At 43.4% G+C, this 142,468-nt stretch overlaps 12 protein-coding genes, 2 long non-coding RNA genes and 1 pseudogene across 18 annotated transcripts in view; 8 read left to right on the top strand and 7 right to left on the bottom strand.

Moving 5' to 3' along the window:
• Positions 1-5,355, top strand: part of LOC309516553 (vomeronasal type-2 receptor 26-like) — a gene marked incomplete at both ends in the record, with an annotated part of 10,508 nt that extends 5,153 nt beyond the window's left edge. The window contains 3 exons of the mRNA XM_082195316.1: positions 2,242-2,469; positions 3,558-3,684; positions 4,454-5,355. Coding sequence (XP_082051442.1) covers positions 2,242-2,469; positions 3,558-3,684; positions 4,454-5,355 — 1,257 coding nt within the window. The remainder of the gene's footprint in view (positions 1-2,241; positions 2,470-3,557; positions 3,685-4,453) is intronic.
• A 2,714-nt stretch (positions 5,356-8,069) lies between these two features.
• LOC309517263 (olfactory receptor 5AP2-like) lies at positions 8,070-9,011 on the top strand (the record flags this gene model as incomplete). The annotated part of the gene is made up of 1 exon (XM_082196405.1): positions 8,070-9,011. One exon carries the CDS (start codon positions 8,070-8,072, stop codon positions 9,009-9,011), a length of 942 nt encoding a protein of 313 aa, XP_082052531.1.
• A 2,889-nt stretch (positions 9,012-11,900) lies between these two features.
• LOC309517259 (olfactory receptor 5F1-like) lies at positions 11,901-16,146 on the top strand. Its single transcript, XM_082196401.1, has 2 exons — positions 11,901-12,267; positions 15,036-16,146. The coding sequence occupies exon 2, from the start codon at positions 15,110-15,112 to the stop codon at positions 16,055-16,057; it is 948 nt and encodes a 315-aa protein (XP_082052527.1). The 5' UTR covers positions 11,901-12,267; positions 15,036-15,109; the 3' UTR covers positions 16,058-16,146.
• A 920-nt stretch (positions 16,147-17,066) lies between these two features.
• Positions 17,067-18,002, top strand: LOC309516552 (olfactory receptor 5AP2-like; the record flags this gene model as incomplete). The annotated part of the gene is made up of 1 exon (XM_082195315.1): positions 17,067-18,002. One exon carries the CDS (start codon positions 17,067-17,069, stop codon positions 18,000-18,002), a length of 936 nt encoding a protein of 311 aa, XP_082051441.1.
• A 4,047-nt stretch (positions 18,003-22,049) lies between these two features.
• LOC309517288 (olfactory receptor 5F1-like) lies at positions 22,050-22,976 on the top strand (the record flags this gene model as incomplete). The annotated part of the gene is made up of 1 exon (XM_082196429.1): positions 22,050-22,976. The coding sequence occupies one exon, from the start codon at positions 22,050-22,052 to the stop codon at positions 22,974-22,976; it is 927 nt and encodes a 308-aa protein (XP_082052555.1).
• Positions 22,977-28,687: 5,711 nt separating this feature from the next.
• Positions 28,688-29,644, top strand: LOC309516551 (olfactory receptor 6M1-like; the record flags this gene model as incomplete). The annotated part of the gene is made up of 1 exon (XM_082195314.1): positions 28,688-29,644. One exon carries the CDS (start codon positions 28,688-28,690, stop codon positions 29,642-29,644), a length of 957 nt encoding a protein of 318 aa, XP_082051440.1.
• Positions 29,645-32,114: 2,470 nt separating this feature from the next.
• On the bottom strand, positions 32,115-33,357 carry LOC309516550 (olfactory receptor 14A16-like; the record flags this gene model as incomplete). The annotated part of the gene is made up of 2 exons (XM_082195313.1): positions 32,115-32,358; positions 32,720-33,357. 2 exons carry the CDS (start codon positions 33,355-33,357, stop codon positions 32,115-32,117), a joined length of 882 nt encoding a protein of 293 aa, XP_082051439.1.
• A 2,383-nt stretch (positions 33,358-35,740) lies between these two features.
• Positions 35,741-37,204, bottom strand: LOC309516549 (olfactory receptor 14C36-like; the record flags this gene model as incomplete). The annotated part of the gene is made up of 2 exons (XM_082195312.1): positions 36,319-37,204; positions 35,741-35,829 (listed from the first exon to the last, which is right to left on the bottom strand). Exons 1-2 carry the CDS (start codon positions 37,142-37,144, stop codon positions 35,741-35,743), a joined length of 915 nt encoding a protein of 304 aa, XP_082051438.1. The 5' UTR covers positions 37,145-37,204.
• A 3,956-nt stretch (positions 37,205-41,160) lies between these two features.
• On the bottom strand, positions 41,161-42,120 carry LOC309516548 (olfactory receptor 14A16-like; annotated as a pseudogene). The gene has a single exon. The product of its transcript is annotated as an olfactory receptor 14A16-like (transcript).
• A 4,963-nt stretch (positions 42,121-47,083) lies between these two features.
• LOC309516547 (uncharacterized protein) lies at positions 47,084-55,935 on the bottom strand (the record flags this gene model as incomplete). Its single annotated transcript, XM_082195311.1, has 2 exons — positions 54,936-55,935; positions 47,084-48,032 (listed from the first exon to the last, which is right to left on the bottom strand). The coding sequence occupies exons 1-2, from the start codon at positions 55,868-55,870 to the stop codon at positions 47,084-47,086; spliced, it is 1,884 nt and encodes a 627-aa protein (XP_082051437.1). The 5' UTR covers positions 55,871-55,935.
• Positions 55,936-69,279: 13,344 nt separating this feature from the next.
• On the bottom strand, positions 69,280-86,957 carry LOC309517217 (vomeronasal type-2 receptor 26-like). Of its 2 annotated transcripts, none has more exons than XM_082196351.1 (5): positions 86,885-86,957; positions 83,496-83,787; positions 81,128-81,355; positions 70,972-71,098; positions 69,280-70,507 (listed from the first exon to the last, which is right to left on the bottom strand). In XM_082196351.1, exons 2-5 carry the CDS (start codon positions 83,655-83,657, stop codon positions 69,606-69,608), a joined length of 1,419 nt encoding a protein of 472 aa, XP_082052477.1. In that variant the 5' UTR covers positions 83,658-83,787; positions 86,885-86,957; the 3' UTR covers positions 69,280-69,605. The 2 variants fall into 2 exon arrangements, with proteins under 2 accessions (XP_082052477.1, XP_082052478.1); XM_082196352.1 differs by lacking the exons at positions 81,128-81,355; positions 86,885-86,957 and adding exons at positions 81,966-82,841; positions 86,632-86,753.
• Positions 86,958-90,006: 3,049 nt separating this feature from the next.
• Positions 90,007-122,358, bottom strand: LOC309517200 (uncharacterized protein). Of its 3 annotated transcripts, XM_082196313.1 has the most exons (15): positions 122,235-122,358; positions 108,207-108,275; positions 106,632-106,989; positions 105,171-105,401; positions 103,520-103,588; positions 102,984-103,211; positions 102,459-102,548; positions 101,697-101,786; positions 100,292-100,636; positions 99,410-99,520; positions 97,760-97,993; positions 97,109-97,153; positions 96,550-96,642; positions 94,144-94,857; positions 90,007-93,170 (listed from the first exon to the last, which is right to left on the bottom strand). In XM_082196313.1, the coding sequence occupies exons 3-15, from the start codon at positions 106,975-106,977 to the stop codon at positions 91,183-91,185; spliced, it is 4,584 nt and encodes a 1,527-aa protein (XP_082052439.1). In that variant the 5' UTR covers positions 106,978-106,989; positions 108,207-108,275; positions 122,235-122,358; the 3' UTR covers positions 90,007-91,182. The 3 variants fall into 3 exon arrangements, with proteins under 3 accessions (XP_082052439.1, XP_082052438.1, XP_082052440.1); XM_082196312.1 differs by lacking the exon at positions 122,235-122,358 and having other exon boundaries at positions 108,207-108,318; XM_082196314.1 differs by lacking the exons at positions 108,207-108,275; positions 122,235-122,358 and having other exon boundaries at positions 105,171-105,307; positions 106,632-106,766.
• Positions 108,427-114,760, top strand: LOC309517325. Its single transcript, XR_014213190.1, has 2 exons — positions 108,427-108,517; positions 114,330-114,760. It is a non-coding gene; the product is annotated as an uncharacterized lncRNA (long non-coding RNA).
• Positions 122,359-124,404: 2,046 nt separating the features above from the next.
• On the top strand, positions 124,405-136,205 carry LOC309517322. Its single transcript, XR_014213187.1, has 3 exons — positions 124,405-125,559; positions 134,297-134,393; positions 135,233-136,205. It is a non-coding gene; the product is annotated as an uncharacterized lncRNA (long non-coding RNA).
• On the bottom strand, positions 126,009-139,544 carry SBK2 (SH3 domain binding kinase family member 2). Its single transcript, XM_082196363.1, is given in 5 exon segments — positions 126,009-128,178; positions 128,882-129,084; positions 131,163-131,335; positions 139,104-139,153; positions 139,156-139,544. Coding segments are annotated over 5 exon segments (1,053 nt in total). The 5' UTR covers positions 139,225-139,544; the 3' UTR covers positions 126,009-127,620.
• Positions 139,545-142,468: the final 2,924 nt, after the last annotated feature.

Here is a 142,468-nt window from a genome sequence, read left to right as displayed (position 1 = left end):
TTTATCACATTGCAACTTCCTGCTCCTCTCACTTGGATCTGGTGCAGATATAATGTTTGAGCCCCCAAAAGCATCATTTGCAAGTTAGGAACCAGCATTTGGAACCTTTGGTCTCCATTTCCCCTCTCTGCATCCTTCTGCATCCCACGTAAACATTCACTTCCCTTCTATATCTCAGTCATAATTAACTGCTGTGTCTACATGTTTCACACTAACCAGGAGCTCCTTCCTGCTCAACTATTCAAGCGATTACACCAGAGCCAGTACTAACAACAAAACTGATCACCAACCATAACAAGACACAAACAAGATAGAGGGAGCACAATATTTTAAATCCCCACCATTCATTATGGAATGTAGAGGAGAGGAGAATCACATTTACTAGCAGCCACTGTAAGCAGATGCAGCTTGCATGGCTGCCTCATCTTGCTTTCTCAAAGAGAATGAAGAGAGGAATGAAGAAAAGTAACCCATATTCATTGTCATCTGCAGAACCTGAAGCATCTAACATTTTAAAAGGAAAAACGCCCTGCACCTCCAGTGCCTGCCCTACCATTAAACAAGGAATGGGGGACTATGGCTTTCTAGATTATGCTACATAAGCATGGCTTTTCTGTCCCACCCCCTCACTGCTAGCTTCATTAGGAAGAGAACACTACCCCATGACCCATCAACTTCCAGTCTAGTCTAGTGGAATGGGGAGTATGTCATTGTGTCCTTTGCTTCATGCAGGAAAATGTATTGTACTGGAGCTGTGCATTGACCAGAGCTTATAATACTCAAAAGATTTATGTTGATGTATTGAGTCTCCTGTTTCAGGAACAGTTGGTTTCTGGGTCTAATCAAAGAGCTGGTTTTGACTTGAAAAGTTTTCTATGGTCTGGCAGGGCCAGTCAGCACAAGAGGCAAGGTGAGGCAACCACCTCAGGAGGGAACAGATCTTTGTTTCTCTCCACTCCTTTTACTAATGTAGACCTTCCCTGATCCCCTCCTTCCCAAGTGGGGAAAAGACCCATTTTGGGGTCTGCCACAGGTACCAAAATGTTTTGGGTGGCCCTGCAGTCTAGAACCATGATGCCTCAAAGACTCCCTTCTCCAATACAAACTTATTTGTTCATGCATGTCAACAATGGCGTCCTTCCTCTCTGTGTCCCCAAACTGTGCCATGTCCCTGCACCAAGCACCATCAGCTGCTATACGGTCACGATCAACATATTAAGTCCACTGAGTGACTTCACAGAACGGGCCCTTGGCTGTGGAACTCTCATCTGCTTCCCTTACTTCTGTGGTTCCGTTGACAATTTAAAATGATGCTACTTCTGATGGCAATTAGGATGACTTATTGCCTTTGAGACTCCTGCTGTTTTCTGGCTATTTTTGTTTAAAATTGACTTTCATGTTACAGTGGTGCCCCGCAAGACGAATGCCTCGCAAGACGGAAAACCCGCTAGACGAAAGGGTTTTCCGTTTTGGAGGTGCTTCGCAAAACGAATTTCCTATGGGCTTGCTTCGCAAGACGAAAATGTCTTGCGAGTTCCTGCGGGGCTTTTTCCTCCCCCCCCTTTTCCCAAGCCGCTAAGCCGCTTATCAGCTGATCCTAAGCCGCTAAACCGCTTAACAGCTGATCCGCTAAGCCGCTAAACTGCTTATCAGCTGATCCGCTAAGCCCGCTAAGCCGCTAATAGTGCTAATCTGCTAAGCCGCTAATGGGCTTGCTTCGCAAGACAAAAAAACCGCAAGACAAAGAGACTCGCGGAACGGATTCTTTTCGTCTTGCGAGGCACCACTATAATTATGTTTTATCCAAGGCAGGATTGAAGTATTGTTTAAAAAAGGGTAAACCAATCAAACTCAGGTGCCCTTTTAGGGGTGAGTTTCTGTCATGTAATTATGGAGAATCAGGATGCCCTATTTAGTCCTGCCCCCTCTGTCACATGACCATGACCATCACTGTCACACTTAATGCATGAAGTGGGTAGCTTCTGAAACATGAACCTTGATGTATTCACATAGATTGCTATGCAATTTAGAACCCTAAACAAATAGGACTGTAATTCAGGCAGTGGGTGAAAGAACTCAGGTTCTAGATCACAGAGGTGGTAGAACCAGCAAGCACTTCCTTGCTCTCTCACACACATTTCTAATCTATTACTAAAAAAAGACTAGAGTGAAATTTGTAAAATGATATACTGCTCTACCTCCTATAATTTTGTAAAGGTGTTTTTGCCTCTTCAACTGTAGATTCATCCTTTCCTGAAGAAAATCTCATTTAACAACAGTGCTGGGGACCAGTTGTCTTTAGATGGGAAAGGTGAATTAGAAAGCGGATTTGATATTATAAATTGGGTTACTTTCCCTAACAAATCCTTTTCAAGGGTGAAAGTGGGAAGGATGGATCCATGGGCTTTTTCAGGCAGAGAGTTCATGATTAGTGAGGAGATCATCACATGGCACAGCAAGTTTATGCAGGTATGCTCTGGTTAATGGTTATCAGTGGTTGAATGTTGTGATATCAGTTGTAGATGGACCATTTTTACCAAAATAAAGGGACATGGGTGGCACTGTGGTCTAAACCATTGAGCCTCTTGGGTTTGCCAATCAGAAGGTTGGTGGTTTGAATCCATGCAGTGGTGGTGAGCTCCCATTGCTCTATTACAGCTTCTGCCAACCTAGCAGTTCAAAAGCATAACAGTGCACGTATATAAATAGGTACCGCTGCAATGAGAACATAAACGGCATTTCCATGCACTCTGGCACCAATCACGTGTCCCTTTGGGCCAGAAGCAGTTTAGCCATGCTCGCCAAATGACCTGGAAAGCTGTCTGCAGACAAATGCCGTCTCCCTCAGCCTGAAAAGTGAGATGGGTGCCACACCGCATAGTTGCCTTTGACTGGACTTAACTGCCCAGGGGTCCTTTTCCTTGCCATAATAAGGTAAATCTCCTTAGAAAGTACAAAGCTGCCAATATTGTGACCCTGTCACAAGAGCTTTTGTTAATATATTCTAAAGGAGCATTTTGGACAATGATCTACCCCTTAGAAACATGGAAATACTGAGTCAGGCCCCTAGGTCATCTAACTCATGGTTGTCTACATGATTGACTCAGAAATGATTCAGAAAGAAGCCTTTTCTCAGCGTTGCCTGGAGATGCCAAGGACTGAAGTTTGGGCCTTTTGCATGCAAATCATGTGCTACAACTTTTCTACTCCAGCAAAATTATACAGTAGAGTAAACGGAATAAGCCAGTGGTATAGTGATCTTTCCTCCCCTTAACCACTCATGTACATCAATGAAGTTAATAATGAAAATAATAATAATAATAATAATAATAATAATAATAATAATAATAATAATATCATCTGCATATTGTATTTTGATTGCCTTTAAAAAGACATGGGTGGAATTAATACCAGGGCTGTGAAGGCCTGTGAAATCATTTCCTAGAAAAAAAAATAGCAGTGTTCTCTCCCAGGTCTGTGATGCCATTCAGTTAAATTTGAATCATTCATTGAGAGCAGCACGCATTAAGCTTTTCTTCCCTTGTCTTTATGAATAGATGTCACCCTCTTCAGTGTGCAATGATAAATGCAGCCCAGGATCTATTAGGAAAAAGAAAGATGGTGAACCATTCTGTTGCTACGACTGTGATGCATGTCCAGAAGAAATGATTTCTGTTGCCATGGGTAGGTGACCTCGCACATGATCATCTTAAAACATTAACACATGAGTAGGCATGGTTCAGACTACATCATCCCTTCCAAAGAAATCTAACTTATTTCAGAGACTCTTTGCAAGAAAACCAAGAGGAATTAACATTTATTTCTTGTGCTTTAAGGATAGCAAAGCAGCATCTACAGTTCCATCTTAGGGCCTTATACTAGGATGGATTATTTGTCCCTTTACTAGCTGGTATTATTCATTCTGGTAAATGGTGGCTCCCACACAGAAGTAATTCAAGGGGACTTATTTCTGAGCAGGCATGCTAAGAATTGCAATCATAAGGAGAGATTTCTGATATCACCTTCTACCTGATATTTTCAGCAGGTGATACCAAGGAATGAAGTTACGTCCTTCTGCATGAAGAATAAAGCTTGACCAATGAACACATCCATTTTGAAGCTCATCACCAAACCTTAGCCTAGATATAACAATCCCTTTCAGCATTAAGCATCTCCAATTATGTATCGATCCTAAAACAAGAAATTGCTTATTAGCTGTTGAAACAACAGGAGTTTATATTGAACCATTGTGCCTGATAGCTCCCTGCAGGCTTCTGTTCTCCCAATGTTTACATGCTACACACAGCAATCCTAAAACCACCTACTGATAAATATACTCTATTTAATTTAATGGGACTTACTTCTGAGTAGAAATATATATGATGGCACTATATGTTTTTGTCCCTCACTTGTTTGGAATATGGAGTTATCATCATTTTCTTTCCTTTTCCAGACAGCGACAAGTGCATCAGATGCCCAGTAGATCAGTATCCAAATAAACACCAAGATGGATGCCTTCCCAAGATTTTAAACTTTCTGTCTTATGAGGAAGCTTTGAGCATCATTTTAGTTTTCTTGGCACTTTCATTTTCTGTGATCACAGCTTTGGTACTCGGTATATTCATTAAATACAAAAACACCCCCATCGTCAAAGCCAACAATCGAAGTCTCACCTACACTCTGCTGGTCGCTCTCCTGCTCTGCTTCCTCTGTTCATTGCTGTTCATTGGGAGACCTCAGATAGCAACCTGCCTGCTACGACAAACAACCTTTGGCATCATCTTCTCTGTGGCTGTTTCTTCTGTGTTGGCAAAAACGACCACTGTGGTTTTGGCATTCATGGCTACAAGGCCAGGATCCAGGATGAGGAACTGGGTGGGGAAAAAACTGGCAACTTCAATTGTTCTCTCCTGTTCTCTCATGCAAGGAGCTCTTTGTACTGTATGGCTCTGTACTGCTCCTCCTTTCCCAGATTTGGACATGGACTCCTTGTCTAAAGAAATTGTAGCTGAATGTAAGGAAGGGTCTGCCTCTATGTTTTACTGTGTTCTGGGATACATGGGATTCCTGGCTCTTGTCAGCTTCATTGTGGCTTTCTTTGCCAGGACATTGCCCAGCACTTTTAATGAGGCCAAGTTCATCACTTTCAGCATGTTGGTGTTTTGCAGTGTGTGGGTCTCTTTTGTTCCAACTTACCTGAGCACAAAGGGAAAATACATGGTGGTGGTTGAGATTTTCTCCATCTTGGCCTCAAGTGTTGGATTGTTGGGTTGTATCTTCTTCCCCAAATGTTATATCATTGCTCTAAGGCCTGAGTTGAACAGCAAGGAGCACTTAAGAAGGAGAAGTAACTAAGTCATTTGAGGGTCACACGTTCCTTTATAGGCTAAAATTTTGTGGAGTCATGGGGTTCCTTTTACAAACACTAGAAACAAGTCAGCAATACAAAGGGCTTCAGGGATTGGATTAAACTGCTGTTGTTATACACTTACTCTTATGGAGTAAGGCAGATTAGGAGCCATCATAGGCTTGATAGATATAATATATAAACTATATATGAAAGATGCAAAGAAATCAGGAAATGCCTCCAAAGTCCAATCAGTGCAGTCCCTTCGATTCCCACCCCCATCCTAAAGCAGTGGATTACAGTACCACAAAAGTTATATGGAGATCACTATGTGATTTCTGATTCTAGCAACTCTTATGGCCTATTCCCAAATGACCCATGTCACCCTGTTTCCTGCAATAAATCAGAGCATATAGTTGCAGATGTGTTTTACTTCAGAAGTTGCCCATCTACTACTGTCTTTTAAGATAGTATTTCCAGTTCAAATTATCAGAAGTAATGTGTGCTCTTGACTATTGAAATTAAGCTATCTTTGTTGCACACAATTCCCCTTGGGCATGCTTCGCTGGAATATTTACCTAGCTTGGTATACAAATGATTGGGGACTGTGACTTGAAGGAGGCAGAAGCAGAGTAGCCACGCAGGTCCGACTTTGTGAGCAATTTAACAATATTCCTCTGTATCAAGATCATTTTCCAGGATGGGGATTCAGAACGGATTACAGTCTGCAGTGAAATATAGCAAGCAACACTGAACAGTAAGATTATAATGAATGCATGGTGTATAAAGAGCTTGATTCATTTTTTCTAGCACATAATGTTATTTCATACATTTCTCAGTTGTCAAAAAGACACAATAGAGTCACATTCCAGTTTTAAAGATGAGGCATCTGAGGTTGACAGATAGTGAGTTTCCCCATAGCCACTGTGTGAGTCTTTAAGCTCAAGACTGAATTTGGCTTCTCCTCAGTCCAAGCGAAATGTTTACTTCAGACATGCATTTTTCTCTAAATGATTCCACTATCAAGCACTGACTTGCCATATTCTGATTTTTAAAAAACAAACAAACTTGTTTTAAAGCTTTGGTTTTTACTGACAGTTTCAATGTATTTTTTAAAATTATTCTTTGCAAGTGTTTAGAGGTTTTGTTTACAATTAAGCAGTGTGTGTGTGTGTGTGTGTGTGTGTGTCACGTACATGTGTGTGCATTGTTAAAGAAATAAGTCACAGTTCAAACACTAGAAACAGAACAATTGAACCTCCAGATGTATGGGCAGTATACTGCTTAATAACAAATGCTGGTAGCATAGAGCACCAGCTGTATCAAATCCTGTTTATGAATATCTGGCTGGCTGGGAACTGTGGGAGACTTAATGTTGAACGAAAGCACAATTAACTCAACTTTTCGTCTTGCTGCTTTCAAAATCCAAGGAGACTTTGGAATGCTTGCCTGTGCTCCATTTTTGTAAAAAAGGATTCATTACTGCTATATATTGGTCTTTCACACAAAAGGTAATACCATTTACAATGTCACCCCCAGATTGTTTTCTATCGGCAGAAGGGGAGCTGTGACACTGCAGATGTTGCTGAACTACAATTACTTTCATCATTCCTGAACTTTCATCATTCCTGAACTTTGACCATCATAACTGGGGCTGATGTAAGTTGGAGTCCAATAACATTTGCAGGGTCACAGGTTCCCACCCCTGTTTTCAATTCAAGTATTTGAATTTAACTGAGTTGTGGATCATGCTAGTCATGATCTATTGCACGAAATTAGGCAGCAGCATACAGATAGACACCAAAATGATAGGTCTTCTTTCTTTCTTTTTCTTTCTTTTTTCTTTTTTGTTTGTTTGTTTGTTAACTTGGGTATTCAGAGAAAGCTGCAGTTAATTTGCTTTTGACAAACATGCAGTAGCCTTAGCAGCAAACTTCGCAATGCTTCATTTTTAAATCAGAGAGAGGAGACAGACTGCATAATGAAGTCATCCTTGAAAAGTCAAGCTGCTCGGGAAAGTGGGATAAGAGGTCATGTTGCAACAGAATATTATACTAGTGCTGTTGGCTAAAAGGGTAGTGTATGCCACAAAAAGTGGTGTAGAATATTTAGAGAAATTCTGCAATGGAACCTTCTAGGGGATGCAACAGGTCAGGTGTGGTGGGATGGGAGCCATTGCAGAAAGTGGGAGAACATTCAACGAACATTTTCCAAAATATTTTTTGGGAAGAGAAAATGAAAAAGATTATTGTTCTCAGAAATTTTCTCATTAAGAAATAGCTCTTCGGGGAGATGTGAAGCAAACTCTTCCATCTGTGCCTGTGCCTGTCCCCTTCTGAACTTCTACTCCTTAAATGTCCTTTAATTCCCCAGGAACAAATATAGCCCTTTCCTTCCACAAACCCTCAGACTGGATCAGATATTCCTACGCTACTGAGATCTATTTGAGGCTTCTGGAAGGAAGTGTTCCATTTATTCATGGAACACTAAAGAAATAAAAGAGCTAAGATTTAGGATGGGGAGATGCGGCAGAGTTGGGAAAAGTGAAAGAGAATTGAAATCAGACTCAAGGCTCCCGTGTATTAACTAATCAGAGCTGTAGTGCACTGAAAGTGCCTGTACTTCTACATGTAATTGTGTGGCTAAGTCTTACATTTCAGATCTCAAATTTGGAAGGAAAAACAAAATAGCTGAAAAATGCTACATCCATGTTTCTTTACAGATGACACTGCCACTACAGATGATCCTGAATGAAACAGCCATCACAGAATTTATCCTCCTAGGACTCTCTGACAATCCTGAGATCCAGGCCCTTCTCTTTGGTTTCTTTCTTGTAATTTATCTGGTGGCTCTTATTGGAAACATTTTAATTTTTCTCATAATCAGTTTGGACAACAGACTTCACAACCCCATGTATTTCTTTCTGGCCAATCTTTCTGTAGTGGACATTGGCTACACAACCTCCACAGTCCCTAAGATGCTGATAAATTACCTCTCTCAAGACAAGAGTATTTCCCTAGCTGGCTGCTTCTCTCAGATGTACTTCTTCATCTCCTTTGGTGGCATCGAGTGCCTTCTGCTGGGTGTCATGGCATATGACCGCTACGCAGCCATTTGCCACCCACTGCACTATAGTGTGCTCATGAGCCGAAAAGTGTGCGCCTGGCTCGCAGCAGCTGCTTGGATCCTTGGCTTGTCTAATTCAGGTGTGCACTCAGGCCTGATGTCCCATTTGTCCTTCTGTCGGGACAATGTCATCCAGCACTTTTTCTGTGACATCCCACCCCTATTCCAGCTCTCCTGTTCTGACACTCAGGTCAATCAGATTGCTACTTTTGTGGTGGGTGGAGGTGTGATCATGGGTTCCTTCCTGGTTACTCTGGTGTCTTATGTCTACATAGTCTTGACCATCCTAAGGATCCGCACCAAAGAAGGGCGGCTCAAGGCATTTTCCACCTGTGCTTCACACTTGACTGTAGTCAACATTTATTTTGGTACCATCATCTTCACATACATTCGTCCCAACTCCACTTACTCCCAGGAGCAGGACCGGGCATTGCCTGTGCTCTATGGGATCCTCACCCCAATGCTTAATCCAATCATCTACAGCTTAAGAAACAAGGATGTGCAAGGGGCTTTCCGAAAAGTCATGCAAAGGACTTGATAGAAGAAGGCGCTGAATTTTCAGAACCCACATGAATGTCAGTTTCCCATGCTTTTTTCTTGAGACAGGCCTTGGTTACACCTCACGACAAAAAAACTGAGAAGCTCTGTTTTGCTTGGAATGCCAGTGAGTGGGCACATTAAAATATTAAGCAATATTTACAGTGTTCATATCTATTGTTGTCATTGACTAAAGCAGAGTAGCCACCTAAAAGTGGGAAAGTCTATTTTGCTCTTGGATCATTCCATATGAAATGCACACTAGCCTCCCTTTGTGAATAATGGCTAGTGTGTAGACAGGTATGTGCACCCATGCAATTTACATCAAGTATAAACAAAAGAGAAAGAGAATGTGGAAAGATGAATCATGCCATAAGGATTATTTTAAAAGATAGTTATCCATTTTAAGCAGATGTGAATGGGTATGTCCCAGCCAAAGTTAGCTACTTTAACATCTCACGGCTGTGAATAGGAAACTCAGATCTCTGCTTAACTTTTCCCCTTTGAAATAAATATTATTTGCATGCTCCTCCAAAATTCTAAATGTCTTTGTAAAGGGCCCCTGAAGAGCTCCCTAGAGCATTCCTGAAATATTTTGCCAGCTTTCTTTTTTATATGTTCTCAGAATATAATGGGAAATCAAATGGATTTTCCACGACAAAAACATGCTTAGATTCAAGCTTTAATTTAAACAACTCTCTCATCCAGGCATAGTGAGAATGCTTGCTTTCAAATCCAAATGCCTTTTGCAAGTTTTCATCCCAGCAGCTGTATCACCTCTCTTAGTGTTAACCACTTGAGTACAGTGGTACCTCGGGTTAAGAACTTAATTTGTTCTGGAGGTCCATTCTTAACCTGAAACTGATCTTAACCTGAGGTACCACTTTAGCTAATGGGGCCTCCTGCTATCGTCGTGCAACCACCGCATGATTTCTGTTCTCATCCTGAAGCAAAGTTCTTAACCCGGGGTACTATTTCTGGGTTAGTGGAGTCTGTAACCTGAAGCATCTGTAACCTGAAGCGTCTGTAACCCGAGGTACCACTGTACCTGAAATACTATCCAGAATAATAGACACTGCTAAATTATGCTTCAGTTGCCATTTCCTGGTGTGGAACCAGAGGGTTGGGGTCTGTTTTCTAAGCCCATGCAGCTCAGTTACATGACCTGACAAGCTGGCATAGGACACTATTTGAAAAGGTTGTTTTCCCCTCTGCCAACTTTCGGCAGAGCAGCAGCGACAACATCCCTGATGCTGAAAGGGGTTTAGCTCTGGTGTAACTTTATGCCAGCTCCATTACACTGACTTGCTTTATGCTAGTAAAACTGTTGGCTACTAATGCAGTGTTAAAATAATTTATTTTGATACAGTCATACCTTGGGATGAATACGCTTCGGGTTAGGCAAATTTGGGTTTGCACGCCACGGTGACCCGGAAGTAATGGAGCGCGTTACTTCCGGGTTTCGCTGTGCACGCATGTGCAGACCGTCAAAATGACATCATGCACATGCGCAGAAGCACCAAAATGCGACCGCGCATGCGCAGACGCGCTGCCATGTCTTGCATTCCATTTGGGATGTGAACAGGGCTCTGGAATGGATCCTGTTCGCATCCCAAGGTACCACTGTTTTTAATATCGGAATGTAAACTTTTAAGTTTATTTTAATGGTTTATTATTATATGGCTGTAAACTTATCCTGGGAACTTATGGTGAAGGGTGGATAATAAATCCATTAAATTCATAAGTGTAAACTGTGTTTTGATTTCTGGTAAAATAAAATAATAATAGCCTTACAAGAATTTATAATGAAGGGGCAAGAATCTGTGATCTCCAAATGTCATTGGACTCCAACTCCCATCAGCCCTAATGATCAGGAAAGCAACACCTGGTGGACCGCAGGTCCTTGTCAGGGCCTTCACTGTATGGCTACTACTGGTAGTGTATCATAAAATCCATGTGACACCAACAAGTTTGGAGTTTCGCCAAAACTGTATGCCCCTCTCCTGTGCACAAGCTGTCACCAATACACGGAGATGGGATTGGGAGCCATTGAGCAAAATGACATCATAAGGCAGTGCTGATTTAAGTACCGTATTTTTCGCCCTAGAGAACGCACTTTTCCCCCTCTAAAAATGAAGGGGAAATGTGTGTGCGTCTTATGGGGTGAATGCAGGCTTTCGCTGAAGCCTGGAGAGCGAGAGGGGTCGCTGTGCACCGACCCCTCTCGCTCTCCAGGCTTCACGGACCTCTCCGCAAGCAGCGGGAGCACTCCCGCTGCTTGAGGAGAGTTGCCGGCATGCCGAAGCCTGCGCGCGCTGGGATCAGCGCGTCCAGGCTTCGCGGACCTCTCTGCAAGCAGCGGGAGCACTCCCGCTGCTTGCGGAGAGTTGCCAGCATGCCGAAGCCTGCGCGCGCTGGGATCAGCGCGTCCAGGCTTCGCGGACCTCTCCGCAAGCAGCGGGAGCGCTCCCGCTGCTTGAGGAGAGTTGCCGGCATGCTGAAGCCTGCGTGCGCTGGGATCAGTGCGTCCAGGCTTCGCGGACCTCTCCGCAAGCAGCGGGAGCGCTCCCGCTGCTTGCGGAGAGTTGCCAGCATGCCGAAGCCTGCGCGCGCTGGGATCAGCGCGTCCAGGCTTCGCGGACCTCTCCGCAAGCAGCGGGAGCCAGTGCTGGGCTCCCACGGCTTGCAGAGAGCTGCCTGTTTGGGGGCTGGGGTGGGGGAAGCTCGGGCCTCCCCCACCCCAGCCCCACGCCTGGGGGGGGAAATAATTTTTTTCCTTTATTTCCCCCCAAAAAAACTAGGTGCACCTTATGGGACAGTGCGTCCTATAGGGTGAAAAATACGGTACATACTACTGTGACACCATGGGAGAAATCAGTGAGCAGCAGCCACACTTTTAAAGGAAGATGTAGTCCTCTTTGATTCACAGTATCCCCCGGGAGCAATTATTGAGAAACTCGGCAGCCCCAAGTCTACTTTACTTCCAAGGCCACAAGCATTATTTATTATTATTTCTGGATCAACTTATTTCTCCCTCTCCCAAGAGGCAGTGCTAATGATCATCCATGTGCTCTCTTTTTCTTCATGCCCATTATACCTTGCAGCCCCAGAGGAAATAGCCTTGGTTTTAAAAAAGAAAACAGCAAAAGGATGGCTGTAGTAGATATTTAATGAAGAGATGAAGGTTCTCAGATAATAGATAAAAGCCACCCCAGAACAACTGGGGCCTAGGGCAGGAAGAATTTTGACTTCTCAAGGTGATGAGAATTTTATTGTTATTCATGTTTTTAGACTGTATTTGATCCTGCTTTTACAATTAAGTGTTTTAAATTTGTTGTTAGCCACCCTAAGCCCGGTTTTCTGAACCGGGAAGGGTGGGGTATAAATAAAAATTATTATTATTATTATTATTATTATTATTATTATTATTATTATTATGATGATGAGATAATTCCAGTGCCGAGAAAGAAGCACCCATTGGCAATGGCTGGTAACAGTAGTATCTCTTTTACATTCTGAAGCAGCATACATAGTAACAGGTAAGAAATGAGGCTCTTACCTGTTCAACTATGGCTCTTCTCATGTTTTCTGGACTGTGAAAACAGCTCAGTGGGCAGCTTCAGGGATTGTTCTGAGATACAAAATGTGATCCTGTTTAAGGTGTCTCTTTCTATTTTCACTCTTCTGCAAATGCCACCTTTTGTTTTATTAATAAACATACTTCTTCTTTAACTAATGGCCAATATAACAGATGTTTTAATAGTTGGAGACAGACTTCTTGTAGTGCTTACAGTCCTTTGTGGGCAAAGGAAATAAAGGTCTACTCCAGAGATGGGAAACCTGTGGCCCTCTGGAGACTGCTGGACCACAACTCCCATCATCCTGACTAGGGCAGCAGATATAGGCTATAGCCGGAGTCCAGTGCCAGATTAAACCCTGTGGAGGTCCCTGGGCAGTCAAAATCTCAGGGGCCCCTCACAAATTATCTCCTATTATGTTTTTGATTTTACCAACCAACAATTTTAATAAACCAATTTCAAGATCAAATCAATATTATTTTGATCTGTTGTTGCTGAGCCCCTAACAGGCATGACGCCCATAGGCCGGCACCTACTCTGCCTATTTGGTAATCCAGCACTGCCTGCACCATGAAAAGGAAAGGGAGAGGCAAGCTAACTAACCCTTCCTTCTTCTTAACTTCAGTGTTGTCACCAAGTAGACATACCCACCTGTCAGGGACTGGGCAGAGGAGGAATGGTGGAGACTGCCTCCCCTTCCTGACCCTTCCAGGGAGGAGGAAGAGAAAGACAGTATAGATTTACAACAGTGGTTTGCGGGAGGTCACAGCTCAGAGGCAGATGAGGGGGAAAGTTGGGAAATAATGGGAGAGGAGGAGGAGGAGGAGGCAGAAGGGGAACAGTGGCTGGCTGACACTGTGTCATTAGAAAGCATCCCGGATCATCCATCTCCCAGAACCCGGTGAGCCTTGAAAGTAAGAGAGCAAAGAGCTCAAAGACAGAAGGCACATAGCAACACCCGTAGAAGTGCCGAATGGTGAAGTGAGAGAGACGGGGGGTGGAGATTCACTCAGGACAATGCCATTATCCAAGAGGCTGGGTTCTATAGCCTCTCTCTGTGAATACTGAAATAAGAAAGGATGGTAAGAAACCTTTCCTTGTCTTGGGCAACCAGCCGGGAGCCGCTGACAACATCCGGACACCACACCATCCATTAACATTGGAGGGAGGGAGGTAGCATTGTGCTCTAAATAAAAGTTTTGGAGTTCATACCAGAATAGCTTATAGGTCTCATATGCACTTATCCAGGGAACTGCTCCTCTCCAGTCCTGTCCCCCTCCCCAAACCCTGTTCATGACAGCATATTCATGTAATTGTGGAAGTGTCTTTGGGTTCCTGGAGAGAGACATAGGGCATCTGTGTCAGAAATATGGAATGCCTTTTTGTTCTTGGTAATAACCAGTTGTGCATTTGTAGAAGTGGGTAGGAACCATGCAGAACTTGTTCTGAACATTTTAGCTGCATACCAACCCATGACTAGGAATGAAACCTGCCTCTACAAGTGCCCTTTTAGCATCCTATGTAGCAGAGAAAGGGGAGTTGTTCAAATATGGCTTTCTGGCACTTAAGATTTTCTTAATAGCCTTGGAATCATGAATTGTTTATTGATTATTTTTTACATTTTAAATGTTTCCTTGTATTTCTTGTTTAAAGATTTGTAAATGTTTTAGGTTTGCTTTATAATGTGCATAGATTTCTAAAGTAATTTTACAGAATTATCCTGTAATCATGTTTCCTGATTTATTTAGCATTAATACTTTTTATCCTATGGGGAAACTGCATTTTAATGCTCCCATCAGTACATTGCCATAGGCATACCCATCAGTACATAGGCATATCCAGAATAGATCCATTAAGATCAAGGGACTGAAGTTACTTAATGTCATTGATTTCAAGTACTCTACTCTACATTGATACAGCAGTTTATTTTATTTTCCCATTGCTTCACTAACTATTAACTACCACATTGTATTGGACATTTCATACAACATAACAGCCGCTTCTGGAAATATGGTGGAATATATTGCAGATTTAACACATATTTTCATGTTATTTGCAAACAGATTTTTTTCTGGAAGCAAATAACACCAGAATAGTATACAGAAATAGTGAAATAGTTCTAAGCACATGATCTGAGTTTTTAGAGAGCAAGTTCAATGACATCCTATCTTGATGAATTCACATGTTGAAAGCAAGTGAAGAAGGAAGTTTCACTTCACCAGAGGTGAGGGGGTGTGACCTAACTGAGTCTAAGAATACAATTCTATGGTCTTAGCCCTTCATGCATTAACTAGCCCTAAGCTAGCTAGTTATATTTGACTGCAGTTACCCACAGGATGCCTTCTGCCCTGGCCTAGACATTCTGTGAAATTACAATGACAACTGTAGGTGAACAATAAAAGCTTATTTGCAAACAACCTAACTGACTCACTGCTTCTCATTTACAGAACTACCAGCATTAACAGATCAAACTGCTGTGACCTCCCCTCCCACTTAGGAAGGCTCACTATCCTGACCAAAGATGGACTCCCTCAAATCTATGGGAAGACAGAATACAACAAGTGTCACAGAGTTTATCCTCATGGGATTCTCTATTGATGCGAAGAATCAGATGCTTCTCTTTGCCTTAGGACTTTCAGCCTATCTATTGACTTTGTCGGGGAATCTGGCCATCATTGTATTAATTCGGGTGGACCAGAGCCTCCACACACCCATGTACTTCCTCCTGGGAAACCTCTCTTTTATTGAGATCTGCTACACTTCCACCACAGTCCCCAAGATGCTGTGGGATCTCTTGCTGGGAGACAAGAAAATCTCCTTTGTAGGATGTGCACTGCAGATGTATTTCTTTGTCACGTTGGGGGGCACAGAGTGTGTGCTCCTCTCAGCCATGGCATATGACCGCTATGCAGCTATCTGCCACCCATTGCACTACACTCTGCTCATGAGCCCACCAGTACGTAGAAGTCTGCTGGCAGTTTCATGGGCTGTTGGCAACTTCAATTCCATGGTCAACACAGCAATGGTCTTTTCCTTAAATTTCTGCCACTCCCGTGAGATTGACCACTTCTTCTGTGACATACCTCCCCTTCTGCACATCTCTTGTTCTGACACATTTGTCAGCCAGCTCATAACCTTCACCATCTCTGGGTGTGTTATCATTGTGCCATTCTGCCTGACCCTTCTCTCCTATGCCTTGATTGTCTCCTCGGTGCTCAAAATCCGCACAGCTCATGGTAGAATCAAGGCATTCTCCACCTGTGCTTCCCACCTCACTGTGGTGAGCATCTTCTTTGGTACTATCATTTACACCTACATACGGCCCTCCTCCACTCATTCTATGGAACAGGACCGCCTAGTTTCTGTGCTGTATGCCATCATCACACCCATGCTCAACCCCCTGATCTATAGCTTCAGGAACAAGGAAGTGCAGGGAGCACTTCAGAGAGCACTAGGGAAGAACAGATAATAGATATGGGACCAGTAAATTGAAAAGTTAAGATCCACCACAAAATTCATCAGATTAGTTTAAAAGACATTCGGTGATATCCTAAGTCAGGAGTGGCCAATATGGTGCTCTCCAGATATTGTTGGAGTACAAGTCTCATCTCTGGCTGTTGACCATGATGACTGTGGATTTTGGGAGTTGGATTCCAACAACACCATGATGACAACACTTTGACTACTCCAGTACCAAGTCCTACTGAAATCAAGGAACAAGATATTTTTATTAGATATGCCAAGTGTGACATGTAGAATAGTTAATAACATCCACAAATCAGAAGGTAGATCTAAAAATTCAACGCAGTGTACAGAATTCCTTTTGCCATGAGCCTTATTGGACAAATTAGCCTAATGCTGCTGAAGTTATATGTACAGGATATCCAGCTATATATCTTCCAGTTGTTTCTACAACAACAAAGTTATCATGACAATACAGGCTGATGGAAAATCCCAATGTCAATTTTGTGTTTCAGTGGTTAGCAAAAGGTCTGATAAGATCCTCAGTGCTGATTGTACAGTATATTAAGCTGTCCTTAGAGGAAACCTTCCATGAGTAACTACTAATTCTGTCTGTAGAGATCAAGTAGTAGACATTCACACAATCCCCTAGGAACACCTCGCTGCATTATTTACTACACTTGGTGTAATGTAGTTTGCAGCTGCATCGTGGAGGAGGCAGAAGTAGACCAGCAAGCTACTGAAACTGGTATGTGAGATTTAAGAAAATACATCTTTTTCTGGAATGAGATTATGGTGTCACGGGTCTCTCTGTGCTAAGTGCTTTAAGTACCTAACAATGCGCCTGCCGGCTACAATCAGTTCCATAATTCTCCAGAAATTTATTTGGTGAAACCTAGAAAATTCTAAATTAACTTCTCGATGTTGTTTCTCACTAATAGTGTACATTTATGACATCTGTTGTTGTGCTTCAGGTACAAGGAGTCTTATAGCCCTATCATAAAAGATGGTCAAAGATGAGCAGAATGAAGGTGAACCACACGGTTGTCACAGAGTTCATCCTCCTGGGCTTATCCAGTGATCCAGCCCAACAGAAACTTCTTTTTTCCTTAGTACTTTTAATCTATCTGCTAACTTTAGTAGGAAATCTAGCCATCATGACTTTGATTTGTGTGGACCGGTGCCTCCAGACACCAATGTACTTCCTCCTTGGCAACCTTTCATTCATTGAGATCTGCTACACCTCTTCCACTGTCCCAAAGATGCTCTGGAACCTCATGTCAGGAGACAGGACCATCTCCTTCACTGGCTGTGCTCTCCAGATGTATTTCTTTGTCACTTTAGGAGGCACAGAGTGTGTACTCCTCTCAGCCATGGCGTATGACCGTTATGCAGCCATCTGCCACCCGTTGCGCTACACCGTGCTGATGAGCCAGCCAACCTGTAAAGGATTGCTAACAGTTTCATGGACTGTTGGCAACTTCAACTCTATCATCAACACAGCCTTGGTTTTCTCACTTGACTTCTGTAATTCAAACCAAATAGAGCACTTTTTCTGTGACATTCCTCCCCTTTTGCACCTCTCCTGCTCTGACACAAGACTGAGCAAGCTGGTGACCTTTACAGTCTCTGGATGTGGCATTACCATGTCCTTCTTCCTAACTCTACTCTCCTACATCTTCATTGTCTTCACTGTGCTCAAAATACGTACATCTCGGGGTCGGATCAAAGCTTTCTCCACCTGTGCATCCCACCTCACTGTGGTGAGCATCTTCTATGGAACCATCATCTTCACTTACCTAACTCCATCCTCCAGCCATTCCACTGAACAGGAGCAACTGGTCTCTGTGCTCTATGCCATCATCACCCCTCTGCTGAACCCTCTAATCTACAGCTTCAGGAACAAGGATGTGCAAAGTGCTCTTCGTAGACTGTTTGGAATAAACACATAGAGAAAATGGGCCTGGAATCTTGAACAATTCAGCAAAAGAAAATCAGTAACACAAGTTGAAAAATATTTGAAATGTTTTATCCATGTGAACGTTTACACATTTTGTTATATTTATTTGTCACCATTAATGCTCTTTTTTATTCCAATCAGTAACAAAAATAGATAACCCAACCCAGCAGAAGTGGGCAACCTGTGGCCCTACAGTTGTTTCTGGACTACAAATCCTATAGCCCTTTGATCATTCTATCTGGGATTGATGGAAGTTGGAGTCCAGTAACATCTGGAGGGCCGTAGGCTCCCCACCCCTGCAATACAGCCTTAAGGTCCAGGATCATTGTCCATGGAAACATGAGGCAGTTTTCCTTTTCTGTGTTTCATGGGTTCTCCCACTCCTCCAACAACACTCCCAACATGTCCAACAACCTTCTCATTTTTGAGGAGGGAAACCAGATAATAGAGTGCTTTGCATGTATAATCAGTGGCTTTGTGAAGTGGGAGTCAGCCCACCATCCTCTATGGTTGAAAAAGCTGGAGAGCTATTAGAATGTGGACAGGTTTGAACATTGGCTTTGGTATGTAGACCCAACAGAATCCACCCTGAACCACTAGATACAGGCATTGAAGAGTTGCTGGTTATCACCCTGAAATTGGAGTGGATGTTTCAGAAGAATTAAATGAGCTTCCCCTGCCATCTCAAAAGGAAGGATTTTGCTGAAACTTTTCAATTTAGACCTACAAATGAAGAGGTGCATCCAATGTTCCTCATATGTGGAACTGAGCCTTTGGGCTTAATTGATTTCAATGGGTCTGTGCTGACTCAGACCTGGCTGGATATCCTCAAAGATTGTGAACAAGCTTTCAAAACACCAAGAAAATAATATATTCCGCTCTTGAGATGCTTATTTTTATGGGGCATTTGAATTGTGAATTCCTTTGTAGCAGCTAAAATTGTATTAGCTCGTGGATAGAAATCTTCTTTTTCACCTACACTGATGAAATTAGATATTGGAGATTAGAAATTGATAAAATTTCTATTTTCTTTCAGAAATCTCTCTTGTTTATTACACACCTTAATGTACAATGCACTAAAGAAATTTGTTTTGTTACATATTTCTCTATATATAATAAAAATGTAAGGCTGTCATCATTCATCCCTATTGGAGGATTTGTAGTACCTCTTCACAGTCCTGAATTTTCATGAAGGCAGAGTAGGATAGGGGAGCAAAAATGAAGGCAGATTGTACAACAGCAGTGGCTGTGGTACAGGAGCGAGAATGGAAAATCACTGAGAGGGGGAAGTTGTGGTTTAAAACAGCAGAAGAATTTAAAGCAGGAATGTAGAGAACTTAGAGCAAAGTGTCAGTTTTAAGCAATGGCAGAGGTTTGAGTAAAGTACTATGGAATATTTGAGGGCTCCACATCCTTTATCTATCTCACATGAAGCATCTGATAAATGGAAGAAGGAGAAGTTTGAGTACAGCAAGAAGGAAGGGACTTTGAAAGGAAAAAAGTAGCCATTTTAAATAATGGCAGAGGTTTGTGTGGAGTTTGCAGGGGATAACACTGAGAGGGGAAGTGATTGTTTAAAACAACATTTCAGTACAGTAAGAAGGGTGTTTGGAAAGGCTCAGTTGTTTTCAGTTTTTGGTGTTATCATCTGTGTTATACTTCTCATTGTTAAAAACTGTTATGTTTGGGTTTTTTCTTTTTTAAAAAAATACAACCTCTCAATGTCCTTTCATCCCTCCTTTATTCATATCTTTTGCAGTTGTTTAAAACCACAATTTTCTTCTCAGTGTCCTCCACCCAAACTTCTGCCATGGCAATAAATGGCAGGAGGGAGAAAGCATTGTTGCTACTCCACTTACATTACAGCATTCCAATTCCGCTTTATAAAAACAATTCCGCTTTTTAAAAACAAAAACAATTTAGGGACAAAAAGTATAAAAATACATGGCATGACATATTTGCTCTTCAAACATATCATTAAGGATTTCTGAACTGGTCATAAACCACATTTTTGTATGTTTCTATTAGAATTTTGGAATGCTTTAAATTAAGATTAGGAAATGTAAAAACACAAAATTGTCTCATGGCCTTTCCGATAGATATCCACTGTACTTATTCCCTCAGCTCTTTGAGCTGCTCCCACTTGAGAATATTTTAATGACTCAAGTAGATTCTTTACATTCCTCAATGGGACTAATTTCAACAGCCCCACGGTGAAATAATCTGAAGTTAGCATAACACAAGCATCTTACTATGCAGTTGTCAACAAGAAGAGATGCTGGACAGCAAATAAAAAGGCACCCAAAATGAAATGTTGATTCATTTACTGTATGCCTTCAGAATTGACATCTTAGCAATGGAATGAGGTTTGTTTCTCTTTCTCTTTTAACTCTCACAATTGGACTTCCTTCCCCTGCTTCATATGATTTTAGACAGACCCTCCCCCCACTGAAAGGGATGGATCTGGTGCCTTCATGTCTAGTTTGAGCCTGAAGAGTTTATGGCTAGAGTCCAACAGGGTTATTTAGGCATGTTCAAGAACTTGGGCACACTAAAGGAAATGCTGGCTTCTCCTCCCCCTCCCCCTCCCCCTTTGAACAGTAGATTCACTGCTTTAACCCAATATGTGCTTGGTGTGTAGTAAGGGCTCCTGGGATGCTCATGAAACTGGAATGAGTGTGGATTAACTTGATCTGAGATGCTGTAGCTGCAAAATGTGTACCTTTCAAATATGTGTAGGAGTTGCCACTGCCATAATTTGAAGTACATCAGTGTAACTGGTAAATCAAGAATATTACAACACATGGAATAGTAGGCTCATTAATAACTCAATATAGTGTTGAGTGAATCCCTGATAACTGTAAAATAACATGGATTTTAACAATAATGGCTGGCTTGTGTAGCTGCAAAGTCCTTTGCTTTCATTCAGTAGCAGTTGTTAGACCAAAGACAAACTAACAAAGGGGTCATTGGAGGAATTTATATGATATATGGGAAAATAGAATACAGAAGGGATAACCAATATATCAATACACATTTGTTCTATTTAATCCAAACATAGAGAGGTAGTGCTGAGGCAAATGGTCTGCTTCTTTTTAAATCTTGGTCTCAACTGGTCAGTCAGGATAGACCAGGAGTTGGAGGCCATGACATGGTAGAAGAGAGGGAAGGAACAAGAGGAGACTAGGAGAAGCAGAGCTGGTAGCCATTGCAATGGAGGGAAAGTAAGAAGACCGAGAAAAAGCTGGAGAAGGTCTGATGCCAATTACCTCAGTGGTGACTTACAGGGAGAAGGGATAAATGCATAGTGCTAGGCTGGATGTAACAGTACAGCAAATAAACAAAACAGGATGAGATCTAATGATAGCAAAAGTCTGAAGCTCAAAGAGTAAGGGCTCACCAGGAGGTCTCTGACACTAAATTTTTGAATCCATAGGTCTTCTCAGTTGGAAGGAGGGACGTGTCCTTTTGTGTTATACGCACACTAACCCTGATTTAGCTCCAGTAGCACAGTAGTTTCTCTCCACATAATTGACAGGTATAGAGGAAATGAACTTAATCAGGGAGATTTGGCTTCCTATTTCCTTCTTTCAGAACCTCATAGATCAACACATAATGATAGAACACAAAGATAGAGAGACACAGGTGCAAGACAACACAGTGCCTGGAGAACAAATTGTTCACATGACACAAACAATTAAGCCACGCCACTTGTTACAGGACAAGGATGTTTGAGAAGTTGTTATCCATTCTGCTTTGGAGGGAAATATATCTAGCCCCCCACAATCAATCACTCAGCATGATTGAAAACTATCCATGGAGTCTTCCCAATAGCCATTTTTATGAAGTGCAATCAGTGCTACCTAACATTTTATCAGTAGCTGTGTCAGACTTTAAAGTCCCATTAAACAGTTGTCAATACTTAACCCCTCTTATTATGTCCCCCCCCCCCACTCTCCTGAATGTGCAGCTCTTTGTACAGTGAAGGAAGCCCTCTGAGGAGTCCTGATGCCTTCTGGAGATAGAAATCCATGGCAAAATGGAAAGGAAAAACCAAACCACTCTGAAAGAATTCATCTTTTTGGGACTGTCAGATGACCCTAAACTCCAGAGCCTCCTCTTTGCTATTGGACTGATGATCTACGTAATCACCTTAACAGGGAATCTAACCATCATTATTTTAATACAGGCTGACCAGCACCTCCACACTCCTATGTACTTCTTGCTGAGCAACCTGTCATTTACAGAGATCTGCTACATCACCACCACCGTGCCAAAGATGTTGTGGGACCTTCTGTCCAAGGACAAAACCATCTCCTTTGCAGGCTGTGTGATCCAGATGTATTTTTTTCTAACCACGGCTGCCACGGAAGGCGCCCTCCTTTCTGTCATGGCATATGATCGCTATGCCGCCATCTGCCACCCACTGCGCTACACTTTGCTCATGAGCCAGCCGATCCTCAGGTGGCTTTTGGCTGCTTCGTGGACCATTGGAAATATCAATGCCATTGTCAACACATCTTTTATATTCTCCCTGGACTTCTGTGGCTCCAATAAGATTGTGCATTTCTTTTGTGACATCCCACCTCTCCTGCACCTCTCCTGCTCGGATACCTCCCTTGCTGAGTTGGTGACTTTCATAATCTCCGGAAGCATAATGATAACAACAGTCTCCTTGATTGTACTCTCCTACATCCTCATTGTCTCAGCTGTACTCAAAATTCATTCAGCACAGGGTAGGATCAAGACATTCTCAACCTGTGCTTCCCATCTTACTGTGGTGAGCATCTTCTACAGCACAGCCATCTTCACCTACATGTCTCCTTCCTCCAGCCGCTCCATGGAACAGGAGCGTGTGATCTCTGTGTTATACACCATCATCACTCCTTTTCTGAATCCCCTCATCTACAGCTTCAGAAACAGGGAAATGCAAGTTGCATTTCTGAATGTTCTTGGAAAGAAATAACACATTGCATTCTGGAAGCTCAGATTTTTCTCTCCACAGACAAGTTGGGGATTGTGCTAAATTGTGAAACATCAAATAATCAGTTAATAAAGAAGATTTTCCATCTATTATTTAGCTTACTTTCCAAAGAAAAAATGCTAAATTCTCCTGAACCACTATACAGTAGTGACTATAATATTAGTAACACCCCAAAACTGAGATCTGCAGATATTGTTAAATATTCAAAGAATGAGTGAAGACAGAGGGAGAGGAGCAATATTATATTCCTGTACTTCCATAACTCTTACCAAAGTGTCAACCATTCCTTGCTGTGGCTAGCAAGGGAAAGATGAAAAAATAAAAACTCAGCCAATAAATAACAAACTCCATCTTAGAGTTATCTTACTAAGGTCTGGGGGGTAGGGGAGTAGACAGCTAAGATCACTATCAGGGCCTATGTGTAACTTAAACATGTGATTTCACATCACATGCATCTATCTATATCTATATCAACCATATCTATATCTTTATCTATCTATATCCAGAAAGGGTGGAGTAAATTTTCTTTTCCTTTTTTTAATTCTTTTTTCAGATTTTAAAATTTACAAACAATTATCAAACAACAAACACAGAAAAAGAATTCCAAAGAATCTCCTGGGTTTCCCTCCTCCCTTTTGTGGGTCCTTAGATTAACCTTTCCACCCTCATCTTGCCTATTAATCCAAATCTATTAAATCTCCATTATAACCAAAATTCAACATTAAACTATAAGTGGTACTCCAATCCTACTAATAATTTGAACTGTTTACAATGGTTTTTAAGGTAAATTACATATTTTCCCCCATTCCTTATTAAAAATTTGGTCTTCCTGAATTTTGATTCTTCCAGTCATTTTTGCCATTTTGGCATAGTCCATCAACTTAATCTGCCATTCTTCTCTGGTAGGGTCTTCTTTCCATCTCTGGGCTAGTAACGTCCAAGCAGCAATGGTCGCATACATAAATAGTCTTTTCTGATCCGTTGGAATTTCAGCACCTAGAATTCCTAAAAGAAAAGTTTCGGGGGGTTTTTAGAAATAGTTATTTTAAACTTTTTTTTCAGTTCATTATATATCATCTCCTAGAATTCTTTTACTACTTTACATGTTACTTTACAAGGGTGAAGTAAATTTCCCCCTTTTGGTCTTAGCAGAACTTTGAAAGAGCAGCATTCAGAGGAGCAACAAGCAAGTTCATATTAGGCATAGGAACTTGTGACCATGGGTGACTGCAATATTTTTCAAGTAGGGAGCAAGTTCTTCCAATTTTCAAATGATGCTCCCATCCCAAGTACCATTCCATGCCTTCAACTCCCTTCACCTTAATATTTTGCATCTGAGTGACCCACTCTAAACATAAATCCCAAACATGGTGCATTACAAGTGATTTAATCCCCCCCCCCTATTTTGCTATCATAGTGACTCTTATTTTAATTTAAATTTTTGCCCGCCTGAGCCTTCCTGATAGGATATAGATAATTAATTTAAAAATCAATAACCACAACCCAAGACAAATGTGACAAAGGCTGTTGATCTCAGTGGGCTTAAACATGCTTAACTCTGCTTTGGACTGTGGCCACTGAAAAAATAATGGGTTGCGTCCAGACTTAGGGTCCCTCCAGACTGGTCTTTTATTGCAGGTGTATTCTGCAACATATTCTTAACACAATAATTGTGCATTAGTGGTAGAGCTATTCTGCTTTAGTTGGTTCTGCAATGCTCCCCCGGTACTACCATATTAAGATTAGTTAGGCTGTCTCTTTATGATGATATTTCAGTTGCATAGAATAAATGGATATGAAGTGCAATAAATACTAGGTGGGATTATATGGTAGACATGAGGACCTACAACTTAGGTTAAAAGGAGGTCCATGCTGCAGAAATATGTATAAATGAATAGAAACTATCTAACAGGCTTGGTCGTTCATTTCTTTAATTCAAATTGTTTTTTACTCTATACCACTAGATAAGAATATTCAGACTTAGGGACAATCACATCCAACCACATGCATTTTATTAATTTGATTTTCTTATAGGTAATAAGATACATTTACATTTATGTAACTAGTTTTTCTCCAGTCATTAGTTTTGGGTTTAGTCAATCAGCTAGCTACAAATCCACCTAACAGTTATGAGAATGTGGCACTTCAAGTCACCACCTTTGTAGAATGTGGTCAAAGCAAGGAGCTGTGTAAAACTGAGCTTTAGAAGGGAAAAGTTGAAACAATATTTTATGCATTATTTTGGATGCCTAAAGGGCTTTACAAATGTTATTCTTTTCCTTCACAATAAGCCCCATTTTACAGCTGCTACAAATTGGAATTGCTCAAGGTCACAGTATGGGCCCTTGACAGTGATGGGTTTGAACCCAAGTCAAAGTCCAACATCCTAACCCTATCCACTTCACTGTATCAGATCCAAAATAGCAGCTTGGGGTGTGTGTCTGCTATTGTTGTTCTTTCCCCCCCAGAAAGTTGGGAGATACCTATGTTTAATGAGTCTCAAATGGGTTTCTCCCATAGGGCCATGATGCCAGTGTACAAGTTTCCTAATCTCCCAACTTTAATTGGAATTGCTTCTGTAAACTAAATGAGGGTACTAACATACCAGGATGACTGCTGAATAAAATACATAGCACATTAGGTGCATATAGTCCTACATTTCACAGGATATATATTTGCTCAGGTTGCTTTCAATTTAATGTCCATTTAGCTTCACCAATTACAAGCCTGAGTGAGCATGTCATGGGAAGATGGCTGAAGAGAGATTGCAACCAGTGATTTCCAATTATTATTGAAGTTAAACAGAGGGAGACTGGTTCTTCCGTAAAAGTTATGTGATCCATCTACATCATTTAGCACAGCAGCTGACCTGACTGATTGACTGAAATTTCCCCAGCATTGACAAAAAGATGGGATCCATTTCCGGGATAAAAAAATCAGCTTTCCCATGTTTGGCAAAGCATGTAACTACAGAAACACAGCATCTGCCTTTGACCTGGGACTCACCATAATGAAGGAAAAGTGTAAGTAGAATAGGAAATGCTACCATGGACACTCAATATGGCACTGGGGAGAATCCTTTGGAAGGCAAAAGGGGCACTGCAGAATTAAGACTTTAATGAGTGAGGATTATGATATGGTGAGGGGAAAACATGACTGTAATGGGTATGAGTGTTGTGAAAATATGTTAAAAGAAGGAATAAAAATAAGGATGAACTATTAAAGCTAAAGAATAACCACAAATTTATTATGATCACAAAGTATAACGTTATCAGTGGCTACTAGTTGTGATTGCTATGATCTAGCTCCAGCGTTAGAGGCTTTTTTTAAAGCTGGAACACACCGGACCTCAGTTCTAGTACTTCTCAGGAGGGTGCCATTGCCACTATAAGAGAACAAAGGAGGCATTCGTGGTGAGTTCTGGCACCTCTTTTTCTAGAAAAAATAGCACTGAGTTTGCCTCTGGATACCAGTTGCTAGGGTTCACAAGTGGGGAGAGCAATGTTGCACTCAGGTTCTGTTTGAGAGAACATAGTAGAAAAGGATGGTGGACTAGGTGAGCCTTTGGCCTTGGCCTGATTCACCAGGGCTAATCTATTGTTCTTATATTATTCAGAGTGCACTATTAATATATTGTACAAATCTGAAAAATAATAATAACCAATGATTGAATTAAAGTGTGTTTTGAAATAGAAAGCATATCATTGCCCTTTGATTACCTGTGCCTGCAACTATCTATTTAAAAATAATAAAACCATGAGACATTACTCCACGAAGACTAACTCAATTAAGATCATCTGCATGAGTAATGCATACTTCCAAAAATTAAGATTACTTTGAAAATTCTTAATTACTTATTGTTGGGAGTGTACACATTTAAAATGGTACATTTTTCACCCATCAATTTTTCCATCAAAATCAAATACTGAACAGTAAGAGCTGTTCGACAGTGGAATTTGCTGCCAAGGAGTGTGGTGGAGTCTCCTACTTTGGAGGTCTTTAAGCAGAGGCTTGACAACCATATGTCAGGAGTGCTCTGATGGTGTTTCCTGCTTGGCAGGGGGTTGGACTCGATGGCCCTTGTGGTCTCTTCCAACTCTATGATTCTATGATTCTATGACCTTGTTGATTGCACTGCAGTCTGTGACAAGGAGAATAGGGCCATCTACCTTTGGGAGCTGAGCTCAGAAATTCTATTGTAAGTAACGGCTGGTGTGCTGATATGTATAAGCAATGATCTGGTGAGAGTTGGAAGGAAGAGGGCTCTGTTAAAAAGGGGACATTTTGATTTCATCAAATCAGATACAAGATCACAATAATGTTTCTGGAGAATGTCCCAACATTCTTCATGTCCCAACTTGGAAGCCATAATTGGAGTAGATGTAGTAAAATAAACCATAAACCATAAACCATTTGAAAACAACTGAAAAGCTTCCCATTTCCATCTAGCTCCTGAATGAATATTTCAAGATTTGGAAATGTTTCAGCTGTTCTAGCAGCACATGTGTTTAGCAGTCTGACACCACAGACAGTCATTGCTACTGTTCTAAAAGCCAATGTGGTGTCATAGTTAGACAGACATAGTTAGTGTTGGACTGATCCTTGGATAGCAGGATTAAAATCTCCACTCACACGGGAAGCTGACTGAGTGACCTTAAGCCACCCACAGTCTCTTAGCCTCACCTGTCTCATGTGGTTGTTGTGTGGATAAAATGGGAACAATGTATGCCACCTGTAGTTCCTTAGAGGAAAGGTGAGATATAATTGCAGTAATAATATAAAATATAATGAGTAAAAGGAAAATTAACTAAACTAGTATATTTTGCTGTGGACTTATCATCATTAAACTCTCCCCCCAAACTGCAACTCTTTCTTCATGCTATAAAGGAAAACTGAAATTAGGGAGTTTATAGCATTAGTTATATGCTTAGGAGTATAGGAAGGATGTGAGAAGTTGCCTTATTTTGAGTCAAAGTATCAGGAAGAGTGGAATAAATTTAATGATTATCTAGTTAAATTTGTTAAGTTAAATTAACTGAAAATAGCTTGCAGATACTTAATTGGCTTAGGATTTTATTTATGTTAAGTGATGAATTAATGTTTAATTCCATAAGGTGAAGATTTAAGGATGTTAATGTTTAAGTTAAATTTCATAAGAATTGGGATTTGGAAAACTGTTAAAAGGACATGCAATGAAATTGAACCAAGGGGAAGCGAGGAAGTCACTTAACAAAGTTAATAAGTGTAATTTTCAGTAAGGCTATGATTTATGTTTGTTTGTCTTGTTTGTTTGTCTTGTTTTTTTGTTTGTTTGTTTATAATATTGTGAAAACTAATAAAATATATTTGAAGAGGGAAAAAATATTTTGAGTCAAACCACTAGTTCATCTAGCTCAGTGTTATATACATTTACTGTCAGTGGTTGTCCAGGATTTTTTTGGTGGGAAGACCTCCTCAGCCCTACTTGGTGATGCCAGGGACTGAATCTGGGAGCTTTTGCATGGAAAACAGACTACTGAGCTTTGACTTTTCCTAGAAACCTAGGTCTTTACCTACATGAGCTCTTTCCAAAATGAACAAATTAGTCACTAAGGAAATAATATCACTGATTTTTCTAGAATGATTTTTCTTAATTTATTTTAATTATATACTAAATATTCCACTTTCTTTCAGAAGGAACATATGTTGGTAAGATGACCTTCAGAAACATCTCTAAAACCATTGTCACTGAAGTTGTCCTACTTGGCTTCTCTAATCTCCACCAGTTTCAAAAACCACTCTTCTTCCTCTTCCTTGTCATGTACATACTGACTTTGATTGGGAACACTTTAGTCATCGTCATGATCCATGTGGACCACCGTTTGCATACACCAATGTACTATTTACTCAAAAACCTCTCCTGGTTGGAGATCATCATCACCACAACTGTCACTCCAAAGATGCTCACCCTACTTATCTCAAAGGAAAACACCATGTCTTTTGTTGCCTGTGCCTTGCAAGGATATATCTACTTTGTTGCTGGTTCCACTGAAGTCCTCCTTTTGGCTGCTATGTCAGTGGATCGCTATGTGGCTATCTGCAACCCTCTGCGGTATACTGCTATCATGAACTCCCGTGTCTGCGTGCTAATGGTCCTGTCTTGTTGGTTGTGCAGTTTCTTTTCCATCTCTGCCTCCATGGTACTGAAGGCAGGACTGCCTTTCTGTGGCTCCAATGTTATTGACCACTTTTTCTGTGACAGTGGCCCTCTTTTGGAAATGATCTGTGCTGATGTTCGCTTTCTCCAAGCCTTAGATTTGGCAGTTTCCTGCTTCATGCTTCTCAGCTCTGTATCTGTAACAACAATATCTTATATCTGCATCATTGTCACTGTGATTAGGATACCCTCTGCTAAAGGCAGAAAGAAAGCCTTTAGCACATGCACTTCACATATCACTGTGGCATCACTTTATTATGGCAGCTCCATCTTTATCTATATCAAGCCAGCTGGCAGCTCTTCAATGGAATTCAACAAAATAGCCACAGTATTCAACACAGTAGTGACCCCATTGCTAAACCCTATTATTTACAGCTTCAGGAACAAGACCGTGAAGGAAACACTGAGAGATGCATTGAGAAGACTGCAGGCCATTTTGCAAAGTGAGGCCTGAGATTGTTGAAGCATACTTGGAGAGATGGAGTCTTGATTCATTTTTCCAAATTGCCCCTATATAGAAGAAGAAGAGGAAGAGGAAGAGGAAGAGGAAGAGGAAGAGGAAGAGGAAGAGGAAGAAGAAGAAGAAGAAGAAGAAGAAGAAGAAGAAGAAGAAGAAGGGTAGTTTGGATTTGATATCCTGCTTTATCACTACCCTAAGGAGTCTCAAAGTGGCTAACAATCTCCTTTCCCTTCCTCCCCCACAACAAACACTCTGTGAGGTGAGTGAGGCTGAGAAACTTCAGAGAAGTGTGACTGGCCCAAGGTCACCCAGCAGCTGCATGAGAAGGAGCAGGGAATCAAATCTGGTTCACCAGATTACTAGTCCACCGCTCTTAACCACTACACCACACTGGCTCCTACATGGGGAGAAGGAGCCAGAGGTAGAGCTGTTCTGCTTGTCCCCCACTTCCAAACAAAGTATGCAGCAGACAGGAGAGGCCTATAATGGGTATGGGAATGAACAAAGGTTGAGTGGAAATAAAGAGGTCATTAATTAAACTAGTTTTTCTCATTATATTTCAGAAAGCAAAACCTGTTGTGGAGTGACATTGTGTGGGAATCCTGAATTCTTGCCTAATATCACATTGAGGTTCTATATCTAAGCTTTATGCAAGGGGCATATGTGAATCTATCCCTGACAGTCCCTTTACACATAAAAGGAATATGCCTAATTACAAATGTGTGAGGAAAAAGCAAATGTTCCTGTTTTTAGAGGTTTGTAGACCGTTATGTGTTCTGCAAAAGGTTGAGGAATGACCCGTCAGGTAAGACATTAAGCAAGTTGCAGTCAAAAACTTCTGCCACCACCACAGAGGAAGAAGAGACATTGGAGGATGATGTGCCTGGTGCCTATCATCGGGGCCATGCCCTCTGCAGCAGCCCTTGAGGACTCTGGGGCAGCTTGTGCCTAAGTTTCCTACCTGCTCACTGCCTGCTTAGTGCCTGTAGTCATGTGCAACTTATAGGGTGCATTCAATAAACTATCTTTATGATTTCTCTGTGTGTGCTGTGCATTCTTGTAGAGTGGGATTGCAATGCTGGATAAGGTGGGTATTTGGGGTCTGTGCAGTGGGTGCAATGTGGGTGCAACATGGGTGTTCTGGTGTGCTCCCGTGTGCTTGCTTACCTGGCCACACTGTCCCGTGCTGTTGGTGCACATACCTGTCTGATAAGAGCATGTGCTGATGTGTGGCACACACATCGTGCTGATTGCCTGCCCCAATGAGCACTGCTAGAGACTCTGTGTGCACTCTGTGCCCAGTTTGTTTGTATTCCTGTGCTGGCAATTATGAGCCATTTTTGGTGAGCTATCTCTACAGTTCATACACACCTGATCAGGGGACTTGGAAACTCTCCTTGTGTGTCACAAGTGCACCCCATTCCCTGGTAGGTAATGCCAGGTGAGCTGGCTCTCTGTGTTGTGGTGCTTTCTTTTAGCTCGACTAGGCTAGTGCTGGACATTTACAGGGTGTGAATTTATACAGGCTTAAGTTCCACCAACCTGCTGCATTCAAGAATGCTCAGTACGTCTCATGTGCCACATATGTGACAAATAATAATGTATGGAATGAATAACAAACAACATTCACTGAGATATATCCACTATCACAATGCACAAAATAAAACAAATTGAAGCAAGCGCTCATCCATACATCTGCTTGTCTCCTGCCTCATAAGTGCAGGTCAGAGTGGATTTCCCCTTTCCCATGTTTTCGAGGTAAAGGTGCAAGCAATTTTGCCATGGCGTGTTGTTTTCCCCAGAAAACCCTTTCTTTAACAATAGACAAGAACAAAAACAAGAGCAAACAGCCATCTGCAGAATGCACAGTTTCTGTTTGTTCCAATTCAGCTCTAAAGATTGGATTTTCCTGGGAGAATGTGGCAGGGCAAACAGAGGTGTGGCTGAGACCTGAAAGTATGTACCTGTGTTGATGGAAGGAAGGTGAAATATTCTGAATATTCTGAATAAACAAAATCTTTATTTCTTCTTATGTCTGTATTCTAACTTTCCACCAAATATAAATTAAGTAGATGTCATCAATAATGCAAATACAGTAAAATATAATAAAAGATGGCAGAACAGTAATAAAATACAAAGCAAAATAAAGCCACAAAGCAAGTTAGTTAAAATATTGGTAAGCATCTAATTAAAATGTTTTAAGATGCCAAGGTCATCAGAGATTAAAATAGCTAGGCCTCCCTGGACAAGGAATGCCTAAACTATTGTAAACTAAACTATTGTAAAAAGGTAGCAAAGTTTATTGTTACAGAAAACTATTATTACAGGAAAAAGCTATGTAAGGTGAGCTCAGTGCTTTTTTTAAAAAAGCTGTATTGCAAGAAGAGATGAAACAAAAACAGGCTTATAGGTGAACAGGAGGCCTCTTTTTATTATTCCTACCAAAAATAAAACCCAGCAATTTCTACAAGGCAATTTTGACATCTTTGTTTCTCATGCTATAGATTATCGGGTTCATCAGTGGAGGCACCACAGTATATAACACAGCAAGCACTTCATCCAGATGGTATGGAGAATTAGAGGATGGCATTAAGTAGGTGAAGACAGAAGTGATGAATAATATGGAGACAACTGTGATGTGGGGAATGCAAGTGGAGAAGGCTTTCTGCCTGTTTGCCATGGAGGGCATTCTCAACACTGCAGTAAGAGGAGGTTAAGGGGTGATATGATAGCCATGTTCAAATATATAAAAGGATGTCACATAGAGGAGGGAGAAAGGTTGTTTTCTGCTGCTCCAGAGAAGCGGACACGGAGCAATGGATCCAAACTACAAGAAAGAAGATTCCACCTAAACATTAGGAAGAACTTCCTGACAGTAAGAGCTGTTCGACAGTGGAATTTGCTGCCAAGGAGTGTGGTGGAGTCTCCTACTTTGGAGGTCTTTAAGCAGAGGCTTGACAACCATATGTCAGGAGTGCTCTGATGGTGTTTCCTGCTTGGCAGGGGGTTGGACTCGATGGCCCTTGTGGTCTCTTCCAACTCTATGATTCTATGATTCTATGATTCTATATCTGAACATAGGACATGACAATGAACACAAAGCAACCAAGACTTAACACAGCAGTAAATAGAAGAGCCCAAATTTCATTGAGGTATGAATCAGAGCAGGAGATTTTCACCAGGCGTGGGATTTCACAGAAGAACTGGTGGATGACATTGGAGCAGAAAGGAAGTGAAAAGACAGTACCAGTGTGCAAAGCAGCATTGAACAAACCAAACATCCATGCTCCACCTGCCATTTGAATGCAGCTACTCCATTTCATCATAGATGCATAGTGCAAAGGGTGACAGATGGCTACATAGCGGTCATAGGCCATGGCAGTGAGGAGGAAGAAGTCTGATGATGCAAAAAGGATGAAGAGAAACATTTGAGTAACGCACTGTGAATATGAAATCAGCCTTATGTTCATGAGAGAATTTGCCATGGATTTGGGAATGATGACGGAGATTGAGCCAACATCAAGGATTGATAAATTGACAAGAAAGAAATACATGGGGGTGTGCAGGTGACTGTTGACAGCAACCAGGGTAATGATCAGAAGATTTCCCACCAGGGCAGTCAGGTACATTGCAAAGAAGATCACAAAGTGTAAAATCTGCAGATCTCGACCCCCAGAAAATCCTAGAAGTACGAAATTTTCAATCATTGTTATGTTGAGAAAGGCTTGAATCATATTTTGACTGTTGGAAGAAGAGAAACAGTATTGATTAATTCATTTGCACATAGAAGAAGGTGTCTTTACTATAAATTCTGAAATATCTCCCTGTAATTTGCTACTTACCCCACCCCACCCCCATTTCCTGGTTGTAGTTCGTTTATTTTTGTTCGTTTGTTTGTATTTTGCACCAGCAAAAAGGCACTTCCAACAAACAGCACCCTCGGATTCTAGTGATTCCTCCAAACAGCTGTAGCACACTTGTTCCCCAACCCACCTAATGTCATTACTTAACTGTCCTTCATCCTGAGATGTCAGGGGTTTGCCATGGGGAGAAGAAGCCCCACTATGCAACCAGTGTTTCATTCCCAATTCTCTGGATCAAAACTCTTTAAGGCAAAACTCACAGTCCAGATTTGTGTAATTCTAACTCTGTGTTCTTCTGCTTAGAAAATAGCCTAAATGTGTGTGATACAGCTCCATGCCTGAGGCTAATCAGGTTTGGTCTTGAATGTTATCAGGATGGAAGAGTGTCAAGGAACCATAACCACTCTGAGATCTTTGGGGACAAATCTGGAGCATACAGGTCAGAAATAAAATTGTAATGCCTTGGATCCTATGATAACTTCATTTTGCCAGAGGAATTTTCCCATCCCTACCTCTCCCTAGCAGCCATCGATTTGTTAGCAGCCTCCTCCCCAAACTTCCAGAGAGGCATTTCAGGGGTTGCAAATGTATATATTGGGGACGATAGAAGGATAGATGCTGCTTCTCTGAACTTCAATTTATTTATCCATCTCAGAAGAAATAGATTGAAAATAAGAGAAGGTGCATGATTAAGCCACTATTCTAGTGGGATAGAGCAGGATTGGGGATACTGAACATACAAATGAGGGGATAATCACCTAGAAAAAGAAAACAACAGCAGCAACAACATAATAACAATGTAATAGCAATGATCTTTTAAAAAATAAAGATGGAAAAAAGCCCAAAAAAAGTGGAATAGAATTAAGTGGAAGAAATTAAAGGAATATCAGCAAAGGAGATCTGAGGACACAAGATTGAAGGACACAGATAAAAAGGGGACTGTATTTTTCTATATATTTCTTTGGCAATTCTGCTTCAAATGATTTATCAGCAAAATGGTTTCTATTTACCTTCGTTGGTCTAGGTGTCTCTCCCTTTTTCTGACACCTTTTAATCTTTCACTCAGTAAAGTGTGAACAAATCAGGTGTATATTTTCCATTTTTTCCTCAGATTTGCCATAATTCTTTCACATCCAATGCAATTGCGAGTGATTCCTCTCTTTCTTCTCTCAGATCACAGCAACTCATCTTGGGTTGACAGGTGTGTCTTGGAGAAAGAACTTGTTTCAAACAGCAGTAAAAGAGGCAGGCTTATGTGATAGGAGACATATCTACCTGAATCATTTTGTTCTCTAAAGATTTACTCCCTGTTTCCCTGAATAGCTCAGCATTAATGGCACAGAGTGGCTACAATGCTGACTTTTCTGACTACAACAGCCTACTTTCAAAGTTTGCAATCTAAGGCTATGTTGCATTGCATTTTCCAGTTGTCAATATCCAGTGATACCCAGAGAGCTCTTCTTTTGAATTTCCAAACATCCCCACATGGAATAGGGAGGCAATGTTTAAGTCATCCACCCAAGGGAACAAATGTAATAGCTGAATTGTAGCAGAGGCTGAGACAATGCCAGCTCTTTAGCATCATTCTAAGGAATGGAAGATTTTCCTTCATCATTAGGTAAATTGTTGTACAGCCACAAATAATCAAAGATACTAGGGAACACCAAGAAAAATTCTGATAACCATTTAGCTTAAGGTTAGCAGATGTCCCCGTTTCCCGGGGCAGTCCCCGGATTTACAAATCAGTCCCCTGACAAAATCCTATCATTCCTACTGAAGTTGAAAAGTGTCCCCAGATTCATTGGAAAAAATCTGGTAACCTTAATTTAGTTGCAATACAGACACACATGCATTAAAGTAACTTGGGGTAATAGCATCAGAAATATCCTTCCCCTCAAGAGAATATAAGAGCAAAAGAAGATTTTATGTGGATGCAACCAAAAGTCTATTTAGGCCAGCATCCTATTTTCCAAAGCAGACAACCAGATGTTTTTGGAAACCCATAAGCAGAACCCATTCATGCAACTGGTACTTGAAGGTATCTGAACTTGCAAGTTGTGATGGACATCATTACTAGTAGCTATTGAGAGATCGTTTCTTCTCTGAATTGCCTAATCATTTATAAAACTGTGTTAAATTCACCACATCTCATGGCAACAAAATTATGTTTAGATATAGTAGCAAGGAGGGTTACATCATGAAACACAGCCCTCTATGAATGAAAGGTTTATATTCCAGAGAAGTGCAGCAGCAGATATGCTTGGTAGATGCACTGGATAGAGCAAGCTTGCTTCAGAAGGCTGAAAAGTGGGGTGCCTAGCAAGCAAAAAAAAACACATGAGAAGATAAGGAATAAGAAGGGACAGCTTCTTCATCCAGAAAGACTAAAAGGGGGTGTGAGTAAGCCCTGTTATAATCAGTTTGCCTGCTCTGAGGTAAATGAGGTTATGATTGCAGGCATAGTCATGTATAGAGTAGATACCATATTTTTCCGTGTATTGCACGATGCTTTTTTGACACAAAAACATGTCAAAAAACTGGGGTTGTCTACATATAGAGGTAGATAAAACATGTATAAGTCATAATGCTTTCCAGGACACAAAATACAGAAAGAATGATCTCTCTCAGGTTTCTGTTTGCAAAATGGCAATATAATTTATTACTGCAGAAAACTGTTACAGAGATAAGATTCTATATTAATAATATTGTATTATTATTATTATTATTATTAATCTGCATTACAAGATAAGATCAAAGAGGAACAGGATTAAAGGCAAATGGGAGGCATCTTTTTAGTTTTCTTACCAAAATTAAAACTCAGCAACTTCCACAAGGCAGTTTTGACATCTTTGTTCCTCATGCTGTAGATTATTGGGTTCATCAGTGGAGGCACCACAGTATATAACACAGCAAGCACTTCATCCAGATGGTATGGAGAATTAGAGGTAGGCATTAAGTAGGTGAAGACAGAAGTGAATAATAATATGCAGACAACTGTGATGTGGGGAATGCAAGTGGAGAAGGCTTTCTGCCTGTTTGCCATGGAGGGCATTCTAAACACTGCAGTAAAGATCTGCACATAGGACATGACAATGAACACAAAGCAACCAAGACAAATTGCTGTACTAAAAAGAAGGGCCCATATTTCATTGAGGTATGAATCAGAGCAGGAGATCTTAAGTAGGCGTGGTATCTCACAGAAGAACTGGTGGATGACATTGGAGCAGAAGGGCATTGAAAAAACAGTAGCAGTGTGCAAAGCAGCATTGAGCAAACCACACATTAATGTTCCACCAGCCATCTGGATGCAACTACTCCATTTCATCATGGATGCATAGTGCAAAGGGTGGCAGATGGCCACATATCGGTCATAGGCCATGACAGTGAGGAGGAGGAGGTCTGATGACACAAAAAACACGAAGAAAAACACTTGTGCGACACATTGTGAATATGAAATCAGCCTTATGTTCATGATGGAATTAGCCAGAGATTTGGGAATGATGGTAGAGGTTGATCCAAGGTCCAGAATTGATAAGTTGAGAAGAAAGAAATACATTGGTGTGTGCAGGTGCCTGTTGACAGCTATCAGGATAATGATCAGAATATTTCCCATCAGGATAGCCAGGTACATTGCTAAGAAGATCAAAGATTGCAAAATTTGCCATTCTCGGTCCCCCAAAAATCCCAGAAGTAGAAAATTTTCAATGACAGTTATGTTGGGCACAGCCTCCATCATATTTTGACTGTTGGAGAGCAGAAAAAATTATCAATTCATTGCACATAAAAGAATCTATATTCTTGATTTTTTTCCACCAATTTCAGAATTCTATAAACTTTCATGTAGGATTTCTTTCTATTACTTTTTTGTTAAATATATGATACCGCCATTTTAGCTTTCCCATTGAATTGTTTTTGTTATGTACTAAAGTTTCACCCTGGGCCAGCAGGGGGATAGTGTAGATAGTTTTCACTCAGGTCCACGTCAGTTATTTTAGGCGGGAAACCCTGGGTTGTTGTTGCTACAATGTTGATAGCCGGCTGCCTATAAAAGCAGGCCGGCTGAGCTGTTTGCTGTTCAGTTCTGTCCAGCTTACAATAAAGAGCTCCTCTGGAGAAATCACTGTGTCATCTGCTATGTTCGCCCACAACATAACAGTTTTCCTTCCTTGGCTTGGAACCATACACATGTTACAGCAGCAAAAACAAAACAAACAAAAACATTCCACTTAACCACACCCTCAAATTCTAGTGATTTCCACCACCTGCTGCACTCGCCTTATGCCAGGCTTCCGCAACCTCAGCCCTCCAGATGTTTTGAGACTACAATTGCCATCATCCCTGACCACTGGTCCTGCTAGCTAGGGATCATGGGAGTTGTAAGCCAAAAACATCTTCACGGCTGAGGTTGAGGTAGCCTGCCTTATGCCAATGAAGAAAGACGCACCTAGCATTCTCCTGTGTCTCAGTCTCTTTGTTATTTGAACCCAATTTGATTTCTTTTGACATTATATTTTGGATCCCCTTTTAAGACAGCCCTGATCCGTATAACAATTCTGTTCTGTGTTAATGTCGTAGTTGTTTATTTATACTATCTTCCATTTTATACTCTTCTCTCTGTGATGGAAAACTAATGCAAATGTATGGGGGGGAGAGAATAAAACTATAATGTTGTCAGGAAAGAAGTGGAAATAACAGAGCATACATCATTAAGCCACAGTTTTTGTGGGATAGAGAATACTGGGAAAGCAGATTGTATACCTGAAGGAATAATAAGTTAGAAAAAGAAAGTAATAACTAATAGATAATAACAATAGTAATATTTTAACAGGGGGGAGAATGAATGAATGGAATTAAGCTGAGTGATTTAAATGGTGTCAATGAAGGAGAAATGGGGGGTTGAAGAAAAAATCTCCAAAAAAATTAGAGGTCAAAGATATAAGACTTACTTTATTTTCTCATGGGTTTTATCAAGTTGATATTTGCAATTCTGCTCCAGATCCTTTATTAGCAAAATTGCTTCTATTTACCTTGATTCTAGATGTCTCTATTCTTTTGTTCCCCCTCAATGGAGTACAAGCAAGTCAATTATATATCTTCCCTTCCCTTTTTCTTTCCTCAGATTTATATTTATTTCACATTTCATGCAATTGTGGGAGATTCCTCTCACTCTTTCCTCTGTCAGGTTCAAAATCTCCTCAGGCTACACAGGAGGAAAGGCTTATTTTAAACAGCAGCAAAAGGGACAGACTTATGTGGTGGCGGAAATATAAATCTGACTCCTATTGGTCTCTAAAGCTTAACTCCCACTTTCCCTGAATAGCACAGCACTAATGGCCCAGTGCCAGTGTCAATTAAATGTTCTATTCCCAGTAATGATTCTTAAGAGTTCTCACTGCATCAGCCTCTGCAACCATTTCACTATTGCATTCATTCTCTTGGGTCGATGACTTAAACATTACCTTCCTTTTGCATATGAGAATGATTAGAAACAGAAGAGGAAGGTCTCTCTGGGTCTCATTGAATATACAACAGAAGAAAGTTAGACAATTGGGATACCTGTTTGCAGTTCGGAGGGCGGTCAACTGTAGACTGAAAAGCGAATTTCCCTTCAACATTAGGGAAGCAAATATACAGCCATGAAACATCAAACATCGTAGGCAGGATCCAGCAAGGTACTCATACCCTTATAGCTGCAATGTGCACACACTCTTGACAGTTATTCAGGAGTGCAATGAAGGCTCCAACACCATCTTCTACTGTGGCCATCATCAATTTCTCCCCCCCCCCCCACTTCCCCCCAGTGTTTTCTGCTTTATTAAATTTAGTTGATAACATAACATATATGTAGTATTTCAGAAGTTACAAATAGAAGTCAGTTCATTCCTATACAATACAAAACACCATACCTTCTTGCTTGACTACATAAGACTGCTCGTCACCTCCCAATGTATTTACAAATTCTACTTATTCAGTTATACATATAATTATTACTTTGTTCTATTTATGTAATCCTATAATTTCTTACACCTTTTACAACCATTTGCTTTTTTGTTGTTGTTGATAAACACAGAAACCATTCAAATGCTACTATAGATGCCACACCGCTGTTGTATTTCTTTAAACATTTCTTGCACATGTCCCATTTTTGAATAAAGCTTTGATTTGTATTGCCTCTCAGCCTGTTAGTCATATGTGACATTATGGCAAATTCTAGTAATTTATTCTGCCAATCAATTTTTGTAGCCATCATTAATTTCACCATAGCTTTCCTAGTTGACTTCATCATCTTCAGTACGCTGCTGTTTTTCAGTGTCTGGGTCTCTTTTATACCAGTGTACCTAGGTGCCAAGGAAACATATTACCTGTTGTGGATATGTTTGCCATCTTTGCTTCTTGTACTGGGCTATTGTCAAAGGCTTTAAAGTTCCTTCAGTCCATTCCTAAATGTATCTTAAAGAGTTCTGGGTAGTGCAGTGAAGCTGTAGGTGGTGTGTTGAAGGAGTAGTGCTCTCCTAACATTCCAGTGAAGGAGAATCTCATAATTTCAGGTATTTCTGACCTTGTCAACCTCATCATCTCCTCACCTTTCCTCCTCTCCTTCCTGGTAAACAGCAGGAACTCAGTTGCTAGGAGGTCAGCTGAGAGCTATGTCCCACCACAGTTTCCACAAATGGTGTAGTGGGTATACAGTTCACTGGTGACAACTAGATGTCAGACAGAGCTATCTAGCATAGGGATGTGGATATAATATTGGGTTTAGGAACATTGAATGCGGTACATTCTATTCTGGGATACAAATTTCAAATCAACGGCATAATTGTAGAACAAATGTTACTTTACAAAGGTCATCTCCCAAGACTGGTGGTTTATTAAGTGTGTATTCTGCAAATATATTGACACAATAATAGTGCAGAAGTGGTAATTTGTTCAGTTTTCGTTTGCTCTGCAATGCTTTTCCAATGCTGCCACATTATTGTTGTCCAGAGGGGTCACAGTAAAGCCAAAATAAACCAGAAAATGTGTGATATGAAAAATTATGGGGTTTCAGCAGAAGCACTAACAAGAAATGAAGCAGCATAATCACTCCAAAGCATTTTCAGCTACAAATAGTATCGAATGAGAAATCACACATGATCCTCTCAATAGCAATGTGAGCAGATATGATCAGGAATGTGCAATAGGTGGGGGAGCAAGCAAGGATACTACATTACATGACAAAATAGTCTAAGCTCATCAGGGAAACAAACAAATTTCAGCCTATAGATATGTTACTTATCACTTTTAAGGCTTTCTTGTAAACCGGGGGGGGGGGTGTCCCAGACCACTTGCACATTCCTTTAAGCACCTAGACAGCTAATGAAATGAAGAATGCATATGGATAAAGAAGCTCTCTGTTTTCATATAGAGTCCAGCATACACTTTCAACATCACGTTCAATTTTCTTCACTACAGAAGGAAAGTAAATACTATATAGTATTTATTTGTTATTTACTTATTATACAAGTTTCTCATTCCATTCACTTCTTTAGACTATGGAAGGGAAAGATATACATACATAGGCAGCACAATGTATTTTTGCATAACAAAACAAATGTTACAAGACAATAATCTTAAGCTGCATCACAAGACAAGTTGGAAGAAGAAAACTCATAGGAGAATCAGAGCCATATTTTTATTCTTTTTAGCAAGAATAAAACCCAACAAATTCCACAAGGCAGTTTTGACATCTTTGTTCCTCATACTGTAAATTATTGGGTTCAGCAGTGGAGGCACCGCAGTATACAACAAAGCAAGCACTTGATCTAAATTATATTCTGAGTCAGAGGTTGGAATAAGATGGGTAAAAATGGCAGTACTGACTAATATGGAGACAACTGTGATGTGGGGAATGCAAGTGGAGAAGGCTTTCTGCCTGTTTGCCATGGAGGGCATTCTCAATACTGCAGTAAATATCTGAACATAGGACATGATAATGAACACAAAGCAGCCAAGACCTATTGTGAAACTCAAAAGAAGAGCCCAAATCTCAGTGAGGTATGAATCAGAACAGGAGATTTTCAGTAGGTATGGAATTTCACAGAAGAACTGGTGGATGACATTGGAGCAGAAAGGAAGTGAAAAACAGTACCAGTGTTCAAAGCAGCATAAAGGAAGCCTGCCATCCAGGCTCCACTTGCCATCCAGATACAGCTACTCCATGTCATCATAGACGAATACGTAGTGTAAAGGGTGGCAAATGGCTACGTATCGGTCATATGCCATGACAGTGAGGAAGAAGAAGTCCGATGACAGGAAATGGATGAACAAAAACAGTTGTGTGACACACTGTGAATATGAAATCAGCTTTATGTTCATGAGGGAATTGGCCATTGATTTTGGAATAATGGCAGTGGTTGACCCAACATCAAGCACTGATAGGTTGACAAGAAAGAAATACATGGGGGTGTGCAGGTGACTGTTGATGGCTACAAGGATAATGATAAGAAGATTTCCCATCAGAATAGCCAGGTATATTGCTAAGAAGATCACAAAGTGCAAAAATTGCCATTCTTGGTCCCCTGAAAATCCCATGAGTAGAAAATTGTCAATGATTGTTATGTTGGACATGTCATCAATAAGATTTTGGCTGCTGAAGGAAGAGCAGAAAAATAATGATCCCATGCACATAAAACAATGTGTGTTCATTCTAAAGTCTTATCCCCCCCATTAATTTTAGAACTATATTTACTGCCATGTATGATACTTTTTATTACTTTATTGTTAAATGAATGACCTCATAATTTCAGTTTTCCCAATATAGTATTTTACTGGACCCAAACAAATTTTGTGCCAACAGAAAGGCATTTCCACTAATAAGTCCCCAACCACCTGCAGCCTACTTGAGTCTCTTCAAATTGCATTTCTAAGGGTCCTTCAGTACAGAGAGTGTGGTGTTAGCAGTGTGGAAAAAGGCATAGGAAAGCCCTATTGCACAGACACAGATCTCCTCGCACCTCAGAAAGCTGAACTAGTTTTGCTAGGAACACTACCTGGATGGAAGAGTGTCATTGAATCATATGTTGGCCACCCAGAGTTCTTTCACAAAGACAAAAGTGTCATAAATAAATAAAATTACAAAGGTGTGGGACCCATGTTGTTAGGAGCCCCTTCTACAAAATGGCACAGAGGCTTCTCAGGGGTCACAGACAGATACAAGGATAGGCATATATTTCTTATGAAAACATATTAATTTTATCTATCTTGAGGATCCAAGTCAATATGATTCTTGTGAGTTTACTTTGCCATATGGTCCTATGCTGCAGGTGATTCCTTAACCTCCTGACTCACAAGCCATTATCTCTGTCCCCAATCTTGCCTCATCTTCCTAACAGGGGATATACAGTGGTACCTCAGGTTACAGACATTTCAGGCTACAGACGCTTCAGGTTACAGACTCCGCTAATCCAGAAATAGTACCTCGGGTTAAGAACTCTGCTTCAGGATGAGAACAGAAATTGTGCAGCGGCAGCAGCAGGAGGCCCCATTAGCTAAAGTGGTACCTCAGGTTAAGAACAGTTTCAGGTTAAGAACGGACCACCAGAATGAATTAAGTACTTAACCCAAGGTACCACTGTATCACATTTGGAAAGAAATAGTAGAAATTCCATACTATGTACAGGGTTTAAAACAAAAGTAGTAGAAGTCGTGTGGTGTGTATGGGGTGTTTGGAGAGGGAGAGTGTGTCTGGTGGGGGACACGTCATGCTCCTTTCTGGGGTAGTTTATCCTCCTTTGGTCCCCACCATGCACTCAGCTCTCACCTATGGCTCCTTGATGCTGTCTCCTCACATTTCATTCCAGTATGAGAGATCCATCGCAGTCTCTTCTCTGTTGGATTCACAGGTGCATGTTAGAGGAAAAGCGTCTTTTAAAAGCACTAAGAGGGGAGACTTATGTGATGGTGGAAGTATGTTGCTGACTTCTGTTGGTCGCTAAAGATTACCTCCTTCTTCCCCCGAATTGCACAGCACTAACAGCCCAGAGCCACTGCCAAAATAGGTCACTTTTCTAAGAGCAATAGACCACCTTCAAAGTTTTCAGTCTTAGGCTATCTCTCATCATGAATTGCTGCTGTCTACCTTTCTCAGGCTATCTTTCTCATGCTGCACGCACAGTGAGACCCAGGCAAGGATTCCTCTTCTGTTTCTTATCATACCCATATGGAATTGGGGCGGGGGAACTGCAATGCTTAAGTAATTAATGCAACAGTAACATTGTTGCATAGGCTGATGCAATGGCAGCTCTTCAGCATCCCTGCTAGGCATTGGGGAAATCCCTTCATCATTAGGGAAGCAATCATAGGCCTGCAAAACACCACCATTGTAGGCAGGATCCCTCAAATTGCAGATAACCATAGAATTGCAACATGCATACACTACATGTCCAGCATATGGAAGAGTACCGCTTAAAAGCAGTTTCCACCCATCCTACAGTATGTATCTCCCCACAGAGATATATGCCACAATAAATTTCTGACTGTTAAAAGTACCAAGAGATTTTTGTAGGTGTGTGGGTGAATGAGATGTTCTTTGACAATGAAAATTATACACCATTATACGGGTGTGGGACTTGATATTAATTGGGGGGGGAATCACTCACAACGCTGAAAACCCAGGAAAGTTCACAAAATCAGAAAAGTTTTGTAAAACATGTTTCAGCTTTATTTCCAATTCAACTTCAAGAGAACATGGCTATAGTCCACCAGTCATGATAACATTTCGAAAGGTATTTGTATTTGAAAGAGAAATATTCATATATATTTTTAATTGGAGATTTCTTGGTTTGCAAAGGTATGTGCAATGTCTCTTTTTCAAGTTACATTTTCTACAGATCAGTTTCATTTGTTGAGACATTAGTGTTATTTAAAAAGCACTGGGACTGTTCTCAGTGGAAGGCTCTTTTTCCCTTTCTTGTGTTTATTATGTAAATGATAGATGAACCTCTTTAAAAAGACAATAAAAAACTCACACTAACTCTGTTTTGGTTCCGCTTTAGGCACTGCACATGTCTGTCAATGTTCTTTCCTTCAGCAGACCATTGTGATTTTTTTTAAGCTATGGGGGCACATCATGACCTCACACAGGTACACTGTAATCCTTGGTTCTAGATTCAGGTAGGTAGCCGTGTTGGTCTGACACAGTAGAAATATCTATTTTTTAAAAATTAAAAATTGTCGAGTAGCACCTTAGAGACCAATTAAGTTTGTTCTTGGTATGAGCTTTCATGTGCATGCACACTTATACAGAAGTGCAATCCTGTTACAGATGCAGCCAAAGGCAGCCCTGAACCCCCCCCCCCAGACAAATCCAGCCAACTAGCCATATGTCATGTCATGCTATGTCATTCCCCACCATTGTCTAAGACCCAGGATAAAATGGAGGTTCCTCACATCCCTGGCTGGTGAGCAGAGTTCAGTTTCATAGGCCACAAATTGTGTGCAGAGCAGGTCTGATATAAGAAAGTCATGCAGCTAGATTTCTAGCACACCAGAAGACAGAAGAGGATATAGCTGGTTTAAAAACTACATTTTGACTATATAAAGGTACTATATTGTAAATATATATAGCATAAACCACACTAATAAAGATAAAATGAGGCCCAAGTAAACAATGTTAGAAAATAGAAATATAAACCTGAAGGTTGAACACCAGTTGGAAAAAAAAATCTGTTTCAATGGCACAGTCTTTTTCAATTCTGTCAAACAGGAGACTACATGCCAATAAGAACCACTATATGTATGTATGAATGAATGAGGCACTGAGGTGGTACATTAGAAAAATATGCTTTGGACAGCATGCAGGTGAAATGTGGATGCAAGCAGGGGATGGTTGAGGCATCTAATCATAGCCTGCATTTTTATCAAGGCTTATAGTTTGATTAGGGTCTGTATTTTAAAATGAGCTTAAAGATTTTCAAATGTTTTATGCCAGGCAGAAGACCAGCTGCCTAAGTACTTTGGCAAGATGTTTATCCTCCTGGACAAGGGGGCCCCCTGATTTATAGCAGAAAACAATTCTCAAAGTCGTAAAAAGGGAATTACAGGCTGAAGAGCAAGGTTACACTGACCCTACATAATTAAGAGTTGGTAAACAGTAAAATAAAACCATGTGCCTCTATTAAACTTGAGCCATATCTTCCTAAGGTTAAAGGCCAAGAGCAAATGGAAAAGAAAGCAACTGGCTGGAGAAGGGGAGTGTAAACAGAAGAGGCTTTTTTTCCTATTTTATTTTGAGGCTGTAAACTAGTCCTTCCTTTTTACTTTGAGAAGGTTTATTCTTCTAAAAAGCTATCTATGATAATGTATGAAATATACTGGCTTAAATGTAATTATGCAAAGGATCTAGAAAGAAAGAAATGTTAAATTCTTATTTCATAGGGTCATATTGCTGTAGGAGACCAGGGGGGCAGATGAGCCCAGCCCCCTGCCAGACAGGAGACGCCATCAAGCACTCCTGATATATGGTTGTCAGGCCTTTGTTTAAAGACCTCCAAAAAGGAGATCTTTCATTGATGATGCATGAGAATGTGAACCCAAGATCTCTGACATCTGTTTAAGATAAAAAGTTAAAACTATTAACCATCTGTTTTGGAGGGCAATAGGGCAAGGAGGGCAAGAGGTGAGCTGGTAATTAAGGTTCCTTGTTGAGACAAATGTAAGATATATGACTACTTATTTGTCATTTATAGATAGAAGAATATATAGCTTTTTGTATCCCATAAAAGGCAATAGGAAATGGGTGTATCTTTTAGGATTGGTTATAGCAATCAGCCAATAGGAAATTCAACCAGGCTGATTGGACAGAGGCAGCCAAAGGAGGAGCAAGGGGGCTGGGCTGAGGGAATATAAGTGCTGGCCATAATGGCAGGAGCCCAGGCCAGAGCTTGGTAACCATATACCACTGTGCCTCTCATTTATTTGTCTGACAAATAAATTATTATTTTAATTTCTCTATTGCTGCGTTGAATATTTCATTCCAGCTAAGCGTTAACCACAAGCAGGGTGCTACATGGTCACTACCATTACACTTAACTGTTGTCACGTAGGGTTGCCACACTTACTATAATAGGTGGAATGTGCCGGAATCAGGGTGCCTTGTATGGATGATAAAGGCAGGAATTCATCATCTACATCTGTAGCAAGGGATTGGAAACTGGCTAACCTGTAGAATTCTTGCCTGGAGATTTTATACAATTGTGATTGCGGCAGGGAAGCAAAGTGCCTTAAACAGATATGTTCAGTCAGCAATTCATCATGGCTATACGAAGCATGTGACTGAGGAAGCTGCTGCACCTGTGGATTTTTTTTTCTGGATACATGTCTCCTCCCCCATCCCCAAAGCCAGGACAAAGCATGGATGCATGGTACCAAGTTTGTAAGCAAGCATAATAGGCAACCCTTGAGAAAGTGTTCCCTGTTTAAGGGGTGTGAACAATAAAGTGCCTTAACCACCCATTTCCTTGATATTTTAAGCAGGTGTAGAAATGACATACACCTCAAATCACATGTGGTGGTGGCAGCAGTAGTTTTTAAACTATGGAACTGATTTATTGTTTGGAAGTGTCTGGTAAAACAGCTTCCACAGGGCAGTTTTGACATCCTTATTCCTCATGCTGTAAATCAACGGATTCATCATTGGAGGAACCACTGAGTATATCACAGCAAGCACTTCATCCAGATTATATGAAGGGCTGGAGGTTGGCATGACATAGGAGAAGATGCCTGTACTAAGTAAGAGAGAGACAACAGTGAGGTGAGGAATGCAAGTAGAGAAGGCTTTCTGCCTGCTTGCCTTGGAGGACATTCTCAGCACTGCTGTAAAGATCTGCACGTAGGATGTGACAATGAGCACAAAGCAGCCAAGACCTAAGGCTGAACTAAAGAGAAGGGCCCACATTTCACTGAAGTATGGATCAGAGCAGGATATCTTCATCAGGTGTGGGATTTCACAGAAGAACTGAGTGATGATGTTGGAGCAGAAGGGCAGTGAAAAAATGGTCCCTGTGTGCAGAGCAGCATTAAGGAAGCCTGCTGCCCATGCCCCACCTGCCAGCTGAACACACCTTCCCCACTTCATCACAGAGGTATAGTGCAGTGGGTGACAGATGGCCACATACCGGTCATAGGCCATGACAGCGAGGAGGAAAATGTCTGATGACATGAAGAAGAGGAACAATAGCATTTGTGCAACACATTCAGAATAAGAAATATGTGTTGTGTTCATCAGGGCATTAGCTATTGATCTGGGAATGGTGACGGTTGTGGATCCAAGGTCAACAACTGATAAGTTGACAAGGAAGAAATACATTGGGGTCTGAAGGTGGGTAGTTCTAGCTACCAGAATGATGATGAGGAAGTTTCCAATGAGAATTGCCATGTACATTGCTGTGAAGACTGCAAGGTGTAAGATCTGGAGTTCCCTTTGCTCTGAAAATCCCAGAAGCAGGAAATCTCTTACGATGGTTACATTAGACATGTCTTCTCAGTCTATTGGGGGAATAAGAGAGACCATTATAAATGTTGCTTGTGCAAGAATATGGTTCCATCCAGTATCTAGCAATGGCCAACTCAATACCTATTGGAAATCAAAAGCACCATAACATTCTACCACTCATGTTCTTCCACAACTGGTATTCAGAGACACATATCTTCCAACATTTTCCATTGAAAATAGTGACTTCTATTATTAATTATTATTATTATTATTATTATTATTATTATTTTGTTATTTTGTTATGTATACTCCGTGCCTCTGACTGCGGTGCCCCAACCACTCTGGGCAGCTTCCCACATATATAAAAACATAATAAACCAGTAAACATAAAAATGACTTCCCTTTACAGGACTGCCTTCAGATCTCTTCTAAAAGTTGTATAGTTCATTATCTCCATGATTTGGTGGTCACATAATTCCATACCCCACAACATTTCTCCAATGAAAATAGGGACATCCTAAGGAAAAGCAGGAGGGACGTGGGTGGCGCTGTGGGTTAAACCACAAAGCCTAGGACTTCTCCAGAAGCAGCTTAGTCATGCTGGCCACATGACCTGGAAGCTTTACACCGGCTCCCTCAGCCAATAAAGCAAGATGAGCGCCGCAACCCCAGAGTCGGTCACGACTGGACCTAATGGTAAGGGGTCGGAAAAGCAGGACATTTCAGGATCAAATCAGAAACTGAGAAAGCTTCTCTAAATCCAGGACTGTCGCTGGAAAATATGGGCACATGGAGGGTCTAGAGACATATTCTAACTTAGTGATATTTTTAGGGACAACTGTAAGGTAGAGGTTGCAGCATGCTCACCATTTGTGTAAACAATAAATAAAAATCCCTAAACTGAACAGCACAGTTAAATAACAAACAGTATGACCCCCAATTTTCACATACAGCCTCTTCCTGAAATCTCCACTTTCTGTAGAGCAGTTTGAAAAACCTCACCACATCTACTCAGAATTAAGACAATAGGGCTTATTCCCTGCTAAGTGGGGTTATTTCCTGAAAGCTAGGAATGATTTGCTTTATATTCAGAAGCAGTAGAGATCTGACTGTCAGAGTGAAACAAGAGGGAATATCCATGCCCTTTCATAGTGTCTGTGTGCATTTCTCATCTGCATCAAGCTTGTTTGGGGTAGAGGAGAGACACTATGCTGAGCTGCAGCCATCACTGCTCTGACCCACCATCATTGTTCATATGCACCTGCAGTCTATCTCTCTCTCCTACTATCTGCCTCTGATTTAATGCATATATATAATTAAACACTGATTCAATCTAATATGTCATTAAATCGGGGAAATCTATGAAAGGCTGCATATCAGCATTTGTTTAAATTCACGTGGGAAATATTCAACTAAAGATTACTCAAAGCAGACTCACTGAAATTAATTCACCTAATTTAGTCACCCCACGCATTTCAACAGGTCTAATCTGAGGAGGACTAATTTAGGCTTGTCATATTTCCAGAGGTAAAAATCTGGACACCCCATAGCCCCTCCACCATGCCAGAACCAGGGCCCGGATTGCCTGCACCAGAGTCCCTGCCTGAACCAGAGCTGCCCAAGCACACACAACCCCCCCCCAAAAAAATGGGACATTTGCTTTAAAATGTAAAATTACCTGGGGGCATGTAGGACCCCCAAAAGAGAACATGTCCAGGAATTCCCAGACATATGGTCAGCCTAACAAACATTGAATAATACCCATTGTTTCTGCTTCACTCGGGGGCAGTTTGGGATGAAAGAGACTATAGCCAGGATCCAACTACAGTTATACAATAAGCAAAGGTAGCCATAGTTAACCATGAGAAAAATCCATACTAGGGTAATTATTATTATTATTTATTTATACATACATACATACATACATACATACATACCCCACCCATCTGACTGGGTCTCCCCAGCCACTCCGAGTGGCTTCAAGCAAAATATTAAAATACAATGGTCTGTTAAACATTAAAAGCTTCCCTAAACAGGGCTGCCTTCAGATGTCTTCTAAAAGTCAGATGTTTATTTCTTTGACATCTGATGGGAGGGTGTTCCACAGGGTGGGCACCACTACTGAGAAGGCCCTCTGCTTGGTTAATAATAATAATAATAATAATAATAATAATAATAATTTATTTATACCCCACCCTCCCCGGCCAAGACTGGGCTCAGGGCAGCTAACACTGAGTAAAATACAGTAAAAACATTTTTTTAAAAAAACAACAACAACAAAGTTGATTAAAATATAAGTTAGAATATAGTTTTAAATACAGCTTAAAATGCAGCCTCATTTTAGTGGTAGCCTATAGATCACTGTCATAAGAGGAGAAAAAAATCAACTATTCACCGGGGCCAAACTATCAATGCTGGTCCTACATGGGCCAGCAAAAAGAGCGAGGGAAAATTTATATAAAAATCCCATATAATGGGTTCCATCAAAAATAAATAAATGAGGAGGGGGGTTAGACTGAATTCAGCTCAAAGGCCAGGTGGAACAGCTCCGTCTTGCAGGCCCTGCGGAAAGATGTCAAATCCTGCAGGGCCCTGATCTCCTGCGGTAGGGCGTTCTACCAAGCTGGGGCCAGAGCTGAAAAGGCCCTAGCCCTGGTTGAGACCAATTTAACCCCCTTGGGGCTCAGGACTACCAAAATGTTGTTATTTATGGACCTTAAAGTCCTCTGCAGGGCATACCAGGAGAGGCGGTCCCATAGGTACAAGGGTCCTAGGTTTCCTGTAACTTTGCTTCTCGCAGTGAGGGAACCACCAGGGTAATACCTTTCTCAACCTGTGGTAATCAGCCTTTCTCAACCTGTGGGTCCCCAGATGTTGTTGAACTACAACTCCCATCACCCCTAGCTAGCAAGGCCAGAGCTCAGGGATGATGGGAGTTGTAGTCCAACAACATCTGGGGACCCACAGGTTGAGAACCACTGCCTTAGATGAACCAAAATTTCACAAAATAATTGCACTCAAGTTTCACTGTAATCAACAGTCCTGTTTAACTGTGTTTTAAACCTTGTGATTTCAATAGACGTAAATGACTGGTTCTTGCTGTATCAGAACTCTCGCCTATAGTCAATTGGCAAGTATCGTACCATAGAGAGCTGGACAGAAATAGCTCAGGATGCCTAAGAAAGGAAAACATGCTTAGCAGAAGTATGTATTGCTATCCATTACTATCCCCACAATATTTACACAATACATGAGGCCATGCTGAGGCATGAAAGGAAATTGCATGGTAGATGTCACATGGAGCATGATGTCTGCTTGGCTGCCATTTGTAAACCCCACAAATAACATGCCTTCTGAGAACAGGCACTCACAAAGGAGTGAAAATACAATGTCAGCTAAATGCACTTATGCCAGAAGAAGATCAAAGTGCATGACAGGGGATCACTAAGGGATTAGATTCACACAATACATTGATGTATAGAGTGGATCTGGATTGATTAGAAGTGAAGGAGGTTTGCGGGGGATCAGAAATAGACATGTACAGAAATGCAAAAGTAAAATTAAATACTGAGGCAAAGGAAACCATAGAGAAAGAAAGAGAGAGGTTTGATAACAGTTTTAAAACTTTCTTTCCCTACAAATATTTTCCAGCTGGATGCTGGAAATTCTCCCTGAATCTTAACTTGCCATATAACATGATATTTATCACTTTTTCCATCCATCCACTCCTTCAATCATCCTTTCATCTACCATTCATCATTCAGGGCAGCAAACAGAATGTCCATATTTACTTCATGTACTTACATTAAATTCCTATTTCTTTGACGTTTGAAGGAAGCAACCTGTCGTTGTGCAAGCATAAGCTGTGTGCCTTGCTAGGTACAAGCAGAACTAGTAGTGCTAAGGAGTGTGAGCAAAGGGATAAGAAGTGTAAGAATAGTTCCTAGGGATTAACTACCTGAAGGTTCTGTGCAACTCTGCAGCAAAGCCCTAGAGACAAAACAGTGTCACTCTTACATGCACTCTTTTGAAGCATTTTTCATCATACAAGGCCCTTATTCTTGCATTGTGCTGAAGGAGCAGAACCACTGTATAACGGTGCCCCCAGCTCCCAGCTCCCCTAGATGGTCCAGAAGGATGTTATGATTAATGGTATCAAAGGCTGCTGAGAGAGACATGCAGAATTAGGAAACAGCTTTCGCCTTTGTCCCTAGGCTGCCAGAGATTATCAACCAGTGCGACCAAGGAGGTTTCAGTCCAGTGATGAGGCCTGAATCCCGATTGGAAGGGATCCAAATGGTCGGCATCCTCCAGGTATGCCTGGAGTTGTTCAGCAACCACCTGCTCAAACACCTTGCCCAAGAACGGAAGATATGAGACTGGGCGATAGTTGGCCATATTGGCCAGGTCCAAAGATGTTTTTTAAAGAAGTGGTTTAATGACCGCCTCTTTCAGCGGGTCTGGGAAGTTTCCCTCACAGAGGAGAGGCAAGCATTCCCCACCCCATGGAGCCTATCACCCAGCCCTTCCTGGCTCTCTTTTAAGAGCCAGGATGGGCAAGGATCAAGGAGACAGGTGGTCGGCTTCACTCATTCAAGCAGCCTGTCCACATTCTTGGAGGCAACAGACTGGAACTGATCCCATGCAACTTGACTAGACAAAACTCTAGGACTCTTCTGCCCTGGCCCTGTTCCCATGGTGGGGTGTACCTCTTTCCAAATCTAAGTGACTTTATTTGCAAAAATCATTGCAAAATCATTGCAGGAGATCTTGGGGTCCTTACCAGGCCCCAGTGGCAAAGATGGTTGTGAACCTCCTGAAAGAGTCTCCTGCTACTGTTTTCTGCAGATACAATAGAGGCGGTGAAGAAGATCCTCTTCGCCGTTGCTATCGCCACTTGGTAGGCTTAACGTTGAGCTCTAACCTGTGTCCGGTCAGATTCAGAATGAGTTTTCTGCCACTGGCGCTCTAGCCGTCTCAGCAATTGTTTCATTGCCCTCAGCTCTGGGGGAAACCATGGAGCTGTCTGGGCTCCATGCAATCAGAGAAGGCGCTTCAGAGCCAGAGAGTCGATAGCCCTGGTTAACTCCACATTCCAGCAGGCCACCAGGGAATCAGCTGAAAGGCTATTAACATGGGATAAAACATCTCCTACCACTCTCTGGAAAGCATTTGGATCCATTAAGTGGCAGAGGCAGACCATCTGAATCGGGCCCACCTCCCTGCAGAGGGGAAGGGTCATGGAGAAGTCCAGGTGCACCAGGAAGTGATCCAACCATGACACTTCTTTTGTTTTGCTTTTATTTAGTGTCAGATCACCCACATCCATAGAGGTGAACACCAGGTCTAAGGCATGTCTGTGACTGAGTTGGGCCAAACATATCCAGGGACAGCCCCTTGAAGGCCATGCTTTCCACGTAGTTCCGAGGTACCCCTTGTAAGGTCATGTTGGCATGGATGTTGAAATCCCCTAGGACAACCAAACTAGGTGTCTCCAGGAGAACATCCACCACAAAACCTGAAGCAGCTCGGGCAAGGAATCCTTGGTGCAGTGGGGAGGTTAGTACACCAAAAGGAATCCTGTACTGCCCCTATTGCCCAACTTCCAGAACATGCACTCAGAAAACTGGGTCTTCCCAATAGGATGCCTGGTGCAAACTAATGACTTCCTAAAAATCACAGCAACCCCACCCCCACCCCGTCCATATGATCTGGGTTTCTGTGTGTAATAGAAACTTGGTTGACAAGCAGTGGCAAGAACAGGCCCATCTGCTTCATTCAGCCAAGTCTCTGTTACACATGCCAGGTCAAGTCCTCCATCCCCAATCAAGTCATTGATTCTGGTATCTTTCCGGTCAAGCCCAGACCTGGAGGCAGGGATAATCTTCAAACAATGACTGAACCCGCCTCCTTGGTAATGACATGGTCTGATCTTAGCATAGCTCCTCCTCCCAACCATGATCACTGAGATCGGGTGTCCCAGTGCATCCCCCCGTGGAACCTGCCCCAGCCATTCTGTTGGCTGGGGCCCACTCCCAGGCAGCCCTGACCCTCTCCCCTTAAAAGCAAAACACGAACTATACCGAAGAAGAAGAAGAAGAAGAAGAAGAAGAAGAAGAAGAAATAGAAACTAATAATAAGAAAAACAATTTACAATTACATTAAAACTAAACCTATTCCCAGTCCCACCCAAATGTCCATCCCACCCCCCAACAAAGAAAAACACACACACAAAAACCCCATAATTTAAAATGCCACAGATAAAAATAAATTTAAAGGAGCCCTCTCTGCTGAGCTACAGTCCTCTACAGCAGCTACAGTCCTTGTGAAGCCCATCCTTTTGTTGTTGTTGATGATGATGATGATGATGAAGTCACCATAAATTTGTTCTTCTGTGAACTTTCTGAAAACAATTTGAAAACTATATAACTAGGTAGAGCAACAAGGATACCTACCCCAGGGGCAGCATAGACTCAAAGGTTATGTATTATATTTCCATTTTTTAAAATAATATTGAAATTCCCTCACACACAAAAAAATCAGAAAACAATAACAAGTGGCTTTTGCATGAAAGTGTTGTCCCAGGAACAAATGCTTGTCCAATATGGAAATATTTCTTCCACTTTAAGTGATTAAGGGGGGGACTACACTGAAGCAGGGTTAGGGTTGTGTTCAGTTCAGTTTTATTTGGAGTAACGCATTAAAATCAACCACCCCAATTTCTGTTTATTACTTTTAAGGTGTCACTTCTAAGTAGGACTTACCGTGCATACAACACAAACATTTTACATTCCCAGTGATATTAATAATAACTCACAATTTGAATTTGATATATTATGCAATGCTAAAATTCAATACAGTGAAAATAAAGTGGGAAATGATGTAGGTTTTATGTTAAATTATTCCATAATTTAACACGAGTAAGCAGCAGGGTTATCAGTGAAAAGGAAGCATGGTGTTCTTGCTTAAAATCTTCCAGTAAAACAGCTTCCCCAGGGCAGCTTTGACATCCTTATTCCTCATGCTGTAGATTACTGGGTTCATCATTGGAGGAACCACAGAATATATCACAGCAAGCATCTGGTCCAGCTTGTATGACGAGATGGAGGCTGGCATGAGATAAGTAAAAAGAATGGTGCCAACTAAGACAGAGAGAACAATGAGGTGGGGAATGCAAGTGGAGAAGGCTTTTTGCCTGTTTGCCATGGACTGCATGCTCAACACTGTGCTGAAGATCTGCACATAGGTCAAGACGATGAACACAAAGCAGCCAATACCTAATGCGCAACTGAAGAGCAGTGTCCAAATTTCATTGAGGTATGAATCAGCGCATGAGATCTTCATTAGGTGTGGGATTTCACAAAAGAACTGATTGATAACGTTGGAACAGAAGGGCAGTGAAAAAATAGTGCCAGTATGCACAGCAGCATTAAGCAAACCTGCCATCCACGATCCGCCTGCCAGTTGGATGCATCTTCCCCACTTCATCACAGACGCATAATGCAGTGGGTGGCAGATGGCCACATATCGGTCATAGGCCATGACCGTGAGGAGGAACACATCCGATGACAGGAAAAAAACAAAGGAAAGCATTTGTGTCACGCATTCAGAATATGAAATCAGTGTTGAGTTCATGAGCGCATTGGCCATTGATTTGGGAATAATGACAGAGGTGGAGCCAAGTTCTCCTATCGATAAATTGACAAGGAAGAAATACATTGGGGTCTGAAGGTTGGTGTTGAGGGCTACTAGAATTATGAGAATCAGATTTCCTGTAAGTATAACCAGATACATTGCTGAGAAGATTGCAAACTGTAAAAGTTGAAACTCTCGTTGGTTAGAAAATCCCAGAAGCAGGAAATCATTGATTATTGTTATATTAGACATTACTTCTCCCTCATGCTCAAGAGGTACAGTAGCACAGATTACCAGTCATCAGAAGCCAGGAATTGAAACCTATAGAATGGGGGGGGGAATACTATTAATCTTCATAGATATTAACTTATATTGTCTGAACATTCAATACAGCATTTCTTTAAAGTGTGTTCTCACTACAAAATAGCAACATCAGAATAGTCAGGTATACTCCTAAGAAGATCACAAAGTGCAAAATTTGCCATTCTTGGTCCCTCAAAATTTCCAGTAGTAGAAAATTGTTAATGTTCATTCTAAAGTCTTATTTTTTCATTAATATTAGAATTATATTTACTGCCATGTATGATATTTTTTATTACTTTATTGTTAAATGAATGATATCACAATTTCAGTTTTCCCAATGTAGCTTTTTACTGGATCCAAACACATTTTGCGTCAACAGAAAGGCACATCCACTAATAAGTCCCCAACCACCTGCAGCCAACTTGAGTATCTTCACATTGCATTTCTAAGGGTCCTTCAGTACAGAGAGTTCAGTGGTTTGCAGTGAGGAAAGCAACCTAGGAAAGTCCTACTGTACAGGCACAGATCTCCTCACACTTCCCTGGTTTCAGACTTTAGTCTTTAAAACAATGTTCAGACATTAGGTTGATAGAATGCCTGTTGTGTTTTGGTGCTCAGAAAATACCCTGAAGCTAAACTGGTTTTGCTATGAACACTACCTGGAAGGCAGAGTGTCACTGAACCATATGTTGGCCACCCTGAGATCTTTTCAAAGGCAAAAGGTTCATAAACAAATAAAATAGCAAAGGCATGGGACACATGTTGTGAGGAGCCCCTTCCACAAAGTGGCTTCTCAAGGGTCACAGAAAAGGAGAATGGAAGGAGTTGAAACATTTCTTCTGGAAACCTATTCATTTTATTTCTCGAGGCTCTAAGTCAATACGATTCTTGTGAGTTTACTTTACCATATTGTCCTAAGCTGCAAGTGATTCCTCAAACTCCTGACTCACTAGCTATTACCATATTTTTCACACTATAGGACGCACTTTTTCCCCTCCAAAAATGAAGGGGAAATGTGTGTGCGTCCTATGGTGCGAATGCAGGCTTTCGCTGAAGCCTGGAGAGCGAGAGGGGTCGGTGCGCACCGACCCCTCTCGCTCTCCAGGCTTCAGGAGAGCCCCACCGCCAGCCCCACAAGCTCGGGGGACAGCGGGAGAGGCGCAGCGCGCCCTTCCCGCTGTCCCTCGACTTGGTTAGAAGGCTGGCGGGGGGGAGCCTGCTCCTCCCCCTCGCCAGCCCCGCAAACTCGGGGGACAGCGGGAGAGGCGCAGCGCGCCTTTCCCGCTGTCCCCCGAATTGGCTAGAAGGCTGGCGGGGGGAGAAGCCTGCTCCTCCCCGTCGCCAGCCCCGCAAACTCGGGGGACAGCGGGAGAGGCGCAGCGCGCCTTTCCCGCTGTCCCCCGAATTGGCTAGAAGGCTGGCGGGGGGGAGCCTGCTCCTCCCCGTCGCCAGCCCCGCAAACTCGGGAGACAGCGGGAGAGGTGCAGCGCGCCTTTCCCGCTATCCCCCGACTTGGCTAGAAGGCTGGCGGGGGGAGAAGCCTGCTCCTCCCCGTCGCCAGCCCCGCAAACTCGGGGGACAGCGGGAGAGGCGCAGCACGCCATCCTGCTGTCTCCCGACATGGTTTGGAGGCTGGCGGAGGGCTTCCTCCTCCCCCAGCCCCGCAAGCTCCCAGAGCGATGCCAAAGCTGCGTGCAGCTTCGGCATGGCTCTGGGTCCTGTTCTGGGGGAGGGGGAAGCTTGGGCTTCCCCCGCCCCAGCCCCGCGCCTGGCGGGGGGGGAATATTTTTTTTTGCCTTTATTTCCCCCCCCCAAATCTAGGTGCGTCCTATGGACCGGTGCGTCCAATAGTGCGAAAAATACGGTATCTCTGTTCCCATTCTTGCCTCATCAGTTTAACATGCAATGTATCAGCTTCGGAAAGAAATAGCATAAATCCCATATTGTGTACAGGGTTTAAAAGAACAGTAGAAGAAGTTGTTCGGAGAGGGGGAGTATATCTGGTGAGGGACACATCATGCTCCTTTCTGGGGTAGTTTCTCCACCTTTGGTCCCCCACCATGCACTCAGCTCTCACCTGTGGCTCCTAGAAGCTGTCTCCTCACATTTCATGCCAGTATGAGAGATCCATCACAGTCTCTTCTCTGTTGGATTCACAGCTCCTTTTGCTTCACAGGTGCATGTTAGAAGAAAAGGTTATTTAAAGAAGCACTGAGAGAGGCAGATGAATGTGATAGTGGAAGTATATTCGTTGCTAAAGATTAGCTCCCTCTTTCTCTTAATAGCATGGCACTAACAGCCCACAGCCACTGCCAAAAAAACAGAAGCAAAAGACCAAAGTTTACAATCTGAGGCTCTCTCTCATCATGAATTGCTGATACTGTCTACTTTTCTCATACTGTCTTTCTCATGCTGCATGCACAGTGAGACCCAGGCAAGGATTCCACTTCTGTTTCTTATCATACCCATATGGAATGGGGGCAGGGGAACTGCAGTGTTTAAGTAATTAAGGGAATTAATTCAACAGTGACATTGTTGCAGAGGCTGATGCAATGGCAGCTCCTAAGAATCCTTGCTAGGCATTGGGGAAATCCCTTCACCATTAGGGAAGCATTGATAGGCAAAACACCACCGTTAGTAGACAGGATCCCTCAAATTGTGAATAACCATATAATTGAAGCATGCATACACTACATGTCCAGCATATGGAAGAGTCCTACTTAAAAGCAGTTCCCACCCATCCTATATATCTCCCCAAGGAGGTTGACACTTCATGCAAGCTTATGCCACAATAAATTTCTGAATGTTAAAAGTGCCAAGAGGTTTTTGTGGGTGTGTGGGCAGACGAGATGCTCCTTGACCATGAAAACTATACACCATTATACCGGTGCGGGACTTGATATTAATGGAAAAGATTCACTCACAAGTTTGAAAACCAAAGAAATAGCACAAATCAGAAAAGTTTTTTAAAACATGTTTCTGCTTTATTTTCTATTCGACTTCAAAAGAACATGGCTATAGCCCACCAGTCATGAAAACATTTTGGAAGGTATTTGTATTTGAAAGAGAAATATTCATATCTGAAAAGCACTGGGACTGTGCTCAGTGGAAGGCTCTTTTTTCCCCTTTCTTGTGTTTATTATGTAAATGATAGATAAACCTCTTTAAAAAGACAATGAAAAACTCACACTAACTCTGTTTTGGTTCAACTTTAGGCACTGCACGTGTCTACCAATGTTCTTTCTTCAGCAGAGCACTGTGATCTTTTTTTAAGCTATGGGGGCACATCATGACCTCACACAGGTGCACTACAATCCTGTTACAGATGCAGCCAAAGGCAGCTCTGAACCCCCCCCCCCCGACAAATCCAGCCAACTAGCCATATGTCATGTCATGCTATGTCATTCCCCACCATTGTCTAAGACCCAGGATAAAATGGAGGTTCCTCACATCCCTGGCTGGTGGGCAGAGTTCAGTTTCATAGGCCACAAATTGTGTGCAGAGCAGGTATGATATATGTATGTCATGCAGCCAGATTTCTAGCACACCAGAAGATAGAAGAGTATACAGCTGGTTTAAAAACTATATTTTGATTATATAAAGTTATTACATTGTACTCTATATAGCATAAACTACACCAATAAAGATAAAAAGAGGTGCACTACAATCCTGTTGCAGATACAGCCAAAGGCAGCTCTGAAACCCCCAAGCAAGCAATGTTAGAAAATAGAAATATAAATCTGAAAGCAGAACACCAGTTGGGGAAAAAATCTGTTTCAACGGCACAGTCTTTTTCAATTCTGTAAAACAGGAGACTGTCCCCTCTGGGGCACCATAGCTTTGCATCTAGCTCAATACAGTGGTACCCCGCAAGACGAATGCCTCGCGAGACGAAAAACTCGCAAAACGAAAGGTTTTTTCGTTTTCGAGTTGCCTCGCAAGACGAATTTCCCTATGGGCTTGCTTCGCAAAACGAAGCTTGCCCCGGGGACAGCGGATCTTCTCTTTTGAAGCAAGGGGCGGCGGGGAGAAGTGATCTTCTCCCCGCAGCCCCAGGTCCGGGGACAGCGGGAAGCGCTTCCCGCTGCCCCCGGACCTCTTTTGAAGCAAGGGGCTGCGGGGAGATCGCTTCTCCCGGTGCTCCGAAGCCGGGCAGGGGGGAGGGAACACCTTCTGAAGGCGGGCGGGGGGCGAAAGTCTTTGCTCCCCCCTGCCTGCCTGTCCCGGAGGGCTTTTGAAGGCAGGCGGGGGGGAGCAAAGACTTTCGCCCCCCGCCCGCCTTCAGAAGAGGTCCCCCACCTCCCGCAAAAGCAGGCAAAAGCCGTGTGCTCTTTAAAGGGGCTCCGCGGCTTCTGCTGGCTTTTCTAGGAGGGGGGGAATCCCCCCACCTCCTAGAAAAGCCTGCAGGAGCCGCGCACCCTTTAAAAAGCGCGCCGCTCTTGGGGGCTTTTCCCCGAGGAGGGAGAAGGGACTGACTGCCCGAGTCTTTCCCTTCTCCCTCCTGCGGGCTTTTGGGGGAGATGGGGCAATTCCCCCACTGCCCGCAAAAGCTATGCGCTCTTTAAAGGGGCTCCCCGGCTTTTCTAGGAGGTGGGGGAATTCCCCCACCTCCTAGAAATGCCTGCAGGAGCCACGCACCCTTTAAAGAGCATGCCGTTCTTGGGGGCTTTTCCCGAGGAGGGAGAAGGGACTGACTGGCCCTTTCAGTCCCTTCTCCCTCCTGGTCGAAAAGCCCGCAGGACTCAAGTGGGGCTCCTGTGGGTGAAAGTCTTTGCTCCCCCCTGCCTGCCTGTCCTGGAGGGCTTTTGAAGGCAGGCGGGGGGGAGCAAAGACTTTCGCCCCCCGCCCGCCTTCAGAAGAGGTCCAGGACCTCTTCTGAAGGCTGGCGGGGGGCAAACATCTTTGTCCCCCCTGCCTGCCTTCCCAGGGGTTTTTAAATCGCCCCGGACAGCGGAGAAGTCCTCCGCTGTCCTGGGGCGATTTTAAAATGCCGCCCGCCAGCATTTTAAGATCGCCCGGACAGCGGAGAAGTCCTCCGCTGTCCCTGGGTTTTTTAAAATGCTGGGTGTGGGAAGAAAAGCCCTTGTCTCCCCCCCCCCCCAGCCTTTAGAAGAGGTCCGGGGACAGACTGTCCCCGGACCTGGTCTGAAGGCGGTTTCCCTAGGAACACATTGATTTTCAATGCATTCCTATGGGAAACCGTGCATCGCAAGACGAAAAACTCGCAAGACGAAGAGACTTGCGGAACGAATTAATTTCATCTTGCGAGGCACCACTGTAGTTCATTTTGCTACAAGACTCTGTCTGGCATACTGCCCTGAATGGCAACCAACTTGTGTCCAGCCTGATGTTTTCTTTATTCACAAGAGACTGTTTTGTGTGCCGCCCCTATACTAATATTAGCTATGTGAAAAATAGTCTCCTGATTAGTGTCAATTGCATTAGTCCGAAGGTTTAAAATCCCCAGTTCATCCATGCAGACTATCTTTCTTCACCTCCTTCCCAGATGGCTTCAACTGTTCCTGTTTGTTTGTTTTTGCTTGCTTCATTGCTTCCTTGCTTGCTTGCTTGCAGTATGGACATTTTCAGGATAAACCTATTGACTGTCTGCCCAGACACTTACTATAGTAGGTGGTATTTGATGGAAGAAATGTGCCTTGTACGGATGTCTCAGACAGAAATTCATCATCTACATCTGTAGCAAGGAATTGGGAAACTGGCTAACCTGTAGAATTCTTGCCTGGAGATTCTCTACAAAATTGTGATTGTGGCAGGGAAGCAGAGTGCCTTAAACAGATGTGTTCAGGCAAAAATTCATCATGGCTACATGAAGCATGTGACTGAGGAAGCTGCTGCACCTGTTGAATGTCTCCTCCCCCATCCCAAAAGCCAGGGCAAAGTATGGATGCATGGAACCAAGTTTGCAAGCAAGCATAATAGACAACCCTTGGCAAAGTATTCCCTGCTTAAATGGTGTGAACATTAAGGTACTTTAAATTTCCATTTCCTTGATATTTTAAGCAGGGGTAGAAATGGCAAACACCTCAAATCACATGTGGCAGTGGTGGTGGTTTTTAAACTATGAAACTGATTTATTGTTTGGAAGTTTCTGGTAAAACAGCTTCCGCAGGGCAGTTTTGACATCCTTATTCCTCATGCTATAAATTCACGGGTTCATCATTGGAGGAAACACTGAGTATATCACAACAAGCACTTCATCCAGATTAAATGAAGGGCTGGAGGTTGGCATGACATAGGCAAAGAGACTTGTACTAAGTAAGAGAGAGACAACAGTGAGGTGGGGAATGCAGGTAGAGAACGCTTTCTGTCTACTTGCTTTCGAGTACATTCTCAGCACTGCAGTAAAGATCTGAACACAGGATGTGACAATGAGCACAAAGCAGCCAAGACCTAAGGCTGAACTAAAGAGAAGGGGCCACATTTTGACTTCCGGATTAGCGCGAGACTTCCGGGTTAGCGCAAAAGGCTAATGGCGGATTTCCTCCGAGCTCCGGAGTGAATCGGCTCTGTAGAAGACGGGTCTTGCTGCGGCGGCGATGCAGGGACCCTCAGAAACCACAGGCGCTGAAGCCTGTGGACTTGGTGACTCGGCGGGCACCATTTGCGCCCCCCGACCCACGAAGAAGCCTTTTTAAAGGCTTCGGAGCGGGGGACGGAGAGTGGCGTGGTGCTGAGAGTAGACCGCTTCTTCTACGGAGTGAAGCCGCATGCCATGGCCGGAGAGTGCTGACTTCTTTCTTTGAACATTTGGACTTTAAAAGTAACAACCCGTGAGTAGTACGGAAATTGGAACTAAAAATCTTTTTTTCTGAATTTGGCAAGATCGGGGGAGGTGCTAAAAGGAAGTCCGTCTCCCCTTCCTGTAGATAAATTAAAGCAAGAATTGATAACTAAGGTTGAGAGAACATCCTTCTCTTTACAGGATAAGAGCTATTAATTCCACGACTTAGCAATATAAGTAACTTTGCTGGAGGATAAGAACTGATTTTAAGAGCTGAAGTGCAACCCCCCGGGACCCGGGAGTGATCCACGAGAGAGCCTGCTGAGGAGACATAAAGAGTTTGACAGCTGTCAAATTAGCTGTCAAAGTTGGAAAAAGAAAAATAATAATTTTGGTTTCTGCTATCTTTGCTGGTTATTTTTGTTACAATCTGACTTTAAACTGTTGAAAATAAAGAATAGAAACAAATTAACTTGAATGTTGGATTGGAGTTGGAAGGAATATTAAGTAACTAGAATCCCTCTAGAAGGGGTTCTGAGACATTACAATGGCTGCAGGTGGAAAAATACAGACTGAGCTGGACAGAATGTTTTTTCTCTTGGGAAAGTTACAAGGTCAGAGTGAAGCTTTGGCTACAAATGGTACAACTTTGAATTTAAAAGTAAACAAACTTGCTGAATGTGTCAAGGACTTGACTCAAGAAACCTATGCAGCTAAACAAGAAGAGATATGTGTTGTTTCAGAGGAGTGGGAAGGAGAAACTGAAATGCCGCAGACGACAAAGGAGAGCCAGAGGCCTGCTAAGATAGATGCTAAGAAAAACAAGACCTGGATGATGAGAGCTTGGTTTGAATTGGAGAATGAAGAATGGAGGGATCTCCCTACGGGGAGATCTGAAGACCTATGGATTACAAATCTGATCAAGGCGAAAGTTGGAGCTTTTGGGACATTTGGGATATTTGGACTTAAAAGCAACAAGAAACAAGATTTGGGCTCCACTTTTGAACATGGAGGTCTGGTTGGAAGAAACATAGACCCTATTGGGACAGAGCTTCTCCGAGACTTGATGTCTAATATAAAGGACTACCAAAAAAACCGGCAGAGAGGGACTGAGAGATTTGAGGGCCTTGGACGTGAGATCTCCAGGCTGATAGTTGATGGACTGATGGACATTTTTTGGGGATCGAAACCGGGAAAGGGGGGTGAGAGTTTTGGAATCCAAAGGGTGTATAATTATATGTTGTCTTTTTGTTATCTTGTTTTGTAATTAATATAAAAATTGGGAAATTCGTGGAAGGGAATTTGGGTCGACCTTAGAAAAGGGTGTAAAGAATGAGTATTGTTGTTTAAATTGAGGTCTATAAGTTAAAATTGGTTAATTAAGATGAATTAAGTATAATAATAATAAGGTAAAAGCTGGGGACAAGAACTTGCTGAACTAACTATTGGAATTGGAATACAAGAAGGGGAGGTGTGGGGAAGTCAGGTAAAGATGTTAAGAAAATAAGGATCTGAAACTATACCTGTTATTTGTGTTGTGTTTGTTTGTGTCTTTGTGTTTGTTTAAAATTTGTGAAACTTTAATAAAAATGTATATAAAAAAATAAAAATAAAGAGAAGGGGCCACATTTCATTCAAGTATGAATTAGCACATGAGATCTTCATCAGGTGTGGGATTTCACAGAAGAACTGAGTGATGATGTTGGAGCAGAAGGGCAGTGAAAAAATGGTACCTGTGTGCAAAGCAGCATTAAGGAAGCCTGCTGCCCATGCCCCACCAGCCAGCTGAATACACCTTCCCCACTTCATCACAGAGGTATAGTGCAGTGGGTGACAGATGGCCACATACGGGTCATAGGCCATGACAGCGAGGAGGAAAATATCTGATGACATGAAGAGGACGAACAAAAGCATTTGTGCAGCACATTCAGAATAAGAAATACGTGTTGTGTTCATCAGGGCATTAGCTATTGATCTGGGAATGGTGACGGTTGTGGATCCAAGGTCAACAATTGATAAGTTGACAAGAAAGAAATACATTGGGGTCTGAAGGTGGGTAGTTCTAGCTACCAGAATGATGATGAGGAAGTTTCCAATGAGAATTGCCATGTACATTGCTGTGAATACTGCAAGGTGTAAGATCTGGAGTTCCCTTTGCTCTGAAAATCCCAGAAGCAGGAAATCTTTTACGATGGTTACATTAGACATGTCTTTGCAATCTGTTGGGGGAATAAGAGAGACTATTATAAAAATTTTACTATTGCAAGAAAATGTTTCCATCCAATACTTAAAAGAACAGGCTTGTTGGAGCAGAACAAAGGCATATCTAGCAATGACCAACCCAATACCTATTGGAAGTCCACATGCAGGTCACAAGCACAATACCATTGTACCACTCATGTTCTTCAGCAACTGGTATTCAGAGACACATATGTTCCATCATTTCTCTGATGAAATAGTGACATCCTATTTAATAATAGTAATAATATTTATACTACGCCCATCTGACTGGGTTGCCCCAGCCACTCTGGACTGCTTCCCTCATATATAAAAACATATATAAAAATATAATAGAACAGTAAACATATTTTTTTTTAAACTTCCCTATACAGGGCTTCCTTCAGATGTCTTCTAAAGGTTGTATAGTTCCTTATCTCCTTGATTGGTGGTCGCATAACTCCAAGCCCTCCAACATTTCTCCAATAAAAATAGGGACGTCTTAAGGGAAATTGGGACATTCCAGGATCAAATCAGAAACTGGGGCAGCTTCTGTAAATCCAGGACTGTCCCTGGAAAATAGGGACACTTGGAAGGTCTGGAGACATATTCCAACTTAATGATATTTTTAGGGACAACTGTAACGTAGAAAGTGCAGCATGCTGACCGTTTGTGTAAAATAAAAATAAAAATCCCTACACTTAACATCACAGCTACATAACAAACAGTTTGACCCTCAATTTTCACATATCCCTTCCTTCTGAAATCTCCACTTTGTGTAGAGCAGCCTGAAAACCCTTACCACATCTACTCAGAAGTATGTCAATAGGGCTTATTCCCTGGTAAGTTGCTCCATTAATCCCTCAAATGAGTATTTTCCTTAAAACTAGGAATGATTTGCTTTATATTCAGAAGCAGTATAGATCTAACTGCCAGAATGAAACAAGAAGGAAGAGCCATGCCTTTCATAGTGTCTGTGTGCATTTCTCATCTGCATCAAACTTGTTTGGGGCAGAGGAGAGACACTATGCTGAGCTGCAGGCATCACTGCTCTGACCCACCATCACTGTTCATATGCATCCACTCTCTGTCTCTCTTTCCAACTACCTGCCTCTTATCTTAAGGATGATATATCTATATTTTCTATTAAACACTGGTTCTATCTAATATGTTGTTAAATCAATGAGATCAATGACAGGCTGCATATCAACATTAGTTGGACTCCACATGGGATATATTCTACTAAGGTTTACTCAAAGCAGACTCACTGAACTCAATTCAACAGGCCATCTTAGAGCAGAACTAATTTAGGCTTGCCATATTTCCAGAGGTAAAAATCCGAACACCTGATAGCCCATCCGCTGCCGCCAAAGCCAGTGTCACCCACACCAGAGCCAAAGCCCGGATTGCCTGCACCAGAGCCCCAGCTGGAACCATAGCTGCCTGAGCACAAAAAACCCCAAATCCCATACATTTTAAAGTGTAAGATTACCCCGGATGGGCATGTAAGACACCATAGCCAGGATCCAACTAAGGTTATACAGTAAGCAAAGGTAGCCTTAGTGACCCATGAGAAAAATCCACATTACGGCAATAACTAAGATGAAAAAAAAATTCACAAAATAGTTGCATTCAAGTCTCACTGTAACCACAGTCCCATTTAGCTGTGACTGTTTTAAATCTTGTGATTTCAATAGATTTAAATGACTGGTTTCTGCTGGATACAAAAATAAAATAAAATACTGGGGCAAAGGAAACCAGAGAATGAGGAGGGAGGGGGAGGGAGAGAGAGGGGGGGGAGAGAGAGAGAGATTTGATAAGTTTAAAATGTTTTTCCTTACAAATATTTTCCAGCTGGAAATTCTCCCCTGAATCTTAAATTGCCATATAACATGATATTTATCACTTTTTCCACCCACCCACTCCTTCAATTGTCCTTTCATCTACCATTCATCATTCAGGGAAGCAACCAAAATGTCCATATTTACTTCATGTACTTACATTTAGCTTCCTGTTTCTTTGAGGTTTGAAGGAAGCAACCTGTCATTCTTCAAGCATAAGCTGTGTGCCCTGCTGGGTACAAGCAGAACTAGAAGTGCTAAGGGGATGTGAGCAAGGGGATATAAAGTGTAAGAATGGTTCCTAGGAATTAATCAACTGAAAGTTCTGTGCATCTCTGCAGCAAAGCCCCAGAGACAAAACAGCGTCACTCTTACATGCCCCTTTCAGAGTATTTTTTATCATACATGGTTCTTTTTTTAAAAAAAAAAGAATCATTTATGATTTTCAGGTTTATACATTTCAATAATTTTACAATCATTTTAACATTTCATTTTTTATTTTTATATGAATATTTATTGAATGTTATAACAAATAATGATACAAATCTCATTCATCATGTTATATACAATTATTCTCCCTTCCCCCTCCTCTGGGCTTCCCTCAACTCCCCCTCTGCTGAGTTATTTAATTTTATTTATTGTATTCTGCTTTTCCTGCACAAAAATAAAATCCCTTATCATTTCTCTAAAATATGTTACTCAAATGAAATTGTGAACCTTTATTCAAATCCTGCCAGTGAATCTAGTCCATTCTGTTGTTTCTGCAAATAAACTGTGAGTGGTTCCCAGAGTTTTTGGAAGTCTTTTTGTCTTTCTCTCATAATTTGTCTGTTAGTTTAGCCAATTCTGCATAGTTCATCAGTTTTTCTTGCCATTGTTCCTTTGATGGTATTTCTTCCATCTTCCTATATTGTGCAATCAAGATTCTTGCCACTGTTGTAGCATACATAAATAATGTCCATTTTTCTTTTGGTAGCTCTTGATTTGAGATACCTAACAAAAAGGCGTCTGGATGTTTAACAAAATTCATTAACATTTCAAAACTTGACTTCCTTCCCCCTCTTTCTGCAGTTCCTTAATTTTTAAAAAATATCTTCTGCATATCCATATTAACTTACTTTGTTCATTTATTCATCTGCTACAAATATTTACTCTTATGAAACTCTAGGTTATTACAATAATCCTGCCAATGTTCTTATCTGTTTACAATTTTTCTGTAAATATTCAATAAACCATTTCCATTCTTTTATAAAATAATTTATTTCTTATTTTTCTGGTAAGTTTCACTATTTCTGCATATTCCATAAGTTTTTGTATCCATTCTTCCTTTGCTGGGACTTCTACCTCTTTCCATTTTTCGGCAAGTAAAATTATTGCTGCTGTAGTAGCATACATGAATCAGTTTCCATACAGTTTGGTTTGTTCTGTCCCTATACTTTTCATAAGGAAACTTCTGGTTTTTGTACAAACATTATTTTAAACATCCTTTTCAATTCATTATATATCATTTCCTAGTAAGCTTTAACCTTACTATAAGACCACCACATATGATAAAAAGAACCTTCTTTCTTTTTACATTTCCAACACTTATTTGATTTAGATTTATTTATTTTTGCCAATTTACTCAGTGTTAGATACAATCAATATATCATTTTCTTATAATTTTCTCTTAGACCGTAACATGCTGTAAATTTTATATCCATTTTCCACAATTGTTCCCATGCTTCCATGTCTGTATTATGACCAACATCTATTGCCCAATGTATCATTGAGGATTTTACTTGCTCATCCTTTGTCTCCCATTCCAATAATATTTTATACATTTTAGACAGCACTTTTACATTACAGTACATTCCAACAGGTCTCTCTCAGTTGTGATATTTGTTCCCCAAACCCTCGTATCCTTCTTAAATATTTCATTCAAATAATGATACTGTATCCATGTTGTTAATTTTTCTGATAATTCCGTAAATTCTTTTAAATTATTCTCTCCTCCCTCTTGTTTTAATAAATTTCTATAAGTTGGCCCCCTTCTATAATATTATTTTGCTTTACCACTATACAGTGAGGAAAAAAAGTATTTGATCCCCTGCTAACTTTGCCCTTTTGCACTCTGACGAAAAAATGACCGGTCCATAATTTTAATGGTAGGTTTATTGTAGCTGTGAGAGACAGAATAACAACAGGAAAACCCCCAGAAATCCAGAATTGTCCGACACTCATTGCACTCATTTAAGTTGCAACCAAAGAGACCCACATATCCAAAATACCAACATGCTTAAAGTGATTGATAATTTAAATGTGCAGGTAAATTTCCCAGCAAACAAAGCCACAACAAAGCTGACAACAGAAATTTTATTTTATTCCGAAAGACAGCAGATAAATTATTTAAATAAATAAATAGCAATGAATCCTATATTACAAATGCATTTTAGAGTTGAACCATCTAGCTCAACTCTTTTGCTGGCCAAAGATAGCAATGGTCTATTGAACAGTTTCCCTGCAAAAAAAGGTATGAAATTTTATTATCGACATTTTTGCATTATGGTGTTTTTTAAAAATGAGCATGCCATTGAAACAATTTTCTAAAAACCTTTCCTCAGTGACATTGTCATGATAGAAATACATCAAATTATAGGGTTGTCAAACCCATTTACCTGGATATAAGCATCATTGTGCTCCCTCGAATTTATATTTGAGTAGACAATCATAGGACTGCACACTAAATAATAAGTTTTCAACTCAGGCATTGTTTTCAGTTTTCTGCAGTTGCTACCTCTGTCACAATTAAAATGTCGTTTATAAATGCAGCATCATTCTGCTCCACTATTGGGGCTTAAAACAATAAACAGCAGGACTTCTGCTTAGACCATTATAGACATGCTTACTTATTTCTTACTAACATTTGATCCTTGCTATTCAGCTTGGGCCTCAGAATAATTATATAGCATTTTGGAAAGAAAATACAACCCAGTAATCCTGCACTGGAAACCAGGATAGAAAAGATCTCCACAGATACCATATATTTTCCCTTGGTGCTCAGGTAGGTTGGCACAAAGCTCACCCAAACACTGCAAAATAACAGCATACTAAAAGTGATGAATTTGGCTTCGTTAAATGTGTTGGGCAACTTCCTTGCAAAGAAAGCCACAACAAAGGTTACTAGTGCCATTAATCCCAAGTAGCCCAGAACACAGTAAAACATAGTCACAGACCCTTCACTGCATTCCACTACAATTTCTTCAAATAGAGAGTGCATGTCCAAATATGTAGACGGAGGAGCTGTGACTAACCACAGCATACAAATCCCCGCTTGAAAAATAGAACAAGAAAGAACAACTGAGTTCGCCAGTTTTTTCCCTAGCCATTTCCTCGTTCTGCTTCCTGGCTTACTAGCCATGAATGCGAGAACCACAGTGATGGTTTTGGCCAACACAGAAGAAACTGCCACAGAGAAAATGAGGCCAAAAGCTGTTTGCCGTAGGAGGCAGGTCAGTGTCTGAGGCTGGCCTATGAACAGTAAGGAGCAGAGAAAACAGAGCAGGAGAGAAATGAGCAGAGAGTAGGTGAGATTCCTATTGTTGGCTTTGACAATAGGGGTGTTCTGGAACCTAATGAAGATTCCAAGCACCACTGTCGTGATCAGAGACAAAAACAGTGCCAAGAAAGCTAAAATAATCCCCAAAGGTTCATCATAAGACAGAAAGTTTAGAATCTTAGGAAGGCATTGAGTCCTGTCCCTCTTTGGATACAGATGTTCTGGACATGCGACACAGTCATTCATATCTGCAAGAAGGGGGGAAATCATTTTTCACTCTTTTAAACATGCTGGATGGTAATCAGAGTTGCATGGGCAGAGTTCCTCTGCTGCATATTTTTTTTATGTATAATGCAATGTATAGACCTACACTTGGTGCTTACGTAAAAGGAACACGTTTCAGTAGTGCTAGTCCTCTCTGGCTGAAAATTTACTTTCACTGTCAAGTGCCCTCTTAGTCCAATTGCGTTCTGAAGTGATGTCAATGAAGCAGAATTTTTAAGTATTTCACAGTACAAATATACCAAAATTTGTAATGTCAAATCAAGGCAAAATAATCACAAAAAGGGATTCATAGAAGAAATATCTCCCTTGCATGAGAGAATAGTGGCAGCAGAGATTAAGAGGAACCTTTTCAAGTATGCTTTCTCTTGGTCTTTCCCAAGCCCCACTCCACTTTCTCATATGTATAATCAACCATTTTGTCTCCTACCACTCTGGTCTGAAATCTTCCCTTCTGGACATGGAGCACAATCATAGCAGCAAAACGGCTTGTCCTCCTTCCTTTTTCTGCTGTAGCCTGGATAGCACTTGTCATTACACACAGCAAGTGGCAGGGCCTAGCCATATAAAATGAAAGTAATATGACTCAGTTTTCTTCTAGCTGGCTCTATTCATCTTTGAGTAACAGGATGCTGACTTCAAATGGCTGCATAACCGAAGAAGAGAATTTTGTAGGCAGAAAGCAGCGACGTGGTTCATAAATATGAATAGGGGAAAATTAGATTCAATACGCATTTAAAGCCAAATTTATCAACTTTGCACTTTCTGAAAGAATATGTGAACAGATACACAGCTATTCTTCGAAATTTGCACTTGCGTGTTGAGTTCCACAGTGCCACCCCCCAAATAATTACACACTTCACACATCAATTTTGTTTAAGGTTTTTGGCATAATTTTGGCCACAACTTTATTCAAATACAAAAAATGTGAGTGGTTGCTTAGGCATTGGTGACTATCTGTCCTTGCCCCCACAGGACAGAGCTGGCACTTCCGGACTCCACCGGAAGCCAGAGTGGGAAACAAGTATTGGGTGAGAAATGAGGCTGGGAATCAATCCAACACTTCTCACCCTCATGTTCCGGTGGGGCTTGCACGGCCCAAGCCCGACTCCACGGACAGGACGAAAGAATGGCAAGCCCCTGGATTCCTTTAACGGAATTCCCTTTCCGCATCATTTGGAGGGGTAGGCACTTACCCCTCCAAGCACCAATTAACCAATGCCTAACCGCCAACCTTACAAGTTGTGACGATTTGCTACGCAGTAGGCAAAAACCAAATGGCACCAGCCAATCAGCCAGATGGCAAAATTCCTACCGTGCCCCCGCACCAAGGCGAACGACACCATGACAGGCATAGCAAGGTCAAGCGATCAGCTTAAATAAAAAACCCCCCTATTAAAGGGAGGGAGGGCGGGTGATCCGATGCAAAACGGCCAAGAGGACGTCCCTACGTCTGGCCCTTCTATTTATAACTTCTGACTCCTCCTCCAAATTGGTAACAATCATATTTCCCCAGCAACCCGATTAACCCTAAAGGCCAGGGTTGCAGATTAATTTGCCTAGTCATGGCTGGGCGGCCTGTTCCCCAACCGCAACACGTGCTCTCTGTTAGGGAGAACACGCTTTGCGTGTTGAGTTCCACAGTGCCACCCCCCAAATAATTACACACTTCACACATCAATTTTGTTTAAGGTTTTTGGCATAATTTTGGCCACAACTTTATTCAAATACAAAAAATGTGAGTGGTTGCTTAGGCATTGGTGACTATCTGTCCTTGCCCCCACAGGACAGAGCTGGCACTTCCGGACTCCACCGGAAGCCAGAGTGGGAAACAAGTATTGGGTGAGAAATGAGGCTGGGAATCAATCCAACACTTCTCACCCTCATGTTCCGGTGGGGCTTGCACGGCCCAAGCCCGACTCCACGGACAGGACGAAAGAATGGCAAGCCCCTGGATTCCTTTAACGGAATTCCCTTTCCGCATCATTTGGAGGGGTAGGCACTTACCCCTCCAAGCACCAATTAACCAATGCCTAACCGCCATGGAGCCTCCAGCTCACCGCCAAACCACTCACAGCCCCAACCAAGACCTCAGCTTGGCAGCCACCGCACCTAACCAAGCCTCATTCCCTGAAGCAGAAAGGTGCACGCCATCATCTCGGAAAAAGGATGGCATCTTAAAAAGAATCGCAGGGTGAGAAATCACATCTCCACCCAGCTCAACAATCCGGTGTGTCACAGCAGAATTGATGCGCTTTCTGGCCCTTTCTGTGGTGACTGGGCAATGACTGCCCCTCCAGACGCATCGTTGCAAAAGCTGAGACCAAAATATCATTGCTGTAGGCACCATTGCCCGCAATGTCCCCAAGTCCGTCCAAATTGCAGCACGCAGTGAAGAACGGCCCATAGCCACCAGGTCGTTCTCTCCCAGCTGTATTAAACCAAGACCTCAGCTTGGCCACCACCGCACCAATCCAAGCCTCATTCCCTGAAGCAGAAAGGTGCACGCCATCAGCTCGGAAAAAGGATGGCCTCTCAAAAAGAATCTCGGGGTGGGAAATCACATCTCCACCCAGCTCAAAAATCTTTTTTGAAACAGCAGAATTGATGAGTTTTCTGGCCCTTTCAGTGGCAGCTGGGCAACGACTGCCCCTCCAAATGCGTCGTTGCAAAAGCTTTGACCAGAAAATTTTTTGCTGTTGGCACCATTGCCCGCAGCGTCTCCAGGTCACCCAAAATCGCAGCACGTAGCGAAAAACAGTCCATGGCCACACAGGTCATTCTCACCCAGCTGCACCCCAACAGCAGTGGGCGGCCCTTCCAGCAGCACCTGCCTCCGAATCAGCAGCAGGAATTCTGGCCAGCGCATTCCCCGTCTAGACAGCCAAGGCAACTGCACATGGAGGAAGGCCGAGACCCGGTCCCAATCCGGACTGCCGTGCACTGATGCCAGCCCAATGCATGATGCTGTGCCCCACCATCCAGATGCGGACAGCTGCTAAACCTAAGATAAAACAAGCAAAAATTGTAAGACACCAATAATGTTAACGAACATAACCTTTGAATGCATTCGATTTCCAACGACCTGTATTTTATTTCCACCGCCTTATTAACATGCTTTCCGGCCTTCTTGGTGGTAGTTTGTCTAGGCATTGGTTCCCGACTAGCTGCACCTGACCTCAGCAGGGCAGCACTGACGACTGGGCCCCACCATATCGTCAGTACCAGCAAACATTGTGGGGGAGCAATGAATCCCAAGGCAATCGCATCCCGCCAGGTGTCGTTCCCCATAGGGGACAGATGCACCCCATCTGCCCTAAAGAGGGCAACAGCCTTGAAGAAAATTAGGAGGGTGCAATATTACAGAACCACCTAAAGCAAGGACCTATTTTATTTTATTTGTTATTTTATTAACTTTATTTATTTTCTTTATTTTATTCTATTATCCACCGCCTTATTAACATGCTTTCTGGCCTGCTCGGTGGTAGTTTGTCTAGGCATTGGGTCCCAACTAACTGCACCTGACCTCAGCAGGGCAGCACTGACGACTGGGCCCCACCATATTGTCAGTTCCAGTAAACAGCATGGGGGAGCAATGAACCAGGATCAGACTCAAGCTCACCCCAAATGCTCCCAGGGACTCTTGCATGGCCCTACCCCTCAAAAGGGGTCGACAAAAGCATGGCGAATCCTTGGATTCCCTTAATGGAACATCTTTGCGCATTGGAGGGGACAGGTGCTCCAACCCCCCCTCCAGACCACCTTGAACCAATGCCTTAAATTATTTTGAGTCCAGGGAGAGCTGCCATCAACTCAATCCAAGCCCTCTTGCATGCAGGAATGCAAACTTATGCTGGAGGAAGACCGCAAACATTCTCGCCCAGCTGTACCACCAGCACTGCGGGAGGACCTGCACAGGTCACACTCGACCGCACCAAAGGAAGGATCTCCTCCCAAAGCATTCCCCATCTAGACATCCAGTATATGTTCACATGGGCAGGAAGACTGAGATGGCGCCCCAGTCCAAACCCGTCAACATGCTTGCCAGCCCAGTGTACAATGCTGTGGCCCAAATGTGCACAGCTGCTCCTATGAAAAAAGGAAACAACAGACAAGCATCAGCACAGACATCACTGTGACACTTCCTGATATAACCCTTGTCAGCGTCAGACTTCCAATGACCCGTATTCACAATCCTGTCTACTGACAGGCCCCCAGTGTGCAGCCTTTGCAGCAGCACCTAATCGTAAGGAATGAGGAGTGTTCAGCAGTAAGCAAGCCGCAGGCTGTAATAACTGGTGCACGACATAAGCACATTGGTGCCTGGCTAACGGGAACCCATTTTAATGCACTAGGAGCGGGCAAGCCCCCAGGGAATAAAAAGCCAAATATTCTGTTATCCGGGCAAGGGCCCTCCTCACCTGTGGCGGGAAGCCTGATTGTGGCACTCCTGTCCACTAAGTCTGTTTTAGAGTTACCAACTCTAATGACAAGCTCCAAAGGATAAGGAAAAGTCCAGAAGCAATAAGCCTCCAGACTCTCAGCCCTGTGCTGGCTCCAACAACCATTTTCCCAACCCTCAGTGCGAAAATGCAGTGGACTACTGAAAGGAGTCTCACCTTGATCTTTAACCAGCAGACAAGTTTTAACTTGTTGCAGATACTGCATAGGTAAAAATTGACTGACTTCCCGCCCACTGTCCTATGAGGTTGGAGGTTCCAACCTTCCAAGGCCCTGTGCACTGCAAACTTTATACAAGGGTCTCTGAAAAATAAAGCTTCAATGTAACAGACATTGCAGCGGACTGAATTCGGATAGTTATAACCGCATGCCCAATCTGCAGCAGGTGGACCAAATACTGCAGGATCTGCTCAGAGGATGGGGGCCAATTCTTCTGAATGGCCGAGAACTGCCAGCTTAAGGCTAAGAAATCCATCCAGGCCTTCCCATAAGAGGTAAAAGCAGAAGGGGAAATGGAAGCTGCCGCTCTCTGAAATTACTAATTGTTGTCAAAATGCCACAGGTGGTCTGGAAAAGTCTGGCAATAGCTGAGTCTGGAGCCCAGGATCTGAAGCGCTTCATCTGAAAATCGGATAGTGTTTCAGTGTAATTTGGAGCGTAGAAAGCACAATATTAAACCTTAAGTGGCGCAGCTTGAAAGCATGAGCGGAGGGGCGGAGACTGTGCTAGAGTGTGAGGACTGTTTAGCCAAGACCTCACCACTACCTGGTTATCAGACCAAAAGCAGATCCGATGGTCACTGAACTCCTCGGGCCACATGTGAACTGCTACTACAATGGGGAAAACTCAAGAAAAGTTATGTCACATGATTGCCTCACCACACCTGGCTTGAGGCCATAGCTTTGCACACCAGCAGCCCTTGAAATAAAAACCAAAGGGCAAAGATCCAGCAGCACCAGCATGAACCTGAAAATCCCTGTGCGGGTTCAAGGTATCCTGCCATGGCGAACTACTATTGCATACATTCAGGAATTGCTACCATCGCCTGATATCTGCCTTCACCGCACTTGGTAGGCATACACAAAGGTAAGGGGACCTCTGTCAGCATCGCCCTTGAGCCAGTGCCACCAACTGGACTCATCCACTTCAGCCCCAACTGGGCTAGGCGAGCTGGGTAGCACTTCCAGAGACCACCTTCTGCACAGGAACAGGTCAAAGTGCTATGGACTCACAGCTTAGAGTTGTGAGCACCGGATTCACTCCAACAAGAAGACAGTCGTCGCACCGCAGAGTACAGCAGAGCATATAAACAACTCGGAGAGCAGCTCTGTAGAATATCTTCTTTATTCTATCTACAACTATACAAACTATATACAGAGCTTAATAGGTCTAAGCATAAATAAATGCTGCACTGCACTGAGTGTCTGCAGCTGCCCTTAGCAGCAACCTTATCTCTACACATGATCTCTAACACTCAGTCTCTCTCTCTCTCTCTCTCTGACACTGACTGACTGATTGACTGAATGATTTGGTGCTGGAGCAGAATAAGTAGAGACCAGAACACGCCTCCTCCTCTCTGGAGAATCAGCAGACTCCTCAGGAGATTCTTGGATATGGGAGGGGTGAAATCTAGGCAGCCTGGCCTAGTGGGAAGATTAGTTAAGTGACCCAGCAAGATCGGATCTGGTGAAGCATCACTTGCTACAGAGGAAGTATTACAAAATAACTTCCTTCAAGGCAGACAGCTTCTCCATAGCCAAGTGGTATGTTTTAGCAACGATATCCAACTGGATCCCTAAATAAAATGGGAATATGGGCAAAAGGTATTGAGCTATTGCTTGCCAACTTCCAGCCCCCGCTTGGGCAGGGGGCATCTTGTGCTGCCATCATGATATGTAAATTTACAGGGCCGACGCTGGCCAGAACCCCTAAAGAAGTCCCAACCAAGCTGCCGCCAAGCCAGCTTCCTTTTCAGACACACACTCTGTGCAATGCAAAAACACACTCCGTGCAGTGCACACACTCTCCATGCAATGCAACTACACACTCCGTGCAATGCAAAAAAACACGCTCTGTGCAGTGCAACTACACACTCCGTGCAATGCACACACAAACCCTCCGTGCAATGCAACTACACACTCCGTTCAATGCAACTACACACTCCGTGCAATGCAAAACACACTCCCTGCAATGCACACACCCTTCATGCAATGCAACTACACTCCATGCAATGTAACTACACACTCCGTGCACTGCACACACCCTCCGTTCAATGCAACTACATACTCCGTGCAATGCACACACACTCCGTGCAATGCAAAAAAACACACACACTCTGTGCAATGCAACAACACACTCCCTGCAATGCAACTACACACTCCGTGCAATGCACACACACCCTCCATGCAATGCACACGCTCGGTGCAATGCAACTGCAAATCTCCTAGCAATGCAATGCAATTGCAGCCCGTGCTCTGCAACGCAAACTGCAATGCGGGCACGCAAGGTGCTTTCTCCCAGTTGCATATTGCAAACGTGGCGCCCGTTACATCCCTTGCAGTGAGGTAACCACCAAAAGGACCTAAGTGTCCAGGTAGAGCAATGGGGGAGCATGCAGCTGTCCCATACAGGGACCAATCCTGCAACCTAGGCATTACCGGCACTATCCGCTGACCCAGTGAAACCAATGCTTCATGGACCACATGGGGACACTATTCAGGCCGGAAACACTTCCAGGCCATCGAATTCTAGGGCAAAGCCCTAGGATCACCTGCTAGGCCAGGCATACATGTTTCCAGTGAAATAGCAGAGTTGATGTAGCCCCCAGCTTGTCCAGGTACCCCTGCTTGCCCTTTTTGAGGGAAGCACCCCTTCAAGAAACCCAAAGTTCTTTTATCACAAATGGGCCGCTTAAGGAAAATAAACTTGTTCAGAAACAGCATAGTTCAAGAGCATATACAGAGTGCTCATAGTCCTTGGAGGCACAGAGAGCCATAAAGCCAACCTTCGGGGATACTATAAACGAAAGTGATACCAGCTAAGCTGGGAACAGCCCTGACTAGCCCCACAATTTCAACAAGAGAAATGGGGGAAACCTTTTTGCGAAAAAAAAGCCCCTAACGGGGGGCTCTCTCCCTATTGGGAAAGGCAAGCCACAGATACAGGGAGAATCTTCCCACAGGGCAGGGTAAGGGGTGGGGTGGGAAATCGAACAGGAAAGGGGGGAATTAAATTATTTAAGGGACTAGAGAGGATTAAAAAGAAAGGGGGAAATAAAGGGGGGAATTAAATTATTTAAGGGACTAGAGAGGATTAAAAGAAAGGGGAAATAAAAAATAAAGAAATGTAACCAGACAATGAGAAGATTGTCCAAGTGCTCCATGTGATCCGATGCAAAACGGCCAAGAGGACGTCCCTACGTCTGGCCCTTCTATTTATAACTTCTGACTCCTCCTCCAAATTGGTAACAATCATATTTCCCCAGCAACCCGATTAACCCTAAAGGCCAGGGTTGCAGATTAATTTGCCTAGTCATGGCTGGGCGGCCTGTTCCCCAACCGCAACACGTGCTCTCTGTTAGGGAGAACACGCTTTAGCACTGCCCTCCAGGAAGAACGTAGGTCATTATTTTTGCTGTGTGCATACTCCCCTTTACTTTGCATCCAGGGTACTCCCAAAGCTGGTTTGGAAAACAGTGTACACATGTTAGCTACAATCCATATTTATCATGTCATTTCTTGCAAAATACTGCATTTTGATATGTTTTCCTCCAAACCAGCTTCTAGCTAAATTAAGAAGATTGACCTAGCTGTGCCTTAAGGTGGCAACATGTGCACAGCCTATCATAATTGGGTGTAAGATAAAGAAAACAAAAGGAAAATTCACTGCAGGGTTGGTAACACATCCTAGAATCAGACGAGAGATTAGGGGCAGGGGACGCATGCTGTGGAGGCACAAATTCCCCAACCACAATACTCCCAACCATTTAGAAACATCTAAGAATAGTCATAAACCCCCACAGCTGACAATTTCAAGCTTGCTGAAAACCAGCAAATGCCTGGGTGAACTGAACTGTTGGTTGGTTGGTTGGTTGGTTGGTTGGTTGGTTGGTTGGTTGGTGAAGCCCAGCCAGATGGGTGGGGTATAAGTAATAAATTGTTGTTGTTGTTTCAATTCTTCCTGGATGCCACTACCGTATTTTTTGCTCCATAGGACGCACTTTTTCCCCGCCAAAAATGAAGGGGAAATGTGTGTGCGTCCTATGGAGCGAATGCAGGATCCTCGGCTTCGCTGCGAGGCGCCTGACCTGGAAGCCGGAGGAGGAACAGAAGGGTCTCCTTCTGTTCCTTCTCCCGTTTCGCAGCGACGCGCCTTTCCAGCGAAGCCGGAGGAGGAACAGAAGGGTCTCCTTCTGTTCCTTCTCCAGCTTCGCTGAAGGGCGCTGCGCCTTCTCCCTCTCTGCGCAGCGCCTCTCCTGCGAAGGAGAGGCGCTGAGCAGAGAGAGAGAGAGAGAGAGAAGGCGCAGCGCCCTTGAGCGGCACGCCTGTCATGCAAAGCCGGAGGGGACACAGAAGGGTCTGCTGTTCCTTCTCCCGCTTCGCAGCGACGCGCCTTTCCAGCAAATCCGGAGGAGGAACAGAAGGGTCTCCTTCTGTTCCTTCTCCAGCTTCGCTGAAGGGTGCTACGCCTTCTCCCTCTCTGCGCAGCGCCTCTCCTGTGAAGGAGAGGTGCTGCGCAGAGAGGGAGAAGGCGCAGCGCCCCTTGAGCGGCGCGCCTGTCCAGCGAAGCCCGAGGAGGAACAGAAGGGTCTCCTTCTGTTCCTTCTCCAGCTTCGCTGAAGGGCGCTGCGCCTTCTCCCTCTCTGCGCAGCGCCTCTCCTGCGAAGGAGAGGCGCTGAGCAGAGAGAGAGAGAGAGAGAGAAGTCACAGTGCCCTTGAGCAGCGCGCCTATCCAGCGAAGCCCGAGGAGGAACTGAAGGGTCTCCTTCTGTTCCTTCTCCTGCTTTGCAGCGACGCGCCTTTCCAGCGAAGCCGGAGGAGGAACAGAAGGGTCTCCTTCTGTTCCTTCTCCAGCTTCGCTGAAGGGCGCTGTGCCTTCTCCCTCTCTGTGCTGCGCCTCTCCTGTGAAGGAGAGGCGCTGCGCAGAGAGAGAGAGAAGGTGCAGCGCCCCTTGAGCAACGCGCCTATCAAGCGAAGCCGGAGGAGGAACAGAAGGGTCTCCTTCTGTTCCTTCTCCAGCTTCGCTGAAGGGCGCTGTGCCTTCTCCCTCTCTGCGCAGCTCCTCTCCTGTGAAGGAGAGGCACTGCGCAGAGAGGGAGAAGGCGCAGCGCCCCTTGAGCAACGCGCCTATCAAGCGAAGCCGGAGGAGGAACAGAAGGGTCTCCTTCTGTTCCTTCTCCAGCTTCGCTGAAGGGCACTGCCCCTTCTCCCTCTCTGCGCAGAGAGAGAAGGCGCAGCGTCCCTTCAGCGACGCGCCTGTCCTGGCTTCTGCTTTAGCCCTGCGCAGCCTCTTCGGGCAGGGGGAACCTTCAACCCGCTGCCCTGAAGAGGCTTGGCGCGGTTATCCCAGAAGCCAGAACAGCCACAAGGTATCCCAGAAGCCAGATCCCTCTTGCTGTTCTGGCTTCTGGGGTTCAGAATAAGTTTTTCTTGTTTTCCGCCTCCCAAAACTAGGTGCGCCCTATGGTCCGGTGCGCCCTATGGAGCGAAAAATACGGTAAATGAGGGAGACACACCAGGAAGGATATTCCACAAATGGGAAACCACTAGCAAGAAAGCTCTTTCACGGGTCAACACCCAGCGGTTGAACCACCAATAGAGCTTCCCCTGCTAATCATAGGGTCCAAGATGGTCTGAATGGTTTGATGAGGAGCTCATTGAAGGGTTCGCTGACTAGATCACCTCTGCTTCTGTCACACCCAGCGTTACTTGTGTGTGTTTGTGTGAGGTGGTTTGGAAGGTGGAAAGGGAAATGATGAGAGAAGCACACCACAGTGCTTTCAGGACCAGGTAGCTTGGCAGGCCCCAACAAAGAAGAAGAAGAGAGAAACTGAAGGGGAGAAACTGGGGTTGGAGGGGCTCTCCTCAGTATGCCTTTTGATTCTATTACATTCAACCAGATCCCACCTGATTAAAATTCTTGTGCCATGTGATGATGCTTTCATTAATGGTGAACTCGGTGCCTGGTGAAGCGTGTGGATCCATCCTTCCCAATTTCACTCTTATGAAGGATTTGTTTGGGAAAGTAATCCAGTTGGTAATATCAAATCCAGAAGCTAGTTCGTTTTTCTCATTAAAATAAATGGTGTCCCCAGCACTGTTGTTGAATGAGATGCTCCTCAGAAAAGGGTGAAGCTGGATTGAAAGAGGCAAATCTCAGAAAACGAGACTAATAAATATAATAAATAAATAATAGTCTCCTGTGTGCAAGATGAGGTTAATTCTAGTAAAGGTAAAGGGATCCCTGACCGCTAAGTCCAGTCGTGAACGACTCTGGGGTTGCAGCGCTCATCTCGTTCTATAGGCCAAGGGAGCCGGTGTTTGTCCACAGATAGCTTCTGGGTCATGTGGCCAGCATGACTAAGCCACTTCTGGTGAACCAGAGTAGCGCACGGAAACACAGTTTACCTTCCCACCAGAACGGTACCTATTTATCTACTTGCACTTCGACATGCTTTCAAACTGCTAGTTGGGCAGGAGCTGGGACCGAGCAACGGGAGCTCACCCCGTCGCGGGGATTCAAACTGCCAACCTTCTGATTGGCAAGCCCTAGGCTCTGTGGTTTAGACCACAGTGCCACCCGCGTCCCCTAGGTTAATTCTAGTCTACCTTAAAAGGTGAGATGATCAAATGAAGGTCATAAACATTACAAAGGTTTAAGAAAGAAGCAATGTCCTCCCTAGGCAAACCCTCAGACCTTTGAGCTTTATAACATTCACCGGCTCATGATAATGCAAGCTGTTACCTGCCAAGGTTGCTGGTGGAGAGGCTCCAGACTGTCTCTATCCCCTGTCACTGTCCTATGATTCTCTATGGCCGAGTACCTGGCATGTAGAGCTTGTGCTATGGCATGGACAGCATTGTAGATACTGTAGCTTTGGGCAGTCATACTCATTTCAAAAAATATCCCAGGAAGGCTCTCCAGTTTCTCCTCCCCAGTACATATGTCAATGAGCTCCTTACCCAGTTTGGTACCCGGCCACAAACAGCCAAATGCTTGTTCCCAGAAGACCCTAATGAAGCCATCTCCTTTCGGCCAATGAAAATTTAGAACTTGAAGGAAATTTTGGAAGCCAAACACTTCATTGGAGTTCAGTGTAAATGACAAAGCTCCATGGAAAAAGTCAATATCCAAATTCCTGTAATATATATGTGATGAGAATTCCCACTGGGCTGTCATAACCCATACCTTACCCATTACTGCCTCTGTCAAGTCTTCTGTTTGTGCCAGGTATAGAAACCATTTCAGCATTAATATGGTAAAAGTATCAGCATTTAAGACAAATACATTGACTTTGGTGTTGGTTAGGAAAAGGGCCATGCTCTCTCTAGGTCTCGACAAATAAAAAATTTCTATCATGTTATCCGTGGAGGTGATGAATGGAAGTCTATCAATGAAGGCAGAACACATGCCATTCTGTGAAAGCAGGGGCAGTAGGTTCTGCACAAATCTGTCTCCTTTGTCATCATCCAATGCAATGATCCCAATCCATTTCCACTGGAAATGCAGAAATAGATGGACAATTCCATTGTATTGCTGCGCTTCATTGGGAACCATCTGATAGACAAAAGGGAACTCGGTTTTATCATTCATCAATGGAGCAAAAAAGCAGTAGGTGACCTAAGAAAATGAAGAACATTATAAATCAAATGGGATAATAATTAATAATAATAATTTTTATTTATACCCCTCCCTCCCTGGCCAAAACCGGGCTCAGTTACATTCCCCAGAATGTATCCCTCCTAAAACAGCCCAGTTAGGACACAATGTGTGTGTGTGTGTGTGTGTGTGTGTGTGTGTGTGTGTGTGTATGTGTGTGTGAAAGAGAGAGAGATGCAGTGCTCGTTTTACATTTTAAAGCACTATATCATAGGAACCCTACTTAGCTGAAGGAACCTGAAGCCTTTAATTGTTTAAACCCTTCTCTGGAGCACAATGGGGAACTTTTTTCCACACAGAATATCATAGGACCAACTCCTCCTGTACTTTTAAAAGGTTAGCAAATATTATTCATTTTCAGGGGGCATTTTCTATAAAGTGTTAGAACTGATCCATATACTGAAATTGAGGAGTTTCTGCATGCTGTATAGATGTCCTTTTTAAATATGTATTTTTCTTGGAAAACAAACAAGGCTTGTATATTTTTTGCCATTCAAATTTCTATATGTGTCTCTCTACCCAAAAACAATAATTTGCACATGGAAATGATAACATGTGTGCTAATTTTGTGACACAGTTACTCTTCCCGCCATGACACTAACAAGTGTATCCTACCTGTGGAATCTTGTAGATGCTTAAGAAGTTGGCTATATGGAGAGAGGTTTCAGAATCAAGTCCCCCAATAACAGCTATCAAATTCTTCTCAGTGTCACAGCTGTAGTTAGGTACGGTCTTTTTCAAATTAAAGAGAACATTCAAGGTGTTCTGATAAGTCATTTTTGCATTGAAGTAGCTGTCATAAATATGGAATCCCAGGCTGACATTTGGTAAAACTTTGGGGTCATCATTTACCTCCTTCACGGCAAATAGGAAAGCCAAGACGTGTTGATAGTTTTTTGGCACTGCTCTAACATAAGCAAGAGGAGGAGGAGGAGGAGAATTTATATGAAGCATTAAATACCTATTATGAACTTCCCAAACAATTTGCAAGTCTTTATGACGACTTTTTGAAAACCAGTTTCATGGTATGACACTGTATAGCATCATCACAGTTAAGATATTTATGTAGCAGAGCTACCTGGAGCTATCCCCACACCTATCATCTGTCACAAACACACAGGAACCATATACAATTCTGGATGTATATGGGTTGTTGTTCGTTTGAATACCTTTCTGTGTCCATTCGCATATATGCACACGTTTTCATAACTCGCACACATTAAAACTTTGCACACACGCCATCCACATAATACTTTCAAAAATACACAACTGACCAACTGTTCGACAGTGTTCTTTTACCCTTTATTGCTGCATCCTCAGTTACGCTAGCCCTTTTGTGTTGACCAGGTTCTTTGTCAACATTTAGAAAATTAGAAGGTTAATAAATATTCCACATCAGCAACAAACTAATGACTAGGAACATGTGATGCCATTCAAATGAAGCAAGAGCTCCTGTGGTCAACAGTACAGAGGTTTCAAAAGACAGCAGTTGTGGATGCTTTCATCTTTTGTTTTAATTTGGTTCGACTTTGACCAGAAGTTATATACTGTAAAACAAACCACATTTTTTTTTCCATCCTGTATTTTCTTTGCTGTAATTTTAATACCTCATACATTCTCCAAAACTGCAGCATGGTCAAGAGCTGGCTTTGACCTGAAACCAGTATATAGAGATCACAAGGACAAACTTGTTACTACATTGCCTAATTTTATGCCGTAGAAATAAAAGTATTTCCTTACAGGATTTGATCAATAAGCTTTGTCCTTGGGTGCTCCATGAAGAAAATGGGTTCAAACAATAAGAAGAACTGAGAAGTAATCTCTCCAATGATGAAATCGCCTCCCTGATTATACTCATGTGGAACATAGAGAGGTTCTCTCATGCTGCACATAATATGTGCCTTGCATTCAATTTGAAGCAGCAGCAACAATAAGAGCAAAGAAAAACCATCCATTTCCATTTTGAAGGCAAATCCTATTGCCATGAAACAGAAGCCCCTGTTTCCATCTTCTTTGTGATCCAGCACCCTCCCTTCAGAGAACATTCATTGTTTAGATACATCGACCCTGCCCTGCATTCTCCTCAAGGGAGAATTTCCTAGACTGGACCATTGTAGCTCTGCCTACCCCTACTTCTCCAATGCACTATGGTCTTTTATGTAAGCTTTGAATCACTTGTTTACTAATTGTGCAAAAGGCCCCTGGAAATCCACATTGCTCACAGTGATTTGAAATAATTACAGGGTACACAATCACTCTACAATTCTATTATTTCTTCCTCCCCACAGGACTACTCATTGTGGCACCATGTGCAAGAGAGTCAGAAACAACCTGTTTGCCTGATCTGACCATGACTCTTTGCTGCTCCTTAGTGGAAGAGGGTATAGTTATCATATGCAGGCTCAATGATATAGATTAATGCAACACCAAGGGGAGGAAATAGAATCTAGGCAACAGTAGAGTAGAAGCAAGGAAGTAGTAGTAGTGGAAATGTTTTGTATTGAAATGCTAATGCCCTGGACTCCTATGACACAGTGGCGTAGCGTGGGTTGTCAGCACCCGGGGCAAGGGAAGTAATTTGCGCCTCCTAACCCGTGGATTTGTGCCCCCTAACCCCCAGATGTTGCGCCCGGTGCAGCCGCCCCCCCCTGCACCCCCCACGCTATGCCACTGCTATGACATATTCTATGTAGCGTGATATGGCTGCAGTCACATGAAGTATTCTGTATAGGCATGCTTTACAATAAGTATTCAGTTTTTGTAAGGGTATAACTCAATAGTTATATAACTCTGCAGCTGAATTCTGCTGAATCATGTGATGATGCATAGTAGTCAATGCACTAAGGCTGCAAACCTGGAAGTAAGCATTATTGAACTTAATAGGATTTACTTCTGAGTAGATGCATAAAAGCACATACTGCCATACCACCAAATCTTCATCTGCTCCTGCCATCACTTTAGGCCAGATGTGGAGATCTTTGCCCCTCCAGGTGTTGCTGAATTGTAACTCACATCATACCTGGCCATTGGTCATGTTTGTTGGGCCTGATGGAAGTTTACCAGCAACATCTGGAGGGCCAAAGGGACCCCACACCTGCTTTAGGCACTTACACTGGAACAAATTTTAAAACATTTTCCCTGCGTACTTTGGGGTCAAAAGCATATTGGCATAATTAACATGCTTTTTTTTAAAAAAAAGACACCATGGACTGGTCTTTAGTGCAAGCCAGTCGGAAAAAGTGCTTAGTATGGAGTTTCAAGGCTCCATCCAAGACAGAAAGTATGAAAGGAGACAACAGAGTTGAGAAAGTGGATCCTCAATGTTGAAACTACTATGATAAAGTATTGGTACATTTGCTCAAATCCTGATTTGTGGATTTCCCACAAGCATCTGGTTGGCCTCTGTGAGAACACAATGCTAGACTAGGTGGCCCATTGGCCTGATCCAGCAGCCTCTTATGTTCTTACTAAAATTCTTCTATCGCAACTTCTATTAGGGGCCATCCAGAAGCACTTTTCCTAAACAGAAGCTGTATAACAGTTAGTGTGCCTACTTACTAGCTCCCCTTCTTTCCTTGCCTGAAGCTTCTGTGCCCATGCTCTGCTGCCCAGACCTGGCACATTGATGAGGCAGGCTGAGGAGCCTGCCTTGGGTGGCAGAAGTACAAGAGGCAGCACCCACCTTGCCTCTTCTGCCTTCCCTGTGCTGGAAGTGTCAGCAAGATCTCGCCTCAATCTTATGAGATCTCACCTGCTATGCAGGTGCCACCGCCACTGCCAAGCGAACAACACAGGTAAGAGAGACACAGTGCCATCAGCAGAGGGGTGGCAGCACATTCCTGTGCCAAAACAGGATGTGACACCTCCTGCTGCTTCCCATTTCAATAAGACACTGGTGGTTGCACAGTTTACTGCCCAGCATAATAACAGAAAGTGGGTCTGTCCTCAAGCTCCAGCATTTGCTCAACTGTATGAGAAAAAAGTTGGGTTCACACACTTCTTACCTTTGCCTTCCGCACCGTTTGGGATGGGAGACATCACTGCTGCCTTCTTCAATGATAAAGTGGTCAAGGTACTGCAGATTCCTGCCTTAAGAGAGGCTGGGCATTGTGACCTCACAATGAGTCTCCCTTCCTAGCCAAGTTGACCACTGAGAGTTGTTGACTCAAAACATTGCTTTGCAGCTTGGTGAGTAGGGGCTGGAATCACTACTTCTACATGGAAGAAGTTGGCCCACCAGTGCCCCAGCTTTTCGGCTTTGCAAAGCTTGCCTAGCCTCCACTTTCCCAACATTATCCCCCCACTGAAGGGGCAATATTTTTTATTCCACTTCCCTAGAATCTGTTTTTTTAAAAGCTAGTTTTTAATCAAAGGCTTTATTTCCACGTTACCTGAGACCACAAGAGCTTGTTTTCTTCAGCTCTCCTTTGGATTGGGAGCTATGAATTCCTCTTTTACTAAATGCTACTCTATTCGCATTAAATTCAAGAGAAGCTAAGGCAAAAGAGAGTTGCAGGAAACATGCTCAAGGTGCAAAATTGGATGTATTAAGCTCTGCTGAGAAACTTAAAGCTGCAATCCTGTGTGCATTTGGATACAAATGGGTCTCAATTCAATTACTCTGAATGATTTTAAACCAGTATGAGCTGGAAAAGGTTTCTAGGAGGGTTAAAATCAGGGGTTAGTAATATACATTAATTATTACCTCAGTCACTAAGGTAACCTGTGACATCTTCTTCCACGTTTCTTGGGGGTGTATGGGGTTAGGAGAGGGGCAGTATCTCGTCTCCCTTGGAGAGGGAGCTGAGGCGCCAATACTTTGGCCACCTCATGAGAAGACCGTGATGCTGGGAAGAATTGAGGGCACAAGAAGGATACGCCAGAGGACGAGATGGTTAGTGTGTGTTCTCAAAACTACTAACATGAGTTTGACCAAACTGTGGGAGGCCATGGAAGACAGGAGTGCCTGGCGTGCTCTGGTCCATGGGGTCACGAAGAGTCAGACACAACTAAACAACAAAAGTATCTCTAGTGGGGGGACACACCATGCTCCTTCTGAGGTAGTTTGTCCACCTTTATTCCTCATCCTGCACTTGGCTCTCACCTGCAGCTCCGAGAAGCTGTCAGCATGTGACAGCATCTACACCTTGGGGAAAAAGCTTCGACTGGCCAGCTAAACCAGGTGAGGGTAGCCAATGGGTCTCCAACCCTCAGCAGCTTTCTCCTGATTGAAGTGGAGTGTTTGAGGACCGGGACATTCACAGGGAAACCAACATGCTTTTTTACAAAGCTATTGTACAATACAACCAACCTTACTGTATGTTTGTGAAACGTTGACCACTTTCTCCAACTCCTCGAAAGATTCCACCGATAGTGTCTCAAAAAAAATTCACAAATCACCTGGGAAGGCAGGCGAACTAATGCCAGTGACTGGAAGAAGCAAAGATCACCCATGTCCAAGAAATGATTCTTCAACATCAAATTTGTTAGACTGGTCATGCTGTGCGGATGCCCAATCATCATCTTCCAAAGCAACTACTCTACTCTGAACTTAAAAATGGAAAGCATAATGCTGGTAGTCAACAAAACAGGTTTAAAAACTGTCAAGGCAAATCTTTAAAAAATGTAGCATAAACACTGACAACTGGGAAACACTGGCCTGCGAGCGCTCCAATTGCAGTACAGCCTTTACCAAAGGTGTCATGGGCTTTGAAGATGCCCAAACTCAGGACGCAAGGGAGAAACGTTCTAAGAGGAAGGCACACTTCACAAACCCTCACCATGATCAACTCCTACCCAGAAACCTATGTCCCCACTGTGGAAGGACGTGTGGGTCCAGAATTGGCCTCCAGAGTCACTTATGGACTCACTGTTAAAACCATATTCATGGAAGACAATCTTACTCGGCTACAAGTGATCGCCAAAGAAGAAACCCTCAGTGAGTTAGGAGCTACTCTTGCACACTAAGACAGGCTCCAACGGATTGAGTAGAGGAGACCAATAGTGGGTCCAATGATCAAGGAGGTGCTTACTCCACATGCAGAAGGAAATGATGGGCAAATGGGGCTCACCAACCTGGGAAGTTGCTCATTCAGGAGAAGGAAAACTGATCCTAAACCTCTGCTGCCTTGCAGCTATACTCATTCATGAGAAAGACTTCCCGAGTAAATCCTGAGGAAGAATCTGTACCTGCTGGATTGCAGGACGCCTTTGGGTGAGGAAAAGGCTAAGGAGTAAACCCTACACAAATCTGGAGTGGAGTCCCTAAAAAGATTGGATGGGGCCTTGCATGCCTCCTTCAGGCAACTCCTGCAGCCAAGCTGGTGCCAAATGCATTGCTCTGGGTATGTCTTGTGGTCTGGGCATCCCAGGACCTCCATACACAGCAGCAAAAACATGTGAGCAGCAGTTACAAGCTACTGGTCTCTGTAGCCACAGCAGGAGCTGCGATTCTCCAGGAGTTTGACTTCATCCCCAGCAGCACACTCCACTGTCCCTTGAGACAAGACGGTGGCCAACAATTGGTAACTACTTGGTTTCTTTGTGTCAGTTATGGTGCTTTTCCTTTTATAGCCTGCTCCGTTTCATTTATATATTTTAATTTTGTTCTTAGCTATCACTGAGTCTGCATACTTCCATCATTTCTTTAGTAATTGTAATTAAGCTTTCCAATTTATTTTACTCCAGGTCTGTTCCTAGTTCTTTCTGGTTAGCATTAGCTCAGTGGAGTAAGTTTCATAGACCTAAAAACTACAGCCTATTTTCAGAGTGTAGATGAAATTGTTGGCCCTAATGATGGGAGTGTGCTAGTATTAATATTGCATTAATTTGTGATCACAAGAAGGGGGAGGGGCTAATAAGCTAAACTGATCCTCATAATTTCATGCATAATAGTGGTTTATCTGGAGTGAGTTCAAGTCTTTCTAAATATTTCCTGTATACGCACATCTTACCCCACCAATCTTTTATGAGGCAGTTTCTCAAGGTTTACTAAGTAGTAAACCTTGACTCAGAAGAGGATCACTTAATAACCAGAACAGCCCTTGTTGCAGTTAACAAATAAATAGCAGTATCTCTTATACCTAATGAAGACATTGCTTTCAAAGTTGTTTAAAGTACCACTTAATTCTCAGCAATATTTCACTCTTTTATTCTTTCCCATCTACATTCCAAGATATTCTTTATTCATGGTTGATACAAGTATTTCAAATTACTTCAGTTATTAAAATATGCATCAATGATACACCACTGCCACCACTTCTTCCAGTGATTAGAACAGTTAATTGATGCTGCAATCTCTTTGTTTCCAGTAATAGGGTTTGAAGACGACCTAGTTTGAAGACGACCTGGCCTTTGAGCCAGGTTGTATATTGAAGACAGCATTTCATACCCTAAAAATCTAAAGTGGTGGCGTTGTTGTTTTATAAAAAAGAGAAGTTTGTAGTCCATATTGCTGTAAAAATAATATTGGAGATATGCAGGCGATGCCAGATAAAATCTCAGAAGCCTAAAGGGAGCTGACAAGGGTTTCAAGGGATCAGTACTCTGTTTCTTGTCCTTCCCTATCAACTGAGAAATTATGCAATATAAGCAACTCTGTGTTGTTTGCTTCATCTGCATAATGTATATTCATGGGATTGAAATTCAGAGAACATTATTAAAAAACTTTTCTTATTTAATTTTTACCTTACCTTTCCTCCAAGCTCAGGGCAGCACAGATATTCCCATTTTTAAAAAATCCTCACAACCATACTGTGAGGAGGAATGACTGGCCCAAGAGATTGTAACAACCTACATAGCTGAATGGCAACTTGAACCTCGGTCTTTGTACTTTAGTGGCAATTTGAACCTAGTCTGAAACTTTGAACATTGCATTATGTTGGTCAAGAAAGGAATACACACTGGCCTATCTGTAAGACATTGTTTGTAAAAGACGCCTGTGTCAGCCTTTCATCATTTTGGGGTTCAAGGTCACTCTGTCCCCATAGGCTCTTCCTGCACTCCCATTTTATGCTTGAGCACAGGATGCAGATAGGAAAAGCTGTGCCACAGGATGGCATTTCAGGAATTGAAATTGCAATTCCCTGGGAACAAATTGCCAACATCCAGGCACAAGCCAAGATTCCCTACACCTGGCATTTACTAGGTAGGCAAGCAGGGCACAAGAGGTTTTTGCTTGTGGGTTCTGAATGCACTCAGCCCACCTGGTATGTCATTCCTACCCTCCACCCTGGGGAAGGAGGGGGAGAAAAACACCTCTGGGTGTGAATGATTCCACAGAACACTTCCTTAATGCTTGCTATTACAGGAGAATGCATTTATCAAAGTTTTTGGGAGGAGGACTGCTTGGGGGAGTAATTGAATAAGTTGTTGGTTTTCCTAGCAAAGAGGCACGAGTACTGCCCTGCTTCTGCTCAGCTTCTTTGGAAACCATGGGCAGATTTTGGCTAGGAGAACCATAATCCATGCTGGCATGAAGAGCATAGGAGGGCTGCAGGGATGGGGTGCTGGTTTCTCGAGGGGAAGGTGGTGATTTCGCAGATTGTGGGCTTGCAGTGGTCACGGAGTTCACACTAGCATGCTGGTGCTGTCGCATGAGGGCCTGAGGCTTAGAAGCATCCAAATTTCTGTTCGTTCCAGGTGAAGTATATGATGAGGACTGCCAGGATAGGGTGGTCATAGTTTCCAGAGGGGAAGGGGATGGGTGTGCTGATCTTGTGCTTGAGGTCACACTAACATACCGTTGCTGGCTAATGAGGGCCCAAGACTCAGAGCACAGAGCATCAGAATTACCGTTGATCCAAGAAGAGGTGCCCAGTGGCTGCAGAGGTGGCGTGGCGGTGGTTTCTCGAGGGGAAGGTGGTGAGCTTGCAGGTCCTGCGCTTGAGGAGCTTACGGCATAGTTCTTGCTAACAATTTTTTGCTGATGCACCAAGGGCCAAGAGTCAGAAGGCAGAGAGTCAGAATTACTGCTGGGACTAACAGCAGCATAAGAGCCAGAGGACCGCTGGGTTGCGTTGGTAGAAGCAGACTGCGAACTGAGCGGCTGCATGCTTGAGATTACAGGAGAGTCCACACCATCATACTTCCCCCAATGTGTGGATGTTGGAGACTTAGAAGGTATTTTGTCTGAGGGCGCAGCCACAAGATTTTGATCTGCCACAGGGACAGAACTGTGCTGCAGACCATCTAGCCATGTATGGTGGTGGCATTCTGATTGGTAGACAGTCCGAGATTTGGGCGAGTGGAGGCTAGCTGTGTTTTGAGAAGGTAAGGAAGTAGGAAACGTCCCTGCGGGAGTCAAACTATGGGGGAGTCCTGCGGTTCTGGGTGGTACCTGCTCCTGAAAAATGGAATCTTGTCCCGAAACTGCAGAAGAATAGGACCTCTGCTGCTGAATTTGGGTGGGAGGCTGAGTCTGGCTGGCTGGAGGCACAGGTTGGACAGGCAGCGTCTGTGGTGGAGTCTTCTGAAACTGTATCCCAGAGGGTTTTAGAGAAACTGGTATGAATGGTGCTGGGTAGAGCGGAGGCATCTCTGGAATAAATGTGACAGGCGGGTATACAACTGGCTGAGCCCATGCTCCAGGACCCGTAGAGACAGGCTGAAAGATGGAGGGGGGTGGTGTAGTATTGTTAAAAAACCAATGGTTAACCAGATGTGCAGGCCTGGAGCCAATGCTGTCAGATTTCAAATTCTCATCCTTTCTGGTGGCTTGGGAATCCACTGGGTAAACTACAGGAGAGTTGGGAGTGTCTATCAGCTTGAGTGTCATCTCTTCCACAGGAGCTACTGGTTTGGGAGTCCCAGGTAAAGTACTAATTTCCTTGTTGGCTGGTGGTCCAAGACATTCAGAAGGCTGGAGGAGAGACAGGTGGGGCTGAGGCTTGCGAAGTGCAGTATTTAGAGAGAACTTGGGAACAACCAAAGGCTTGTTTTTAGGTGGGGAGTGGTCAGGAGTCACTGCAGAGTCTTGCACTTTGGACAAATCAGGATGGCCTGAAAGGTCTCTCGAATTGGCTGTGGCCCTCTCATGCTCTTGCAAAGGAGATACTGTTTTTGGTATCTCCTTGAGATGGCCCTTGGGTAGAATGCAGGACTCCTTATCACCTTGCTTTTCGAGGGGGTCTGAAGCCCGGAGGAAAGTGGAGTGGGGCTGTGGTACCCCTGGAGCCTTGGGAAGAGGGGCAGGCTTGGGACTTACTACAGGTTCAGCTGCTGCCATCGTTTGGGGCAGCGACTGACAAGGAGCCACTGCAGCATTTTCCACTTCAGATGGGACAGGCTGATCTGAAACAACAACAATATTTACTGTTAAGAGAGAAGGGTCACAACTGCAGATAGAAACAGGAGGGGGGAAACAGAAAGGTCAAGTGGTTCTTTCTTGAAGCCACATATGGAAAACCTGGAGTAAGCTAGATCTAGATGCTGTTAGCAGGGGAACTGTTTGTTCATTTTTAAACTAAATATTTCTTTCTCTTTGGTGATCACTCCTAGCCAAGCAAGAGTGTCTTCCATGAATGTGGTCTTAACGGTGTATCAGTAAGTGACTGTGGAGGCCAATTCACTCACAGGATCATCACCTTGTCATGCTGAGTGGGCTTGCACGTTCCCATGATCCTTGTGAGCAATGCCATTGGGAGTCGCACTCCCAGTTGGGTCACCCAACGTGGTCAAAGGGGAGAAGCTAGACAAAGAATGATCCAAGAAGTCTTCGGCAGCAGAACAGGCAGAAGATAACAAGCAGTATGTTCCAATGGCTGTGAAGGCGGATGAAGGCTGCAGCAGATAATAAGAATCTGCCAGTCGTCATGATACTCATGCCATCGGAATAGAGCCTTACTGTGAAGACAGTGCGTTGATCAGCGGGAATGCCCCTTCCGAACTTCAGGAGGAGGGGGGGCTGCGGGCTCACGACCCCGCCCACACTCCCGCGAGGCTGGCGCCAGCCTCGCGGGAAGCAGGAATTCCCTCAATTTGCATCCCCTGCAGCGCCAGCCAATCGGCTGGCGGCAGAGGCGGGCCTTCCAGAGGCCACTTAAGGTCGGGGCAGCCCTTGGCTCGCCCCTTTTCTTCCTTGCAGCTGACCGGGAACTGATCTCCACACACCAAACAAATTCACACACAGATGTCTTTCGAAAACCCATCCCAAACCCACCCCCCAAAAGTCTCATGGCGATTGGCAAAAATTAGATCTATATTGCAAACAATATGAAAATCGTAATAAAGAGAGCAAAAGACGCTGCAAATGAAAAGCACTTACTGGATTTGACAGGTGACGCTTTAGCAGACACAGGTAGTAGCAATGTTTGGACTCCACAGCCCTCCAGGCGAACAATATCAGGCATCTCCAGCAGGCACTGTTTGGCAGAGGAAGCATTGCCAAGCGGCAGGTGCTGCTGATAGGCAGTGCTGTAGGCAGCACGGAACTGGAAGAGCGACATGCCCTCGGGGTGCATGGCCAGGATGTGGGCCACCCGCTGTTTCAGTTCTTCCAGGTCCTTAGAAGGCTGTGATTTCCTCAAGTTGGATTCTCTGGGCAGCTGGTTATCCCGTGAGTGCACCTCTTTGGCTAGTGGTGATGGCCCACCGGACTGCCATGCACTTGGCTGATGGAGAAGAATGCGGGAGGGAGGTGGCTGATGTGGAAGAATGACAGAGGGAGGTGGGTGATGTGGAAGGATGCCAGAGGGAGGTGGCTGATGTGGAAGTATGCCGGAGGGAGGGGGCTGATGTGGAAGAAAGCTGGAGGGAGCCTGGAAGGAACTGTTGGCCTTGCTTGACAAAGCACTACGAGGCTCCTGGGAGGGTGGAAAAAACGGAAAAGTGGCAGATGGGACATGCATGCTGCTGTTGTTGAGCCAGTTCTGCACTCCTGGCGACACAAAAGCAGCTGGAACAGGTGGGCTCCAATTCTGTGATTTATTTCCAGAGGGATTGCAGACGTTGAACGAAGGCTTAATGATGCCACCAAAGTCTAAGAAAAAAGAGAAGGAGGCCATTACTGCTGGGTCAGTTGACAGATGATGTTTATTTGTTAAAATATATTTGTAACTCATGTCTCTGCCGCAAGCCCCCAAGGTTGTACGACATATATCTATCTATATGGTTTTAAAGACACCCTGCTGGTATCAGCAACACCGCCAATCAGAACACAAGGCGCAAGAGCAGACAACTGCTGTGACTTGGAATCAAAAAGTCAATAAAGAGAAAGGTGAACTTCTGAAGGGGAGAAAATTCTACAGCTTTGATGCCGCTCCAAAGAAGCTTGTTGGTACCAACAATGCTTCACAGGATGGGAGCACACAAAGAAGCGCCTTCGCAGGTAGGTTTACAAGAGAGTTGGCAGCCCTGAAGGGATTCAGTGCTTTCCAGATGTTGTGGATTACAATTCCCGTCAGATCCAGCCAGTTTTGCTGCTGGCCAGGGATGATGGGAGCTGTAGCTCAAAACATATGCATGGCACCACATTGGGTACTCCTGAATTTGTGTTTTTATATTGTAACCCACCCTGTGATCCTTGGATGAAGGGCAGTATAATAATAATAATCCCCAGCATATTCAGGAAGCCTGGAAAAATACTCCTGCCTGAAATCCTGGAGAACTGATGGATCGGTAAACAATACTGAACGAGATGGTCCAAATGATCGATCTTGGTAGAGGACAGCTTCCAATGTTTCTATGTAACCTTGCCAAAAAATCATTGACGTGAAGAAATTTGAACAAACCACTGAACTGTGCGCATCTTAGTCCTCCTGTGTTAACTATCTATTTCCTAGTTTTCCCCTTGGTCTTCTGTCATCTCTCTGTTATTTGCCTATGGAATCTCCATGTTTCAAGGTCAGCTAAGACTCTGAGAAGGACAGTTTGACAAAGGAATCCATGAGCAAAAACACTGTATTTGTTCTAGCCAGACAAATGGAGAGAACAAACAAGAATGGTTTGTTCTGGCAACCTTTTAATGAGTTACCAGCTACAACAGAATCCTGCCCTGTGCCTCGATTAATGCCAATATATTACAAAACCCTTTCAATACCCGAATGGCAGCTGCAACCATCCTTAAAAGAAAGTCCACTGTAAGTTTAAATGGCATAGAGACAGCTGCATAGAGACAGTGGTTTTACTCAAAGCTGACTAACTGAAATTAATGGATGTAACTTAGTCGTGGTCATTAATTTCCATGGCTCTACCCTGAATAAAACTTGCCTGAATACCACTCTGAGATAGTATCCCATTGATCTCCTTGCATTGACTGGATCCAATTATAAGTTATGTTGTATCCTGCCTAGATTTTCCTACTATGTGTGGTCACATTAATGACCACCATAATAATGTGAATTATGGTGTCCTTTGGTCATTACGGAACCATTCTTTAAGCATTATAGAATGATGCTAGTGCTGTCTAAGGATGACTAAGACTTATTAGGAAGCGGCAACTGTTTCATCTTTTGAAGACCTCGTAACAGTCAACAAATGCCCTAGCAAGCAAGATGGATTTCCAGATTACTTACCATCTACAGAAAATAAATCATCTCTGTAAACCATCTTAGGAAGTTAGCTCAATTTGTCTGTCAGTACAAACTGTGCTCTCTGTGACTTAAACTATTGTTCTCCTGCATCACCATCCCTGCATGGGTGAGAACAGAAAGGAGTCACCTTGGAGATTTACCTGGTGCACAGTTTGCTTGCTGGATCACTTTTGCTGGATGCAAGAGAGGCACAGGGGCAACAAGCAGAGGAGGGGCAGTCTTAACACCAGGACCTAGACAAGAAGAGAGGAAAAGAAATAGTCATATTAACCAGGAGGGATGTTTACATAGTCCAAGCAGTAATATTTCTCTTTCTCTAATGAAGCAGTGGCTGGATGGCCACATTATCAGGACTACTGTAGTTGATTTCCTGCACTGACAAGCGGTTGGTTTCCTTCCAACCCAAAAGATTCCATGACCAGTGAAGGGCTCAGCAAAGTTGTGTGTCTAAAGTCAGGTACAGGCCACAACCAGTTTACGCCTATCCAATAAGTGTGCGACCGCACACACATGCAATGGACCAAACCCAGAAGTTACCCAAAAACAACCCAAAAAGAAAAAATGTCCGGGTTTGAGGCGAAACACAGGACAGAACAGATACTTAAGTGGTTGTTCCATGAACTAGCCATTACTGGGAGGCAAGCAAAAATTATGCTGAATTGGACAGTAGCATTGCAGACTTTTCTGACTTCGACTTACATTTTGCCATTTTCTTTTTCTGCTTCTTTTTCGTTTTGCTTTTTCCTAAGTTGGAGAAAGGGAAGGGGGAGGAAGCCAGTGTTGATTCTGGAGCCTTTTTAACAACCTGAGGTTAGGCTTACTCATGCCTGATTTCAGACAAATAGGACTTTCCCAATGCAACTGAGAGACCAACTGAGAGCTAACGAATATTGGTTCAATTTGAAGGGAGTTACTTCACCAGATGACCAAAGCTGACAAATTAAATCAACTCTATGAATAGATGAGCAAAAGTAAGTTGCTGGTGGTGATAATGACTGAATCGGATATTGGAATAATATATCTGCTTATGGAATAATATATCATTTGGCAATTTGTTGGTTTTTAAAAAATAAACCCCATGGCTGCAATGGTATATAATTCTTGTGACTTACATGTGAGTCATTTGAATTGCATTGTGAAGTCCCACTATATTCAGTAAGTCCGAGGAAAGAATGCAACTTTAGAGCAAAGGAGCATTGAGTCTCATCTCCTGTTTGGTTCTGGCTCAGGAAAGAATTCAGATTTGGTGGTTACAAGACCAGGAACCAAAATGCAATCTAGCTTTGCTGGCTATCCCAGACAACATGGGAGTGGAATGTTGCAGTCAATCTTTCCCCCTCCAAAATTCACCTGATCCAATCGAAACAACACATTTAAGTCTGTCCTCTCGGTATCTGATGTTCAAGTTAGGCATTTGACGCTCCAAAAACTCCAGTGTGTCCTTGTGGCCTTGGTCGATGCTGAACTTCTCCAGGTCAATTTTTTGCTTGGCCAGCAGGAGCTCCTGCACTTTCTCAACCCTCAGACCTTCGTTGTATGTGCCTATGAGGTTGGTGAGTAATGCCAAGACATCTGTCAGCGAAGCTAGAGGAGGGGAAAAACATATTAGCATGAAGACTAGAGTGAGGTAGCAGCAGCAAGCAAAGATGGGGCAAAGAAAGGAAAAGCAACTGAGAAGAAATATATGGTGCTGCTCCTGCTCCAGCCAAGCTTGCTGTTTTGTTTCACTTTAGTTCTTAGGATTCCTGGCATATTGGATGTATTTTATAAAATGTCACAAACTACTTTGAGAAATCTAATCCTGTTAAATAAACCTCAGAAAAAATCTGCGCACCAAGTCAAATATTAACACAATGTTTTCTTTAAAATGTCAATAGACTTTGGGAGTGTTACAGATCAGGAAGAGGCCAATATTCTTCTACAATTGAAGGACTAAGCCATCATCAGACCTGTGACATTGATTTCAGGGAGAAGAAAAGGCTAAGGAGTAAACCCTACACAAATCGGGAGTCGCTAAGATGGTTGGATGGCGTCTTTTATGCTTCATTCTGGCAACTCCTGCAACCATGCTGGTGTCAAACGTTTTGCTCTGCTTTCCTATGGACCATATCAGCAAGGCCAAGGGGGTGGGGGGTCTTGTCATCTGGGTATCCCAGGTGCACTCCGTTGTCTCTCGAGACAGACGGATGCCAACAACTCCAAGAATAACTAAATCTCCAAGGATCTCTCACCATTTTCAACCTTACAGGAACCTTGTGAGGTCACAGTTACTGTAAGGCTGAGAAACTGACCAAAGTCACACAGTGAGTTTCATAACTGGGTGGGGAAATGAACCTGGGACTCCCCAATCCTACTCTGACATTCTGACTACAATGGTACCTCGGTTCTCGAACTTAATCCATTTTGGGAGTCTGTTCAACTCCTGAAACTGTTCAAAAACCAAAGTGCAGCTTCCAATTGGCTGCAGAAGCTTCCTGCACTCAAATGGAAGCCACGTCGGACGTTCGGTTTCCAAAAAATGTTCGCAAACTGGAAAACTTACTACCAGGTTTGCGGCATTGAGGAGCCAGTTTGTTTGGCAACAAAGCTGTTTGGGAACCAAGGTTTGACCGTACTCTACATCACCATTAAATCAAGCCAGAACAGTGTGTACCATGGATTCTATGATTCTATAAAGCATGAGGAATCTTACAACTAAAAACGCAAAAGGTTTCTAGTCTTTACGGTTGCAAGAGTAAGTAGAAAGTGTCTATTTCTGAATAAACATGCCTGGGACTGTACTCACAATTGTGTTCCTGCACAAACACCAATATGCACAGAACACAGAGGCAAGTCTCACGACTGCAGAGAGATACTTCACCCAGTGCCAAGGCATACAAATCAATGGTGAATGTGATACAAATACTCTAGCTGGCCTTTACACTCCCACTCCCTCTGTCAGGCCTCTGTGCTCCTTCTGCACCTGGACCCAGAATCCTCCAGAGTTAAATGCAGTCTTACCAGGCTTTTTTTTAAGCACATTTTGGTTCACGGGTTTTGATTTCCCAGCAGGCCGTTGCACGTTTAAGGGGACAGAAGCACAGGACTGGGGCACAGTGGAAAGGCAGGAAGCTGGAAGAGAAAGGAAGATGGAAATCCAATTTTTCTGCTTTTTTTCAAATTTCAAAAAAAACCCTACACCATTTGATAGAAATATGCCAGTTTGGTCCCATGCCCTGTCTCCTTCTGCACCTGGACCCAGGGTGTTGGACCTGGGAGACCTGGGTTCAAATCCCTCTCAGCCTAACCCACTTCACAGGGTTGTTGTGATGATACAAGTGAGAAGGAAGAGAACCATGACACCTTAAGCTCCCTGGAGGAAAGGTGTGATATCAACTTAGTAAGATATATAGTGGGATATAAAGTAAGTTAGTCACAGTTTGGCCAGAAAGAAAAAAAGCAAAGAAACCCTTGGGATCAGTATAACGGCAATTTACAGAAAGTTAAGAGCATGACTACAATATACTTCAGTACGTAAGCTCCAAAGAACTACGGTTGCCATATCTTGAAGAGCAAGAAAAGAGGACAGCCCAAGCCGGGGAAATAGGCTCTTTTCCTGCTCTTTTCCTGCTCAGGCTGGCAGCAGCTGTGGCATGCGGAGCAGCCTATGCCCAAGTCACACAACCCCAAAAATAAAATAAAAATACCCCCACCAAAAAAACTATACATTTCCTTTGAAATGTAAAAAATCCCCCCAGATAGGCATGTTGGTCCCCCAAAAGAGGGCATGTCCAGGATTTCCTGGACGTATGGCAACCATACCACAAACTTTAAAATGTCTATGGTTTGAGGGGTTTTTAAAGGAATGTGTTATTAGGCCTCACCGTCACAGAGACATCTCACCTGGCTTTGTTTCCTTTAAGTCTTGAGACAGGGTGTTTGATCCTTTGGAAGATGGAGATTTATCCAGAGAGGGACCAGCACCGAATGAGACAGGGGGGAGGCCAAGACTACCGGAGAGAAGTTGAACCACACAGTTGTGGGGCCACTTGCCATTTGTGAAAGAGTAGCGAAGGCCCGGCACATCCAGGAGGAAAGACATTACGTCTTTATATCCCAAATCTTGGCTGAAAGTCTCTAGGTCAAACCCATGCTTCTTCTCTAGGTTTTCCTTCAGTGTCTTTATATTCAGACCAGCAGGATGGTTTCCGAGAACATCGAGGATTGGCACCAAGGCAGCAGCCAGGTCTGAAAAGGAACAATCTACTATTTCAACCTGGTGAAAGTCATGTCGATACTACTTATCTCCACATTGGAGAATTGGGGCTCAGGCTGCAAGAAACTTAGCCTGCAGGACACTTAGTTAACACATGGCCAGGGTGCCAATTGTCATCCTACACTAGTTCTCTATAGCTACTACATAGCTGTACTCAGTATAGAGAATGGAGAATACAGTCCCCCTTCTCACCAAGTGGACAGAAGTGGAAGACTCCTCTCAGTTGCCCCAACAGATATCGTATACAGACTAGCCTCTTAATCCTCACCTCTAGCAACTGGAAAAATAACAGCCCTCCTATTCTATGCTACCTGCTCTGCAGCATCAGTGCTTTTGAGGAGCTCTGGCTGATACTTGGGCTTTTCAGGGGCGGAGATGGAATGGATGGGGCAACTTTTTCTCTCTAACTGAAGCTTAGTTAGGTAGCCTGGGTGGAAAAGGCAGCGTAGACCCATCAGAGTGTGGAGTTCCCCACTGCTGAAAGTGCTTCATCTGTTGTCTCGGGTTTTCAAAAATGGCCCAGGGTCATGTGCTAAGAGTCGCATCTCTGAGAGGTAATTTGACTGAAAGCTGCAATGGGCTAGAAAAGGCAGAGCCCTAGAGACATACCTGAAATGGGAGACTTGTTACATCTCTAACATGGAGGTGTTTACCCCCAGGTGGGTATATCTGTATGTCTCCTCTGATAGAAAAAACTCCCAAGTGCTTGACTATTGGTGCCAAGTCTTCCCCCAACAGGGTGGCCATTTTGAGACGCCATGTTTCAGGTTGCTGCAATTTCTGGAATTCCCTCTGTAAACTAGGAGTTCCATGAAGAGAAGCAAAGTACCTATCCACACTTAGAGTGCTTAAGATCTACATTAAATAGACATGGGATTGAAGTAGTGGAGATAAGATTAAGCATAGGTGGGGTGGTGGTTTGGGTTGAGTGGAGTCACAATTCAAAATGAAGAGGACAAGCCACCCGTGTACCACATTCCAGATGCTACCTGCAGTACCAAAGAAACCTCAGGGTTCAAAACAAAAACTTACCAGATTTCTTTCCCATCAGCGTCTGGGGCACAGAATTTGAGTTGAAGGCAGAGAAACCGGCATCAAGCGAGGGAACAGGGCTAGGGGAACCTACCAGAGGAGAAAACAAAGGTATTGCTGAGGTGGGTCTTGAAGAAAAGAATAGGGACCCAACAGATTTAAACATGGCAGAAGGCCATGGGACAGAGTGAGGGTGAAAGTGGTCACACGTAGGCCTACAGTTTAGCTCCCCTTGATAAACCATGAGCAATAAGCCACTGTACAAACCTTAACTGAACTGAGAGACTGAAAAGGAAGTCTCTGATCATATTTGGCAGAAAGGGCCACATCAACAACAACTCTTGTCATTGAAAAGGTGGGATACTCCTGCCAGGCCAGGATGCTGCAGCCTTGAATATTGTTCCCCAACCACCTCCCAGGCTACTTTGCAGGTCAGGCATTTTTCTGTTACATTTTATTGAGACCGCCATATACTAATGCAATCTATGGCAGGCTATCTAGCATCCCGCTTTTGGAAAATCTTCAAGCAAAGATTTGAAGTGTCTGTGTATGGGGGAGGGGGGGGAGAGAGTCCTCCCTGCATAGGTCAGCTGCATGCCTCCTCCCCCCCCCCCCCATTCAAACCCAGCCCTTTCAAACTAACTGCTTTTGAAGGGCACCAGAGTCTATCTTTGGCCCCATATGGGGCTTTAGTACCCATAGAGCAATTAATGGATCAAGTGTAGATACAGCTCTGCATCCAGAATTCCTAGGCAGCCTTACCGGAGTTATTTCTCATTAGCCCATCAGTTGTGGTATGTGAGCTGCATACAGAGAAATCCGAGTCCAAGGAAGGAGCTGAGCTAGAGGGACCTGGGACGTGATATAAAAAGACAGGTTATGAAACATACCTTCTTTGTTCAGAGTAACATGACATAAGCCAATCACGTGTCACGGCCTGCACACTTTCTGCAGCCTTTACAAGTAGTTCTTTGCTTATCAAGAGAGAAATCCAACTTGCACGTCACCAGCGAGCCCAGGTTAAAAGATGGGAATTGCAGAAAGAAGAAGAAGGCACATAGCCAAAATACCAGGCAGACTGGAGAGCCTCATGTGACAAAACCTACCTGATTGCTGTTACTTCTGAAGACTATCTTACCGAGCCCAGCCTTGCCCTCGTACTCTCCCTGAAGCCAATTCATACACCCTTACCCAGGCCAACAATGAGGCTGGCACTCTAAAACAGACACAGAATTGGGGGGGGGGGTGTTGAACTCACAAGTGATAACATTTCAATCTTTGCCTTACGCGATTCAAGCTGGATGACGCAATTCCGGGTCCTATTGCTGTTTCTGAGAATCAGACCAGGAATATCCTGCAGGCAGGACACTGTGTCATTGTAGCCCAGATCACGGCGGAACATCTCCAGGTCAAATCCACAATTCTCTAGCAGGGCCTTTTTCAGGTTCTTCACCTTCAGACCCTTAGGGTGGCATTCAAGGACGGCCCGGATTGGCACCAAGGCAGCTGACAGATCTGAAATGAAAGCAGTGGATTCACTTCTCATGTCTATTGTACCCTGCACTATGACAACACTCTCAGGATTATGCAGGTGTGGTAAGCAGAAAGGCTTGGCTAGAAAGAAACCTATAATGGATACCCCATGAACAACAATGAGTTCAGGAACTTGCTTTTAGCAAGGAGTTTGACGGAACTACTGCAGAATCAGAGATTGAAGCCATGGCCTAGGAACCACAGGACATACGATCCAGTCTCCTGCCAAGTGTAAGTCATTTGTCGCTTACACACACAGCAACATTACTCAAAGCAGCTCACTGTTTTACCTGGTGTCTGGCTTGCTGGTTCTTCCACAAGGTTCTCGGTACTGACAGAAGAAAAAGTAGCACAGGGATCTATAGGAGAAAAATCAAATCAGTCAGGAATCAGTTTCAGAATCAGTTTCTCAGCATGTGAGTAATAACTGGAAATGGGGAAGCAAATTTTGAGCCACAGGAATTTGTTCTCAGTGGGGAAAAGATTACTCAGTATAACGCTCAGAGAACTCTTTTAATCATGCTGAACGGTCAAGGCCTAGTATTCAGCATCTCAGTTCTAAGACTCCTTAGTTCTACTTTTGAGTTTCCTTCACATTTCACTCTGTTAGTCTGGCCTCTTCCCTCTCCACCCCTCTTTGTCTCTTGTCCTTAACAAAAATTTAACCTGTGAACTCTCTGGGACAGGGAGCTGTAATTATTGCTTAAGAAACTCTGTAAAGTGTACTTTGACTCGTCTACAAATAACAGCAACAAGTCTTCATAATATGGCTTCACTCCACTTAATAAATCTTAGGAGTGGGGATGAATTCTGTATCAATAAGTGCTGTAATCTTGGACAATAACAACATGGATGGGGAAATCCAACACAGCAACAGCTTGAACCACCCCCTGAGATTTTAAATTGTTTGTCTGTGTTGTGGTTAACACACAGCTATCAAGGAAGCAGGATGATGATAGTTAAAGGTAAGGGTAATACAAATTCAAGTCGACAACTATTAACTATGAAAACTAAACCGAACCTAAAGGATTAGAAGTGCTATACCTCTAAATACCAGTTGTGGGTGAGGGAGGGGAACTGTCAACATCTGAAAAGGGCTACTGACTTCATAACCTGTTCATGGGCTTCCTAAAAACACCTGGTAGGCCAAGATGTGAAACAGGACATTATACTAAATTGAGGGTTGAAAAATCTGTGGCCTTCCAGGTGTCGCTGGACTACAATTCTCATTATTTTATGGCCATCAGTCCTGCTGGCTGGGTTGCTGAGAGCTGGAAGTCCAACCATATCTAGAGGGCCACAGCTTCCTTAACCTGGCTTACTGAGCTTATGCTGGATCCAGTGTTAGAAAGTGGGATAGGAAAGCTAGGAGCCAAATGGCACCTGGGGCCTGGATTGTGGGTGACCAAAACAGAATGTTTAGTCACAACGGGGAGGGGGGGGTTGGCAACACTTTTTATTTATTAATTTGATATGCATGAATTAATATGCAATTCACATAAGTGATACATTGTTAATATCATATTTTTAGCATAAATGGTTAATACTGTACATGTTTAATTTGCTGTTTACAATATTGGTACCATACTTTAGTTTTCAAAACACTCTACTCTTTATTGTTAACATATTGTCTCTTTAAACATATACTTCCAAGGCTTTAAAACACATACATTTTAATAATCCTTGAGTGTCAGCCAGGCACAAAAATGTTACCCAGACTTTTGGATCTGTTTGCAAACGGAGAATCTTTAGGCGCAAAATGTGCCTGGTGCTCTGCTAATGTCGAACCTGGCTGGATCTTACATGAAGTGGGCAGTCAAAACTTTCAACTGCGACCCCCCCCCAAGTTGCTTTTTTTAACGTAATTATGATCGAGAAGATCAGAAGCAACCCCATCTCTCCCTACCCAAAAAAAATCAAATTCAGCTTCTTGCCTTATACCTTCAAAAAGCTGAACCACGCAGTTGAGTCTGTTCTGTTGGTATGTGATGTTTAAATTCAGCATTCGCTGTTCCAAAAATTCCAGTGTGTCTGTGTAGCCTCGGCGAACGCTGAGCTTCTCTAGGTCAATTCCAGAACTAGCAAGAAACAATTTCTGTAGTTTCTTAATCCTCAAACCCGAGTGATACCTCTTTAGAAGACTGAAGAGCAACCCCAAGACTCCCGCCAGAGCTGCCAAACAATGCAGATTGCAAATCAAAATTCCTTCAGACAGTGATATGATGCAGAGCAATCCAGATCTCAACTCAGTTATTTTTAGAAAGACATCTTTAAGAACCCAGAATGCTCAACCTTAAAATGAGCTAAGCACTATAACCATTCCCCCCTCTGGCTCCAGTCTATTCCATGCCCCCCTCCCATTCACTTACCTATCTGCTGCTGCTACACCCTTCCACACCCATTCACATATAATCCCCCAAACTCCATTACCTCACGAAAGTGGTAACTGTTGCCACTGGCAAAAAGGCTAGACAGAAAGCTTCTCCCCAGCCCCCTCTTCCCCCCCCCCTCCCTGATGCTTGGAATGCTGCTATGGCAGTACCTGGGCTCAGGACCCCTATCCTGAAAGCTAAGAACAGATTGCCTCCTGGACATTGCCAATTCTCATCCAGCAACGTTGTACTGTATTTGGTTGTCTGAATCTATCTTTCATGGAAGATTTTGCAGGACAGCCCAAGTTTGGATGATACTGAGCTTCCCATGTTCCTCTATGGATGAGTTTTAGTGCAGATGTGAGTCCTAGGGCCAACCAGAATTGTATTTACTTATTAACTCAGAAAGACAGCTAATATTTGTATTGGAGAATTAAATTTGGCTGCCAGTCTCCAACAACATAGACTTGGATTTTTCTGTTTTGTTTGGAGCTGTTTTTAATGTGCATGCTATTTATTGCCGTAAGCCGCTTTGAGTTACAGTGGTACCTCGCAAGACGAATGCCTCGCAAGACAAAAAACTCGCTAGACGAAAGGTTTTTCCGTTTTTGATTTGCCTCACAAGACGAATTTCACCTATGGGCTTGCTTCGCAAGACGAAAACGTCTCACGACTTTGTTTCCTTTGTCTAAAAACAAAGACATGTTTTGTTTATAAAGTTAATTTATTTTCCCTTCAATTTTTGAACTGCTCTTTACAGTATGTGTGACTTTAATGAGCAGCTAATAAACTGTTGTTGTACCAAATTTGGCTTTGTTTGGACTTTTTTTGACCATAGGAACGCATTAATTGATTTTCAATGCATTCCTATGGGATTTCGTGATTCGCAAGACGAAAAATTCGCTAGACGACAAAACTTGCGGAACGAATTAATTTCGTCTTGCGAGGCACCACTGTACTTTTGTGTTGTTAAAGAAGTGACTAATAAGCTTAATAAATAATGGTTTTAATACGTAAGGTATACATTCACCCGTTTCTCCTCCAGGGTCTTCTTCATCTGTTGACCTCAAAGCGGGCCCTTCAGAGATGTCCACCCCATTCTCTCTTCCTTCAGCCCAGTGGCCAAGATGGAATCCATTCGCTAGCTTTATGACTGGGACCTGTGAGTCACCATCTTCCACAACCACAAAGTCCTTCATTTCAGCCAGAAACTGCTTGAGCGAGCTGTACCCATGACGAGTGATCTGAAGCTGGTAGCCATGCAGCCGGTGAAAGGCCCCAGCAAAGTCCCCAAAATTGAGCCCCAGGGGGTTCCTGAGCAGTAGGTGCAGCACATTGCGCTTCAGGGCATTGGGGTCCCCCTCTTCAAAGGCCATGAGCCCTGAAGTCTGGTGGAAACATCAAAGAAAAAAATAGTACCAGGTGATTCACTTCCCCGGAGATCCTCCCTGCCTTACTTCATTTGTTTTCTGTGGCTCTGAAAGAGTTACGACACCATCAGTGCGCTTCCTCTGCATGATGGAAAAACTCACGAGACACTGCAGCTTGGGCATTTCCGGAAGAGCTTTAGGCCAGACTGGCTTTTGGTGGCATTATTTTGATATAAGTGAGGTTCGCACACTCTTTGTAGTAAAATGGGGGAGGGACCTGGGCTATCCCTGCCCCCGACAATAAACACCACAGCCATTCTTCCTGCCTGCAGTGCATGTTCAGACAGCATGGAAAAGGATTACAGTTCCTCCATTACCTGAGGAATAGCTCAGTTGGTAGAGCATGAGACTTTTAATCTCAGGGTTGTGGGTTCAAGCCCCACATTGGGTGAAAGATTCCTCCATTTCCGGGGGTTGGACTCTAGATGATCATCATGGTCCTTTCCAACTCTGTGTGGGGAGGGACTCCAGTTGCAGGCTGGAGCTCTTTTCACATGCAACAGCCCTACTGGCTGTTATTTACTCTGAGCTTCAATGGGGCTTACCCTCAGGCAAGTATACAGTACTGCAGCCTTAAATCGCAAGCCCTAACCCTGCCTAAATCCCATTTAATTAAATAAGGCCTTCCTCCAAGCGAGGTTAGCATTGCAGCTTTAGCCTAGATCCAGCCAACTTTGGTTACTGAATGGAGTAGGCTCAGGGCAGGAGGGATCTCTCAGCAGTGTAAGCAGCTTCTGTCAGAATCTGGGGCTAAACTGATCAGCTCCGGCACAGATTAACCACCCAGCCTACCCTTCGTTTACTCAAGATAAGCCTCTCCCAAGTCGGTCGTGGTAACTTCTTAGTAAACACTGTGAACAGTCCTATGCGATGTTTCTTGGGGATGAGACTGAATTCGTGTACCCATCGAACCGACGGGGATTCGATTCTGAGTAGGCACTACCACAGATCGCTTCGGATTTCATTTTTAAATTTTAGTTTTAATTACACGGTAAGGGGAAGAGCCGAGCACCGCTAATGCGCTGATCGCAACCCTGCAGCAAACTGCTGATTCAGAGGGGGCGTGGAGCGGGGCTGCGGGGGAGGAGGACAAAAGCCCACGTGAGTTAAAATGCAACAACAGCCCTCTCCCACCCGCCAGGAACAGGACATTTATTCAGAGTGTAAGTCCTCACCTAGATCGCGTTCTTCCTCCTGCAGCTGAATTGGGGAAATGAGGCAGAAACAGGAAGCGTTCAGCAACTCTGCAGGAAACAATAAGAGCTGCTTTAGTTTCTATTTCTCTTCGTCACATGATCGCGCCTCTTGCCGCATGGGATTTGAGTCACAGCATCCTCCCTAGTTTGGGAGGGTAGGAAAGATGCCTTGGGAGACCGGCGTCTCCCTTTTCTATCAGCCAGGGTCTCGTTTCGTTTCTATAGTACAGTAGAAGCCTAGACATTGTCTACTCAGAAGTCAAAACCACTGGGTTTTACTCCCAGGTAAAGTAAGTTTCAGCCCCAGTTGCTTTGGGGGAGGGGAGAAAGGAAATGTGGGGGATGCAAGTGATTTGAGCACATGCTGTGATGTGGGAACTGAATGCCTGCGGATGTGGGTTGAACTTTCAGCTCGCATGACAACCTTATTGTAGCGCGAGGTGAGGACTTAAAAGGAGAGGGTTAAGCATGCAAACGCCATCAAACATCCCCTCGCACATGGACTGCTCTTCAGATCTTGAGCCTCCCTTTGGCTGCACATTCATTTAAAAAGCATATGACTTCCTCCAACGGATTCTGGGAACTGTAGTTTACCCCTCACAGAGCTACAATTCCCGGGATTCTCGGGGGCAAGTCGTCTGCTTTAAATGTGTGGTGGGTAGGCTTTACATGTTCAGCAGAACGTGCGTAGAAACCCCCTCCCTCCCTTTGTCTAAACATGCAACAGTTTAAAGATACGCAAGGATATTGGAAGTTGCATTTCCATGCACAACCCCCCTCCCATCTTCCTTTAAGTCGGGGTTTCCCAAACTTGGGTCTCCTGCTGATTTTTTGGACTACAGTTCCCATCACTCCTGACCACTGGTCCTGCTTGTTAGGGATGATGGGAGTTGTAGTCCCCCCCCCCAAAAAAAAAGAAAACCAACAATGCACCAGCTGGAGACCTAAGTTTGGGAAACACTGCTGTAGACCAGGCTGCCTCATCCTCGGCCCGCCAGGTGTTTTTGGCCTACAACTCCCATGATCCCTAGCTAGCAGGGCCAGTAGTCAGGGATGATGGGAATTGTAGTCTCAAAACATCTGGAGGGTCGAGTTTGAGGAAGCCTGCTGTAGACAAAAGTATCTGACAGTTGTTTCATAATTCCCAAGTTTCCCCACCACCGCTTCTTTTTGTATCCAAGCCCCACAAATTCTAAGCCTAGCTCTGGCTTCAGATTCAGGATGCTCACCTCTTTAAAATGACTGATCTTTAGGGCTCCTCCGTGACAAGTATTTCATAGTGCAACAAATGGCAGTTCTATTTCCCCCACGCCAGGGCACACAGAGGACAGCAGTTCCTTATCTGCTCAGACCAGAGGTGCCACAAAGGCAACTGACTTGTTGGAATTTTCCCTGCATAACAGAATTTCATCTTCTGGTTGGTGAATGGCATAGGGAGTTACGCTGAACTTTGCGTTATGGTTTCCATTCTTCAGATCCCAATAATGAAACTTATCCAGATCAGTGATGATCAGGGAAAGGGAATTTGACTGACTGAGTTCTTCTTGGCTAATCTAACCTACTCACTCTACCCTTCCCTTTAAGCTGGAGCAGGTAGACCAGGAGAATCAAAACTCCCAAGTCCCTTTGGGGTGCCACCATTTTATTTAGACCTGAGCTGAAAATTCTATAAAACACAATTCCCTGACAAATTTTTGAATTTCTTTTCTGAGATCTTCAAAAACTCACAAGTAATTTCAAATAATGTTTAGCAAAACAGCATCACCAATATCACCAGTTATGTGAATTTTGGATGCAATTTTGGATCCAGTTTTAATACCGGTCCTGAAAGACCTACATTGGCTCCCAGTACATTTCTGAGCACAAGTCAAAGCATTAGTGCTGACCTTTAAAGTCCTAAACAGCCTCGGCCCAGTATACCTGAAGGAGCGTCTCCACCCCTGTTGTTCAGCCCACACACTGAGGTCCAGCTCCAAGGGCCTTCTGGCGGTTCCCTCACTGTGAGATGTGAGGTTACAAGGAACCAGGCAGAGGGCCTTCTTGGTGGCGGCGCCTGCCCTGTGGAATGCCCCCCCATCAGATGTCAAGGAAATAAACAACTATCTGACTTTTAGAAGACATCTGAAGGCAGCCCTGTTCAGGGAAGTTTTTAATGTGTGATGTTTTATTCTGTTTTTAATCTGTTGGCAGCCGCCCAGAGTAGCTGGGGGTACCCAGCCAGATGGACAGGGTATAAATAAATGATGATGATGATGATGATGATTACTGTTTAATTATAAAATTAATATTTTTGAAGGAAGTAATGGACTTCTTCCAGTCTTCCTCTCTTAGCCAGTTGGTTCCAAAAGTCTGTTTAAAAACACCATCTATAATATTTGGCAAAATACACTCCGAATTTGCTGTGCACAGAAAGTGTAGAGAATTTTAGGAGGCCCTTTAAAATCAGGGTGGAATTAATTGTTTCTGCTTCTGTGGCTTGTAAGAGCAGCCAACTGAAACACATTCTCTTAGCAAGTAACTTTTTATTTGGCATGGAGGTAAATGATGAGAAAAGCTTTACCATCCAATTTCCTTGATATGAGATGGCTGCTAGGAGTGCAAAAGCAACCCCACCCCTGGTAGCCCAAATTTATTTCTTAAGAAAATTGTGGATTGGGGAAAAATTGCTACTGTGAATAAATGAGACTGAAATAACTGCTTTTTCATGAGTTGGCCACTGGCTGGCAGCAGAGAGAGTTATATGGAAATAAAACCTGATTTTGCATAGAGGAGTTTTATAGTGTATGACCACATCTGTTGAAACTGATTTTAAAATGTTTAGCAATAGTTACTCCTAAGGTATGAGGGCCTTCTGAAATAGAAAATCAGAAACAAGGTTATATAAATAAAGAGTCTTGGGGTACCATAAAGACTAACAATTTTATTTAGCCTCCCTTGGCTAGTGTTTATTTATTTTATTGATTTATTTATAGAAATATTTATATACCACTGTGTCCTAAAAATAATGACAATGAAACACCGAAAGTGCACACTGAAAATCTCAATTTAAGTTTAAGTGTATGTGAAATAAGCACAGTGACTATTTATAACACAATCATCTTGGCATTGCTAAGTTAATGAACAACATAAAAAAATTCCTTCCTGTAGCACCTTAAAGACCAACTAAGTTAGTTCTTGGTATAAGCTTTCGTGTGCATGCACACTTCTTCAGATACACAGTGTATCTGTGTATCTGAAGAAGTGTGCATGCACACGAAAGCTTATACCAAGAACTAACTTAGTTGGTCTTTAAGGTGCTACAGGAAGGAATTTTTTTATTTTGACTATGGCAGACCAACACGGCTACCTATCTGTTAATGAACAACAGTTGGGCATATAAATTTAATTGTTCTTGAATTTATAAAGATCAAAAGCAGCACACACCAAACTCTGCATGTCCAAGAGGACTTTGATAGGATTGCCAACTTTTCATCCAGCTTCTTCTATAGCCTTCCTTTAACAGCAACTTGATATGGAGGAATAATGACCGTAATCACCTGCAATTGATGCAACTCAAACCACTGTTAGAAGACAGCTGAAAATTTTATAACCCTCTGTTTTGACATAGTGGTCAACCTGTGGTCCTCCAGATTGCAGAGTTGGAAGGGACCCCAAGGGTTATCTAGCCCAACCTCCTGCGGTGCAGGAATCCTGCTCACAGCCGTCCCTGGGTGGGCTCGAACCACCAGCCTTCTGGTTAACAGCCAGATGCACTGACCCATGGCACCACAGATGTTGCTGGACTCCAGCTCCCATCAGACCCAGCCACCATGGCCAATGGTCAGAGATAAGGGGGGGTTGTAAGCAGCATCTGGAGGACTATAGGCTCCTTGCCTCAGTCCAATTGTTTCTTAAACAGCTAGTTTCCATTTGGGTGTAAGGAAGCACCTTTTATGCATTCCCTTATAAGATAGCATTACTGGTTACTCAGCACATAACATCCAGTGCCCACCATCTGTCACCGTGCAATACAGCTAACCAATTCTGAAGGAGTTATTTCTAAAAGCAGGTGTGCCTCATGGTCTGCAATGAAAATGAAGTAAGGGTCATAAATTCCAGTGGGTGTACAAAAAATCCAATAGACATGCCTGATGTAGCTGTCTGGCTCCTGGACATATGCATTTGTGTGTAGAAGTATATATAAGCATGCAGGGGCTGTTATATTTCATCTGTAAGCTACAGTATCCAGCCATTGGCTGAATTGCTGTGATGTCATAGAATGTTTATCTTTTACTGCCGGGGGGGGGGGAGCCGGTCACAGAATATTTGACCAAAAGTGCAGCTGCTGTGCAAGGAAGCAAGTGACAGGGGAGGTGGGGGTGAGGCTTATAGGAGCACAGGGACTGCAGGAGCTGCTGTTGTGGGGAAGCTTGACAAGAGAATAAAGTGGGCATCATATTGAGAAAGGGAAAGAATAAGGAAGCCTTCCTAAGGGCAGAAGGAGCTGCGTCTTCTGGCCAAAAAAGGAGGTGGAATGGCTGAAGAAGGCCCATGGATAGATAGGCTTGCCAATTCTTCAACTGGCCTCTCTATAGCTAGATTGTTATGGTTAATAAGCTATATTGTAGCTTATTATTATGGTAGCTATATTGTTATGGTTAATAGGCAGGTGTTAGCAGGTAAAACTTCACAGCCTAGAACTGAATATTACGCACTCACCGAGTGTATGGAGGAGTAGCTTGTCTGCTAGCTAGGAGTCAAGGCTCTCCCTCCCATTAGAATTACCTTCTTTTTAATGAATTGAGTGACAAGAGAGTGCATACTGCAGACTGAGTATGCCTGAGCAGGGCAAAAGCAGAATCATCATGTTAATCAGCAGTGCTGCGCATACTAATAGGATATTGAGTACCTAGATTTAGTAACTGTATTCTGATTTCTGAAAGGGAAACTCGCAGTAACATGATGACAACTGGCATTTAACATGTCAGAGTAAATGAAGCCTTCAGAGATTCACTCTGGCGTGGTCAGTCACAGCTCCTTGCAGTATGAAGACATATTCAGACAAACTGCACAATCGTCATTTACAGTGATTTAAGCACGGCTGAGGCACGAGGCAGACAGATGGTTTTTAAGAGCATGGGTTAAGAGAGGTACTTCTTCCTATGTGCATTTCTTTTTGTCTTACAATCCTTTCTGATTAAAAAAAAGGTTTTTGAAATAAAACCAAAGCAAAAAAAACCCCCTCATTTATTTATTTTTAGCAGTGAATGTGGGATAGGTGCATAATACTATTAGATTGATCCTAATGAGTTAAGAACCTATGAAAAACCCTACCGGATCAGATTAGGAGCATCTAGTCCAGCGTTTTTGCAGCCAGATGTCTCCAAAAAGACCAAGTGTAGTTCATGAAGGCATCAGTCCTTCCGTTCTTTGTCCCCGGCATCTGAGGCTCAGAGATACACTTTCCCTGAACGCAGAGGTTCCATTTAGCTATTGTGCCTTATCGTTGTGAGTTGCCATTCAGTAGCTTGCACTGAATGGGTTCATCCAAGACCTGCAACAAGTTCCTTGCTATTTATTTATAAGGAAGTATAAAGGGCATAAATAATAAAATCAACCAGAGTTCATACTCTGTGGTGTTAACTGCACCAGGGTTATATGGTCTTGTATATGGGGCTTTGGTATGACAGGCAGGTGTTTACAGGGCTGCAAATCATTTCTGACACCTGCTGTTAAAACAAATATACGCCTTTGAAGAATACCAAAAACAAACACAAGCGTTTCTTGAGAAAAGTTGGGGGAGCACCGATTATTTATTTTCTATAATTTTTATATTCTTGCTCAATAATATTCTCTGGGCAGCCTGCAATTTCAATACAATATAAAAATCCAGCTAAGCATAAGAGAGAGAGAAGGTTTCAACTTAAGCATGAAACCATTGGTGGTGGAAACAGAATAAAATTATGTTTGTGGAAATAGTCTCAATTATATATATAATTGGGATTTGCTTTTTAAAAAGGCCATTATGCAGGATCATCCAGGAAAAACACCTTAACCCCTATTTACTTCAGTTATAGACCACAAATTCCACACTTTTTTGCCTAATTTCTTGCTTTATAGCAGGTGATTGTGCTTCTCTCCATGGCATCTAAGGCTTCCAATTTCTGCAGATCAAGCTGCTATTAAAAGGCACAAGAAAAGGCCAGGCTGTTTTCCCGATCAGTTGGCAACCCTATGAGAAACAGGCCACAAGGGAAAAGAGAACTGTGCATGTTAATACACGGTCGAGGAAAAGTCTGAAAAGCCAATTGGAGAGAGAGAGTGGCAGAGCCAAGCTCAGAGAGAAAAGCAGCATGTATATACTGTGGTAGAGATGAGGTAAGAAAGAAGAGACTGCTGTGGCCTCTCATCTCGGGTGTCAGAGCTCTCCTCAGGATATGGACTTGCAATGTCCCCGGGAAGGCTTAGCACTACCCAGGCGGGTAACACGGCTGCAGGGCTATTTTGGATCCTGGGATATGTCATGGTAATTATTAAAGCACCTTCTGTCACCACTTTTGGGGCTGTCGGTCTCTTTCTGCAAGCTTGTGCCCCCCCCAACCCTTGACACAGATGGCCAAGTTGTCTTGGAAATATGACGAGTGTTGAACACGGTCTCTGCCTGCAAGATAGCAACATACACAGGAGGTGGGGTAATGCCAGGAAAATCTTAAGAGCTACAAAGTCCAATTCTCTCTCTCTTGGGTGTTCAGAGCTTGGGTGTTCTAGGGACTGATGAGAACGAGAAGAATAGTTCCCACAATCTCTGTGGACACCTGGAAGTTCCTTTACCACTACTGTCAGAACCATAAAGCACACCATGGTGGCAGAGAGAGATACAGTTGTGCCTTGGTTCCCGAACGAAATCCGTTCTGGAAGTCAGTTTGACTTCTGAAAACCAAGGCACGGCTTCTGATTAGCTGCAGGAGCTTCCTGTACTCAATTGGAAGCCGCTTTGGATGTCTGGGTTCCAAAGAACGTTGGCAAACCAGAACACTTATATCCGAGTTTGCAGCATTTGGGAGCCAAAACATTCGAGTCGCAAGGCATTCGAGAACCAAGGTATGACTGTATATATATTGTGGTGTTTTGAAACCTTTCAAACATACCCATGGACTGCCTGATCTACAGGGGCTCTGGGTTTTCTGGTGCTCCTTAGTAGAAGCTGCCAATGTGTCCCATTCCTCTCTCTCTTACCCTCAGGCCTCACTTGCTTCTTTATAAAGTTGGTCTTTGTTCCAGTTGCTGGTTGTCCGGACGTTGGTTGCTGTTTATGTGGCCTTTCCGCCGTGAGCCTTCGCTGTGCATTTGTCATTGGCCTTGTATGGTCAAGTCTCAGGATGTGTGCCTGTACCCTTATCCTTCGGCCAACCACTCAAGTATCAGTGTCCAGAAATAGCCACGGGAAATTTTGGGGTCGAAATAAAGAGAGCATGAAACATATAGGACTTGCTGAATCCTTGTTTCAGTTTAACCTGGTCAGGAAAGCATGGTGCTGGCATCCTGGGTAGGACAAGATCGACTAGCTGATGGCAGCTTTCTGTGGGATAAAAGAAACCCCCAAAAGTAACTACACACAATTTGCAAGTCCATCGCAATGAGGATCTGAAACATGGTCTCCCAAGTCCTAGCACTGTACCCTAACTCAGGGTTTGCCAACCAATGGGGGCTAGTGGGCAAATTTGGAATTTTAAGGAACTTGTGGGAGCCAGTCGTAATATGGCTGCCACATTTGAAAGAGCAGTGATAGAGGAGTGGGCCAAATTGAATAAAATGGGGGGGGGAGGTAAACAACGCCCTGCATGATCAATCACAAGATGTGGCACATGCACATTTGAATGGCAATGTCCATCAACTCGCAGGGGGCTAGTCCCCTCAAATATTTTAGGGGGGGGGCGAAGGGACCTTCGCCTCTTGGAGTTGGCGCCTAATCACAGTTCTTTCCGTGAGGAAAAAGGCACCTACATCAGCCACCACAACGCCCACTCAAAGAAAGAACTTCTTTGCATTTCTCCTCTTTTCCAAACAGATGGCGTCCAGTTCTGGCATCCTAGGAAATGTGGGCATGCTTAAGGAATGGGGGAGGGGGCTCTCCATTTACTTGGATGTCAACAAAGCTAAGAATATGAGGTGGAGCCAAGATTCATACATTGATTTGAAATGCAGTAAGCCCACAACTTACACGGGCGTTATGTTCCAGGGATCGTGCCAAAAGCCAAAATCACAGATAGTCAAAGCATACTGGGTTCACTGGGGCTGGGATTGCCAAAGTCCCCTCCCCCCCGACACCCACCCCCTATCTTATTTCTAAATTTTTGGCCAAGCACGTAAACCTGGATGTGCATGAGTTTAATGTGTGTACAGATGATGACGGTAGGTTTCTAGACTGTTGAGGCCTCTGTTGTCAGTCCTGGGCCATTATCACACTGCCCTAGCAATCCACATTACAGCTGTCTACAATTATCACCCTGGCCACTTGCTCTCAACCCAGCAGCTTTTTCTGCTGCCACCAAACATTCTTAGCACTTCTGCACACAGTGCTGCACATGCCATCATTTGTGGAGTGCCTGTTGCAGAGGGAGTTTTCTTCCAGGAGAAGCTAACCCCCAGTTCAAGACGTCAATTTTTTCTGGCCCCCAAGACTCAGTGCTGTGAGTTTGGGGGTGGCAGGTGGCTAAACCATAGAAATTAATAAACGGGATTTTTATTATTTGGAGTAATGAAGGGAAGATTGCAGGCTAGTGGAAAATTACAGGCAAAGCTTCATTTCCAAGCCAGGGCCTCACCTGGGATACAGGTGTTAACATGACAAAAGGTGTTGGTGGCCCACCTGAGAGGAATCGAGCCTGGGCAGGCATAAGGTTGCCATTCTGATGGAGTGTTTGAGGGGACAGGAAAAGACAGTCTGGAAAGCAAAGTGTGCTGGGAAGAAGAAGGGACGGGGAGGACACACATATCCATCTTGGACTGGCTGGCTGAGAGAGATGCCTTTGACCAGGGTTGCCAACTTGCCCCCCCCCCACATTAAGAGGGCCCAGTGACACATTATGCATCCTGCCCCCACCCGGGATGGGGAACACAGAGGGTGACCGCCCCCTATAGTTGGTGCCCCTGCCTTTGACTCCAGTTCTGCACTGCTGTGGGGAACTAGCCCCTCTTGAAGTGACCATGTTGTAAGATCTATACTCCTTCTACACAGACGGAAGGTGTAAATATGTGAATAAAACATATTTCTTAAAGCTATGAAAGTCTCTGCCACATCTTCCATTCTCCCAAGGAGCACAGACCCTGGGTGAGTGCCTGGAACCCCCTGGAATCTTGCTACCATCCAACAGAGAGCGAGGGTGGCACCCAACTTTTGTAACCATACTTTAAAGTAGATACAGTGTTGGGGTGGGCAAAGCAAATTGCTCCCTCCACAGTAATTGAGTCAATCATTTTAAAAGAGAGAGAGAGAGCACCATACAGAGGAAGGTACAAAAATCCAATTAAAATTATCTGTTCCATCTTCCTTATGAATTTCCAAAGGTGCAGCCATGTTAGCCTCTTGTAGTGAAAATGACACAGAGACTTGTGACACCTTAAAAACAAACAAATTTATGTCATGAGCTTTTGCTGGGGTGTGGAGAGGTGAGACTCAAGCATGCTAGACTGAAAATGTTCCCCACTCTTAGATTATTTTCTGTTCTGTGGGTGTGCAGGAAATCAACAATTCTACCAGTTGCTGTGGAACACAAGTGGGGGAAAGATATTGCAGTCAAATCCTGCTTACAGGCTTCTCATAGCCATTGTGGGAAGTGAATGTTGGACTGACCTTTGACATGATCCAGCAGGTCTCTTCTTATGTTAATATGTACAAAGGCTAGTTTGCGAAACTCAGAGGCCAAAGAGTAAACATCCAGCAATCGGATTTGATTTTGCATTTTGGTTTACTGACAAATCAAATGGTTTGTTTGCAATCCTCTAAGGCTTAGAAATCCTGACAAAATCCCATGACTTCAAGCGCGTTTATGACTAAAAGAGACTGAGGGGCTTGATCATCCCAGCAGACTAGTAGTCTCGGTTAAGTGAAACAGGAGTTGTCAGCGGCCCCTGGAATCTGTTGCATTTATGGAAATAATGCTAACTATGTGCAATGAGAACATGCAAATAAACTCTGGCTCCCAGCGCATCTCCCGGCGAGTCCATCAATGCCAGAGAAGCAGTCTTTCCCCTGGGGTTGAGTTCTTTCTATACAGCAACATCCTTTTGGGCTGATTAAGAGTGCAAGGGACTCTGGGCACATTGGCAGTGCTTTGTTCTTAATCGGATGGGAGCCAGTGTGGTGTAGTGGTGAGCGTGTTGGACTAGGACCTGAGAGACTAAGCTTCAAATCCCTGCTCAGCCATGAAGCCCACAGGGTAATTATGCATCAGTCACTATTTCTTAGCCTAACAGGGTTGTCAAGAAGGCAAAATGGAGAAAGAGGTGTTTGCCACCTTTTGAACTCCTCGGGGGAAAGCCAAAGTATATAAGTAATCTTAAAATGATTAAATGAATCTGGGTGGAATCTTTGCTCTCTCAAGCAGAGAGGACCTGGTATAGAACTGGCAGTGTCGCCTAGGGGTGGGAAAACATCCCGACAGCTGACAATCCTTGGCATTAAAATATAAATTATTGGTTTGTTTTGCCTTTTGTGCTCTTCATCTGATTGATGTATATGATGGTGGCCAGTATTAAATTCACTTTTTGTTCTGTTTGTTGATTTTAGTGTTACAATGTTATCTGCTTCATAGCATGCCATTTTTGTTTTAAATTGCTTAGTGTTCATTTCGTAGAGAACTTGGGTTATGAGACAATTAAAATATACAATAAATACTGAGTGTTCAATGCACTTCTCATTTATTATCTCAGTGATCCTTTCAGTTGCCTATAAGGTAGACCAGTATCATTGTCCCCATACTGCACATTAGAAATGGAAATACATTAACTTGCCTAAGGCCTCTAGGACATTCACATGGTGGAGATAATATATGAACTGAGGAATTCCCAGCTCACTGAACAAAACTTATATTTACTTATTGCATTTATACCCCACCTTTTTCTAGGGTTGCCATACATCCAGAATTTCCCTTACATACCCAGAATATTGCAGTCTAAAGCAGTGTAGCAGCCAATGTTGGCAGTGTCATTTTTCCTGAAAAATAGCTCAACAACTTTGGGCAAAAAAAAAAAAAAGGAAGCTCAACAACTTCTTTTTTCACCTTTTGAAATATGGTAACCCTACTTTTTTCCTCTATAGCTCAAGGTGGTTTACATCTTCCCCCTGTCCTCATTTACTCCTCACAACAACATTGCGAGGTAGGTTAGACTGAGAGTGAGTGACAGGCCCACCATCACCTGGTGAGCTTTGTGGCCAAGTGAGGATCGAAACCTGGTCTCCCAGGTCCTAGTCTGATACTCTAAGCACCACACCTCACTGGCTCTCATGTCCCACACAGACACGATATAGTTCCCTCTTCTGTCAGTCTAGAGAGGGTAAAATAGCAGAGGTTTTTGACGGCAGGGTGAAGGGATGGGACAAGGAACTAAGAGTTTCCCTAAACATCTGTAGGAGCTTTGTTTGTACATGGGCTGGATTAGGCTCAGTTACCAGAGCTCTTGCTCCTTTTGCTCTTTTTCACTTTCCTTTCCTCACAGCCCCCTTTTCAGATAAATAGATGACACATAGTCTACACAGCTATGCAACAGTTCCCTAATACTAAAATAGCATAAACACAATGGCTCCTTTACATCCATGGGGAGAAGGGCCCACATTACAACACTAGGAATAGCCCCCATTGAAAATACTGGGACTTTCACCTCTGAGTAATTGTGCATAGGATTGGGCTATAAAGATTAACATCAGTAGCTTTCCCCAGGGAACTCCAGAATTGTAGTTCTGTAAAGGGCTCGGGTTTTACCACAGATGTTGCTGCTTCCTTTCAAAATGACGTTTCCCAGGATTACTTGGTGGAAGGGAACCAGGGTATAAATTATGTCTGGTTTACATATAAACGTAGGGACGCCCATAGCCTGTTCCGCCTTTCAGTTACACGCACTTTGAAAGGGAAGAAATAGGATCCATTACAAAACAAAGACCATCTCTGAAGACACCAGCAGCATCAAAGGCAGCTCCGCCTAGAGTGCATTGCAGTAATCTTGTCTTATCAGAGCATGGTGTACTGTGACCAAGTAATGTCCATCCAAAAATGGCATAGTTGGCAAACCAACTCTAGCTGGAAATAGGCACCAAGGCCACCTGGGTCTCAAGCGACAATGTTGGTCCCAGGACTACTCCCAAACTATGAACCTGCTCCTTCCAGGAGCGCACAACCCCACTCAGAACAGGCTGTCTTCACACCTCCTGGTCTCATGAACCTGGAACATGTAACACTTCTGTCTTTCAGGATTTGATTTTCACTTCCACGTCCAGCCCATCCCTGACTCCAAAAGCCTGTTTAGCACCTCACCCATCTCTCCTGATTTGGCCTCACAGTTTTTACAAACTAGCCAACCTAAAAAGAGTGGTTTGAATTTTAAGGTAGTAACAGCTCCTTCACCTTGGTTAAGGAGATCTGGGCTCACATGTAACACTAAGGCTGTGTCACATTACAGTTTACTCAGACTTCGCTGGTGTTTGAAGCTGCGTATGCATGATGTTAGCCACAATTCATGTGTATCCTGTAGTTTCTTGAGAAATAGTCTGTTTGTTGTATTGTTGTATTGTTTTCCTTCAAAGCAGCTTCTGCCCAATTTGAAAACGTAAGCTGTGGTGTTTACATTGGAGGTAACCATTGCACATGTGCAGATGACAACTTCATTGGAGTTCACAGGGGTTGTAAACACAGCAAAACCAAACAGTTAAAGCACTTTCAGTGAATACATCCCCACCCAATTTCTGGTGTGTTCAACAGTGTGCATATAATGAATCATAAGTGGCTTGAAACAGCAGACAACCTTGCATTTCAAGCCACTAATGAATACACAGCCTTAGCTACAACACTAGGTAAGGTTTATAAACCAACTAAAAAGCTTGGTTAATGAGCAACCTTTCAGAAACCTTTGTTAACCTGCTAAGATGGGTTCATACATGGCACTTATCCATGGTTTAATAAACACATGTTTTTATGTGTGAACCAGGCCAATGAAGAAAGCAGGCACCTCGTTTTGCATGCTCAAAGCAGGACTTACCTTCAGATGGTATGTACTACTTGATGCTACAACTACTAGTTACAAGATGTGGGGACTCTGGGATACCCACTTATTTGTCCTTTCAAAACCACTATGCATTGAAAAGGCAGCATTAAAAAAGGAAGATGGGGGCTAGAATGAAATAGGGAACTAGGAAGTAAGAAAAAGGAATTATGAAGAAACTTCACCCTCCCTTGGGTACTTGCTTCCTGTTTCTAACTTCTTCCCCTTAAAGGAATATGCTGAGATTGTGCAGTCAGAATCATTTGCTTCTTTTTTTTATGTCAGGGTGCACCGCTTTGAGAACGACAGAGCTGGAAAAATGGCATACAAATGGAAATAATAAATTAAAAAGAGAAAGCTCTTCTCACCCAGGCTTGAGTTCCCACCTGCTTTCTGCTTCGCCCTCCTTGTTATCTCTTTATTCTGTCCTCAAGAGGCACAGATTCCTGACCCTTCCCTCCCCCTTAACAGCCACTCGATGCCTCTTTCAGGACATAACTGAATCCGCCCCACTGCATTAGCCGAAGTGTTGCCCTTTCACGGATCCAGGCACAAGGCCAGTGGCCTCCCACCCTGCAGGCGGCAAGGCTGCGAACAGATCAGTATATTTACAAACACCTCTCTGCTCTGCTTTGCAGCCACAGCAGCTGCTACTATGACAGGCTGACAAGGGTGGAAAGATCCATTTCTAGACCCCTAACATTCACTGCCAAACCACCAACATTTTCCCCTCCCGCTCCCCTTCTTTGGTGAATGGATTTCAGCCGGCCTTACCGCGTTGGTTTCAGCAGTCCAATTGTCAGCGCTGAGCGGTCCCCAAGGAACACAGAGACAAGGCAGAGCTGATGGATGTGTTACTGATCAGGGCAACACCTGTGCAGGAAGGCACGTGCCTTAACCTCGACTTTCCCTTTAAGAAAGGAATAATTCTAAGCAAGGAGTTTCTACGTGCTACTGAAGTTGAATAGGAAGGAAATGAACGTGCTGATTTCCCTAATTCAAATTTTCAATTGCAAAATTGTACATTTGTAAACCAACATTGTTGGGTTTTTTAAGATTATTGTTTAAAAAGTATCTTCTTACATTTTGGGATATTGATGAATTTAGTGTGTTTAGGTAGTGAGAGGGGAGAGTTATAAGTTGTCGAGTTTGCCATTATTACCTTAGAGTTTATCACCTTTTAATTCTGTTGTGTTTTTTAAGCATCCTCCCCCAAAATCATTTTTTAAACAAAATTTCAGTTCTGAACTCCCAAAACTTGTGAATATATGTATCATGTTGTTTCAGTTCATGAAGCCATCAATCATCCAGAGATTCCCAGAATGTTTTAACAAGCACTTCCTCTTCTGAGGGAACACTGGGGATTGTAGCTCTGGGAGTGGAACAGAGGTCTCCTAACAACTCTCAGTACCCTTAACAAACTACACCTCCCAGGATTCTTCGGAGGAAGCCATGGTTGTTTAAAGTGGTGCCATAGTGCTTTAAATGTATGGTGTGAATTTGACCTTTGGCTAATAATGCCCAGGAATGACCCGTCCCCCCTCCAAATAGGCTGGCCCTATTTGGAATTGGATGAGGGCCAAACTTGCTATTGCCCTAAACTCATTAATTTCAAACCATGTCAATGTTGTTTTTAATAGAAGCAGGAGGTTACTTTGGTCACATGGGGAAGGGAGGCTTTTTTAAAAAAAAGCTAATGTGGCTTAAATTTTGCTTTTGGATTGATGCTGTTTTGAGGGAAAGTACATCAAAGAAACTACAGCATATACGTGGATTGTGGCTAACGGCTTCAAACACCAGCAGTGGGAGTGCACTACAACCAGGGTAAATGATAATGTGTACACAACCTATGCCTGAATTCTGCCTTTGAGTCCTCAAGTCAAGTACCTGATAAACCTTGATGGGGTATTCAAGCTTTCAGTTTGCTCAAACAGTCCAATTGAATACTCAGTATCCATCATCTTCCCCAAAGGGAAAAAGAAGTCTTCTTTTGAATTTCCACAGACCCTCCAAGTGCCCCTATTTTCCAGGGACAGTCCTGGATTTACAGAAGCAGCCCCGGTTTCTGGTTTGATGCCAAAATGTCCCACTTTTCTTTAGGACATTCCTATTTTCACTGGAGAGATGTTGAAGGTTACAAAGTTATGTGAACCACACACCCCTCAAGCCAAGGAGATAAGTAACTATACAACTTTTAAAAGGCATCTGAAGGCAGACCTGTATGAGGAAGTTTCTAATGTTTGATGTTTTATTATGTTCGTATATATGTTGGAAGTGGCTGGGGCAACCCAGTGAGATGGGTGAGGTATAAATAATAACATTATTGTTATTTATCATGGAATTGCAGAGTTGGAAGTGACCTCCTCCTATTTTCATTGGAGAAATGTTGGAGGGTATGCTTCCAGTGTTAAAAGGACCTTCCCCAACTCTTACCCTGCTGCTCCCCTCATGGTACTATTTGCGGGGGGGGGGTGACAGGTAGGGAGGGGAGAGGCCAAGTGTGAACCACATTCTGAGGCATATCCAGCTCAAAGTGGTTTTGGCCCAACTCCCAATAGGGCCAACCTATTTAAAGATAGCTCATTCTTTGAGCTTCCACCATTCAAAGTCTCATCCCAAAGTTCCTGCTTCCATGTTGGAAATGTCACATATGAGTAAGACAGCCCTTTTGGATTAAAACTGGTCAACCATTGGCCAAGGAGTGGGTACCCATTGAGTGCTGAGTTGACAAGTGGGTGGGGCTCAGATTCTGTGTTCTATCACTTGCCTTTCTGCATGTTCATACTGAAGACTTGATGTGAGCTGGACTTCCACCTGCCTGTACACTCCCTGTGGTTACCTGACCAATCAGGGCTCCCTGACAGGAGTACCTATATAACAAATTAACTTGTGGGCAGCCATGTCAGTCCACTAGAAAAAATTCAAACAGCAGCAGTATCATCATACTTTTATTAGGACTAGCTAAGAAGTCACAAAGAAGTGTACAAACTTTTGTGTTCATCATAATTCTTCTTGTGCATACATGTTAAGTAAAATAATTTAAAACAAGAGGAGGGAAGATTTATTTAGGCAATATGTAGTTGTTGTAGTTGGGGGCATACAGAGGACATACATCATACAGATTTGATTATGTTAGACGGTGCCTGATATGCATTCTAGTTTCTGTGAATTGCCACGCAGAGTACATCTAAACTATCTAGCCTTCTGTACTCAGACGATGAGCCTTGCAGGCCTGAAGTAGTAAGATCTCAGATGCAGAAGGGCATGCTGGGGTGAAAGAGGTCTTAAAACACTTTAATAAAAACCAACAATTATTCTAATCTGTTTCTAGCAGTGTTTCTGGTTGTTGTTGTTTAGTCGTTTAGTCGTGTCCGACTCTTCGTGACCCCATGGACCAGAGCACACCAGGCACTCCTGTCTTCCACCGCCTCCCGCAGTTTGGTCAGGCTCATGTTTGTAGCTTCGAGTGTTTCTGGTAGAGTCCCTTATAAGGTATAAATAAATACAGTGGATATGCATTTTAGATGGGCACTTAAATTCCCAGCACCCATCTAAAATTAATCACCAGCTTTGCTAATGTAAAGGACCATCACCATTGGCATCCAGTTGCCCACTGTGAGAAATGGGATGCTGGGCTAGAAAGGTGTTTTGTCTGATCCTGCAAGACTCTTTTTATTTCGGGTTTTTAGTTGGTCTTAATAAATACATTTGGTTATCATTGCTGTTTGCACCATAAATGTGTTTACAAATGTATTTGTCCTCTAGAATTTAGATAATTTGAGGAGCGCACAAAATATTTTAAATGTACCCATTGGGGCATGGAGGGAGGACAGTAGTGAGTGAAGATTTGCAATATGGTGATTATTCCATTAGAACAACAGAACTTCATCACAGCACAGAAATTGATGGGACAAAGAAATTTGCTGATATTTCTAGGAATGCATTCTATGTGCATTAGTGATGAGAAATTAGCTGAATGCTGGAATATAATTGGCATCAACACCAGTGCTTTTTTTTTCAGGGGGTACTCAAGGGTACGCAATACCAACACCTCTTTTTTGTTGTTAAAAAGTGTGGCACTTACTGTAACAACTTCATGGTGATACTGGCACCTTTTTTTTATAGAAAAAAGCACTGCTCATCACCTTTTGATTCCATCCCAATAGTCTATTTTAAAATTTTCCATCATCTCTTTCTTTCTCTATACAGTGGTACCTCGGGTTAAGTACTTAATTCATTCCAGAGGTCCGTTCTTAACCTGAAACTGTTCTTAACCTGAAGCACCACTTTAGCTAATGGGGCCTCCCACTGCCGCCACGCAGCTGGAGCACGATTTCTGTTCTCATCCTGAAGCAAAGTTCTTAACCCGAGGTACTATTTCTGGGTTAGCGGAGTCTGTAACCTGAAGTGTATGTATCCTGAAACGTATGTAACCCGAGGTACTGCTGTATGTTGTGTAATTGTGTCTTTCTTCCTTGCAAATGAGCTGCTGGGTATGTTATATATCTTTTTTAAAAAAGAAAGAAAGAAAGAAAGAAAGAAAGAAAGAAAGAAAGAAAGAAATAGAAAAGTGCACACAAATGGAATCCACATCACTAACTACAGTAGGCGATCCAGATCTCTTTATACAAAGTGGGGAACACATATCGGGGATATAAAATAGTCAGGGAAGATGTCTACTTAATGTTGGATAAGGTTGGCAGGCAGTGGACGGTGGTGGAGGCAATGGAAATGAGGTACCTGAGCAACTGGTCGATTTGTGGATGCCTTCTGCTTTCAAACTTTAAAAATGCTATCTGTGATAAACGGAAAGAGAAAGAGAGTTGTGAAACATTTCCCCAAAGGTCATTCGCACCAGTAAGGGACATTGTGGTAAAATTAGTACCTCTTTTATGAGGTACTAACTGCAGTGTGAAATATAGAGCATGAATCAAGACAGGGCACCACTGTCTTAAATGCAGGCCGCATAGCTTACTATGACTATTTACTGGAAAAAACATTTTGTTGTAAGGAATCTTTAAAAGAAGTAGGGAGAGGAACAGTAGAACCAGTATCTTGAGAAAAGTGTGTTCACCTGAGTTTTGCTCTTAGGCCTTTTCCTTCTTTCTTTAAAAGAAGTTATGCATATCACTGAAATCAGCAAGACTTAAATGAAACCATGACTTAATTTTCCACATTGATTTCAATGGGGCCTGAGTGCAACTAAGTTAGTCTGGATCCAACCCAGTATTTCAACAATCTCTACAGCAGCCTGTCAAAGATAGACTAGTACTATATTAGATTCCTATATTGTAGACACTAAAAGCTTTCTTAAGGACACCTAGTGGACTCAGGTGAAATGTGAACCTGGCTGGCAGCCTATAACTTTTGCCACTGTACACTCAGGGCTCATCCACATTTCTGCTTCCCTGCGATGTTCCCTTGGGAAAACCCACTGTTTACTGCTGAATCGGAACAAACATCAATCGGGTTTTCTCTGGATTGACGTTTGCTCCAATTCAGTGCTAAAGAGCAGCTTTTCCTCAGGAAAGCAGTGGTACAAAACCACTCAGAGCTGTGCCTAGAAAACATGGGACAAGCGGGAAGCCGCTAGGACCCATGCTTTCCAATGTGCAGGATGAGTAGAAGTGTGAATGAGCCCTCAGAGAAAAGTGACTCTCAATTCAGAGCATGAAAACTATACAGATAATGAAATTAAAAATACCACGTATACATGATAAAGGTTTATGTATGGTTGCACTATGAAAGTTTGAAACTGTAAATGTCCTTAAAAGCCTTTAACACTCCTCACATCCAAGGAATGCCAAGCCTTTCCCAAATGATGTGACGAAGTTGGGCAGAAGCTGGGCAATATCAGCTTCTGCAGCCTGTGGAAAAATGAGTTTACCTTTGGGGATATAAGATGGGTCTGTTCTTAGCACAAGGATGCTTAGCCACTAAGTGTGCCAGAAGATCAGACACACGGCATACAGAATGCACATTTTGTCTCCTCTTGAAATCTGAATGTCCAGTGTTACGTTCCTTGGGGAATGTTGTGAAATAACCCAGCCGAGAGCACGTAACATTTGAATTCCTGCAAGTATCTTTGTATTCGGATGAGTTGCTTAGTGCTTTTCTCTCCCCAGCCTCATAAAACGGATTCCTGCTCTGCTTTATTGTGCTAGGGGTCTTTGGCCGCCACTTCTGCTCTCCATGGCCGGTCAAGGTAGCTGAGAACCCGGCGGATGGGACCGCGCTTTGTGGGCTCCAGAGCCAGGAGGCTCCGCAACATGGCGACGGCATCTGGCGACAGAGGGCGCCAGTGATATGGCAAGTCTTCGTCTAGGCCGGACTGTTGCCATATCACAAAGTCATCAAAGAAGGAATCCTCAGGCAACGTCTTCTCCCAAGGGAAGTAGCCGGTGAGCAGGCAGAAGATCAGCACTCCAAGGGCCCAGGCATCCAGGCTGGCGTCAATGGGCAGGCCTGGGGAGTCACCGGTGCCACGGCTCAGCTCGGGTGCAGTGTAAGGGATGATCCCAACCACCAGGCGCAGAAGGGTGCCCTGGGGCCGCGTCAGGCCAAAATCTGTCAGTTTGATGCAGTGGCAATGGCGATCGAAAAGGAGGATGTTCTCAGGCTTGACATCTCGATAGACAAGGCCCCGGCTGTGGATGAAGTCCAGTGCACTCACCAGCTGTTTGGCACAGAGCTTGGCTGCTGGCTCAGGGATGCCAGCCTGGTCAGAGAAGAGAAAGGCATGTGTTTTTATCATGTCGGGTCTCCTCACTTCCTCATAAGCGTTTAGGCTCTGCCACTGAAACACAAGCCCTTTTCTGCTCTTGAATAAAGCCACAAAATCTCAACAGGCATTTAAAAATAAGCATCACATTTCCTTTCTCTCTGTGATGCCACCATGACCGCATCAACCCATGTTAAAATATCTCGAGACACATTCAGCTGCAAGCTTCAAAAGGCTTTGCCCCACTGCTTTTGTTTAATCTATGGATTTTTTGTTTTGAAATCCTGCTGTAATTTTTTAAACTAACAGCCATTTCACGATTTCAGAAATAAAACCACGTATGTGTTGGTTGAATTCCTAGCTGAAGCCAATTATTCATTCCTTCATTATACAGTCATACATTGGAAGTCGAACAGAATCTGTTCCAGAAGTCTGTTCCACTTCCAAAAACATTCAGAAGCTCCTGCAGCCAATTGGAAGCCGCGGAAGCCCCATCAGACATTCGGGTTCCAAAGAACATTCGCAAACCAGAACACTCACTTCTGGGTTTACGACATTTGGGAGCCAAAACATCCGAGTACCAAGGCATTCGGATCCAAAGTATGACTGTATTTTTATCCTGCCCTTCCTTCCCAAGGAGACCCAGGCATGGGGTGCTGGGACCTAAGCTTTGCATTGGATGTGCGTGTATACGCCTTACCTTGGGCTTGATAATGGAGATGAGGTCCTTGTGCAAGGCTGCCTCATAGAGAAAACCATAGTGCTGGCTGGACTCTATGGCGATGCCAAACATTCCAACGATGGCAGGGTGTGTGGAGAGTGAGAGGGCCACACAGTATTCATACAAGAAATTCTCCAGTTTAGTGCTCGCCTTTGGCAGCAACTTGAGAGCCATGGGGGTCCCTGAGGGAGGTTGAAAGATGCAAAAGTGAATGAGACATTGAGATAATACTACTCTAATAACAGTAAATGTATTTCCACAACAGACAACTAAAACATAGTGTTACTCCAATTGCATATTAGATAGATAGATAGATAGATAGATAGATAGATAGATAGATAGATAGTTGGATAGTGGGAGGAGAGGGATTACATCTATCAATTAAATCAAGTAAGGTGAAGTCTCTTTAACATAACATGAGGGACGCGGTTTTACCCACAGTGCCTAGGACTTGCCGATCGCATGGTCGGCGGTTCGAATCTCCACAGCGGGGTGCACTCCCGCTCCTCGGTCCCAGCACCTGCCAACCTAGCAGTTCGAAAGCACCCCCGGGTGCAAGTAGATAAATAGGGGCCGCTTACTAGTGGGAAGGTAAACGGCATTTCTGTGTGTGCTGCGCTGGCTCGCCAGAGCAGCTTTGTCACGCTGGCCACGTGACCCGGAAGTGTCTGCGGACAGCGCTGGCTCCCGGCCTCTAGAGTGAGATGAGCGCACAACCCTAGAGTCTGTCAAGACTGGCCCGTACGGGCAGGGGTACCTTTACCTTTACCTTTAAGGTGAAGTCTCTTTAACATACAGCACTCATACATGTGAGATAATTAAGATACAAGTTCAACCATTATAGCTAAACATGGATTAGAAGAGGGGGAATTGCAGTAGCAACAAAATGAGGGGGCAGTGAGGAGATGAGGGTGTTCCCTTTCAAACACTTGAACAAGACTTGGATTTAGAAAGCAGGGATTTGCAGCAGCTCATCCTATCTATCTAGAGCCTGATGAGCTGCACCCAATCATACTAAAAGAGCTTGCGGGTGTAATGTCAGAACCTCTGTCTATAATCTCTGAGAATTCTTGGAGAACATCAGGGGAAACTTTCTGACAGTGAGCGCTGCTGGACAGTGGAATAGACTGCCTTGGAAGGTAATGGACTCTCCTTCATTGGCGGTTATTAAGCAGAGGTTGGATGGCCAACTGTCATGGATGCTTTAGATAAAATTCCTGCATTGAAGGGGGTTCTTAGCCCCATTGACCTGGGAGTAAGTCCCATTTGATGTGGGTTAAACCACAGAGCCTAGGACTTGCCGAACAGAAGGTCGGCAGTTTGAATCCCCATGACGGGGTGAGCTCCCGTTGCTCGGTCCGTGCTCCTGCCAACCTAGCAGTTCGAAAGCACATCAAAGTGCAAGTAGATAAATAGGTACCGCTCCAGCGGGAAGGTAAACAGCGTTTCCGTGCGCTGCTCTGGTTCACCAGAAGCGGCTTAGTCATCCTGGCCACATGACCCGGAAGCTGTACACTGGCTTCCTTGGCCAATAAAGCAAGATGAGTGCCGCAACCCCAGAGTCGGTCACGATTGGATATAATGGTCAGGGGTCCCTTTACCTTTACCTAACTTTCTTATGAAAAGATGCGGGTAAGATTATGCTGTTAATTCTGAATTTCAAAATTGGGAAGAATCAGTCCCATTCATGCTTTTTGGGGCCCATAAATCTTTTAGGCGCAAGACAAGTTGTAAGGATTACATTCACAATGATATTTTCATTAAAATGGGCTTCAGTGAAACCACTAAGGACTGGGTCAAGAATGTTGCTTGATATGTGGAGTTTGTTTGAAATTGTTTGGGCACTCTTTCTACAGTCACGAGGTGAAAGGTGAATGCTTCCACAGGCAATGATAAGTTGTTTCACACCAAATGCCCACAGTAGAGGTCTTGTCACCCACTTGGGGACCTTCAGGTGACAAGTGATTCATAAGTTTAATAAATGAATGAAACGAGTGACTGAATAGAGTGGGTTTCTTTAAAAAAAAATGCCCAGTTCTGTCCATGACCACTGCTGTGCATGATTGGCTGACCACAGATAACACATAGTAATTTGAAATTGTTACCACACCCATTGGTTATGGCAAGTGGTCCAACCTTCTCCAACAGCAACAGTGGCACACCTGGCCACTGAAGTATTCTCATCCCTAGTTGCCCTTTCAACATAAACAGCCTGTTGGTGAGTGGAGTTGCCAGAGCACACAAGGCAATCCACCCTTACCTCTCTTCCTGTGAGTCACCAGCACCACCTGCCCATATTTCCCCTTGCCCAACTCCTTGATGATGTGGTAGTGCTCAGACACCTCCATGTGCACCAAACTCTGGGCCGTGATTTCCAACATGTCTTCTAGGAGAGCCTGGGCCTCCATGCCTGAGGACAGGTCCATGACCAACCTGCAAGAAACACAGGAAGAAATTGCTAAGTACAGCTTGAAATGAATTGCGTTGGGCAGGGGAGGACAGCAGAAAGCCAGTTCTCTACATATATACGAATATATAACATTTCAATTCTCCTAAGTCAAAAGTAATTGAAAACAACCAAACAGCACAAGAAATCCAAATGTAGCAAACAAAATTAGTCCTAACCAAGGTGATTTGGTTTTTTTAAGGCACCCTAGTCAGAAGAGTACAAATAAAAAAAATGTTGTTGTTTTTGTTACTCAAAATATCTCTTCACATGGTCCAAGCAGCAGGGCCAGCCCACCCATGAGGCAAAGTGAGGTGACCACCTCAGGCAGCAGGATCCACAGGAGCAGCAGGTCCTGATGTAGATCTTTATTCCCCACTTGTTCCTGTTGCAGACCTTCACTCACTCCTTCTTTCCTCCTATGGAGGTATGGTCACTCATATTGCCCAAACATTTTTTTACTTTTTGCTGGGTTCTCAAAAATTCCTCGTTTTTCCAAGGACTAGTTTCTCCTGCACTTAATGTCCCAGGAGTTCGTTTCAGATTGCAAGAAGCTTGGTAATGGTTCCCTACCATGCAGATGTGCCCTCACCACTCACCAATCTCAAGTCCCATTTGCAGAACAGGGAAGGAAGTCATTTACCTCCCCTCTTTCCCCTCAACATATGGTGATGACACATTATCCTCACTATTTGGTGTCTCTTGGGCCAAGGCAATAAACAGAGCCATCCTATAGCTGCAAAAGGTCTCTAGGATGAGCCTTTGCTTTTCTTTGCTTCTCCTGCAGCTCCCCAGGGTGTTCAGATACCCTGGAAACCTCTCAGTCACCTTGAAACAGAAGAACACACATGCCTGGCACTCTTTATACACCATGAAAAGTATGAATTGGTCCAGATGGTCTTGGGGCAACCACGGAGCAGAAACCTACATACTGTGTAATTTCATCCTAAATTTGAGTTCCCTGCCCCTGTCCCCCACCGTCCACATCTGAATGTTGCACATTGTGAATTCCCAGTTCCATCCCACGTCCCCAGGGTCCAGTTGGGGTTTTTTAAAGCATGCTTTAGCTCTCCACTTAGATGATATTTCTGGGCTGAATTCTTTCAAAAGGAATTACCTCTCAGAAGGAAAAGTAGAAAGAAGTCCTTTCAGTTGAAGGTGGCATCAATCTTACAATTCATTCAGAAAACATCATCTTGAAAGTGCATCCTTCCTCTTCTCTTTCACACAGGAGGAGCCACCTCTTTCAAGATGTCATCTGCACTTAAGTACTTACATTTTTTTTTTTTTAAAAAAAAAAAAGGTTGCAAAATCTACTGCCTGGGTAATTCAGGACACCTTTTCATCAGTCAAAACTTTTTGAAGGATTAATCTATTTGACTAGGCATTCTAGCCCTAACTGAAGGTAAATTCATTCACACATCCACATTGATGTGGCAGGCATGTGAGCTGAGTGGATTTGGACTGTTATTATTATGATGCTGAAGTAGTTATGCAGTTATGAGACCAGCAACATATCACACAATCTGTTTGAATGCACAGCGCAACCACTCAATCCAATTTCAGCAGTTTTGAGGGGAAATAGTGAATGTGGATTAAGTTGCAATGCGTTCCTCTTTATGGGTAGCTTAAAAGGTGCCTCTAGCTCCATGCCTTTGCTCATTTAGGACACCAGGAAGCAATTTTAGGCTTCCCAAACAGCCAGACTTTTAAAGTCCTCCTGACTAGTTGCCAGAACAGGAGCATATAGAACCAGGGGAAATAATGTCAATCCAAGTTACTTATAAACACCTCCTAATATAATTCATTCTGTGGTGTTGTTGTTGTTGTTGTTGTTGTTGTTTGTGTATGTGTGTGTGTGTGTGTGTGTGTGTGAGAGAGAGAGAGAGAGAGAGAGAGAGAGAGGATTTATAGTTTTCACACAGATAAATAAAACCATATGTGTGTGTCATCATGCTCATCCACTAAATAGGAATGCATGTGATCATCCCATAAGAAACAGCTGCCATTGTTTTTCACAGTGCAGTGTTTGGATATGGATTCTAGTTTCTGTGAATTGCCACACAGAGTACATCTAAACTAGCTAGCCTTCTGTACTCAGACTAAGAGCCTTCCGGTCTTCGTCTGCTCTTAGCTCAGGGCAGTCCAGCCTCTCAGACGAAGAGGTCTGCAAGAGCACTTCAGCACAGAACCTGCAGGCCACACACTGAATTAAATTTCTATATTGTTAATTAAACTGTTTGCAATATAGTTTATATTATTTCATATACACAGATATGTTTATATATATATTGTATATAAATTAAGCACACAATTAATAGATTTAATATAATTATTTATCAATGAAATTTAATACAGAAACTCAAGGCGAGTCTCTGGCAGATAGATAGATGCACAACAGGAGCCCGAGTTTGCTCTTCCTCTCCAGGCAGGTTTTTCCACACAGCCAAAGTCTACCTACCCCGATTGCCCCAAACATCCACTGCTCCTCCCCACCTGGGGCTGCCAAAAAAAGAGAGGTATTAGACCTCCCTCAGCTGAGCCAATCCAGCATCTGTGATGGAAGTCAAGCAAAGGTACTCTGTAGATGCGTAGATGCAACTCTAACCCTAGAAAGGGCATATACTGTATCCTTTGCCCTCTTAATCCTTACATGTCAACTGTGGGAAGTCTTGCATGTAGATGTATTGTAACAGCTTGTTGTTTCCATCTGCGTAGTCTACATTATGAGTGGGCCAGGCCAAACACGCTGAAACAGTTTCATCTACAGCAAATTGGATGCACTACCTCTGTAGTATTCCTGGGATTCTTTGAGCCACAATTTTTGATTCTAGTCCCTTCCCCCTCTCCCACTCCATACGCACATATTCCAAATTTAGCAAGGCGTTAGCTGAAGTGTATCAATCTCCCTAACTAATTCCACTTATAAAACATTGTCCCGGTTGCAGAACTGTGTAGAACTCTAGAATGCTGGAAGGCAGAATGGAAAATCTCTTTGATGGTGACTTCTTTCTACACACTCTTTTTGGGGTCCAGTTCTAGCGGGTGAGCAGACTGGCTCTATGTCATGTTCTAAATTACATTTCTGGTGCCCCACGGAAGATGGACACAGTCGCCTGCAGCCCCCTTTGCTTAGCTGCTGCCAGAGTGCCTGCCTTCTGATTCCATGCCAAGCGTCCTCTCTTACAGGCTAGGAAAGTTCATGGGGATTTGGGCCTAAATGGGATTGACACGCTCTTAAAGCCACTGGAGATCCATTTCCAAGCTTCTAGAGGCAGAGGGAAAGGGCATGGCAAGGTCCAACCACCCTCTCCTTTTCCCCTCTCCTGCCTAGTCTGCTCCTAGAGATAAGCCCAGTAAACAGAGGCAAATGTGAAAGGGAGAGAGAAAGATGCTTAAATAAGCAAGCTCAGGGCTCAAGGGTGCCTGGAAGTCTGGATGAGCTAGATCAGTGGTGTAGGGTCTGGTGTTGGCTATTCAGTGGTGGGAGCAGTAGTCATTTTGTACATGCTTGTAGGGCATCTTGCTTTTATTAGCCCTAGCAAATGAAAAGGTACCACATCCATTTTATGACCCCTCTGATGCGATAACTTTCTGGTTTCTCTCATGCATAGGGGCAATTTCACACAAATAGATCACTGTGTGAAAAATAAAATAAAAACATGGTACAAAGACTCATCGTTTGTGGGCTTTCCCACCTCAAATGATTTTAAGCCCAAAGTAAAAACACAGGGCTGTGCAACAGCACTTCCCCCTCCTCTCCCCTGCAGCCCTCACACACCCCACTTGCTCAGCATTGGATTATTATTATTATTATTTACAATAGTAAATAAAAGCACAGTGTGTTTTTATTGCTACTAACTATAAATCTCCTCTCCCTTAAGCTTCAGTGTGAAGTGAAGGAAGTCTCATCTCCCATCGCGGCTGTATCTCTTCCAAATGAGTGGCAGAGACACCAACCAAGACTTCACGGAATACTCTCCAGTTACAGGCAAAGCAACAAATATTTGGCCCGCCCATTCGCGGCTGCTGCTGCATGCCACTTGGCTGTGATCGATCATGTGGGCTTGGACACTTGCAAGGAACCCAATCTGCCTCTCAGGACAATCCTTGCACGCAAAGCAGGGTTGAAGGGGAGGCGGTTGCCCTGGTAACCGAGCAAATCTGAGGCCTGTTTCACTCAGGTACCATTCGTTTGCACAGGGCAAAAGAGACCATTTTTCACTAGTCGAAAGAGGAAAACTTTTCATTAAGTCCCCTCTTCCTCTCCTTCATTCGCTCTACCTATAGATGCAGCCCACAGATAAACCTTGCTGCTACCCCACTACTAATAAAGGTGGACCCAACTGGTCTGTTTGATGCTTTGCCACAATTTCTGTGAAATTCTGCTTCCTTGTTTAAAGGGCATGTGAGTTCTATGGTGAATTTTCTACTCATGCAAGTGAACAGAGTCGGTCTCTGACCCTAAGAAAGGTCAGAGAGATTCAGAAGATAAGGCCATTCTTCCATTTTTGAAGGAGACAACTCCTCTCACGTTTGTGCTTTTTGCTTCCCCTCCTGCTTTGAAATCTGACCTCCAAACCTTGCTTTGGATGGCCATATGATCTACTCTACAGAGGTCAATTCTTTCTTGGAAGGACAGCTCTCTATATGAAGGTGTGTTTCTGCAGTTTGAATGGCCATTTGGTTTAAAGATGAAGAAATATAAGAAGGAAAACCAAGTGCCTTGAAGCTGCCCATCAACAGTTAGCAACGCCTGGGAGCAGACTGAGCAAGTGCATAGGCCGCCTGTCCACAGCCTCACTCCATACAGGGAGATGTATTTTGAAATTATAGAAAACGTTTTCTAAATTTGCATCAATACATATAAATTAATGTATCTTTTATGCAATTCTTTTTTGGTGATTTCCTTTCTTTTTTGCAATGCAAATTGGTTACCCTGCCTTGCCTTCATTCTCATTAGTTCCTCCTTGAGTCTAACGAAATACTAGCAGTTAAGGAATAACTATTCAGGAGGAGCTAAGCTTACTAGGTGAGAACAATCGGTTTTAGAAAACAACTCCTTTACAAGCTCAAACCCCTTGTGAAAAACTCACTACATTCTTTATTTAAAGCACCGCTTATGCCCAAAGGAAGAAAATTACAAGTAAATAGGTATCCCTCTTTCCTGTTGTAATTTCTAAAGGGCAAAGGTATTCTGTTTATCTGTGCAAGTTTAGACCAGGGCTTGTGAAGTTGCCACTGAGTGAAGAGCATTTTGACATTTGAGGCAAAACAGAAAATGGCATGCGCCCACCACCATCACCTTGTCCTCTGCCCCACTGCTGCCACCTGTAAGGACTAGTAAGTGTCTAGTCCTTAATGTTCTGGGTAGGCTTGCGGATAGCTGGTGAAATTTCAGAAACAAGGGTAAGGGCTGAGCAGGATTCCCAGGGTTTCAGAGATTCAGTGCCTTGCATAGCTTCCCCCTTTCACCATGTTGGTGAGGAAGTTAATGAAAAATAAGAATAGATCTGCATACATTTATTTTATTTTATATAGAAGTTGACTAATTCGTTTTTTGCGCGGAATTTAGTTGTGTGTTGTTTATAAAAAAAAAATGTTGGAATGTGCAGAGACCTTGTTTAGTGGTTCAGTTAAACACAGAGAACAATCACAGAAGGCTTTTAAGCCATAGCTGTCAATGTTTCCCTTTTTTTAAGGGAAATTCCCTTATTCCGAATAGGATTCCTCACAAGAAAAGGGAAAAGTTGACAGCTATGTTTTAAGCACACATTCTCCCCATAGCAGTTAAAACTGCGTGCAGGCCAGTTCATACAGCCATCATGTCTGGTAACATTTTTTGTGCTTTTTACTGATGCACAGGATAGGAGCTATCAGTTTTCTACACTGCTGCAAGCTGTAGCAGCAGGAGTGTGTTGTTGACAGCAGCCTGGTACTTTCCGCTCACAAGGAAGGACTCTGGCCATCTGCTTACTGTGGACAAGAAGCTGCTGTGGGTTCAAGCAGGGAAAAGGCATCACCATAAGCATATCAGTAGTTCTGAATTGCCTCTGTTATTTTGGAGGGCCTCAGCTCAGTGAAAGTGTTTTTTTGTCTGTGCAGGATCTCCAGTTAAAGCTTGGGAAGTAGGGCAAGGAATTATATTTGCCCGAGATCTTGATAAAATGTTACCAGTTGTAGTAGATAATATTGGGCTACAGAGGCCCAATGGTCTGAAAGCATATAAGACAGCTACATGTGTTCATACATGCCGGTGCACAGACCTAGCCGATTAGAGTAGTCAGAACACTGTGCAAACACAGACCCTGTTTTGGTTGGATGCACAATCTTCCCGACAGGACTGAGCTAAAGAGAAAATTTGCTACTGTATATTGGTTAACCAACACAAACCAAATGTGTTCTATGCTAATTGACTGACCCTCGTACATCACAAAGCCACACACACTCCCCTAGGGCTTTTTTTTTCTTTTCTTCCTTTTTAGAAACTGTTTTTTCAGGTGCTGGAAAATTTGAATAGGAAGCTTCCAAGACACTTTTAATAAAATGGAATGCAGCCTACCTGAAACAGGGATAAATAAGTGATCCCCGCAGAAGCGGTTTTAGGGTAGCACGACTGGTTTGGTCGCTCTGGGCACTGTGCAACAGGGGGCGCTGCAATAATGATGTAGAACAGAGCGTGCGAGGTGGGGGGAGTGAACTTTAGCGTCCCACAGGGCGCCGCTGAAATGTGAGAACCCAAAGTCTGCCACTGATCACTGCTGGATATGAAGGCAAGTATATGTTTCCTTTGAAAAACAAAGATTGAGGGGGACCACAGGGCACGGGGGGGGGGATGCATTCACTCCTGTTGGTACATACACCTGTACATTACCATATTCTTACTGGGCATCATGGATCAGATAACTGCAAAGAAACCTTAATTGTGAGTATTGGATGAGAGAGAAAACCCCTCTGGGATTTATAGAGGTTTTTACTCAAATTCCCAATAACTTTGGCCAGTAAATGTAGTGTGGAACTAGACACAAGGGACACTGAGCTGCCCCTTTGTATTTGTTGTTCTCCCTTCCCGGGGACATGTACTATAACATAATGTGCAATGTGACATCAATGTTCTGCACATTTCATCACCCCTGATACTGACAGCCACTTATGAGGTGGCAACATGAACATACACAGTACAAAATAAAAAAAATTCCTTCCAGTAGCACCTTAAAGACCAACAATTTTTTTTATTTTTTTTATTTTGACTATGGCAGACCAACACGGCTACCTATCTACTACATACACAGTACAAGACATAACTGGAAAGAGGTGGAAAAGAAGTATAGAACAGTAACAGGCAAACGATGGACACTGATAGAATTCCACATTGCACTAGCCCTTAACACCTGCCTCTTCCTGCTCATTTGTGCTGCACTGCACTGCAATTCCTCACACATCAATCGCCCAGACAAAAACCAGGGACACTTTTTAGAATGAACACTCTGTACTGATTAGTCTGTGTAGATAATTATTTCTTGCCCTTTATTCTGGCTTTGGCTTACACAGTTGGACTGTTCTCTTGCATTCCGTACCCGAGAACACCTTTGCAAACTGTCTGAATGCACTAGGGTAGCAGGCAGACCCATAGTTATTTGAATGGAAGCCACCTGTCAGATTGTTCCATCAGGACTCTGCTGTCTGCAGCCCAGGTAACAGAGCACCAGGACCTTGTCCCCCACCCTGGCACCGCGGACTCCACCTGGTACTTACTTCCTGCTGTGCTGAAGGATCTCTGGAGTGCCCAGTCTCTCTCTCTCTCTCGCTCGCTTGCTTGCTTCTGCTGCTGTCTGGTGAAACTGTCCAGAGTGCAGCCGGGGTGTCTGCCAGGCATTACCGGGTCTAAGCGTGACGCTCCGCCTCTTCTCCTGTGCCACACACACCCTATGGAGCTGGAGTTTGAAGAGGGGGAGCGCAAGCGAGGGTGTCATCTATCTCTCTAGGACAGATGAAAGAGTTGAGCATACCAGGCAGGCTGCTCCACCCGGCAGCATTCAGCCCAGACCATGGCATCTGCCAGGATACCTAACCCGCAAGCAAGAGTTTGGGCTCCTGTTTCTGGGGGATTCAATGGCCTTTCACCTCTCTCCCATAGTCCTCTGCCATTCCCCATAATCCATTATGCTGCAGTTGTGATACAGTGACATCCTGTGTCCATGTCTCTTCACTGCATGGGGAGGGGGAGAGAGAGAGAGAAAGAGAGAGAGGAAGCAAGCAGACAAGCAGGGGGGACGGGGAAATCGTGATCTCCCTCCTTCTGCACCCCCCACGTGTCCATCTCCTCTCCACACTATTCATGCTAGCTGAAAAGTACAAGGGATCCTGCAAGAGTAAGCTGTGACAAATGTCTGTAGCATGTTCTGAGGTTGCCAAAAGCTGGCTACCTCTTAAAGGTGGTTTCCATGGAAATCAGGGTGGTGCAGCTTATGTAACATGTGCAGCAAGCCCAGGCTTGTAAGAAAGCCTGGACCTCCCCAAAAGCCAATATTTCACTTAGGGAAATGAACTGTCTTCCACACTAGAGAGGAAAAAATTAAGCAGCGAGTACTTTTTTTGCGTTCAGTACAATAGTTGGTGGTATGCAAAAGAGATGTATATCATTTTGAATTGTACAGAAAGAGTAAATAGGGAGAAGTAAGTCACACTCTCATAAGTGAGAGGTACCTAGTTCAATCCAGTTCTCTGTGTTAGCAGCCCTGCCTCTTGCTGCTTTACCAAAGATAGCTGTGAAGTATACTCTGTGCATATGCAAAAGCAGCCTCTTCTATTTTGTCGCTTTACATAATCCTGTGCTGTCCTGCTGTACAAAACAGGAACAGTATAGCTCGGATTAAGCTCTGCAGCCAAGAGAAATGAGGATTTCGATCACATGCTTCTGGCTGGCTGGCTGCAACAGAATAAGCCCTGAAAACAACATCTGCTGAATTCTGAAATTTCAGCAAGTGCTTTGCGCATTAATGGGACAGAACCTCAGTGGTTTGGGCAAAACGAGGGAACCCAGCATTGCTGAGGGTCCTTCACGTGCCTGTGCTTTCTCCATGCTGCGATGGCCAATGAATTTGCAATATGCAAAACAACTCAAAGGTTAAAAGTGATTAGTCTCTCCTTCACTTGATCATGATTCATGTGATTTGATTTAACAATGAGAGTCCAACAGAGGAATATGACTGGACTGTTAGAAGGTATTGTGACCTACCTGACCCATCCTATTGGAAGGATTCATGGTAGATTTGTCAAAGTGATGCTGGCAGCAGCATTGGCAAATGGAGTGGGTAGAGATTTGACTTGGATCTCTTGAGCTTGCTGTTCAAGCTCCAACTTAGCATTTGGCTCTTAGTTGGGGCCAAGCTATGTGGTGAACTGTAGATGTAAGTAATGTTGGTTTAATGACCATTTCTGTCTTGAAAGGTGTCCTTAGAAATAAAGATAGTTGGATATTTTGAAAATTCATGGCGATCAATGATTGGGAAATTATTAATGTATCAGCATCTCTCATCTTCTTTAAATTTCAGGGCCTAGTTTCTTTATCTAACAGGAAACAAACAAAAATAGCTCAGTGAACCAAAATACAGTATAATGAAATCAGAAGACAGTTCACCTGTGATTCAGTTTAGCTACTGAGCAAATCAGTCTAATTGATTGGGTTTTTTTTAGCTTTAATGACATTCATTTACTGCAGCTGCACAGAATGTTCCTGATTAACAGCTCTTTAAAGGTAAAGGGACCCCTGACTGTTATGTCCAGTCGTGGATGACTCTGGTGTTGCGTGGTCATCTCGCTCTATAGGCCAAGGAAGCTGGCGTTTGTCCGCAGACAGCTTCTGGGTAATGTGGCCAGCATGACTAAGCCGCTTCTGGCGAACCAGAGAGGTGCATGGAAATGCTGTTTACCTTCCCACCAGAGTGGTACCTATTTATCTACTTGCACTTTGACATGCTTTCGAACTGCTAGGTTGGCAGGAGCAGGGATCAAGCAATGGGAGCTCACCCCGTTGCGGGGATTCAAACTGCCGACCTTCTGATCGGCAAGTCCTAGGCTCTGTGGTTTAACCCACAGTGCCACCCACCTCCCCAACAGCTCTTTAGGACAATGCATTGAACCTATTTGAATACATCACATATTCTGTTGTATGAGACAGTATGGAGCCAGCATGGTGTAGTGTCGGGGTAGGACTTGGAAAAGTCAGGTTCAGAACCATGAACTTCTTTTAGGGCTTATCTACACCTACCTTTTGCCCTGCTTTTTCTAGCCAGCGGTCCTCAGTTTAATGTTCCATACCCAAGCGGTGTTCTTTTCCTCTCTCTCTTTTTGTCCTGTGAAAACCCACTCTTTAAAGCCGAATTGGAGCAAACATCAATTCGGGTTTTCCACAGATTTATGTCTGCTTTCATTGAGCTTTAAAGAGCAGGTTTTAACAGGGAAAACCCTGGAGCAAGATTTTAAAAAGGGCTCAGACATGGTCCTTTAAATCATGGGTCATGCCTGGAAAGAGAGAAGGATAGGCCCTTGGTGACCATGAGCTAGTCCATGGATAGGCAAACTAAGGCCCGGGGGCCAGATCCAGCCCAATCGCCTTCTAAATCCGGCCTGTGAATTTTTACATGATTAGAATGTGTCCTTTTATTTAAAATGTGTCTCTGGGTTATTTGTGGGGCGTAGGAATTCGTTCTTCTTCTTTCTTTCTTTTCACAATATAGTCTGGCCCCCCACAAGGTCTGAGGGACAGTGGACTGGGCCCCTGCTGAAAAAGTTTGCTGACCCCTGAGCTAGTCGCTATCTCTCAGCTTAGCCTACCACCCAGGGTTGCTAGGATGATAAATTGAGAGATAACCACAGTGGTACCTCGGGTTAAGTACTTAATTCATTCTGGAGGTCTGTTCTTAACCTGAAACTGTTCTTAACCTGAAGCACTACTTTAGCTAATGGGGCCTCCCGCTGCCACTGCGCCACCGCCGCGCAATTACTGTTCTCATCCCAAAGCAAAGTTCTTAACCCAAGGTGCTACTTCTGGGTTAGCGGAGTCTGTAACCTGAAGCATCTGTAACCCGAGGTGCCACTATATATATATTATAAATAAA

Source organism: Podarcis vaucheri (assembly GCF_965113315.1).
Source record: "Podarcis vaucheri genome assembly, chromosome: 13".
Classification (NCBI taxonomy): Eukaryota; Metazoa; Chordata; class Lepidosauria; order Squamata; family Lacertidae; genus Podarcis; species Podarcis vaucheri.
Note: the sequence above shows the minus strand (reverse complement) of the source record. Positions and strands in the feature narration are given on the sequence as shown.

Bases quoted from the DNA above. Each gene is read 5' to 3' on its own strand.
- LOC309517259 (XM_082196401.1), top strand. From the start codon at position 15,110: ATGGACTCCCTCAAATCTATGGGAAGACAGAATACAACAAGTGTCACA.
- LOC309517217 (XM_082196352.1), bottom strand. From the start codon at position 86,717: ATGTGCTGCCACCCCTCTGCTGATGGCACTGTGTCTCTCTTACCTGTG. The intron at 83,788-86,631 runs GTGAGATCTCAT...TGCTTATGTTAG, and splicing joins CGGTGGCACCTGCATAGCAG to AGCAGTGCCAAAAAACTATC. The intron at 70,508-70,971 runs GTAGGAGACAAA...CCCTTCTTGCAG, and splicing joins GAAGATTTCAGACCAGAGTG to ATATGAATGACTGTGTCGCA.
- LOC309517200 (XM_082196313.1), bottom strand. From the start codon at position 106,977: ATGGCCTTTGAAGAGGGGGACCCCAATGCCCTGAAGCGCAATGTGCTG. The intron at 102,549-102,983 runs GTAAGGCAAAGA...ATCACGTCCCAG, and splicing joins CGTCATCCAGCTTGAATCGC to GTCCCTCTAGCTCAGCTCCT. The intron at 100,637-101,696 runs GTAAGTTTTTGT...GTTCCTTTTCAG, and splicing joins GCTGATGGGAAAGAAATCTG to ACCTGGCTGCTGCCTTGGTG.